The sequence below is a fragment of the Anas acuta genome, chromosome 13 (assembly GCF_963932015.1).
Source record: "Anas acuta chromosome 13, bAnaAcu1.1, whole genome shotgun sequence".
In the NCBI taxonomy this organism is placed as follows: Eukaryota; Metazoa; Chordata; class Aves; order Anseriformes; family Anatidae; genus Anas; species Anas acuta.
Genome location: NC_088991.1, coordinates 2,500,842 through 2,643,152, shown reverse-complemented (window position 1 = coordinate 2,643,152; position 142,311 = coordinate 2,500,842). Strand labels below are relative to the sequence as shown.

Sequence of the window (142,311 nt, the reverse complement as noted above, 5' to 3'; positions counted from 1 at the left end):
GAGGAAGGACAGTCCACCGTAATTGCTGCTTTCAGTAGGTATCTGGGTCTTCCCATTCAAAGGCAAAATAATCCCTACTACCTTCCTCCAGAGGACATGCCCAAAATGCATCCTTTAAATCCACTACGCTATACCACTGACCATCTGGGTGCAATTGACCTAATAGGGTATGGGGATTTGCCACAACAGGAAATCTGGTCACGGTTCTCTTATTAATTTCTCTTAGATCATATACCAATCTATATTTGCCATCTTTCTTTTTCACTGGTAATATTGGAGTATTAAACGGGGACATACAAGGTTCTAGCAACCCTTGTTGTAATAACCTTTGAATTTCAGGTTTTAACCCTTGTCTGCCTTCCTCAGACAGGGGGTATTGTTTAATTCTCGTTGGTACACCCGGGTTGGTTATAGCTACCTTAAAAGGTTTAATATCTAATCTTCCTACACTTTCTGGAGTGTACCAGACTTCAGGATTTATACTTTGCTCATCCTCCGCTCTCAGAGGACACAACATAATTTTTAGCTCTTTATCTACTACCTCTAAACTTATGCCTAATTCTACTATTAAGTCTCTCCCTAACAAGTTATATTCTGCCTCAGGCGCTAAGAGTAAGGATCCCACCCCTAATTTAGAATCCGATTCAATTAACACCTCTTTGATAACAGGGACCCCAAAGGGTTCCCCTTTTGCTCCAATTACTTGAACCTTTTCTGTCGAGATTTTACATCCTAAAGGCAGATTTTGGACTGTAGATCTTTCAGCCCCTGTATCTATGAGGAACTCAATTTCCTCACGCTGGGGACCTATTTTTAACTTTATCAAGGGCTCAGTTTTCTTTCGGGTCCCCAGCAGATAGAGCCCCTGACACCCCTAGTCTTCCTTAAACATCTTCTCATCCTCCATTCTCAGTCGACACTGCTTCTTCTTATGACCTTTCTTATTGCAGTAAAAACAAGTCACATCCCTCAATCCTCCTGTCACTTTCCCTTCTCCCTCTAGTTTTTGGCAAACCACCTTTGAATCTTTTCTGTATTCGCCTCTTATTTGCCCCTCCCACATCACAGCCATCATTATTCTTGCTTGCTTCTTCTCCTTTTCATCCTCCCTCCTTACATACACTTTCTGTGCCTCCCTTAACAATTCGTCTAGACCCCGGTCTTGCCAATTCTCTATTTTCTCTAATTTTTTCCTAATGTCTATCCAAGACTTTGCTACAAACTGAGTTTTTAGCAAAGCCTCTCCAACAGGGGTTCCTGGATCTAATCCCGAGTATAGTTGCAAACTTTTGCATAATCTCTCCAACCATTCTGTCGGTGTTTCATCTTTCTTTTGTTGCTCATTAAAGGCCTTATTAATGTTTTGCCCTCTTGGGACTGATTCCCTAATTCCCTGAATGATAATGGTGCTAAGGTCCTGCATATGGCCACGATGTATAGGGTCCTGATTATCCCAATTGGGCCTCTGTAATGGCCATTTAACATCTGTTGAAGGACCTTGCTGGTGTTGCTGATCCCAAATTCGCATTCCAGCTTTTCTAATCATTCCTCTCTCTTCCAATGTAAATAATATCCCTAAAATAGATTGCATCTCTTCCCAGGTGTAGATATTGGGCCCTAAGAACTGATCTACCCGTTCTGCCACCCTTAAGGGGTCCTCCAATAGGTTTCCCATTTCTTTCTTAAAGTCTTGGACATCTCCGGAGTTCATGGGGATGGCCACATATCCCATACCGGGTTGTGGTCCTCCCATTGCTATTTCCCTTAGTGGATACTGTTATAAGCTCCCTCTTAATTAATTTTCAGAGAGCATTGCTTTTAATAATAGAAAGGAATTTATTGAGTAAGCAACAGCAAGCAAAACAGCGCTGGGCGGCCGGGGAGTCTCGGCTCTGCCAACGGCGCGCACCTTACCCCCCCCAGGGTCCCTTTTTATATCTTGGTGATTTCAGGATTACGCAGCACATCTTGGTGTACTCTGCGACTGCGCGCACTGTTGCTAGGGGGTCGTCTCTGTCCCTCTGGTGGTCGTGAAGATGAAGGCCGTAGTCTTCCTCGGCGTTGTGGTTCAACTTCTTTCTTTATTTGGTCATGTTGGCCCAGCGTGAGACAGGAAGGCAGGATGTTGATACACTAGTTTAACAACTTATCAGAACATGGTTACATGAACTTTGCAGCTGTGTTTTCTGAACAAAAGAGGCTACTGAGATGCAGAAGGAGGGAAGGGGAGAGGATTCTCTTTTTTGTTACATTAAGCAATGGAATTTTCATAGTGTCTAGCTAAGCATTATACAGCTCCTTACTTCAGCAGGAAACCTTTGCAACTCTCGCTCCTCAAACAAAACTCTTTGTTTTATAATACAAAAGACAATGAACAAACATCTATGGTGTATGTATTACAGATACAACCCCTCTTCATTTTTAAGCTGCTGTCTTCTGGCCTGACTCCTAGTTATTGGTCCCTGAGCACTAGAGTCAGAGTCGCTGTCGGCATCTCCCTGGGGCTGCGGATTAGGAGGCCCGGGAGTCGGAGGGGCTGCAGGTGGGATTGGTGAAACATAGGGAGGCGGTGGGGCTGGGATCTCTAATTCTCAGTTTTTCTTATGCCTCCCGTCCCCTCCTTTTTCTTTTAGAGGGTATAATTTGGTCTGAGTTTCCAAACTGATCCACAAATGTGCATACTCACTCTCTTCTAAACTAAAGGGTTCCTTTGAGTTCACATAAATATTTAGGGCCTGGCAAACCCAATCATCAAAGGACCCAAATACAGGCCAGTAAAGGTGGTCTCCTCGAATCTGTTTACCACCCCAAACTTCAATGCAATAATGTATCACTTTTACTTTATTTCTTCCCCGCCTAAAAGGGGAATCATCCCAATTTTTGATCATTAATCCCAAAGGACTATCTGGAGGAATAGGGGGTAACCTAACATCTGTCGTTACCCTGCCCACAGGACCAGAAGGCTTACTCTTCTTCTGTCCCATCTTCTGGAGTGCCTTCACACACACACACAAATCGCTTCCCCCTTTTTGTGGCCCAGTCCCTCGCGGGATGTGGGAACTGCACTACCGAGGGGTCCGCACTCGCTTCGTCCGCAATTGGACATCTCACAACGCTACGCTCCAGGATACCCAACCCCAACCGAACAGATCACCAGCCTATACTTACTCACTCCTGAGTCATCATTCGGTCTTCGTGCACAAAGATTACTAGGGGTTGCTGGCTTTATTTGCTTGCTGCCGAATCTTGGGTTTGTCGGTGAAGGGTTTGAGTGAAAGTAGTCCAAGCGAAGGCCGCTGAAATCAGCGGGGCGACCCCTCTGAAGGTCTTTCAATCAACTTGCCTTCATCCGAGTCACAGCACCAAATTTGTTATAAGTTGCCCCCGTAATTAATTTTCAGAGAGCATTGCATTAATAATAGAAAGGAATTTATTGAGTAAGCAACAGCAAGCAAAACAGCGCTGGGCAACCGGGGAGTCTCGGCTCCGCCAACGGCGTGCACCTCACCCCCGCCAGGGTCCCTTTTTATATCTTGGTAATTTCAGGATTACGCAGCACATCCTGGTATATTCTGCGACTGTGCACACTGTTGCTAGGGGGTCGTCTCTGTCCCTCTGGTGGTCGTGAAGATGAAGGCCATAGTCTTCCTCGGCGTTGTGGTTCAACTTCTTTCTTTATTTGGTCATGTTGGCCCAGCATGAGACAGGAAGGCAGGATGTTGATACACTAGTTTATCAACTTATCAGGAGATGGTTACATGAGCTTTGCAGCAGTGTTTTTGAACAAAAGAGGCACCCAACATGGCCGCCCGAAAGCCCATGCTGGAGAACTGCATCTCCTGACATGCTCTGCGCACCCAACATGGCCTCCATGGTTTGGGTCAATCCTGGACATGAAGATGGACTAGGAGAAGCACTCTTTGAGAGCAGTCCTGCAGAGAAGGGCTTGGGGGTTCTGGTGAATGAAAAGTTTGAAATGAGCTAGGAGTGCATGCTTGCAGGCCAGAATGCCAACTGAATCCTGGGCTGCATCAACAGAGGAATGGCCAGCAGGTTAAGGGAAGGGATTGTCTCCCTCTATTCTGCCCTTCTGAGGCCCCACTTGAAGTAGTGTGTCCAGGTCTGGGCCCCCCAGAACAAGAAGGATGTTTATCTTTTAAGAGCGGGTCCAGAGGGGGGCTACAAAAGTGCTCAAGGGGATGGAACACTTCTCCTATGAAGAAAGGCTAAGAGAGCTGGGGCTTTTCAACCTACAGAAGAGAAGGCTCCGGGGTGACCCCATTGCAACCTTGCAGTACTTAAAGGGGACGTAAAAAAAAAGATGGGGAACAACTATTCTTAATCAGATAAAGACAGGATAAGGGGGAATGGCTTTAAACTAAAAGAGGTGAGATTTAGATTAGAGGTTAGGAGGAAATACTTCACTTGGAGGGTGGTGAGGCACAGGAACAGGTTGCCCAGAGAGGTTGTGAATGCCTCATCCTTGGTTCAAGATCAGATTGGACAAGGCCCTGAGCAACCTGATCTAGTGAGTGGTGTCCCTGCCTATGGCAGGGTGGTTGGAACTGGATGATCTTTGAGGTCCCTTCCAACCCAAGCCATTCTATGATTTCATGCTGTCGTTCTGTTGATTACTATGTTGGACACTTCATATTTTGAGCTTCCTTTTTTTTTATAAGCTATGTAGGCTTTGGCTGCAGCTCCATAGTGATCAGTGCAGTCTTTCTTCAGGGTATAGATAATTCCCCTTCTTTCTTAATAACTGTAATAGCAATTCCAAGCTGTAAACTACTTTGTCATCCTAAGTTGTCCTTTCTTCTTAGGCTTTAGGTTATATATTAGTGACAAAAGCTCAATTTAATTAAAATACCTGTTTGTATTAGGCGCTGAAATTGAAAACCACTGTGAAAGGGGATACACCATCTACCCTGGCAACCACCAGCTTCTATAAAAAGGAGGTGAGTGAACCCATTTGTGTAAGGAGAGTTCAAAAAAAAAAAAAAAACAAACACTAAATTCAATTGAGCATAGCACTTTATATCAGTTTTATATATTGTTTATTTACTTTCTGATTAGATACTATAGCAGCAAAGTTGTAACGTATAGTGTGTTAAAGTGATTCTTCAGCCCATAGCAAATGAATAAAGGATGAGCCTGAAGGTAGTAGTACTTCTCATGCTAATGCAAGTCTGGATATTTTTATATCTGATCATATTTCATGAAAGAAAAAAATAAAACAAAACAAAAAACCATAATATTTTCCATAACCAATCATCTTTTGATTATTTTAACATCTTTATCAAGTTTAAAGCAAAATTTAGTTGTGTTTTTATTTCCTGTAACTACATTTTTTTTACAAGGCATAGGAGTGAAAAATGTAAATTACACTTTTCTAGGTGCATCTTATATATAGAAACTTCAGAAGTGCTTGTAGAATTTCAGACTGCAGCTTAATACTTAATATTAGAGAAGAGAGGGGAGAGGGGACAGAACTTAGGAGGTAAGTACAGAGAACACATGACAAAAGAACATTTTGGGGGAAAGGTAGTTTTAGCAGTACCATGTCTAAATATCACAAATGAACCATGAAATGAAATCAAACTGTATATGCATGGTGGTGCATATATTTTAAGTCTGTATTTTAATTGTTTAATAAGAAATTTCCAGGGTTGCACTGAATATCAGCTGCTTGGGTTTTAATTCCAGTGTTCCAAGAGTGTATCATACTTATTAGTCTCCAAATCCAATTGTTAGGGAGAGTATTTCTCTGCAAGAAAATTAATTAGATTTTGTTATTTCAAATTCAAAAAATATACTTTTAAGAAATGTACCCTGCCAAAAGTATTTACGTGTTCTTACATGTCACATCTCATTAGTGTCTATATGATCAGTATTTCTTAGTATAATTAATATGTATCCCTTATGTTACATCATAGCCTTGGGAGTCCCAATCTTTCTGCAGTAATTTTCCTCATGAAGTTGTCTGTGCAGATTCCTGGGGCCAGTTCTTGCTGGTTTCTACAGACGCTGGCATCTTGTTAATTGATGGTTAGTAAATGATGCTGTGTTCTTGTGTCAATTATTTATGTATCTGACCATTTTCTTCAAAATAAATGTTCATAAGCTCTGTTTAGGTAATTGGTAAGTCCTCACCTGCAAGGAGAGTACCAATCCAAGTGAATCTATTACATTTATGTAATCTAGCTGCAGATTTTTTCTCTGCATCAGAATTCTTATTTTGAGCCAATTTTTGTGCAGATTTCTGAATGTTTTGTTATTTCAGATGCTGTTATCGTGGCCATCTGAAAAGATTTATGAAGTCAAACCCAAACTCAAGGAGCATCTGGATTTTTTAGCCCTTGATGATACTAATGAACATGAAGCACCAGGCTTATGTGGTGATGAAAGCCTGTTTCTTCCATAGCAGTGCTTTTACTAGTTTGACCTCTTATCTTCTGTGTGCCACATAAGGCCATTGGGACTAAGGGAATGAAGTTAGTTATCAGTGAAAATTTTCAGACTTTCGAAAGAAAGGTCCCTTTCAGGCTTCAGTTGCATAATTTCATCCATGGCAATGATAAAACACTCCTATAAGGAAGTACTGGTTATGATGCTGCAGCATACTTACGAGCTTTGTGCAGAATGTTTCATTTTCATGAGAAAAAACAAGACTTATTTTATTAGAAAGAAATAGTTCAGAACCATTGACTACCAAATTTTAGCAGAATTTTAAAGAAATATGTGTGTTTTCTTTTTTAGATGGTCAGCCATCAGTTCAAGTATTTGATAAAACTCTCCAAATAAAGCAGATGCATGTGTTGGAAGTTCTGGATCTTTTGATTGCCCGAACAGACGAAAGTAGGAAAGGTCCTTGTTATTTGGTTCTTATTTGAATGTCTGTTTAACTGTTTATTTGGCAGACATATCGGTAGAAGGGAATGCCTTAGGTGCTTTTCTTTAAGAGTTGTTTTTGTTTTTTTAACTTGGAAGCATGCTGTAGAATTTTAATTCCCACAGCACTAGATTTATATAATCACCTTTTGTCCTTTTGTCACATCACATAGCTATTCTTAATTATTGTAATTAGGTTTTTGAGCTCTGAGTTTATTGTTCTCCTTTTCAGATCTTTCCACTACTTTCCCTTTGCTGATTTCCCCTGGGCTGCTTACGTACATGCCCTATGGCTTTAGGGTTTGTAAGTGTCTTGAGGTAATCATGTTTTTATCAGTGGCAAGTGCATTAGATGCCTCATTTAGAATAAGGGAGTGCATACAACAAGTACTGTTTGTTGTTTGTTTGCTTGTTTTTCTAAAAGGTGTGGAAAAAAATCTCTAGATGCTCAGAATCATGCTTCAGAGCAAACCTGAAACTGGCCATATTGAATCATCAAATGGTTTTGGTTGGAAACAACTTTTCAAGACCTTTTAGTCCGACCTCCCTGCCATGGTCAGGTACATCTTTCAGTAGATGAGGTTGCCCAAAGCCTCATCCAGCCTGACCTTGAACACTTCAGGAGATGGGACATCCACATCTTCTCTGGGCAACCTGTTCCAGTGCCTCACCACTCTCATAGATTAGATAAAAGGAATAAATTCTTCGCTAAATCTACCGTCTTTCTGTTTGAAACTATTACGCCTTGTGCTGTCACTACGTGCCCTTGTAAAATGTCTCTCTCTCTCTTTCTTATAAGCCTCCTTTAAGTATTGAAAGGCCACAATAACGTCTCCTCAGAGCCTTCTTTTATCCAGGTTAAAAGAACACAGCTTCCTCAGCCTTTCTTGTAGGTGTTCCAGCCCTCTTATCATTTTTGTGACCCTTCTCTGGATCCACTTTAACAGGTCCATGTCCTTCTTGTGCTGGGCACACCTGAGCTGAACACAGTACTCCAGGTTGTATCTTACACGGGCAGTGTGAAGTGGGGGAGTATCACTTCCCTCGACCTTCTAGGCCACACTTCTTTTTGTGCAGCACAGGATATGATTAACTTTCTGGGCTGAAGGTAGACATTACTGGCTCATGTCAGATTTGTCATCCACCAGTATATAGTTGGTCTCCAGCTACTCTTAGAACTCAACACTCTGGAAATCTCCCTAGCTGAATAATGTGTTTGTTCAGTTGTACAAAAACGTGGAGGAAATTACTTATGCTGTCACTGTTCTACCAAATGTGTTACTGGTTTTTGTTCTGTGATGTGTAACCACATTCTAGTGCTATAGATTATATTCTCTTAAATATTCTGGTATAAAAAAAAAAAAAAAAGAACTTAAAACCCGTCTGTCCAAACAACTTTTTTTTTTTTTTTACCCTCTTTTCAAAAGGATTAAATGTCCCTAAAATATGCACTTTTTCAGTTATGTACTTTTTACCCAAAAGTCTGTGAAGTGAATACGCACAGTGCAAGAACAGGATCTGTATGTGTAACACAGATAAAATAATTAGAAATCTGGTTGTTTTATTGTTTTTTACCACATTATGTCTGTTTGCTCAATATTAGCTGAAGTGACATTTACCCAAGCTAAGGGTAAAATGTGGTTCCTTTCATACCATTGGGAGATGCCCATTTTGGCTGGACCTGATGAAATTCATCCTGGAACCCTTGCAGAACCAGCTGAGATTACCTGAGAGGCATTTACAGTCATCTCTGAAGACACCTGGCGGGTGGGTGACATTTTTGAAGATCTGAAAAGGGTAGTTGTATCTGAAGCTTAGTTTATGAAACTTCTAGAATAGATAATTGCATTTAATAGTCAAAACGCTGTGATGATTGGTTAAACCTGAAGAGAGAGATGTTACAAGCCATTTTGAGGTAACAGGATTAGGCATTACTGGCATCAATTCATGATGCTTCAAGCATATTTTGATAAAGAGTTTTTGTGTAAAAAGTTGAAGAGATTTTTGACTGCTGTTGTGTGTGCTTTATGAATCATTTAGAGGAGAGAAAGGTCTTTTGTTCTTGCTAGTATCCTTGCCTCTTGTTTTGTATTTGTATACCATAGTGAAACTGAGATCTGGAGTGGAAGTTATCATTGCCCTTTATTTTCAGACTATGCCTTAGTCTAGTTAAATGTTAGATGGGTAAAAGCAATCTTATATTGGATGTACAAATTGGTATTAAAGACTATATGGGTTTTTAGGATACAATAATATATTAAAAGGTTAATTTTGTATGTACTTTAAATGCGTCCTTCTGATGTACTTCAAGTGCATCGATGTAGAACTGGTATTTTAAGACTCAAGCAGAAAGACTGATGTTTGTGCTATGAAAATGTTCATATAGAATGTGGTATTATCCAGCACTCAGTTCTAACAACCAGGTTTGAGATCACTTTAAGGTAGCTCATTTCAGAAGAAAATCCTGTTTCTACTGCTTTCTAGTACCCTCTGTATTTCTGGGAGAGAGGAAATGTTAACAGTGAAACTAGAACTGAAGATAATGCTATCACTGAGATTTTTCAGGTCAACATACCAAAAGAAGGGGGTATTTCAGGCACCAACAATACATCTGGTATTAATGACAGATGCAGAAATTGCTTTGGTAGCAGTGCTCTCTTTTCTAATGTTAATTAAATTTGACTTAGTAATGAGAGATGAGTTATAGAAATGGATCCACTTTGTCCTCCAAACATGTTTGTTTATTTTTTTGCTACAACTTATTTTGTGAAACACTTAGACATGGTGAGGGGGAAGGAGGAAGAGCTCCTTCACTTGGAATAATCAAGTCTGTAGGAGGTGAAGAAAAACTCTCTTAAAAAAAACGACACCAAAGAAAAGCTTGGATGATAGTCAGTTTCATGAGCAGCCACAGATGTAATACCGCAGTGGGGTTATTTGGGACATTTGCAAAATAACTAGTATCCTGAAAGAGGAACGCATTGAGGAGTGCAATCTTTAGGATGCATCCTATAGGACACACCTGACAAAGAGACAGAGCTGAATTAATGGGTAGTAACGCTGTTCTTGAACATTTGATTTAGCTTATGTTTTCTAGCCTTCCTTTCAAAAGGGTGAATTTTGCTTGCCATTCTTCCTCCATGAACTCATTCATGGAAGCACGCATTCTTGTATGTACGTTCTTGAAAAGAGAGAGATTGCATATATTTCATTTTCCTTTTATCGGTGTTGACAGTAAGAATTTGCTGGTTGATCAGTGTTTCAAGTTGTGGTGGACTTAAGGAAACATTGCATCTTCTTTTCTCTTACACTTTTCCAGAAGCTGGATTCATGTTTATCTATTATCAGAATTGAAGGCAGCACATGTGGTCTTGCTTTTGTGTTTATGGTTGGATCCACACTGACTATACATGTATATTAAGAAAGCGTGCTTATGTTTCCAGCTATACCAGCTAGACTAGTAAGAGAGTATACTTTTGTCAGAAAATCTTGTTTTACTTCCATTTTAAGAAACTTGGCTTTTAGTTAAGAAACTACTCTTAACAATAGCTTATTTCCAACTGCAAATAGTAGTGTATCATTTATTTATTTATTTATTTTAAATTTCAGAGTTGTGTATTCCACTCATGTCTATCTTTGTGGAAAAAAACATTTATCCATGGTGGTGGATGCTGTGCTATTTTTGCAGTTGGAATATGCCTTGAACCTAACTTGCCTAACTTTGAAGAACTGATAAGCAAAACCAGTCCGCATCCAAAAGGTTTTCAGACTCTGTTAAGGATCCAGGTATCAGCTGCTAGGCTGGATGGTTCCAGAATTTAAAGTTAACCCTTCTTCTCTTGCCTTTAGTTTGTATCTGTCGTATTTTCACCGTCTCCTAGCAGTGTAGGTTTCACTGTTTTGAGGCTCCTATTATTTAATGCCACAGCACCATCTGATGGGAAACTCTGCTAGTGAACTGAAAGGGTTGCTTACTGGACCTGTAGAGTCTAGATAAAGTTCACAAGCAGTCTTCCTGTCACATTGCTGCTTACACTCAGAGAAGCAAAATTGTTTAACTTTGCTTTTATGGCAATACTGTCTGTTAGGTGATTCATCTCTTTGGAAGTATTAATTTCAAACCACCACTGTCTTTCTCTAATTTGCTGTTTCCTGACTTTCTCCATCTTCAGGAAAAGACTCTCGTCTCCTTGTCTTCAGATTGAGTGCTGTCCAAAAAGATATAGAAACAAAGCAGATGATAAGAAGCAAATATGACTGCAGAGAAAATAAATTGGAGAGAACAAAAGGTAGCTTTATTATCTTGTATTAAAAGTGTCCACTGTGGTATTGTGCCAGTAGTTGCCAGGGTTTATTAGCTCCCTTGAGGCTGTTGTAGGTATTCACCTTTAGTTTTATCCCTGGACAGTTAATTCAAACTTTAAGCTTATGTGTGAAAATAACATAGGGTACAGTCCAGCCTATCATTTGAGAACTTGGTAAAAAAATACCATGTTACTTGGCAATCACTGCTGATGAAAAGCTCTGGTGAAAAACAGATATGTTGCTTTCAGGATTGAGGGGTATAAGAAAAATTACGCATGGATGTAAGACTGAAATAAAGGTCACTGTGAGGTAGAAGAACAATGGCAAATCTTTTTTAATTAGTAATGCTTAGAATAGTTTGGGTATTGCAGATTATTTTAGTAGATGTAAACATTTTCCGATATTCAGCATCAAGCTTCCTTGGAAAGCTGGAAACTACAGAATAGTAAAGAAAAAAACATATATTCACTCTTTTACTTGCAAAAGGAGTAAGGGGGAAAATAGTTTTCAAAAGACTTACTGCCTTTTGTCTTTTTCTAGAATTTAATATTATCCTGTAGGGATGTTTGTAATTGTGTGGTGCTCAGGTATCAGATACCCATTGTACTAACCATCATACAAATACAGAACAAAAATTAAAAAATAAAAAAAAACAGTCTTTACCCCAAATACTTACAACCTAAAATTTTTTTTTTTTCTTAGGCTGCCATTTGTATGCCATTAATACTCACCATGGCAGTGAACTGAGGATTGTTGTGGCTATTGGGAACAAACTACTTCTCATCACAAAGAAATACAATCCATGCAACAGTTTAACCAGCAGCTCTCTGCTGTCATTACCTGAATCTCCAGTAGACGAGTTCCAGTACATCTGGGTATGTGTAATCTAATCACTAATCACTTTTACAGACTGGGCAGCACTCAGCTAGTGGAGGAAAAAGGCAAAGAGCATGCATTTTATCATCTGGAACCTCCAGACAGATGTAAGTGAGAAGCAATACGATAGAGATCCATCATTGATATGCCAAAGAAATATTTCAGACTTCTTAAATTGTCATCTTGTTTTGTATCATGCTTCTCTGCTTAGATTACATCCTTGTAAATTCATGGAGTAGTTCAATATTCACACTAAGAACCTGAAAAAGAGAATAATACTATTATTTATCTCATAGGAAATACGCCTTTCTGACCCTCCAGTGGTTATGACACTGGTGGATGGACCTACTGGAGACAGTGACAATATGATCTGTGTGGCGTATCGGCATCAGTTTGATTTAGTTAATGAAAGTATTGGGGAGTCCTATAGACTGCATCATGTTGAAGCAAACAAAGTAAATTTCTAGCATTTAAACTATTTTCTTGCAGAATAGGTCCATGCTGTGCTGACGTCCTGGGAGCAGCATTTACGGAGATCCTCTCTTCTCCTTTACTTTTCACTTTTTTAACTTCTACTTTAGAGTACTCGGAGGCATTTTTTCCTTTTGGAATGTGTGATAATAATCACTCCTAAGAGAGGTAGTTATAAGGTATGACATATTAGGAAAGAGCATGTGTTTCAAGCTCTGGAATATTGTTGTCAGTATAAATGCAAAGCCACTTTTTCTCCTTCCTTAGTCAATATTTTGATTTTTGTCTTTTCTTCATGGTCTCAGTGTTTTATTCTTTAGGAGGTTGCAGCAAAATAATTTCAGGTTTTGGCCACCATTATCTCATTCAGATTTGCCTATTTGCATGTACTAAAACTGAAATATTTGTGTGTATCTTTTAGTTCTAAACTGCTGCCCAGCCAAGTAATACATTAACTGTATCTTACTAACTGGGACATAGGGTTGGGATTTAAGTAAACATCCTGATTTTTGGAAAAGGGTTCAAATGTTTCCTGTTGCTGGGAAGATAATGATCTTCAGCATTTTGAAAATCAAATAATTTCAATAATTTCTTAATATGGATGTGAATGTATAGCTTTAAGCATAATTTAAAAAAAAAAGAAGAATCTTTTACAGGGTTACTCTTGTGTTCTGTTGACTTCTCTGCTCATAATGGTATAAGGGACGTCTCTTTTGATTTGATGCTTCTTGTTGATTTTTTTTTAAATCATCTGTGTTTTTATTCAGATTTGATGATGAAGAGGGTTGGTACTCCTAGCATTGGCAATACAGTGTTAAGATTCTCCACAGCAATGGGAATCTATTTTAATCTGGATTAAGAAGGAAATACAATTAAAGAATGTGGACAGTCAAGAATCGCCCCCCTCTGTTCTCTTCCCCAGTAACCCTTATTTCCTTTGAGAACACAGACAAAGCAGGAAGTTAATTAGATCTGTGCTAGTGATTTTTGTGTTGTTGAAATTGGTTACCAAATTATTTCCACAGGTCACAAAGCAGAAATGTCTTTCAGTTGCTAAAAAAGAATGGGTCAAAAAGTGTTTTGTATAGATATATATAAGCTTCCAGGTCTGTTTAACAGTTCTTGCCTTATATTTGTCTTAAATCAAGAGAACACCTACTTTATTGCACAAAAGAAAGCCATGAAGTTCATGAAGTCAATCTCCAGCCCTGCCCAAGTAGCAAATAGTGTGGTCTAGGAGACATTTGTCTAATCCAGTCTTAAGTATTTCATCAGGGAGGTCTCCTTTTCTGAATGTATATACTACTATTTATGGGTGTCTTGTTTTTCTTTTAATTTAACTGTAAAAGACAAAGACAGGATTAACGTATGAGAATATAAGTAGCCTATACTATGCAAAAACCATTTTAGTTTATCCAGCAGTGGTTCTCAGTTTCTAAATTCAGCTTATTCAGTAATTCTTGAAGTACATCCACGTCAATCAATGTACCTGTTAGTGGTTTTGATCCAGTAATTGGCACTTTTGATCTTTCTGCTAGTCATGATTTTCAGTTGAGCTTTTTAGATTTCACTTTTTGGAAAGAATTGCTATTTTTAGCATAGCATGTTAATTCAAAGCTACCCTGAAATAACTTAGTTTCCCAAAATTTATATTGTCAAGTAAGTTAGGTATGTTTGTATCATTTTATACTGTAGCTATGTATTTATACTGAAGGTACAAAATTGAATATGCATTACTGAAATACAGAATTGAATACAAAAGAAATTGATTTCCATCCTATTGGCATCCTGAAAATGAATCACAAAAAAGAAATATATATTTTTTTCTTTTATCTGTAATTGTGCACCAACTGATTTGATTGCTTCTTAGTCAAAACCTGGTCATAGTAACATCAGTATCCTATCTGCCTGATCATTACCCTTTCCTATTATCATTGCAGGTAAATTTTGTTGCAGCTATTGATGTATATGAAGATGGTGAAGCTGGCCTACTGTTATATTATAACTGTAAGTAGTTAGGGAAGGCTGGAAATGATAATATTTCAACATGTAATGATATTGATAATATTTCAACATGTAATGATAATATTTCAACATGTAATTCTTTCACCAGCTGATGTGATTTTTTTGGACTTCAGCAAGGCTTTTGACACGGTTTCCCATAGGATCCTACTGGACAAAATGTCCACTGTACAGCTAAATAAAAACATCATACGATGGGTGAGCAATTGGTTAACGGGCAGGGCCCAAAGGGTTATGGTAAATGGGGCTGTGTCAGGCTGGTGGGCTGTCACCAGTGGGGTCCCTCAAGGCTCCATTTTAGGGCCGGTACTTTTCAATATTTTTATAAACGATCTGGATGTAGGAATAGAAGGTATTTTGAGCAAGTTTGCTGATGATACCAAACTTGGAGGAGTTGTGGACTCGAATGAGGGTGGAAAGGCCTTGCAGAGGGATCTGGATAGGTTGGAGAGCTGGGCGATCACCAACCGCATGAAGTTCAATAAGAGCAAGTGCTGGGTCCTGCACCTGGGACGGGGAAACCCTGGCTGCACGTACAGACTGGGCGATGAGACGCTGGAGACCAGCCTAGAAGAGAGGGATCTGGGGGTCGTGGTAGACAGCAAGTTGAATATGAGCCAGCAGTGTGCCCTGGCAGCCAGGAGGGCCAACCATGTCCTGGGGTGCATCAAGCACGGCATCGCTAGTAGGTCAAGGGAGGTGATTGTCCCGCTCTACTCTGCACTGGTGAGGCCTCACCTCGAGTACTGTGTGCAGTTCTGGGCACCACAGTATAAAAAGGACATGAAACTGTTGGAGAGTGTCCAGAGGAGGGCTACGAAGATGGTGAAAGGCCTGGAGGGGAAGACGTACGAGGAACGGCTGAGGGCACTGGGCCTGTTCAGCCTGGAGAAGAGGAGGCTGAGGGGAGACCTCATCGCAGTCTACAACTTCCTCGTAAGGGGGTGTCGAGAGGCAGGAGACCTTTTCTCCATTAACACCAGTGACAGGACCCGCGGGAACGGGGTTAAGCTGAGGCAGGGGAAATTTAGGCTTGACATCAGGAGGGGGTTCTTCACAGAGAGGGTGGTTGCACACTGGAACAGGCTCCCCAGGGAAGTGGTCACTGCACCGAGCCTGTCTGAATTTAAGAAGAGATTGGACTGTGCACTTAGTCACATGGTCTGAACTTTTGGGTAGACCTGTGCGGTGTCAAGAGTTGGACTTGATGATCCTTAAGGGTCCCTTCCAACTCAGGATATTCTATGATTCTATAATTCTTCATTGGAGTTTAGATCTGTATTTTAAAGTTTCAGTGTTTCATGGAAAGTATTTCAAAATACTTTTTTTTTTTTCAATTTAAGTGCATATTAGAAGGACTAGAAATGGAAGTACTGTTTTATTGTGGTGTGTGTAATTGGACAGACATTACCATCTTACTCACAAAAGTCCTATTTCTTCAGATCTATCTTATTCTTTGCTTAGTCTCACACTGGGTGTTTCTAGGACATGTACAAATTAGTATTCCACCCCTTTTCTTCTTTGTGCTTTCCCATTCTGTCATTGTGCTTTCTTTCCTTCTGCACACTTCTTTGTGCTGGCACATTTTAAAATTGTAATTCTCTTAATCTCTTTTTATAAAACGGCCTTGGATTTCATATGGATATGCTATTCTGTGCTGTACACATGTAGCTTTCAGTTCTCAGGAAAATCAAAGTAATGAGTATGAAACATCCTTTATGAGGTGATGCTGAAGGACAAAGCACAACTTTCTGTTTCAGATAGCATGCCCTATTTGCCTTTCCAAAGAGAGCATTGATGGAAACAGGATAAATACATCTACGTATTCTAGCATTGGCCGTTAGATTGGTACCCCAGGGAAAAAGTCTCTAAAGTGTATCTTTGTATGCTCTGTGAGGCCTCATTGGTTTCGGTAGTTTAACAAATCCTACCTAGTTCTGGTTCACTCAGTACTGCTTCAGAACTGAAAGGTCTGAGACAGAGTAGTGTGAATTCCCAAACCTGTACTTCTGTGCAGAATCAGTCCTACTCTAGTAGGCTCGTCACAGAGCCAAAGCTAACAAACTTGGTTGATCCTAAGGTCCTAACGCCTGTTGCACAGGGTTGCAGCAACTTGAATCCCTATTTGTAGGGCCCTGTCACAGGGAAACCTCTTATGGTCTTGTGACAGTTTTACAATTATGAAAGTATCATCATGGAACAAGTATGAAAACACATGATTTGACAGTGTTCTAAGTTTGGATTTCAAACAAGACCTTTTTTTTTACACTTGTGGATATAAAGTTAGTTTAAGTTTAAGGACAGCGATTACAGAAGAAAAAAAAAAAAAAGAGAGAGATTTTACCTAAAAATAGAGAAGTAGTAGATTCACAAGTTATATGATTAATGAAATCTTGGTATCTGTAGTATCCCATGGGTATTACAATCCTCAAAGAACACAAACTGTGCTAGTATGTGGCTGCTTGAAGGGTAGTTCTTACAGTCAGAGGGGTACAGCTCTGCTTACATCACTTTCAGAAATGTTCTTAACTATTCCTCCATCCATAGACAAAGTAAGGAGCTGATGATTGCTGAAACAGAACAATACTTACTTTGTGAAATCTGACAAGTTATTAAAATGTAGCACTACTATTTTTATCTTGTAAATGTATTCACAAAGGAAGCACGTTTCCCTTATGGTCTGTTTAGATATAGAGGGACTTCTACATAAGTGTTTGATATTTATCTGTGTATTATCCACACTTCTGTAAAATCTACCCATAATGTTGGTGTTTGTCATTTGTGCTGTAAGATATTGGAGGTTTCTTTTTTCCTTTTTTTGTTACATATGTTTGCCAATATAGAAAGGTGTATCCTTTTAATGGAGGTTCTCCACGCGTCCAGTCATCGGCTTACGACTTTCACTTTAGCTGGAATCAAGTTCCTTATGCTGTTGGTAAGAACATACCTCTTTTACCCTTTTTTCATTACTGTTTAGGCTTGCACTTGGCTGTTGGTGGAATTGCAGCATGTGTGCTAGGAATATATAAGAATAAATATAAAATTAAAAATAATTTAACATACATACATCTATTTTTAATATAATAAAATTTAATAAATATGGGTTAATAAATTCCTATAAATAAGAATTTCTTCATGGAGAGGGTGGTTAACCATTAGAATGGACTGCCCAGGGAAGTGGTGGAATCCCTATCCCTGGAGAGGTGTTGACATAACACCAAGGTGTTGAAGGATTTTTTGAAACAGCAAAAATCCCATGGCTTGCTGCAGCTGAGCAAACCAAGCTAGCAGGGCAACTATGAGAAGTTCCCATGACAGTGTTCCCACATCGCCCAATTGAGGAATTTAGAAAAATATTGTTACCAGCCTCTGGCTTCAAGGACAAGGTCTACATGACTGCTAATCACAAGAGGGGTTGTTTTCTTGCAGGTGGGGTTGTTTTCTTGTAGTTATTTGTCTGAGTGCTTTTGACCAATAATTTTGTGTGAAACACTATCCACCCCTGTTAAGTTCACTATAAAAGTTAGGCTGTTCGGGCAATAAAATGGAGCAAGATCTGACTCTACTGGTGTCTGTCGTGCTTTCAGCCGTGCTTCCTGCAACACCAAGGGACATAATGATGGAACTTGGTAGGTCAGGTTGATTGTTGGGCTTGAAGGTTTTTTCCAACCTAGATGATTCTGTGATTCTCTAAGCATATTGCATTCATGATGCCACTTCAGCTAAGATTCTGCATATGGTATCTTTAATAAGTAGAGCCTTGGGGCCAAGTTTTTCCTCTGATAAACTTTTTTTTTTCCTTTCTCTTTTTTCTGTTTTTTATTTTCCATTCAGTTTATAGTCTGCCAGGCATGGAGAGTGAAGTTTTCTTCAGGCTTGTATCTGAATGTCCATCAGTACAGTAGACAAATTTTGTCACAGGAAAGGGAGATACCAGAGTAGGTCAGATACTCAAGAATTGTTTTCAGGGAGCATCTGAGAAACATTTACATTAATCATTCTTCCTTGCAAAATAATTTTTGTTTCATTGCAGTCTGTGCTTTCCCTTCTATCCTTGCCTTCACTACTGATTCCATTGAGATCCGATTAGTGGTGAGTGGAAACATAGTCCACACAGCAGTTGTGCCTGAGCTTCAGCTTGTAGCATCAAGGGTAAGACACGAGAAAAGCATGTTTGACTATTTGTGAGGTGTTGGGACCTAATTCACATAAAGAGTTGCTGAAGCCCAAACCAAACCAAAACTGACACATTTTCTGATTTGTATTAACTGTTAATTTGTCTGATCTTAGCTTGTAGTGAGTACAGTGAGAATCAGAATTGATCTAACTGTCCTTTATTGCTTGCAGTAATGCAGAGCTGAAGTATTTGATTATTTACAGGGCAAATGCTCTTCTGAACATCACAGAAGTTCTCCCCATTTACAGTGAGATAGCCTTTCTGTGGCCAGCTATAGTTAACTTAGCAGCAATACAGCAACAGTGGCAATAGAACATAGTGGACAAACATTTAAGCTCTTCTTCAGCAAGTGTTTAAGAAAGTTTTGCTGTACTAATGATGAGTTCTTTGTGATTTCAGTCAGATATTTATTTGAAAGCTACTGCTGCAATAAGGGGATCATCTCATAGCAGTTCTAAGGAAATGAGTTCAAGTTCTCCTCAAGCACTGACGGCTTATGAAATACCAGAATGTCCTCTTTCTTCTTGAGAAGGTAACATGGTTTCCAGGCTGCTTGAAGCTTTGATTATTATCTTTAGTAAAATGAAATCAATCAGTTAAAAGATTTTGTTTTCATGGCTGAGAGTCTGGAAGATGGAAACCTTATCCAGAGATCTGAAACACCTGGCTGAGCTTTTGCCCCGTAGTACCTCTTCTGAATGCACAGCAGCACTGTTTTGAAGAAATATCATGTCTGTAGGAGGGGAAGAATTAAGCTTCACTACCTTAATGAGCCTTTGGCAATATGGCCAAGACTATAAAGCAAAAAGAGGTATAAAATTGTGGGAAAACTTTCAGACTTCACATATGCCATTCCTTTCATTTATGAACAGCTAATTAATTTATGATAGCTAATTAAACTATTGAAAACTAAAGGCAAGAAGTATTTCTAGTCTCAAAAGAGTTAATAAATTTAAAGTTAATAAATGCACAGTAAATTTGGTGTAACATGATCTGTGAACAATCGATCTACAGGGATAAATAATAGAGAAACAAAGGAACACCAACTAGATAATGCAAGATGTATGTAGATCTTGTTCATTTAGACGTATTTAAATCTGCTGCTGCACTGTTGACAGAAGAGGAAAAGAGAAAGGAATCTGAATTTCAGTTTTTAAGACAGGCAATATGCTTTTTCTCAGTAAGCCAAGTTGTCAGTCTGCAAAATGTGGACTTATTTCTTCCTCCTCCTAGCCTATTTATAGTGAAAGATACAGTACAAGGAAGATCTTTGTTACTTGGGTTAAAAAGCACCCCACATAATGTTTATAACTTTTCTGTATAACTTTTCATTGGAAGTATTTAGAACTGATACTGGTATGAAAGTGTAACGTTATTTTTTCCTTCTGCATTTCAGGTGAAGTTCCAGGCTGGAGAAGTGGGCCCACGTGAACCTAATGAGGTTCAACAAGTCCAAGTGCAAGGCTCTGCACCTGGGTCAGGGAAATCCCAGATATGAGGACAGACTAGGAGAAGCACTCATTGAGAGCAGACCTGCAGAGGAGGACTTGGGAATTCTGGTGGACAAAAGGCTCGACATGAACCAGCAGCGTGCACTTGCAGGCCAAAAGGCCAACTGCATCCTGGGCTGCATCAACAGAGGAGTGGCCAGCCAGTTAAGGGAGGGGATTATTGTCCCCCCTCTACTCCGCCCTTCTGAGGCCTCACTTGGAGTACTGCATCCAGGTCTGGACCCCCAGCACAAGAAAGATTTGGACCTGTTAGTGCGAGTACAGAGGAGGGGCTACAAAGATGATCAGAGGACTGGAGCACCTCTCCTATGAAGAAAGGCTGAGAGAGCTGCGACTGTTCAGCCTGGAGGAGAGAAGGTTACAGGGAGGACCTCACTGTGACCTTTCAATAATTAAAGGAGTCTTGTAAAAAAGATGGAGAAGGACTCTTTACTCGGGTAGATAATGATAGAATGTGGGAAGTGGTCTTAAACTAAAAGAAGATAGGTTTAGATTAGACTAGGAAGAGATGCTTCACTGTAAGGGTAGTGAAGCACTGGAACATGTAACCAAGAGAAGTCGATGCCCCATACCTGGAGGTGTTCAAGGCTGATGGAGCTTTGGCCAACCTGATCTAGTGGGTGGCGTCCCTATCTATTGCAGGGGGGTTGGAGTTAGATGATCTTTAAGATCCCTTCTAACACAAGCCATTCTATGATGATTCTATTGTAACCATATTCTAAGCCAGCTAGGAACTTTTTAGTTAGTAATGAAAACCATCAAGAGAGATCACAATGTTTTTTGTGAATGTTTCATTTCCTTTTGAGAGTATTAAGACTTTTATTCCTTTTTTAAGGCCTTTTGAATGAACCTATTCCCAAGACAGAAGGTGCACAGAAGCAAAAAAAGGCTCCTCAAAGACAGTCAGATCCCAAGCAGGGAGCGGTAAGATCAACTAGTAGCGACAGGTAAATATATGGGCTTTAGAAAATAACCTAAGTTAGACTGTAAGTATTTTGGGAATTGATTGTTTCTCAACCTTTTTACTCTAATCTTAGTTCGGTATAGACTGACTGAGGCCCTTTTATACTACTGAGAATTTCATCCTAATGTGTATTAGAGTATCTGAATACTATCAGTACTGAAATGGTTATACCTCTTGCTAAAGATATGTTATGAGCAAAGCAAGACTAAATGGGACTTTGTGGGGACCTGGTGCAGTTGAGACAATCATCAGGCTTACAGCATCTGCACTGTGCAGACTCACTTGCTATTTTCTTCATATCCTCGTGTCTCATTATCTCCAAAATAAATTTTGTAAAGAAACACTACTGCATATGTCTGTTTGTATCTGCATACCAGACCCCCTGCCATTGTGTTTTTTTCATTGTTTTTATAACCTGCATTTGTGATAAGTAGCAGCAGAATTCAGCCAAGATACAGTAGACTGAAATTATATTTTTTCAATCCACTGCAATGTAAAACTTTATTATATTTATTCCACTATTTGAAAATTATATGGAGGGGAGCATTCATTAACATTACCTTCGGGCAATAATCTGATGTATGTAATCTCTGTTTTAATATGAGTTGTTATCAAGGCTCTGGTTCAGTGCTAGCCTGGTGTGGAAGCAGAGTAAAACAGAGAGAAATTTAGTTTTAATGGTTTGTCTCTGCCTTTAGGATAACTTGATTGTATGCAGAAATAGCCACTGACCCTGCTTGCCCTTACCTGTGTATTGTTTCTCAGTAACTTTTATCTTCATCTTTGCAGAATAATCTCAGCCTCTTTTGAAAGCTTTTCTGAGAGTCATCATCTTTCCAGTAGTTCAGATCCTGATACTGTAGCAAACAGAAAGGAGAGCTCACCATCTAGCTATCTGTTCCATCTGACTTTATATGATGAGGACATCATATAAAGACAGACAGACTGTTCCTTACCTCACCTTTTCTTACAGATCTGTGAGCTCTGTAGGAATGTCACAAACACTGCTTCTAGTAGTAAAATGTGCCTGGAAGTATTGGTGATTAATCTTTATAGATCCCATGTTGTTCTGGCTTGCTTAGCCTGATTCGGTGATGCTTACATCTTTGACATATGTTTTCTTATCTCAGTTCATGAAACATTACTTTTTGTGGCATTCTAAAGGTAGGTAATCAATGAGAGCTTCAGGCTGAAAATGAAGTAAAAAAGTATTATTTATTCTGAGCTTCTTATAATTGAAGTACCTGAATGAAAGTGGCATTCAGTTAATTGCTGTTACTAATATCTTGAGCTGTTTTACAAGTGTGCATCATGTAGAAAGAAGAATTTGATGATGTAAATGACTCATTTTGTTTTTTCATTCTTAAAAAAAAAAAAAAAAAAAAAACTTTTAGACAAGGTCTTTCCAGACAACGCAAGTGCAGTCTGTCCTTGAAATGGTGGAGCTGTGTTTTATTCACTGAGGAATGATGGTTACTCTATAAAGAACAGGTAACAAGAATGTGCTGTTTTCTTTTCTCTGACCTGTCCTTGCACATTTTTTTTTTTTTAAGAGAAACTTGAAAACTGTTTTGACATTAAGAATCGTTGAGTAGAAGGACTTTTTATAAGAAAATACAAGCTTTCAAATCTTCCATAAACTTGGAAGTCAAAAACACATTGTATTTCTCCACAAAGGGAATGCTGTTTCTGTAGTGCACCTGCAGATTTCCTCATTACAGGCAGAAGCCCGTGCCCTGATTTTCTTTCTGACTACACAAAGATTCCTGTGCTGGCATCAGAATTAATTGTTATCTGCTTTTACACAACAATAGAATTTTTTTACAACAATAGAATTAATTGCTCCAAGTAAATATATTTTTCTAAATGGAGCGGGCTGAAGTTTTACTACCAAGAAGCTAGTTTTCTATGATGAAATAGTCAGATCTTTTGTTTTGTTAAAGGACAGTATTTCATCAGTAAAGCTCGACTTTTTTTTAACACTTTCCTCCATGCCAAAAATCAATTTTATACAATGTTGTGAAGGGGTTTGCTGTTTCTCATGAAAAAGTGATGCTTCCAGGCATTTTATATATGAAGATTTGGGGTTTATTAGGGTATTTCTTGCTCTTTATGTAGAAATATTTCTGTATCCTCTTTCTGAACAACCCTAAATATATCCCTGGGCGGAATCTGAGAGGAATTTAAAATAGGACCCCAGAAAAGGCCCTTTCACCCATCAAAAATTGCCCCCAAAGGAAGCCTTTGGGTACAACTGAACTCCCCAGGTGAGCCTTTACGCAGCCCCACATGCAGCTGGACTCTCTGTGTTCGCTCTTTCTGAACAACCCTAACTAAACATATTAGTCACGTTTCAAGTCATCTGTTTCAATTCAGACAATTTCAAGTGTGAAAAGTGAAAACATAGCTTATCCATGAGCTCCTTCAGAACTCCTTAGTGAAATGCTGCCTTAGCCTTTTGACTTGTTACTTCTGTTTCTGTGTCAAAACTTGTTCTGTATCATTTCAGTTGGAGATGGATTCTTTGACATCTGTGCCAAGAAAAACCTTTCTTCCGTAGGAGCCCTTCAATGTACACAGAGCTGATAAAGATCAACTTCATGGGACAGATGGCACCCACGCTGCTCGTGGCCGGACACCTGTGTTCAGGGATCGCTGTCCCCGAGCTGCCCGAGCTCGGACCTGGACACTGGAGTGGCTTGCACACACGTCGCCCAGGACCGGAGCCCAGGGATTCAGTACGGCCGGGCGCCACTTCGCACGGGACAAACCAACCCGGTCTACGGCAAGGCCAGTCCCTGAGTTGGTGGACGACAGGCTCCTGCTTCACAGCATGGCCGACACCCACAGCGCCTGAGGACGGACCCCCAGAACACGGGACAGACAGCCCCCGCGCAGCCCATGGCCAAACTCCCGCATACGGGACCACCCTCCAGGAGCCGGTCGAGGTCTGCCCCGGATCCCGGTGCGGGTAGAACACAATTCGCCCAAGACGGAGCCCAGGGCTTGGGGACGGAAGGCCGCCACTCCACACGGGACAATACCCCCCAGTCTCCAGGACAGCCAGTCCTCGAGCCGCCGGCCGAGAGCCACCCGCTTCACGGCAAGGCAGACATCCACGTTGCTCATGGCCAGACACCCGTTTTCAGGGATCGCTGTCCCTGAGCCGCTCGAGGTCAGCCCTGTACCCCGGTGCGGCTAGCACACACGTCGCCCAAGACCGCAGTCTATCGCCTCAGGACAGCCGGGCGCTGCTCCACACAAGACAGTAAACAGGGATCTGGACGGCCAGTCCCCGAGCCTGCGGAAAACAGCTTCCCGCTTCACGGCACGGCCGACACCAACGGCGCCCGAGGACGGACCCCTGGAACACAGGACAGACGGCCCCCTGTGCAACACGTGGCCGAACTCCCGCACCCTCGACCAACGTCCCCAAGCCGCTCTAGGTTGGCCCCGGTGTCCGGTGCACCTAGCACACACGTCGCCCAGGACCGGAGCCCAGGGGTTCGGGACGACCGGGCACCACTCCACACGGGACAGAGAACCCCGGTCACCAACACGGCCTGTCCCCAAGCCGGCGGACGACAGCCTCCCGCTTCATGGCACGGCCGGCACCCACGCTGCTCGTGGCCGTCCCCGAGCCGCCCGAGGTCGGCCCCATTCCCCAGTGCGGCTAGCACACACTTCACCCAGGATTGGAGCCCAGGGGTTCGGGACAGCTGGCCACCGCTCCACACGGGACTGAACTCCCCGGTCTCCAGGAGAGCCAGTCCCCGAGCCGGCGGGAGACAGCCACCCACTTCAAGGCAAGGCCGGCACCCACGCTCCTCGTGGCCGGACACCTGCGTCCTGGGATCGCCGTCCCCGAGCCGCCTGAGATGGGTCTCGGACCCTGTGCAGCAAGTACACACACCGTCTAGGACGGGAGCCCAGGGGTTTGGAACAGCTGGCCGACGCTCCACAAGAGACAGAACCCCCTGGTGTCCTGGACAGCCAGTCCAGGAGCCGGAAGACTTCAGCCACCAGCTTCAAGGCACGGCCGGAACCCACGGCGCCTGAGGATGCACCCCCAGAACACAGGTCAGCCCATAGTCGAAGTCGGTCCCACACATGGGACCACTGTCCACGAGCCGCTCGAGGTCGGCCCCGTTCCCCGGTGAGCCTAGCACACACTTCGCCCAGGGCCGGAGCCCAGCAGTTTGGGACGGCTGGGCGCCGCTCCACACGGGACAGAGAACCCCGGTCACCGGCAAAGCCCGTTCCCGAGCCGGCGGGAGACAGCCTCCCACTTCAAGGCAAGGCAGGCACCCATGCTGCTCGTGGCCAGACACCCATGTCCTGTGATTGCTGTCCCCGAGCTGATCAAGATGGGACCTGGACCCCGGTGCAGCTAGCACACACATTGCCCAAGACCACAGTCCAGCGCCTCGGGACGGCCGGGCACTGCTCCGCATGAGACAGTAAACAGGGCTCCGGACGGCCACTCCCCGAGCCAGCGAACGACAGCCTCCCGCTTCACGGGACAGACGGCACCCACGCTGCTTGGGGCTGAACACCCGTGTTCAGGGATCGCCGTCCCCGAGCCGCCTGAGTGCGGCTGGCACACACTTCACCCAGAAACGGAGCCCAGGGCTTCGGTACGGCCGGGCGCCGCTCAGCATGGGACAGACCAACCTGGTCTAGGGCAAGGCCAGTCCCCAAGCTGGTGGACAACAGCCTCCTGCTTCACGGCACAGCCAACACCCACGGCGCCCGAGGACAGACCCCTGGAACACAGGACAGACGGCCCCCTGTGCAACACGTGGCCGAACTCCCGCACCCGGGACCAACGTGCCCAAGCCACTCTAGGTCGGCCCCGGTGTCTGGTGCAGCTAGCACACACTACACCCAGAACCGGAGCCCAGAGGTTCAGTACGGCCGGGCGCTGATTCGCACAGGACAGACCAACACGGTCTAAGGCAAGGCCAGACCCCGAGCTGGTGGACGACAGCCTCCCGCTTCACGGCACGGCCGACACCCACATGCCCGAGGACGGAGCCCCGGAACACGGGACAGACGGCCCCCACGCAGCCCGTGGCCGAACTCCTGTACACGGGACCATCCTCCAGGAGCCGGTCGAAGTCTGCCCTCGACCCCGGTGCGGGTAGAACACAATTCGCCCAAGACGGAGCCCAGGGCTTGGGGACGGAAGGCCGCCGCTCCACACGGGACAATACCCCCCAGTCTCCAGGACAGCCAGTCCCCGAGCCGCCGGCCGAGATCCCCCCGCTTCATGGCAAGGCTGGCACCCACGCTGCTCGTGGCCGGACACCCGTGGTCAGGGATTGCCCTCCCCGAGCCGCCCAGACACTGACACTGGTACAGCTAAGACACATTGCTCAGGATCGGAGTAGGGACTCGGAATGCCTGCCCCAACGCCAGCGGTGGCCGGACAACAGTGTCCTGGGATTGCCGTCCCCCAGCCACCCAAGATGGGGCCCGGACCCCCGGAACACAGGACAGATGGCCCCCACACAGCCCCCACGCAGCCCTTGGTCCAACTCCCACACCCGGGACCAACGTCCTAAAGCCACTCTAGGTCGGCCCCGGTGTCCGGTGCGGATAGCATACACGTCGCCCAGGACTGGAGCCCAGGGGTTCGGTATGGCCGGGCACCGCTCCGCACGGGACAGAGAACCCCGATCACTGGCACGGCCAGTTCCTGAGCCAGCGGACGATAGCCCCCCGCTTTAAGGCAAGGCCGGCACACACGCTGCTCGTGGCCGGACACCCGTGTCCTGGGATCGCCGTCCCCGAACTGATCAAGATGGGACCCAGACCCCGGTGTGGCTAGCACACACATCGCCCAGGACCGGAGCCCAGGTGTTCAGAACGGCCGGCCGCCACTCCACATGGGACAGAACCCCCCGGTCTCCCGGACGGCCAGTCCAGGAGCCGGAGGACAACAGCCACCAGCTTCAAAGCACAGCCGGAACCCACGCTGCTTATGGCTGGACACCCGTGTTCAGGGATCACCGTCCCCGAGCCGCCTGAGGTTGGACCCAGACCCCGGTGCGGCTAGCACACACGTCGCCCAAGACCGCAGTCAAGCGACTCGGGACGGTTGGGCACTTCTCTTCACGAGACAGTAAACAGGGCTCCGGACGGCCACTCCCCGAGCCAGCGGACGACAGCCTCCCGTTTCATGGGACACACGGCACCCATGCTGCTCGTGGCTGGACACCCGTGTCCTGGGATCGCTGTCCCCAGTCCGCCCGAGGTCGGACCCGGACACCGGTACGGCTAACACACGTCGCTCAGGATCAGAGTAGGGACTCAGAACGCCTGCCCCAACACCAGCGGTGGCTGGACAACAGTGTCCTGGGATTGCTGTCCCCCAGCCGCCCAAGATGGGGCCCGGACCCTGGTGCGGATAGCACACATTTCACCCAGAACCGGAGCCCAGGGATTCGGTACGGCCGGGTGCCGCTCAGCACGGGACAGACCAACCTGGTCTACGACAAGGCCAGTCCCCGAGTTGGCGGATGACAGCCTCCCACTTCACGGCACGGCCGACACCCACATGCCCGAGGACGGACCCCCGGAACACGGGACAGACAGCCCTCGCGCAGCCTGTGGCCGAACTCCTGCACATGGGACCAACGTCCAGGAGCTGCTCGAGGTTGGCCCCGGACCCTGGTGTGGGTAGAACACACTTTGCCCAGGACGGAGCCCAGGGATTCGGGACAGAATGCCACCGCTCCACAAGGGACAGAACCTCCCATTCTCCAGGAGTATTAGTAGTAGTATTATTACTGTCATTATTATTTTTCTGTCTTAATACATTCTATGTATTAATGTCTAATTCTGTCTTTTCTGTCTTTATCTCAACTCACAGGCTTCACTTTCCCATTTCTCTCTCCCATCCCAGAGAGGGAGTTTGGAGGGTGAGCAAATTGCTGTGTGGTGTTTAGCTGCCAACAGGGTTAAACCACACCACCAAGCCTGCCCGAAAGGCAAAACAGACTAACAGAATCCACCCACCAACTTAGGGACCACACTGCCATCCACTCACCCTCATTCAACTTTCCAGCTTAGTCCATGCCTATGACCGAGGCTACAAGAAACAGAGGTCATGTCTGTGATGGACATGCAAACAGTATAGCTCCCTGCAGAGGACTCAAACACACAGAGACAGAAAAGAAAAAACACCCTCAGGTCCACGAATGCCAAAAGGCCATGACTGCACAACAGTCCCAACAGGGGTAATCACAGACTTATCTTTTATAGACGACAAAAGTGACTCTGCTCACTCTCTTCATAACACTGCACTTATGTGGTCAAGCCCCTTGCGATGCGTACTGAAGCTCTTCATGAATCCTCTGGCCAGTTATGCAAATAGCTTGATATATCTAGGGATTAAAATGTAACCGAAAAAAAGGAACCGTACCCCACGATTTCCCAAACACAAGTTAGCTGGCAATGCCCCCTAAATATCCCTCTATAATGTGAACTCCAAGCACTTAAAATATAGAAGGCTGCAAGGTCTAAAGACTCTACAGCCAGAGCCAGAATGAGCTAGCAGCCACTCAGATTTTAGCCCAAAGCAACTATTTTTAGAGACAGGCTGGGAACGGGTTCTTTTCAAGCCAAGGACCATTTCACCATCCTCAAAGCTAAAGAAACAGTTGACTGCTCTGTCGAATCATGTTCCTGGCAAAAAAATTCCAGGGACCAGCCCTGGTGACCAGATGTTGGGAGAAGAGCTGGAGACCAGGTGTGGGGACCGAATCTGGGGACCAACTCTGGGGACAAAATCTGTGGAATGGGTGTGGGGGAGCTGGTCTGGGGACCACGTCTTGGGACAAGCTCTTGGGACCAGGTCTGGTGATCAGGTCTGGGGACCAGGTTTGCAGAACAGCCATGGGGACCAACTCTGTGGAGTAGGTCTGGGAATGAGTTCTGGGCACCAGCTCTAGGGATAAGATGTTGGGAGAAGAGCTGGAGACCAGGTGTGGGGACCAGGTCTGGATCAGATCTGGGGGACAAAGTCTGGGGGAAATATCTCCATACGAGGTCTAGAGAGCAGGTTTGGGGACCAGATCTGGGAACAAAATGTTACAAGTATTATGAAGAGCGGCTGAAGGAGCTGGGATTGTTCAGCCTGGAGAAAAGGAGGATCAGGGGTGACCTTATCACTCTCTATAGGTACCTTAAAGGAGGCTATAGCGAGGCGGGGGTTCACCTATTCTCCCATGTGCCTGGTGACAGGATGAGGGAGAACGGGTTAAAGTTGCACCAGGGGAAGTTTAGGTTGGATATTAGGGAGAAATTCTTTACCAAAAGGGTTGTTGGGCATTGGAATGGGCTGCCCAGGGAAGTGGTGCAGTCACCATCCCTGGAGGTCTTTCAAAGACGTTTAGATGTAGAGCTTAGGGATATGGTTTAGTGGAGGACTTCTTAGTGTTAGGTCAGAGGTTGGACTAGGTGATCTTGGAGGTCTCTTCCAACCTAGATGATTCTGTGTGGGGACTAGAGCTGGGGACCACATCAGGGGACCAGGTCTTGGTACCAGCCCTGGTGACCAGGTCTGGGGACCATGTCTGAGGATGCAGTCCGGGGACCAGGTGTGGGGACCAGATCTGCGGACCAGGTCTTGGGACCAGCTCTGGGGACTAGGTCTGGGGACCAGTTCTGGGGACTGGGTCTGGGGACCAGGTGTGAGGACTAGACTTCGGGATGAGGTGTGGGGACCAGATCTGGGAGCCAGGTTTGCGGACCAGATGTGGAGACCTGATCTAGGGCTCAGCTCTGGGGACCAGCCCTGGGGATCAACTGGGAGCAGGTCCACATCTGGGGACAAGCTCTGGGGGCCAGGTGTGGGGACAAGAGCTGGGGATCAGAACTGGGGATGAGATCAAGGGACCAGACTTAGGCCCAGCTCTGAAGACTATGTTTAGGGACCAGGTCTTGTGACCAGATCTGCAGAACAGGTGTGGAGAGCAGGTCTGGGAAGTAGGCTCCCTTGTGGAGCCTTTATGCAACCCCACACACAACAGCACTCTGTGCCTTTTCTCTTTCCAAACAACCTGAAATATAACCCTAACCGGAACACTGAGCTGAACCCTAGTTAGGACCACAAAAAACACATACAGCACCACATTCAGGGTAGGGGTTCCCTGGTCGAGGGTCCGGGGTTGGGGCTTAGAATTCATGCTCACGGTTGGGCCTCAGGGTCGAGCCCGGTTCTGGAGGTCGGGGCTGGGGGCTCCAGAGTCGGGTCTGGGTTGGGGGCTCTGGGGTTATGTATCCATGATCAAGGGTTTGGGTCGAGGCTGCAGGGTTGGGGCTCAGGTTTGGGCCTCGGGGCTAGCTCCAGGTCCAGGGTCAGCTCCGGGTTCAGGGTCAGCTCTGGGGTTGGGGGCTCAGGGTTGGGGCTCGGGGCTGGGGCTCAAGGTTGGGGCTTGGGGTTGGCACTCAGGGATGGAGCTTGGGGTTAGCTCTGGGTCCTGGTTCAGCTCCAGGGTCAGGGGCTCAGTGTTATCTCCGGGTTCAGGGCTTGGGGTCAGCTCAGGAGTAGGGAAGCCGGGATCGAGGGTCTGGAGTCAGCTCTGAGGTCAAGGGCTTGTACTTGGGACTCGGGGTCTGCGCTTGGGGTGAACTCCGGGGTCAAGGGTCCTGGGCTCAGGCACAGGGCTGGGTCTGGAGCTTGGGGCCGAGTCCGTGTCTGGGGCTTTGGGGTCTGGTCTGGGGCAGGAGCTCTGGGGTTGGATCTGGGGTAGGGTCTCCAGGATCTGGTCTGGAGCAGGGTCTCTGGCATTGGGTCTGGGTCAGTGGCTCAGGGGCCACAAGTCTGGGGTTGAGGGCTTGGGGTCAACATTCTGGGATCAAGGGTCCAGGGTGGGGGTTCCAGGGTCAGGGGTCGAGGGTTCAGGGTCAGGGCTCTGTGGTCAAGAGTCCTGGGTTGGGGCTCAGGGTTGGTGATCAGGGTTGGGCCTTGGAGTTGAGCCTGGTTCTAGGGGTTGGGGCCGGGGACCCAGGGTTTGGGTCCAGGTCAGGGGCTCTGGGGTTGTGTTTCCAGGGTCAAGGGTTTGGGGTTGAGGGTGCGGGGTTAGGGCTTAGGTTTGGGGCTCAGGTTTCAGGCTCCAGGTCTGCGGTCAGCTCTGGGTTCGAGGGCTCAGGGTCAGCTCCTAGGTTGGGGTCAGCTCCAAGGTTGGGGGCTTGGTGTCAGGACTTCAGGTTGGGGCTTGGGACTGGGGCTCAGGGTCAGTTCCATGGTCACGGGCTCAGGACGGGGACTTGGGTCCGGGTCCAGGGCTCAGTATCTGGTCCGGGTGCGGGTCTGGATCTCGGGTCCGGGTCTGGGCCTTGGGCTCGAGGCCGGGGCTCGGGATCGGGTTGGGGGAGGGGGGTCAGCTCTCGGTCCAGGTCTTTGGGTTGGGTTTGGGTCCAGGGCTCAGGGTTGGGTCTGGGGTGGGGGATCCAGGGTCAGGTCTGGGGTGGGGCTTGGGGTTGGCACTCAGGGATGGGGCTTGGGGTGAGATCTGTGTCCTGGGTCAGCTCCATGGTCCAGGGCTCATGTTTGGGGCTCGTAGTTAGCTCTGGAGTGAGGACTCTGGGATCAAAAGTCTGGGGTCAGTTCTAGGATCCGGGGCTCAGAGTTGGAGCTTGGGGTCAGGGCTCGAGGCCAGAGCAAACTCTGGGGTCGAGGGTCCTGGGCTGGGGCACGGGTCTGGGGCTCAGGGTTGCAACCAGGTCCAGGGCTCTGGGGTTGGGTCTGGGTCGGGGCTCCAGTCAGGTTCAGAGTGGGGTCTCCAGGGTCTGGTCTGAGGTAGGGGCTCTGGCGTTTGGTCCAGGTTGGTGGCTTGGGGGTCAAGGGTCACTCATCATTTGTCACAGTGATGATAGCAAATTACATCCAAAGACAATCAAGAACAGCCAAGCAATCATCTCTAAATGGCATCTTTGATTATTTTTTTTCCTCTAACATTACCATATTTAGTAACTTGTAATAAATTTCATAACCATTCCTCCATGGAATTTAGCACTATTATGCTTATTCTTGTTGGTACAATTAGGTTAAGAGTATTAATCTCAAACAATTATTGTCTATACAGAGTGGAAGTTACAGTAGCAAGTGGTAGTCCACTATGGTGAAGCCATAAAAGGAACTAGCCCTACATGCTTGAGTCCCAAATTGCCATATTACAGGATAACTTGGAACATAGCATGACACTACATATTCTTTACAAAGCCGTTCCAGGAGATAAAAGGACATATTAGGTTGTGAAAAATCAAAATATCTTTTCTCAATACTGACTACAGGTTTAAGCAAAAGTATGAAATAGTTGGTAAAGCCTACCAGGGACATCACAAGGCAAGACAGACAGTGTTTAAAATACCAACTACTCCCTCCTGCCCCTGTAGATTAAGAGGTTCTTTGGCTTGCCAGCAATAATTTACTGTCTGCAAAAGCAAGCTAGCACTCATGAAATACATAGGTGCATAGCCTGGAAATTAACGTGTTAAAAGACACAAAGACTCTATAGAGATTTCCAAGTTTCTGAGGAGACACACAGTATAACCAAGTGTTCAAATCTCACCCAAAAGTGTCCCAATGGGGGGGCGAAGAGAGACTCCTCCTGTTGACTGATCCCAGGGGTCAGGAGCTACTCAGGATGGTGTATTCCCTTGTGATGGTACCTCCTCTTACGGTGGTACCTCCCCTGACAGTGGTATCTTCCCTGATGGTGGTATCTTCCCTGACATCCCCTCTCTCTTAGGCCAGTTTATATTATTTTCTATCTTTTAGGTGGAGCTTGAGTGACTCTAGTTAAGCATATCTTAGTTACGATTGGTGAAAAGTTTTCCTGTCTCTGTTTAACAGTATAGGCTTTGAGGAATTCAGAGCGCATGCTCAGTGAGGGGTGGAGTGTTGCCTTCAGGGGGCAGTGGCGACCTGGTTCAGGAACGGCACGGCGGCCAACCCCAGGCCGCTCGGTCCATCAGCTCACAGACACCAATGTGGTGGATGGCAAATGGCGTTTATTGTCGAGTCACATGGGCTTATATACCCGAGGCCCATAGCGTCACTTCCGCTTGCTTACATCACAGGCCACACGCCACTGTCCATCAAGGGAAGGGCTCCACCTTTCCGTACATCACGACATCTTCCGGCCACCAGACCCTAACTACCCACAGTGGAGGCAGGTAGCTTTTGGGATGGAGGTGTGTTTTGGTATTATAATGATATTATGAAGAGGAAAAGTAACCTAGAGTACAGCGTTTGTCAAAACATGACAGGTTGTTGGTTCAGGGTAGCAAAAAGTGAAGCTTATCAGTCTCAGTGTGCTCAAGAACAATTAAGTCACCACCTGATCACAGAGCCTAGCCTTGGTGTCTCTACTCCACTTTATGATCCGTACTGTTCCTTAGAGTTAACACATCAGGTTTCCCCAGTGCAATAGCATCTAAGGTTGGAAGCCTAGGGCAAAAAACATATAAAGCTTAAACACAGCATAACACACACATTCTTAGCTTTTCCATTACTTGGTGCAATTTAATCAAAACAACATGATAGTAAAAGTGTTTTATGTTATAACCAAAAGATAAAATTTCAAATGTGGTAAAAGATGGCAGTTGTGCATCTACCTACCAGCTGGGGTCTTTCACCATTGCATCAGTTAAAACAAACGAGGGATTCAGTCATTATATGTTTTCAGTATATATTACTTAATTATTTCTCTGGGAGTTAAAGCAGTACAAGGATCAAGATGTGGTTCCTAAGTGAATTTAGGAAGGAATTGCTTGAGCAGATTCACAGAAAAAAAGATCACAGAAAGCATCTGATGAGTATACTAGAAAGAAATTATTTAATTTATACTAAAATATCTAAAATGTTGGTAACAGTTATTGAGCACCAGCTATTTCAACAAGACTGAAACAAGTCTGTAAGAGAGCTGTTTTAGACATACCTACATAAGGCAGCAGTATCAATTTAAAAATCAGTATGTTCACAGCAGAAAACAGCATGAAGAAGCATGCACATTTATTCCCAGACAGAAAGTAGAATATCACAGAATCACACAGAATCACAGAATTGAAGGGTTGGAAGAAACTTCAAAAGATCATCAAGTCCAAACCTCCTGCCAAAGCAGGTTCCTTACAGCAGGCTGCCCAGGTAGGCGTCCAGATGGGCCTTGAATATCTCCAGAGAAAGAGACTCCACAACCTCCCTAGGCAGCCTGTTCCAGTGCTCCATCACCCTCATTGTGAACACATTCTTTCACATGCTGGTGCAGAATTTCCTGTGCTCTATCTTGTGGCCATTACCCCTTGTCCTGTCCCCGCAAACCACTGAAAAGAGGTTGGCCAAATCCTTCTGTCTCCCAAACCTCAGGTATTTATACACATTGATGAGATCCCCTCTCAGTCTTCTCTTCTTCAGGCTGACCAGACCCAGGTCTCTCAGCCTTTCCTCATAGAGAAGATGCTCCAGGCCCCGTATCATCTTTGTGACCCTCCACTGGACTCTTTCCAGGAGATCCCTGTCTTTTTGTACCAGGGAGCCCAGAACTGGACACAGTACTCCAGGTGAGGCCTGACCAGGCAGAGGGGAAGGATCACCCCCCTTGACCTGCTGGCCACTCTCCTTTTAATGAATGCCAGGATCCCATTGGCCCTCTTGGCCATGAGGGCACACTGCTGGCTCATGGTCAGCCTGTCGTCCACCAGGACCCCCAGGTCCTTCTCCTCAGAGCTCCTCTCCAGCAGGTCATCCCCCAGCCTGTACTGATGCATGTGGTTGTTCCTTCCCAGGTGCAGGACTCCACACTTGCTCTTCTCAAACCTCATTTGGTTTCTTCCTACTCATCTCTCCAGCTGGTTCAGGTCTCATTGAATGGCAGCACAGCCTTCTGACATGTCAGCCACTCCTCCCAGCTTTGTGTCATTGGCGTACTTGCTGAGGGCAGACACTATTCCCTCATCAAGGTCATTGAACAAGACTGGACCCAGCACCAACCCCTGAGTAACACTGCTGGTCACAGGCCTCCAGCCAGACTCTGTGCTGCTGATCACCACCCTCTGAGCTCAGCCAGTCAGCCAGTTCTCAACCCACCTTACTGTCCACTCCTCTATCCCACACTTTCTCAGTTTTGCTACCGGGATGTCATGGGAGATAGTATCAAAAGCCTTGCTAAAGTCAAGGTAGATTACATCCACTGCTCTCCCCACATCTACCCAAATGATGATGCCATCACAGAAGGCAACAAGGTTGGTCGAGCACGACTTGCCCTTGGTGAATCCATGCTGACTACTCCTCATGACCTTCTTCTCTTCCAATTGCTTGGAGATGGCATCCAGAACAAGCTGTTCTAACACCTTTCCAGGGACAGAGGTGAGACTGACTGGCCTGTAGTTTCCCAGATCCTCCTTCTTGCCCTTATTGAAGACCTGAGTGACATTGGCTATCCTCCAATCTTCAGGCACCTCTCCTGTTCTCCAGGACCTTTCAAAGATGATAGAGAGTGGTTCGGCGATCACCTCTGCCAACTCCCTTAGCACACATGGATGTATCCCACCGGGATATATATTCTAGTTTCTGTAAAGAAGTGTAATTAAAGCAATACAAAAACTAAACTAAGTCTTGTTTAACAGTCAATGACCCTGCTGGCCAAAGCTTCTCAACTATTTAGTATTTTGCAGAAAGAACAGCTTAGAAGCACAACAGATTGCACTCCTAAGCTTCACAAATATTTGCAAAACAAAGTATTCTTATGTCTTACATAGTTGCTCTTCACAGACACAGAGAAGTTCAAAGTAAAGAGAACTCTACAACTCCAAAAAGCCATTAAACCAAAAAAAAAAAAAGAGATTTTTATGTTGGCAGCAGAACCAGTTCACCAGACAGAGCCCAGACCTTCCCAGAACACAGAGAACTGTTAACACAGCAACCCCAAATCAGAATCACAAACAGGAAACTCACAGACTATACATGTCCTAAAGCGATGATAAAACCCAACAGTGTAGTCTTAGTGACTTTTTTATTATTATTATTTTTATTTATTTTTATTTTTATTTATTTTTCTTAAGATACATCCCCTCAGGCATCTATAATAGCCTTTCATATAAGCTCTTTCACATCTTTAAACACTAAAACAATGTAATAACAGGCCAATTTATTAAGAAGTTCTTTAAAAAGACACCATAAATTCAGCCTTTCTTAATCGATACCAAAGTCTTCACAAACTGCATAAACTCCCCCTATCACAGGCATTTCTTATGTAGTCCCACAGTTACATAATTAGCACATCAATTTCTTTCACTTTTGTAATTTTATTTCACTTTGTCGCTTCTCACACTGCAAGCAGATTTTTTTATTTCTGTCATTTATCTTTCAAAGTGTTTGGGCATCCTAGCTTTAGGTGTTCTATATGATGCATTATTGCAGAAATTAAAAATTTCATTTTATCCTGTGTGGTTTTAATACAACTCACTAGCTGGCAAAATTACCATTTTTCACCCCACTTCATCCTCTCACAAAGGCCTTTATCAATACTAGTGCCTTGTATGAGTGCAGCAAAGAAAGGACAGTGGTCCCCACAACTGCAGGAAGATGCAGAAACCAAAGCTTTTTCCCACACTTCACAGAAGTTGCAGACTATTTGGGTTTATTGCATGTTATTATTATCAAAGCTAATATTTCCTTAAAAATCACAAAGTGTGTCACTGTACCCTAATAACCTGTTTTGAAAGCAGACTTACTGAGGGATGAAATGAGCTTACCAGAGTCAAATTATACATGGGAACATCCCCATCCCAAAACAGTGGTCGTATGCCTGCTCTGCTCCTGCTGTACCCTTCAGGCATCCTGCCGGGTTCCACCTCCTCATTCAAGCACTGGCAAGAAGCCAGCTCCAGCATAGTCTCCAGGTTGTTTATTGTACACTGGTCCATCTAGCCCTCTACCCAGTCCCACTCACATGTTTTCCAATTTAATTGAGCTGTTTACCTAAGGCCACCATATAGGAGGTCACAATTTTATCCCCAGCTTGCATGGATATTCCTCTTTGTATTCCATAGGGTTGTCCATATAAGATTTCAAAGGAGCTTAGTCCTTCCTTTCCCCTTGGTATATGCAAAAGAGCTAAAGGAAGAGACTGAGGCCAAACTGAACTTGCTTCTTGTCCCAATTTCACAATTTGCTGTTTGATTAAATGGTTCATTTTTCTACTTGGCCACTTGACTGAGGGCAATATGTGGTATGAAGTTGCCAGTCTATACCCAAATGGCAGCTAATTTGCTGTACCACTTTTGTCCCTGTCAGAGGATATAGTTGCTGGAACTCCAAAACATGGTATTATTTCTTGTAGTAATATCTTAGTTACCTCCCGAGCCTTGGCTGTTCTGGTTGGAAATGCTTCTGGCCATCCTGAAAAGGTGTCAGTTAATACCAACAAATACCAGTACCCCCCTTTTCTTGGGAGTTTGGTGAACTCAATCTGCCATTGTTGTCCAGGCCCATTACCTTTTCCAATTTGGCCCATTTTTGGCTTGGGAGTGTTCTTGGGATTAGTCTGGAGACAAAGATCACATTGCTGAGTTACCTGACTTACTGTGGTATCCAAATCAGGCCCTATCCATTCTCTATTTAAAAACTTTGACGCTACTTCAGCTTCCCAGCATGCTTTATTATGTTCTCCAGTTACCATTCAATTTAATATGGTATCACATTTTTCCCATCATTTATTTATGTTAAACCTGCACGTAACATTTTCTGTTTACATCTTAGAATATTCTACTTCATTTTCTCAAGCTTTTGTTAATGCCTGGTTTTCTGTTCCTGGTACTAGTGCCAAAATTTGACTTTCAGATGCCTGTTCTACCACCCCTTTGGCTCCTGCATCAGCCAATCTATTTCCCCTTTCAATATCAGTATCCCCTGCTTGATGTCCTTTAATGTCAATTTTAGTAGGCAGGTATACCACTTGGAGTAATTTCAGTATCTCTTCTGCATGCTTAAAAGTCCTCTCTCCTTCCAAATTGCCCCGTGTGTATGCACTACACCAAAGGCATATTTCAAAAATTTATCTGTAAACAATAAGATTCCTTTTTCAGAGAAGGAGCCAGGTTATGCTCCCTATAGCCCTAATATTGCGCCGGTGGCAGCAGAAGTCGCTCCAGGAAGGGAGACAGGGACTGTAATTAACACTGTCCCTAGAAGAGGAGCGTACTCTAGGCTCTGGCAAGAATTAGAACAAGGTAGAAGAGATATTGAGAATTTTTCCTTCCCTGATACCAACAGTACTAACACTTAACAGTGTACCCTCTTAAGTGAACTACCTCCCCTCCTTACCAGCAGAGAGGTTAGGAGTTTTAAGAGGAGAGGAAGTCTTCAATTGAGGACCCCATCAGGCTAGCTTAACTATTAGACCAGTTCCTATGACCTAACTTATACTCTTGGTGGGGGTAGAATTATGTCTATAAGTATGTTGTTTACAGGGAAAGAAATGGGAATGATCAGGAGGAGAGCTGCTATACAAAAATGGGAAATAGTTCATCCTCCAGGACCAGGGGTAATACCAGCAGGGCAGAAATACCCTCTTGCCGATCCTGGCTGGAATAATAATAGTGTGCAACACAGAAATCATATGAGACACTTGGGGTCAGAATGAGAAAGTACTTGGGGAAGAATCCAGAGGACCCGGTATCCCAAGGGCTCTTGAAAGTTCATTTTGTGATTAAAACCTGGCAAAATACACAGAAAATGCTCCAGAAGGTGGAGGGATGTCGTGAACAGACACTGGGGGGCCCTCCTGCGGGAGGCCCAGAAGGTGTGTGTCAGAAGGGGAGATGAGAATTAAAAGCAGAGAGCGAAACAATCATATCGACAGTGTAGCAGGTAGTGAGGAAGAGGGTTGGAGAAAGAGGAAGAAAATCTTCAGGGGGAGTCAGGGCCAGGATGGAAAGGAGAGGAAGAGAGATGAAGGAATGGCAGGCAAGGAAAGCTACCTGCATTGCACCCTGAATCCAAGCAGGGACAGGCTTTGATGGGAAGTGTGGCCAGGCTGGCCACTTCAAATAGGAATATCCGGAGAGGAAGGAGGAGAGAAGGAAAATGGGATTAAATATGGTATACTGATATGTTGTTTCAGCATCCTGGAGGGAAAAAAACTATGGAATTAAGTTGGCCAATGACTGAGTCTTTTGTGAAAGTACAGGCTGGAGAAAGATAGAAAGAGCTGTTAAAAGAGTTATTGAGGGTGTTAAAGGTGTGGTATGTAGTGTCTGACAGAGCTGTCTGAAGTTCAGGGAGCAGGGAAAGAGGATGTAGGCATTATCTAAGTAACAGTCTAGAAGTTTTGGTATATTTGCTGTGATGTTTGGTCAGTTTCCCAAGTATGGGGTGGGGGGGGGGAGGGAGGGAGGCAGCCTGCTCCACAGGCCGCAGGGGGACTTCGGCTCTGGTGCCTGGAGCACCTCCTCCCCCTCCTCCTGCACTGACTTTGATATCTGCAGGGAGGTTTCTCACTCCTTGCTCTCAAGGCTGCTGTTGAGCAGCAGGTGTTTGTTTGTTTGTTTGTCTTCGTGGATGTGCTCTCACAGAGGCATGGACTGTGTTGCTCATGGCTTGGCTCTGGGCAGCAGTGGGCCCCTTTGGGGCTGGATGAAATTGTCCCTTATCTGCCACGGGGAGGCTTCTGGATTTTTCTCACAGGGGCTGCCAGTGCAGCTCCCCCCTGAACCTCACCATAGAACACAATACACTGGGGCAGCTAGGTCATTACTGGCCTATAAAGTATCAGGGGTTAAATTAACTAATGAAACCCTAAAAGCGATAGGGGTAGAAGGGGCTGGGATAACAGTGCCACTTCTGGGGGATCATCTGAATGAGACAGTGGGGTCATCTGAATGAGACAGGTGGAAGTTGCAGTGGCTGCAACTTTGCCAGCTGACTGCACTGTGTGAGGTACAGCTTGGGACCTTCCTGCCTCAGGAGGAACCCGAAGCCTGGGGTGATCCCCAGCACCGAGCTGTCCTCACATGCTGCCCGAAGTACATGTATGTGAAGTCGGATCTCCCTAGGAAGAAGTTCAGGCCGCCATGTACTCCCAGCACTGGGTACATGAGTTCATGTCACCAACACTCCAGACAGATGCCTGATTAAGGAGGTATTAAGGAGGCATTGGGGAGGCAAGGACAAACCCCAGACAAGGACTGTATATCTCAAAACAAGACACTGGAACTCATGATAAGGAAGCGGCAGACAGACAGAAACAAATGTAAGGACTATAAATCTCAAAACTGGACATTGGAATTCATTATAAAGATACAACAAACGGAAGAATTAGCCAACCAGCTCTTGCAATTAGCAACAACCAGCTCTTGCAATTAAGAAACATGCCAATTCAGCAGATTCCTGACCAAAGGTGAAAAGTACACTGTGAGGAAGATTCGGGGTCTTCCTCCCAAAGACCCCTGCCCACGTCCCAAAGACCCCTGCCCACAATTCTTGGGAGGCTCTACGCAGGCGCAAGGTGCCAAAAGGCTAATTAGCATGAGAAGCAAGGGAAGGCGGGAATAGGTAATGCATATGTATAGGTGCTTGTAGAATATTGATAGATTGATTGTATAAATTCAAGACTGCTTTCTGCTTTGGGTATGCATGATAGGTGGAGAGATCCCCCGTGCATCCAGCGCTGCAATAAAGAATATACCACTTAAAGGAATTTTGGCTTCGATCTTTGAATCAGCCTAACATAGGGACCTGTCCACATGGCGCACGAATGCACCCCTGAGGCCTCTGGAAGGGCAGGTGGTGCAGCCAGGCCTCCCCAGCCTCCCCCCAGGCATTTCAGGAATTTGAAGTTTCACAGTGGAATATTTCTGTTCCTAAAAGTAGTCTTAGGTAGGATAACTGTTAATTTTTTATTTTATTGAAGTCCCCAAGTGGAAACTCATTGGCTTGTTTATCCAATGTAATTTATTTTAATGTAAAATACACTTTTTTATGACAGAATACTTCTGTCTCTGATTTGTCTTTAAAACAATTTTTTGTTTCCGCAAGCTGCCTTTTTAAAAAAGAAAAGAGCTCCTTGAAGGGCTTAACTGAAAACTTGTTGCTGGGTTGTGTATTTTCTTGTTTTCTCCCCCCCAAACAAACAAACAAAACTTAGACATCACTTTTTGCAATTTGTACTTGTAATTTTCAGAGTCTCCATCCCAGAGTTTCTTTGGATCACTGGTAGGCATTAAAATAAAAATTGGCATTGTTTCTCTCACTTGTATTTCCAGTTCTAAGAACAACACATTTAATTAAATGTTCTAGATGTCTTTCTTGTCAATATCTTAGAAAAAATGGTTCATTTAATTTGTTGCTACATAAATTTTTACACAAAGTAAGTCACATACATTTACACAATGTAAGTCACATTCTAGGCTAATCTAAAAATAAAAAAGGAAGAAAAACAAAACCCTAAGAGGTGTGTGTCAAAAAAAAAAAAAAAAAGGCATTGAAATTCTGCATTGAAGTGCAGGAGGAATGAGAGGCAGCTTCAGTAAATTTTTTTGAGCTGGCCAGCTTTTAAAATTTAAAAAATTTTCAAGCATTAGCTCTGCCTTGCCCACAGCGAGACGAGTTCAGATTTTACATCTGACCTAAGAAGCTGCCACAGTGAAAAGTTTCAGCAAAGCTAGGAAAGTCCAGGAGATGGTGAGACTCACACAGCTAGCCCATCATGTTTTACATGAGACAGTGCCTAAGAGTAAGCGGTTCAAAACCTGGCTGTTCAAAGCTGATGATGCTTCAGAAGCAGGGCTTCTTCCAACTCTGTGCTCATCTGAGAGCCTGTATCAGGAGAGAACCCAGCCGAACGGTTTTATGAGGCAGAAAGCCAATCTTTCCCGATTACTCTTTTCTGTTCTTCACTGAACTCTCAGGACAAGCCCAGAAATAATCAGGAACTGCCTCTGCAGACTTTCAGACCCGAAGGCTCCGTTGGAGAAGCCGCTTCTCCTTCCGACTACGTCAGCCCCGCGGCCATGCCGGGTCAGGTCGGTCAGCGCCACACAAGGGCGGTGGAGCGCGGTGCTTCCCGGGGCGGGAAGTCGGAAAGTGCCGAAGCCGCTCGGGTTGGAACCGAAGGGCGCCGAGGCCGCTCGGGTCGGAGCCGAAGGGAGCCGAAGGGCGCCGAGGGCGCTCGGGCGGAGCGCTGCGGCCGGCGGGGGAGGGCAGCGCGGCGCAGCGCCCCCTGGCGGCGGCGCGGCGGGGGAGGCGCACGAGCGGAGCCGAGCCCGAGCCCGAGCCCGAGGAGCGGCGGCGGCCGGCGGCCGTTCTTGAGGGAAAGGGCGGCTGGAGCGCAGGTAACGTGGATCCTCGTCACCCCCGTCCCCGTACCCCGCCGCCCCCTGCTCCCCGCCGCCGCTACCCCGTGCAGGGCCAGGCCGCTCCGGAGCTGCGGGCCTGGGCTCGGGCCCGCCGCCTGTCAGCGCGGCCCGCCGCCCCTGGGAGCCTCCGGGCGCTGGCTCCGCTTCCAGCCGCGCCCGGGGAGCTTCTCCCGCGGGCTGCCCGGCCCCGTCGGAGCGCCGCGCTCCCCCTTTTGCTGCCTCGCCGCCCCGGAACGGCCCCGCGGATGCCCGGGGAGCGGGGCTGTTTCTCTTCCTGGGCAGGGAAGGGAGGTACCCGCAGCGTTTCCAGCGGCGCTGGGGCAGGCGTGCACAGGTCCTGGTGGCCGGCCCCTAAAATAAACGCGCTGCCGAGCCTCTCCTAAATACTTGTGGAAATATTCCACAACGGAAAACAAACCTCTGTTAACGCTCAGACCCTTTGAGAAACCGTCATACAGCATCCTGGTTTTCAAACTTACCCTATTTGCCATTGAATTAGACCATCATTTCTTTTTTTTACTCTTTAGGAGATGAGAACAGAGGGTGTATTCAGTTCTGCACATACCTTGCATGGGAGGAAAAGGGACAGATTAAAAAAAAAAATGCAGAGTGGTGTAGCATTAAGCTTATCATATAATCATAGAATATCCTGAGTTGGAAGGGACCATAAGGATCAAGTCCAACTCCTGGCACTGCACAGGTCTACCCAAAATTTTACATGTAGACCATGTGCCTAAGTGCACAGTCCAATCGCTGCATAAATTCAGACAGGCTTGGTGCAGTGACTGCTTCCCTGGGGAACCTGTTCCTCTTGGTGAAGAACCTCTTCCTGATGTCCAGCCTAAACTTCCCCTGCCTCAGCTTAATACTGTTCCTGCAGGTCCTATCACTGGTGTTTACAGAGAATAGGTCACCTGCCTCTCCACTACCCCTCGCGAGGAAGTTGTAGACCACGATGAGGTCCCCCCTCAGCCTCCTCTTCTCCAGGCTGAACAGACCCAGTACCCTCAGCTGCTCCTCATATGTCTTCCCCTCTAGGCCCTTCACTAAGCTTATGCATATTGAGATTTGTTTTTTCAAAATTATTAAACTGTAAATGTGTGACACCATCACACAAAGCCAGAAATCCGTGGTTTTGCTTATTTGATACCTCTTGCTTTCTCTTTGTAGGAATGGAGGGGGAAAAACTGATCTCTGCAACAGACACGCAGTATTCTAACGCGCTCCTTCAGTCTTTGAATGAACAACGTGGCCATGGACTTTTTTGTGATGTTACTGTCATTGTGGAGGACCGGAAATTTCGAGCTCACAGAAACATTCTTTCTGCCTCAAGCACATACTTTCACCAGCTTTTCTCAGTGGCAGGGCAAGTAGTTGAACTGAGCTTTGTAAGAGCCGAAATCTTTGCAGAAATACTTAACTATATGTATAGTTCCAAAATAATCTCTGTCCGATCTGACTTACTTGACGAATTGATTAAATCAGGGCAACTGTTGGGTGTTAAATTCATAGCCGATCTGTGCGTACCTCCTTCTGAAGGAAAAAGCACGTCAAACGAGGTGAAAGATGCTGCTTCAGAAACTTCAACTTCTAGCCCCACTCAAAAGGATGCTGAAACACAAGTACCTGCAATCAGGCAAGAGAGTGGGGATGTACTGGGGGGGATGCCGGTTATAACTGAATCGTTTTCCCTGCATGGAATATCATATGAGACTGCAAAAATAACAGTGAGCGACTCAGATGATGATGATGATGTCATTTTTTGCTCTGAGCTCGTTCCCCCAAAAGAATGTACTAAAGATACTAGTGCTGCAACCCACAACCAACCTTGCTCAAATGCAGCTGGAGTGTCTGACCAAAAATCATGTGGCAGTGGTGGCTCCCCACTATTGACTAGCCCCACAGCAACTCAAAAACTCTCTTCCTCTGCTAACCAGCTGAATCCAAAACAAATACAATCAAGTGCAGAATCCCTTGTCTCTGCAACACCACAGCATTTGACACCTGAGATTATTTTGCTGAATCGGCCTCCAGTGAATGCATCACCCACTGTTAGCTCCTCAAATCAAACACATGTGACCCCTACGATTAATTTGGTTGAGGAGAACCAGAAGCCATCTAACAACAGTTCCTCAGCTGAAACGGAAACAACTGCTGTTGATGATGTAGAAGAGGTGGTTGAAGATGACGACGATGTCATTAGCTCCTCTAGTCCTGGTTCAGTCAGCAGTAGCTCTTTGGTTCAGCAGCCTGCTGCATCCAAGACTGCAGCCTCTGAAGGATCAGGTGTACAGAAAAAACAGGTTGTTACGTTTTCACAAGAGCCATCTTCTAAGCCTGGAGAATTTAAAATAAAAATCTCAGATGTCCTTACTGGAAACAATAGGGAATTCAGTGCAGGCATTGCACCAAAACATGTGGTGGAAGGGCAGAAAATCATAACGTTAGATACAGCCACTGAAATAGAAGGCTTATCCACAGGCTGTAAGGTCTATGCAAACATTGGTGAGGACACCTATGACATAGTCATTCCTGTAAAGGATGATCCCGAAGAAGGAGAAGCCAAGCGTGATGAAACACCCAAAACATCTGGTGATGATTCTCCAGGCAGGAAACGCATGAAAGTTAAGCATGATGACCACTACGAGCTGATAGTGGATGGAAGGGTCTACTACATCTGCATTGTATGTAAGAGATCATACGTGTGTCTGACGAGTTTACGGAGACATTTTAACGTTCATTCCTGGGAGAAGAAGTATCCATGCCGATACTGTGACAAGGTTTTCCCTCTCGCAGAATACCGTACGAAGCATGAAATCCACCACACTGGCGAGCGGAGGTACCAGTGCTTGACATGTGGCAAGTCTTTCATCAACTACCAAATCATGGCCTCGCACATAAGATCAGTTCATAGCCAAGACCCTTCTGGAGACACCAAGCTTTACCGATTGCATCCTTGCAGGTCTTTGCAGATCAGACAGTATGCGTACATTACGGATCGTTCAAGCAGCATACCAGTATTAAATGAGAATGGAATTGTTTATCGTGTTGACACAGGAAAGGAGGGCACTGAAGGAACAACATCGAATCCTCCAGCCAAACAAATGACCTGGGATGATATTTTCATTCCACAGGGAAACGAAGCAATTTTTAAACAAAATCAATCAGAGGGTAGCACTGAATTTGAGTTTGTAATACCAGAATCTTACTGAAATGCATGAAAAGCTGGAAAAGGGCTTCAGTGCAGAAACACTGCAGCTGTTTTAAATGAACTGTTAAAATAATTGCAGAACAAATTGTTAAAGTGAAAACAAGTTAACTTGTTCTACCAAGTCACCAAATGGTAGCACTTAGATGGATCATTAGTAGCTGAAAGCAATTCATTGGAAAGTTTACTTGAATACAGATTAAGACATTTTCAAGGAGCTAGCAGTGTTTGCTAGTATGTTAATTTTGATCAAATCGTGGGGATTCGTAGCTTGAAAAAGGTACAGTTTGTTCTAAAGAACTAGAGATCTAAAGTAATTTCTAAAGTAATTGATGTATTTCCTATACCCACACTTCTTATGTAAACCCTTTCTTTCATGGTAGAACTTCAATGCTGAACTGTGTTTAAACATTAACCAAGAAAACAGTAAAAGTATTCATCATAGTCTCTTGAATGTGGAACCATTTAAAAAAATAATCCCACAACTCATTTTATTTTTCTGAGCAATGCATTACTGCAAGGGTCCAGAGTTTTTTTGGTTTTGTTTTTTTTTTTTTTGCTATCTGAAGGCTTTGAAATTTGCTTCTTAAAACTGAGAAATAACCCAAGTGCTGCGTCAGCTTAGCACTGAGACTGCAGAGGATCTTGTATGTCTATTTGGCTAGATTTTTAATTTTAAAAATTTAAAAATTTAAAAATTTTTAAATTAAAAACATTTTTTTTATTTTTTTCCCACTTATAGAATTAGTGTAACCATGTAAAAATGATGAACCAACAATCAAAAAATACCCCTCATCCCTCATAGTCCACGGTGTAATTCCTCTACAGCTGCCTAGTTGTTATCTGTTTTCAGTTTCAGGTTTGTTATATTGCCCCTTTTTTTCTCCTTGCACTTGGTACATTTTATGACTCCTAGGAGATGATCCAAGAAGCCCAACCTGAACAGAAAACAGTAGATCTGAGGAAAACAACTGTTTACTGTAGTTTAGCACATCAGATTTAGTGACTTCTTGAATTTCTGTAAATGGTAATATGAAAACTGCACAGAAATTCTAGTGATGACTGACTGAGCAAGGTTGTTTTGCATAGTGCTAGTTAGTTATTGTAAACTTTCATTGCTTAAATTACAGCTAAAAGTTTTTCTTCTCCTGTTTCAGAGAAGCGTTTTGGTCCTACAACCTTCAAAGATTTTAGGCATCCGGTATTCCTGACATAAAGATATTTAACTGATAAATGGTTCAAATACAACTGGAGCTATAAAAAAGGGTACCAGAAATGTATAACGATGGGAGAAAGAGAATGTTTACGTTTTTTGTGTAATACTCAATGCTTCTGTTTTGTAGGCCAAAAATTATATACGTGTTTATTTCCCAGATCATGTTGCGAATGCCTTTGAGTATAACAGGATATGCTTTCAAATGTTACAGGTTGGATGTAGTCTGAGATGGTATTGCAGCAGCCACATGTAATCCTCATAAGGAGTAAGTATTGATTGCTTGACGTAGCTGGCTGCATGCTGTGTAGAAATTTCATGAACTTTTGGTCATAAAAATGTGATCATTTTCTTATTGACATGACACACGGAGAATTAAGGATACACTGAAAAGTGTGCGTTCAGTGATAAAAAATAATGGCTATCAATATTTGCTGCTGATATATTTAAACCTTAAATTAAACTGTGCCTACTGAAGGTCTCTCTTTGGAGGAAAACTGGAAAATTAGGGCTTTGTAACTGTATTTTTGCTAGAAGACTCGTGCTTGCATGTGTCTCAGGTTCTTCAGTTTTCCTTGGAAGTGATTTTTGATATCCAAAGTCCAGAGGTCACGTAGAGCATTTTTTAATTTTACTTCCAATATTTATTCATTTGGAAACATGTTAGATCCTTCCTCTTTAAACTTTATGGGGCCATAAGCTTTTATATTTAGATTTCTGGCTATTGCACTTATATTTGTTCATTTGTTTTTAAACATTTAACTTCCACTTTAACTTAATGAAAAACCTTATGTAAATATTAAGAAATTGGCTTTGGGGTAATGAGTGAAAAAGTTGGAATCTGAAAAAGCATTTATATAAAAATTAACAATTTCAACAGAGTGCTAGAAAACCTCACAGTCATTTATACACGTATAAAAACATTAACAGATCTGCTGCAAAATGTAATGATGGTGGTTACATCCTCACTGTATGGTTTCTTTGGAGATTCATCCTATAGCATTCCAGTATACGAATAAAATAAAAAACAAAAAAATCACCTGCTTATTTATTTTGTACTGTTAAGGCATGCAGCTTAGAAAAAGATGCAGAAGCTGACAACTATATACATTGAACATTGAGTTCTACACCTGTTACCTATGAACTGTTCCATGTGAAAAATCAATAATTTTTGCCAGATCTGTATATACTTGTATAGTCTTTCTTTAACATACTTTTTAAAGTTGTGTTCCACTTTTCATTAATCAATACTTGGTATTAGTTCTTAGAGCTTTCTATGGCAAAAAATAAAAAGTTTAATTCCAGAGATGTGTAGCATGTTTCATTTCAATCACAAATCAGCTTCTGCAATCTGACGTGGTTGATGGCTAATAGTTCATACCATTCTTCTCCAGGTCTATGACAATAGCAGGAACCCTTCCTAGAGGTTGTTTTTGTTATTTTTATTTGAGGTTTTATTTGTTTTTCCTTTGATTAAGCACTTTACAAGAAAGCATTTTAGCTGAAACACTCTTCTGTATATTTTAAGCAGAATTTTGTTATATACGCTTACCCTCAGATCAGTAGAGTACTCTGTCCAACTATTAATGTGGTTGCAAATAACCTAGAAATCAAGAAAAATATATATAGTGACCAGCAAAATGCATTTCAGCTAACTCAGTATTACGTCTTCTATTCTTAACTGGTTATCATATGGAATAGTTAGATTGCTGTTGAATGCTGGCTAACATTGAGAAAATTACTTACTTTAGTTGAACTTAGCACAGATAAGGCATACAATTCAATGAGTAATATATAAAAACGATAGCTTAGATGTCTTTATGTACATGGCACACGTCTTCCATTTCTGCTAACATCAAATAGCAGTTAGTGTGTTCAGGACAGAATTAGGCCCAAATACAATAAACACAAAAGTACATGAAACTCTTAACTGGACGGATTATTCATCCATGTTAAGCAGAAATTTAGCAGCAATGACTTTACAGTGATTGAAATTAATGCATCCTGTTATGTGGGTAGGGCTGCAAAACTGACATGTGGGGATATCTGAGGCTTAACAAAACAGAACTTAATAATAAAACAAATCTCTGCCTACTCCTGGTAGAACCACCACTGATTTCCTAGTACAGCAAGTCCTGTTGTTTTGTGTTTTTGATTGTTCTTAAATGCATGCTGTTAAACCAAATTCCTCAACTAGCATTAAAGGTGCTTGTGAAACAGGACCATTGCTGAAGTGTAAAATGCAAGTTATAAATGTTTACAAAAGTCACACAATTTTATTTAACTTTGGTAAAGTAATAAAAGGGTACATATGAGTCACAATTTTACATTCACATAAGAAATGATGAATACAGTGCAGAATGTTGCATTTACATTAAACACTTAGTTTTACTCAAGCAGAAGGTAATGGGTAGTTCAACAGAAAAATCCAACCATTATTATTATTTTTTTTTTAATGTGACAATGGCCTTATCCTTTTACACTGAATTTAAAGCAGCAATGTAATTTTTGCTTAAATATTCCTTAGAGTTCCTTATAAAACAAGAATTTGGATAATTTTCTAAGTTTAGTATATCTGTCAAGTTGAAACCAGTGACACCATCATTTCTTTATTGTTTCTCTGCCACCAAGTTGTGCTCCCCTTATGAGTTTTCTTAGTCCTGTCCTGTGGTGTCCCCTAGTCCTTCTAGCCCTATTTAGTAGATAGGCACAAATGGTATAGTATGTTTGTTGAAAGTGGGACAGGACTGTTAGCTTCCATTTCAAAGATGCAGCAATAAAAAGTCTTCTGATATTAAATTTATGTGTCCTTCAAGTGATAGGTTTGTGGGGAGTTTTAGATACTGCCTATTTGGAAATTGCACATGAATCTCTTTAACAATATTTCGTTTTCGAAAACATAATATAAAATGGATGAAGCCCTAGTATGCAAATTTATTTTCAATATGCAAATTTACAGGGGCTGCACTTCAGCTACCTCAGTAAAACAAAATGTCACCAGGAAATGTTTTGCATACACTACTGCTTTAAATCACAAGTGCTGTATTGCTTTCTCCAGCTATTTATTTTTATTTGTTGCTGGAGAAAAGGTACATGCTTGCTTCTGGATAAAAGGTGTCATCCTTTAACTTACTAATATACTGACTAGTGTTTGACAGTGGAATGATAAAGTTAACACACAGCTGAGCCTAAAGGCTTTGCAAATGCATAGTAGTAAAAACAGCATTATAAAGTGTGAGTGTACTTTGAAAAGTGAGATCAGGGACTTCAGCATTTATTCTCCATTTTGACAGTATTTCAGTTTTTTTTAGCTTAAAAGCAGAGAGATGCCACAGTTTAAATTCTAGCTGTTGTTTTCTTTCCCTAGCATGTATACCACTTCCAGATTCTGCATACAAGATTTAGCTTTCTGGTAGCTTTCTGTTTGCATTAAATTGAAGGTCATGTAGACAACTTAGGAATAGGATCAACAATTTGGTGCAAAGGAAATCAAATTTTTAGGAAATAAGGAATAAAATGTCAATACCTTATTTTTTAACTCTGAAGCAAGCAGTTGAGAATGCTCAGGTTAAGCAGCTTAGATCTAAAAGCTGTCATCTGAGGTCACTTCCTGGAGTAGAACCACACTTTACAGGACATTGTATCACATAACAAAGCTGACCTTCTTTTGTTATGCAGGATGCATGCAAAATTTGTTGGAATCTAGATCAATCAGCACAGTCATCAGCTGAAGATTAAATGAAAGTCACGACAATAACTGTAAATTCTTATCAGCTTCATCCTATATTACATGGCGATGAATTTTATCCATGTGAGACTTACATCTTGGAGAACTAGTAGTGGAAATTCCTTATGTGCAGCCTGTAATACAGCTACTAAAACAGTGCTTATTCAGGGTGCTGATTCAACCCATTAAAAAAGTTGAAATTACAAGCTTAAAAAATAATTCCCAACCAAACAGAAGGAAAAAAAAAAAGTTTTCACTGCATTGTAGTAACCCAAAATAAAACAGCTAATAAAGCCTATTAAAGTTTTTCCTGTCAAAAAAGCAATATTCCAGTTGTTCTGCTGGACAAATATGAAAATACCCTATGAAGTTACCTCTATTCATTAGTTTTAGTGTTAAGAGATGCTGTCGTGGCTCCTCACAAGGATTTCCATTACATAGACTGTAATCAACAAGTGACGTGAGCTAGGTTCAGTGGCCCCACAAAACCCCAACAACTGGAGACGAAAGACCAGACAAAACAAGCATCAAGCTGAGCTGTCTGCAAGCACTCTCACCTTGAACAGAAAGATATTCTTGGGCAGCTGTTGGTCCTGGCTACTCTTACTTCAGCTTGGCTCAAGATGGAGTAAGGCAGACCAGAATCTAGCATACGTGTCGTATCACTTTATTAAAAAACAAGGACTATATGAACCTCACTGGAAAATGAGGAGGCTAGAATTTAGGTCCCCTGGTACTCACCACCACTGCAAAACATTCACAATACATCCCTTTCCTCATGCCCCATTGATAAACCTCTGAAATAAGTCTTGCATGAAATAACAGTCTGATCAACTAGTCATATTTGCAATTATCTCCTGTTTCTATCCTCCTGCTTTCTCCCACAGTAAAATATAAATACAAAATGTTCACAATTATTTCAATGGCAAGTATTTCTTTCTTCTCTTCCACATTCTTTATGGCGTATAAGGTGGTGGCTTTTCAAAAGGTGGAAAATACGGTGGGGAGTAACGAGGAGGTGCATTGGAAGACCACATATAGCTGGGAGAAGGTGACACTGACTGGGGGTCATCGGAGAGGCCAGAAGGAGTGGAGGCTGGAAACACGCTGGAATGCTGCAGGGAAAAAGCAAGAAAGCTGTAACATTTCTAAATAAAGGACAATGGTAAAATAATATTTAATTACCGAGCAGTGTAAGATTAATATTTCAAGACTCAATTCTGCAAAGCATGTGTACACGCAACTAAGCATTCAAATAACTCGTTGCACTCAAGGAAGCATTTAAGAATTTCTCTCTCATCACTTCTGCTGTGTACTTGCTTCTGTTTCACATAGCCGGAACAACTGAAAACTGATTAGTCTCTTTCACATCTTGGGGTTTCATACATGAACCAGTGGCAACAAAGAGGCTAGAGCTCACTTCTTCTTGTACTACTTTCATCACTAATTAAAAAAGAAAAAAAGCAACCAAAAAAATAATGGCAATAAGATAATGAAACTCTTCAGTAAATGCAAAGCTTCAGAAGGTTTTACACAGAAAAACTGCATGTGCCTGAAAATTAATTTCTGCTCTCCAAAATACCTTTGTTATCAAAAATACCTTAAGCCTGAAGTCATATGATGTTGGCACTGTGATTGACCTGTGAACATGCTGTGTTCTGTTCACAAATAGCCAGACAAATTATCTCTGAATAGGTAATGAAATACTGTCACCTACATCGGCTCCTGCGCCACCAATACGCTTTATCTTTATCCCTGGCAATCATATTCCCAAGCTGCACCTTGTGTTACCATTTGCCACCTGGCCCATCCTAAGGAGGCACTCGTAGGGCAGCCATAGGGCAGCCTGGGGAAGGGATGGGGTCACGCTATCAGTACACTGCGTTTCTGAAATAGAGCACGTTCCTGCTTTGGTACCGAGCAGCAAGCACCCTCAGGCTGGCTCATCCCTTGGGCTGCAGGCAGGCACTGCTCAGACAGAGCCAGTGTGACAAAAGGTGTGCAAGGAGAGGATTTGTACAGCACTGCTGAGGGATCAGCACTGGAGCAGGGCACTCACACCTTGCAAGGCTGAGCTGCAGACAACGTTCAAGGTCAGATTTTATCCTGGTGGGGGCAAGGATGACTGACTGTGGGGATAATAAATTGTTTTCAAACAGCTTCTTTTTTTTTTTTTTTTTTTTTAATGCTTACTTACTAAATCACTTACCTAAAACTGACCTGTGACTGTTTATTGAGTAGATACATAACCCACGAAAGCCCAGCTTGGTCAGCTAGGTGGCCACAGAAAGCCATACAGCTCATTCTCATTTTAAATAACACAGCAGCCCCCATCAGTGGCAGCCCCCAGCCTACAGAGCCACTTATTTGTAAGGACACTGCTGCAGCAGCACAGCATGGACACCGTTGAGCAAAGGCAGCCTTGGGTTTCAAACACTACAAAGCATCTGAGTGCTGCTGCCTGGCAACAGCCCGAGGCTTTGAGGAGAGCCGCCTTTGTTGCAGCTGCAGAGCCAGCCTGGCTTGCTCCAGCTTCAGGCAGCAAACTGGTTTTATTAACGAAGCCAGCACTAATACCTCTCTTTCGAAAGGGGATAAGAGGCAGAGCATGCTGCTGCTGGGGTGAAATGAACCATTCATCTGTGTCCTCTTGCAGAAGGCAAAATGTTGCAGGACTGAGATGTGCTCAGCTAACTGCCCCCTGGCCACCAGACCATGCAAAGGGAGGAATAACATACAGGCTGCCACCCTCACCAGAACAGCTTCCTCCTGTCCACTTCCTGTCTCAGCATATTGTAAAGACTTTGGCACCACAAAGAGCCTGCTCTCCTGGGGGATGTTGCTTCCTGTGGTGAGAACTAGTAACTGCCAACATCCATTGGCAAACCAGAGCACCAGTTCTGCTGTCTTACATTGTGTGGGGAAGCAAAGATGCTGCAGGGGCACAAACTTCCTTACAGACTTTGGAGTGGCATTTTTTTTTTCCTTTTTCTTTTCCTTGGGAAAGAGGTCACTTATACTGGGAAGTACTGACCTAGCCCATTTTGGCACCAGAATTTTTGCAGCCTTTGACAGGGCGTTGAGGAGTGAGGTTGCGCAGGGGAGAAGGTGTCTGTGTGGTAAAGACACTGCTCAGATCAGAGAAGATAAAGAGCCCCCACAACCAGAGCCCTCAGCTAATGCTTTCCCACAGGCTCTCACATTTCCTTGAGGACAAGAAAGGCTCACACTTAGAACTGCATCTGAAAGCAAGACTTGGATTACCTTAATTTACAACCGGCTTTTGTTGGCCAGCTCCTAAACCAACACCTGTGCTACCACAGCAGTGAGAAACAAGGGCTTTCATCTGCTGGCTGAGATGTAAATGCTAGGAGAGCCCCAGCAGTACTTTTAGTTGAAAAGCAGGGCAAATCAACCCATGCTGAGCTCACTGCTGGTGCAGTGGCAGTACAGACAAGCACAGAGTTAAACAGTGTTTATTATCAGCTAAGTGTCTGACAAATGGACTTCACAGAAGAGCTTTTTAAGATATATGCTGAGGTTGGCATCTCTGTAACAGGAAAAAGTTATACAACACTGCTGAGTGTCCCAGGTTGTGCTATTCTCAAAAAACAAGTCACAAATCTGTATACATAAGTCTTAGAATTTCTGATGTTCAAATATCTCTACGAAATTCCGACAACAGTGTTGTCCAGTGGCACTAGCAATAAAAACAGAAAGGTTTGGATGCAAGGCACATTTAGTGCATGGGTCTGATGGGGGAGATTGTGGCTACTGCAGACCACAATCTCTTAGCTGATGTCTAAGAAATTGAGCTCTTGTTAATTAAAAAAAAGTCTCCTGCCATAATGGTTGCCAAGAAAATGTATGATGTTAAATTAACATCACCACTCTGGTAATATCCACCTGAAAGAAGTACTGACGTTGAAGCAGATACAGACATTCCCACAAGGTAAAAACCAATGCTGACAGCAAGGTTCAAGTGAAATCACAGGTCCGTAACTCAGAAGAGACAGGGATTGCAGCAGCAGTGGTGTTTGCAGGGACTGCTCTTAGACCCAGCTGAAGTGTGTGGGAAAAACAGAAGAGGTTTTCAGTTGGTATACCAGGAGCTCAAACAGCTCATTTCCAAAAGCTCATCTGTTTCTCTCGGGCACAGCAGTTGGCCTAATAAAAACAAACAAACCAAAAAAAAATCACCAGAACATCTTGCTTTGCCTCTATCCTCAGAGCATCACAGATGCCAGAGGCAATGACCATTTTTAATGTGGCCTCTGCTGGTGAAGGACAGGGGAAGCAGGCAGCATGTCCTGTTGCCTTCTCTTCAAGGAGAAGCTTTCAGGAAAACCTTGTCTTAGTCAGAAAGAGTGCTGCCAAGGAGCAGTGGCTAGTAGGAAAGGCCTGGTGTTCTCTGTATGAACAGGAAAATTAAACCGTGTAAATGACAGGAAGACAGGTTTCCAGAGTCCTGCAGACTGGGCTATATTTAACTTTCTAACTAAACGAGGAAACATCCTGTAATGTTCTGTACCTGAAAGTCATATGCCGAGTAGGGAGGCAGGTGAGGAGTGCTGTGGTAGTAGGTGTTGTAAGATGTCACCTGTGGCCTCGAGTAATAGGACACCGTAGGATGTGCATTTTCAACCGTGCAGTTCAGCGTAGGGATGGAAGGAGTCTGTTAAAACAAAGAAAGAATCTCAACTGCTAACCAGGACATCTTCAGAGTCACCAAAAACTGACAGCTGAATGAAAACAGAAATGATTTAAGGGAGCAAAGTGTCTCCCTAGAGCTCGATTCTGCTGAATCAGAAACTAGCAATCTATTTCCCTCTTAGGCAGCAGGCAAGTCTTGAGGTCATTTCATTCTTTACCAATCCATTGTTTCCTTTAGATTCCCCAGAACAGGCCTGGCAATAGCCCAGTGCATGTTAGTATTCAAACAAAGTGACTGCTTAGACTGTTTCTCCTATTTGTGAAGATGCGAAGTGTTAATTTTGATTACTCTATTACTCAGTGCATTTTGAGATCGGCATATTTCAAATCCTCTTGTGCTGCTGTTCACAGAGACTTCCATACATCTTTTTGCAGTGGTTTACAGGCTGTCTGGTGTGGGTCAGAAGACTGTAACACACAGCTGAGAATGTATCTCAAGATTTGTTTGGGAAGATTTTAGTGCATCTGAAAACAGAGTAGGAAAGTTCAGAATTTTGAAATGAGGCACCCCTGATGAAGGGCCCAAGATTTGTTTGTAAGAAAAATATATTGACAAGACAAAAAATGTTCTTTTCTGCATGTCTCATTTTGTATTATTCCAAATGAGTCATAAGAGACTGAACTATATGTATGTATTGAATGTTCAGTTCTCCCCATTGATTTGTTCTCGTCAAAACAAAACTGTACGGGACGTGACAAGCAACCTGGGTGAGTGAGGGTACTTCAAAGCTTGTGCTGCCAGAACAGCATTTTTTTCCACTCTATGAAGTTTGCACTCTCTTGCCTGGCTTTGGTCCTAACCTCACCTTCTCAGATTCTGCAACATGAAGAAACTACATGGAGAGTTTCAGCCTAGCAGGGCTGCGTAAATATTCTGTAAAGCTCAGAACTCTACTATTGCTATAAAATCAACAATTCGAGAGCAACAACCACACATTTCCTTGTAGAAGGTCAGTGCTATGAAAAGAAATATCATTTTTAAATAAAAAGTTGATTTTTATTCATCCTGGTATTGCCAACACTTCCGAGAAAGTTCCTTTTGAAAATAAAATCCCTATTTCTTTTCATCTTTTCTAATTGTGTTCAGGCAGTGACACCAGATCAGAAAAGTTGATCGTTTTTACTTTCTCCTTAGAATTATTTCATGTCCTTCTTTCTGGCCTGATGGCAGTGATGCATAGATCATTTGCACTGAAATATCAATAGCTGTTTCCATGCTTATTTTAAAAAGGCAATTCGTCTGATTTGCACAGGAATTGGTACCATCTTACCATGTCTTTAAAGCCTCCAAGTATCGCTGCTGTAATGATCCCTAGGAATAGCCCCACTATGTTCAGAATTGTTGCCGACCAAAGCAAGTGGTAAAGATGGATGATGTCCTGACAGCTGCTGACATCAATGTATTCATAGTAGCCTCCAGAAATCTCTACTCTGCTGGATTAGGAAAAAAAAATACCACAGTAAAACAAAAATGATTAAAAAAAACACACCACACAATAAAACCTAAGCTCTTCACTGGGCAAGTAAAACACATCCTGCAATTTAACGATTGCCTGGACATAACCACCAAGATTAGAGTGAGGGTAAAGCCTTCTAGATCCCATTCTTGTAGCATCTAAGATCTCCCTGCATGATACTGGCAGCAGAGATGGCTTGATATGCTGTGAAACAAACAAGTCCTACAAGACCTACTAATATCAAAATGCCCTTGAGTCTGAACCTGCCTCTTATTTCCATCAATTGAAATCTCCAGAGCCAGCCCTTCATGCTGGTGGCTTCCCAAGGACATACCAGTCCTGGAATCAGTAGGGAAACCAGCCTCCTTCCCCTATTACTCACTTCCAGTTTCTTCTTTTCCTTTTTCTTGTTGTAGTGGGCCACTGCAGAAGAGATTGCAATGAGGAGATGATTTCAAGCAGAATCGAGGCAGAGGTTAACCACTGGCCTTGGCTGTGAAGTGCCTGAACAACCTGAACTAGAGAAAGCACATACCATGACTGCCTTTAACAACACAACCTGTACTTACTGCTTGTACAAGCTTGTTCCTATGGAGATGCATAAGAGCATAACGTTCCCAGTGAACCCTGGTACACCATCAAGAACATTCAGCACTGCACAGACTTTAAAGAATACTATAATGACGTGAAAAACCATGAAGCTGCTGAATCTCACCAGGGATGGCAACCCTGCACAACATTCGATATGAAGGGGCTCATACAATACTGCTGCTTCCAGCATTCCTGGCATCACAAAGGATGTAAAATTGCCTCACTTTTTCAGTAATTCCCATCCTTTACATAATAAACATGCTAACCAGCCTTTAGTGTCCGTGCCTGAGATCCCAAAAGAACCAGCATCTCCACAGTGCAATGCACTTATGGGGCACCAAGCAAGATTAAGATCATAACAACTGGTACAAAATAAGGGAAAATGGGTCCAAGGCAGAACCCTGAACCAGCCTGGCTGGGGAAAAAAAAATAAAACAGAAAAAAACACCCATTAATACAGAACAGTTACAAATTTTTCTGTTCCAGTCACTTCTAGGTGTATCATTCCCTTCAGTTAGTAAAAAGCAATCATGTTCTTTAAATGCTCACACAGAAATGATGTACTACTGAGACCAGGGATTACCCTTCCCAGCACACCTAGCCACCCTCTTCCAACAGCATCTTTTGATCTCCCTCCACAGTCAATGATTTACATGGGGGCCAGCTCAGTTAAGTATGATAAGAAACATTACCCCTGAAACAGCCTGAGGCAAGAGCCAGAACTAAAAAAAACATTTTTTCTCTGCTGACACACACTAGACACCCCAAATGACATAAGAACTGCATGCTCCATGGTTAGCTTAGGCACAGCAGCCAGATCAAACAATGGTGCGATCACTGTGTGAGGGTGCTCTATTGCTAACCACCCTTCTGACTCAGCCTTGCACACTGCTGGTGCGCTTTCCACTCTTGTAACCATAGGAAATATTCACTGGGCAAAGAGGGCACTGATTTATGAACACGCAGGTGGCACTAGTTTGTGAACTCTCCTCCCTGTTACTAGGATGGGAAACAAAACAGAGAGGAAGGCGAGGAAGAACAATGTCACAACCTTTATCTACTAAAATAAAATAAAACTCAATGAACAAGTGGTACCCACAGGTGTCAGGACAAAGGACACTCAACAGTGGGAAAAAAAAAAGGGCAAGGCACCAGGAATGGAAGTAATGGGACATTACACCCATAATGAGAAGTAACACCCATTTTTCCAGCTGGACTGGCGTGGGGTATGCTTATGTGTAGCTGGTGTAGTTTTAGTATACTTCATATACCCCTTCACTCTCTTTCTGACTGGGAGTCCTTATGGGAAGCAACCACAGCTTCAGTTCCCTTCCTACAACAGCTGTCATTAACCAAAACTTTGCTCCTGCCTTATCCTGGCCCTTCAGACACCTGCAAAACAGCGTGACCACTGCTCACTCTGCCCATGACAGGAATGGTTGTTTTTTTTTCCTGCTTACTCACTTCCCACAGTTGTACAGGTCACAACAGAAGCAGGTGTTGGTTTTTATTTTCGGTGTGCAGGGTGCACGGCGTTGCGGATGACAGATTGCCTGTGTGAATCCAGAAGAAATACGTAAGGCACATGAGGATACAATCACCAAACACAAATTCCACTGCCATTTGGCCTGCTCTACATGTAGGTTTTGCACTGATCCCAGTATGAGCCCCAGGCAGATTTTTCTTCCCTTATCTTGCAGCACAGCTCTCACAAAGTAGGCAGGCTGCAATAAAGACACACATGACTAGAACAGGCCAGGTTTTCCTTCCACCATGGGGAAGTCACAGATAAGCACGCGTCTGCATAGGAAGGGAGTTGTGTAACTCTTGCAAAGAGATAAGACCCTGCTGAACTAACACTCTTCCCCAGATGGCAATGTAGAGCAAAGAATTGTCAAGAGACTGACGTTATCAGGGAAAGATTCCAGTACCGGCAAATAACTGAGCAAAGGGGTCAATTGGCTGCCTGTGGGTGCTAACACCTAAGTTCACATGGATGGTCTTTGGGCCAAAAAGGACACCACCAATGCCACTGGGTGGCACTTTATTTGCACCTGCAGCAGGCATTTTTATGTGGAATGTAGTGGTTATTCACAGCTACTCAGATATCACAGCTACTCAGACACTTGGGAGGAAACCTTAGAGGAAAAGAAGCCAAGGGTGTCCCATACACACTGTCACTGTGTGGCAGGAACACCCATCCCCAGCAGGCTTCTCTCTGGAGAAGACACAAGCAGAGGTGCAGAGGAAGGTACATTTTGTTCACATCCACAGAAGTTACTGCTGTCTGGACTCTTAATCCACACCCTGTTCCTGTAATGAATGTGCAGCTGAAGATTTAAAGAAATCAGTGTATTTTCCTCTCCCACCTCCTCCTTTCTTAACTACTTCTCTGCTAGCACAGCACCAATCATGGAGAAAGGCATTCCCGGCCTCCCAGCCGCTCCGCAGAGCTCCGAAGATGGCAGCAGCAGCCTGCCAGGAGGTTTCTCCATCTGCAAGATGAAGCCACCCCTGCAAGGAGACAGCACAGCCACAGCTGTTCTCACCTCTGGCAGCGTGGTACTCTTGGAGTAGTACTGGCATCGTCCCGCATACAGCGGCCTCAGGTCCTGCCGATGGAAAAGCACCAGAATTAGCACCACAATAAAACCAAAATCTGCTGCCCAGCTGGGCTGGGGAAGCAGGCCAGGCCTTGGAGAGGTTCCTGCCCCAGGACCCACCCACAGCAGCCCCTCCTGACCCCCAGATAGATTTTAGCTCTGGTCCTTTGAGGCACATATATGTGGCAGCTGAAGTGGAAGTGGCGGGCTCTTAAGCCAGCCTCACCTGGGTGAGGGCAGCCACCCTGAGCTGAATTATCCATTCCTCATTTTCCCAGACGCATCCCAGGGATGCCTGAACCCACAGAGAAAGCAATGCCAAATTTCCCTTTGGGGCAGGGAGGGTGGTGGCAACTGCTTTGCCTTGTGCATGCTGGCTGATACGCTGTAGGGACAAACCCATGCCCAGGACCCTCCCTGCGGGCAGCTGGGCCCACTCTCCGGGTGCCACCCAGCACACCCAGTGGAAGGGCCACAGTGGGAACGCTATGTGCTCGGGTGGCAGGAGCATGTCTCTGGCCAGACAGTGACATTCTTGCACGGTTAGAGGAGGCCAAAAGCACACCCGTTAATCAAGAGACAGAAACCAGAGCCCTCGTCACCCCAGCCATGCGGTCCCTGCTGCAGACGCGCAGGCATCCCAGCAACTGGCAGGACCAAGTGCCAGCTCCCAGCCCACGAGGTCAGTGCCCCAAATCACGCAGCTGGCCTGTGGGCTCAGGCTCCAGGGGCTCTATCAAAGCTTCACGAACCCCTGAGAGAGGGTAGAGGTAGTCAAGAGTTGCCCTCACATCCCGACAGACTGAGACCTATCGCTGCCCTGTGCTCTGCCAGCAAATCCTGCCATCCCAAGGTTTCTCTACCGCTCGGATGCTCAGAGGCAGAAAGGGGAGTCTGTGTTACAAGGCAGAATAAAGAGCCAGCTGACATGCAGAGTTTCCATTTCATGGTAACTGTGACAGTCTGAAATCGCTTCCCACTCTGATTGCAAATAAATTCTAAGCGTGTCTTTTTAATCCCATTTTGCCAAAAATTAAAACCAAACAAAAACAAAATCATCAAATATCAAAGTTGCAGGAAAAAAAAAATGCTTGCAGTAATAAATTTCAATTTAAAACTTCAAATGAAATCAAGTGTTTGTTTTTTTTATATCCTAACAGCTGAAGTTTTTGCAGTTTTTTTATACTAGTGATTGGTCATGCCAGCAGCAGCTCATATTGTTTTTTAAGTCATCAAATGTAAACTTAGAGCCCAGTGAGTGCTTCCTGTTTGTACTGCACCCCCTCAGTGAGCTTTGTATCAAATTGTATCCCTCTACTAGAACATACACTGATACAATCATCATTAGGAATGACCACTACAAGCATGTAAAATAAGACTGATGCTACCGCTCATATGTTATCACTTGGCACTAGCTGTAATTCACATTATGCCTTATACATTTCAGTCTCAGTAAGCACACGAAGCACAAAAGAACTAAAGCAAAGTTTCCAGGTCTTAACGTTTAATGTGCGTTTAAAAATATTTTTTTGTAAAGCCAACACGTTTTTCTAAATTTTGTAATTTAAACCAGCATTCAGCATCTGACGTGTATTTACAGAGCTCGATGCAGTCTGATGTGGCGTGTGGACACATCACCTCTTTTCCTCAAGTAAAAGGATGGCAGGCCCCATGTTTTCCTGGAAGCACTTACTATGTGTCTGGCAGCAAAGACGCCATCTACTATGGCACAGCAGAATGCAGCAATGACACCAAAGCTGATGAAGACGATCGATGCAACCAGCTGAGAAAGGAAAACAAAGCAAAGTATGATCTGCCTCGCCACAACCAAATGCTGCATGCCCCCTCCACAACAATACAGAAACCACAGCCACTAAGGCCTTGAGCAATCAATGACCCAAATGTTTGCCCAGGCTGCACAGACTGGTCTTATTGAAGTCAATGGGATGTGTGTCTCAGAGGAGAGCCTGTTATGCAGAGGTAGAGGCAACATAGCAGGAGCAGCAGTGCCAGACAGGTTCTCTGGGGACATGATATTGTAATGCAAGTTCTTCCGTGACACCAAAATGCTAAGCTTTGGCTGGGGATACACCTCCTCTTCTGGCTGCTGCTGTCTTTAACTCTTCCCTGCAGAGAAAGGAGGGATTTCTTCTCCCCCACCACAAAGAGCTGCAGGCAAGGTGCTCCTGTGAACAACCCTCAGGCCATTTCATCCCACAGTGGCTTCTGCTGAAGCCAGCAAAGGCCACAAGACCTCAGTGACTGTGCTGGCTGGCACAACGAAGAAGGCTGCAACTTCTTCAGCTGGCAAGGAGAGGTGTGTGCACTGCCTCTGTACCCTGTGCCAGGTGAGTGCCAGAACAGCCCACTCTGGCTTGGAGGGGCTGCAAGGAGTCAGCCACGGCCATGTCGTACCCCGTATTGTGTTGGGATGGAGAGACACTGAGCAGGGAGACCACCAAAAGCAGGGGGGCACCAAGGGGCAAGACAAACATTTTGTCAGTATTAGTATTTGCCCACTGGACTAAGCAGCCTACCAGACAGGTTCACATACTTGAGAACGGCAGCATTTCCATTTAAAGAACTGAAAGCTTTGGTGAGTTTTTCCCCAGGGAGTTTTCACTCCAGAGGTTGTAGTCTTCAAGTGCTGCTTGCTAAAAGCTGCTTCTCCACAAGTACAGAGGTGATTCTGGTAATTAGGAGCTATGAGCAACATTAAAAATGATTAATAATACACATGCAAAAGTAACAACTATCCTGGTCAGCACTGACAAATACCTCAGGTCTCTGGGCATGGATGTTTTAAAGCCTAGCTGTTAAGTAATATTTGAAAAACTCAGTTCTTGGCACTGCTTAAGGAGCCAGTTCTCGGGAGGACAAACCAAAACCTTTGACAAACACAAGCCAGAAAGGATCCTATATGTATTTTTTAAGTAGCTTGGAATTTTCAGATAAGTCACACTAGTTTTATTCTGTGAAAACAGTGCCAACAAAGAGCAGACATCCCTACTTTTCTTCCACTGTTGCAGCCTCTCCAGCCAGTCATTTGCTGATCCTGAAGGAAGAGGAGTCATTTCTCTTTCTCAAACACCTTTTCTGTCTCCTGGAGTCTGAAGCGGTTTTCAGGGAGACCACAAAAATCCCCAAAGGCCTGAGGGCAGGCAGGATGTCCCCTCCCTGCCCAAGCTGGAAAACAGCCACCACCCAAGAACCTGAACAGAACAAGACAACGTGGAATCCACATGCGGTCATACATTCCAAATCAAGGAAAAAAATATAGGGATAGAGAGATGTATGTGCTTTTACTAAACCTCTAATAATTCCTCAGCAAATTATCAGTAAAAGTTTAACCTTGCTGAAACCCTGAAAGACTCCTATTGTCTTGGCCTCCAACCCAGACCTTCAAACAATCCTATTTCTTCCCCAGCCAAATGGGATGAGACATCATCCTGGACACATGAGCAAGCTTCTAAGACTTGCACTGTCCCACTGCAAAGATAAACTGTGGTGGTAGGCAGAGAAGACTAAGATTAATCCAATTGCTGTAAAAACAAGTCACTGTCACCAGTAACAAGCTGCTGCTGGAATTAGATGCCCCAACAAGCCTGCCGATGGTAGCAAGCGACAAGTTTTCCAGGGTCAGGACCCCGTTTCTGTTTGCTGTAAACACCAGCAATTCCTCCCCATTTGGACCCGCTCCATCTCCACAGCTGAAGCACAACTTGGACCATCACAACGGTCACACTCCTCTGACCCACACAGTGAGAGCACAAAATGGGGGAAACCACAGCTTCATACAATCTTGGTGGAAGGAATGGTTTTTATGGCTTACATTATTCTGTAGTAAGTTTCCCTATGTACTTTCCTTCATTGCATGCACACACAAAGGAAGATGTTCTCCCTAAAAAGCACAAGCACTGGAGATGGGAAGTGAGCCAAAACCTAAGTATATATATACAATTGGGTTATTTGTCTGTTGGCCCCGCTCTTGTAGACAGGAGCTGTTAACATGGTTATTTCAAATGACACAAGGTTAATGATGAGACTTTCGTAACAGCCCCACTAGGATCTGAGTGAGGATCTGATGTCAGAAATTGGTTTGCTAACTTTACATACCCCCAGATTTCCTCTCTGAGCTGTAGAAAAAGAAGCCTGAAAAACAAACACTGAGAATTTATGAGAAAGATAATAAAATGGCAAATTAATGTATAAAAAGGCATTTTAAAAATCACATGGTTTTCAACTAATCTTATGATTTGTCAAGAAGATTTTGATTCAGAATCAACAATACTGTTACTATAACAAGAAAAAGATATTGGTTCTTCAGGTAGCTGCCACTGATGTCAGTTACATGGAGCCGAACTAGGACTAGAAAAGACAAACTGGTTTTAGATAAAGTAGGAACTATAAAATAGGAGCTTTCTGGTCAGAAGTCTCCTTCCGGCCACATCCCAGTGATACACAGGCTGCAAAGCTGCTGACAACTCCTTTTGCGTGGCATGGGTGACTGTCAGAAAGCGGCACAAAATGCTGACTCCTCATTTGAAAACCGCTGCCCTCAAGGAACAAACTCTGCTGAAAGCTCTCCACTGCTCTGACAAGCCACATGGCAGGGAAGTCAGCATGACAAGGTGGGAGAAATGAGAGACATCTATTTCTGCCAGCAGGCAGGACAGAATTAAGTTTCAGGTTAGTTCTCCCTTTGGCCAGGTTGGCACACTCGACTCCTCATGCCCCCCTAGCCAGCTCATGGGAAGAAACATGCACAGGAACACGGCTATAGAAGTTGCTTTTAGCTCGTCCTGCCCTACTGAGGAGAGATTGAGTAACGAGCAATGCAGACAGCCTTCTAGTAAATTAGGACACGAAGGAAGTCCATAAAAAAATAAAATCATCTTGCACTGGCAGTGGTATTAAGGAAACACATAATTGGCTCAAGTGCCACTGTAAAATTAAGTGCCCCAGGGTAAAGAGGAAACATGAATAAAGTATGGGGACAATGAGTGGCAGCAACTCTGTGTCCTCTGCAGTCAGAGGAGGCTCATGTTAGCCTGCAAACCCAGGTGGCAGTGATGCAATCCTTGCAAAGCTGGGTCACGCATGCTTTTTAGGACACAAAATGACAGAGAAATGAAAAGAACAGACACCGGCTACCCGGGGCTCTTTGGAATAAACAACCAAGCCAGGTCAGAGCCACACTGTCATTTATGAGCAGCCCTGCAAACATGGCATCGGTGTAATATGATGCTTGCTCAACCAGGCTCTGATCTGCTGCTAATAGACGATGAGCACGGGGCTTGGAAAGCTGCAAGGACAGAAGGAGCAGGACATGTTGCTCTCGCATAGCTGGAGCAAAAACAACAAATAGCCATCAGGAAACCCACCTACCCTGAGCCCTGTGGAAAAGGAAGGTTTCCTTTCCTGCAGGGCCTGTCCCACCCTCTCCCTGTTGCCAGGGCTGTGCTCTGGGGGGAGGACACTGCTTGCAAAGCAAAGGGGAGCCCAGCCTCTGACTTCGCACAAGCAGGAATTTCTCCAGATCCCCTTCTGCCTTTGTCAGCAGCACATGGTGCTAAGCAAGTCCACAGGCCTCTCTGCAGAGGCAGCTCCATCACTGCAGAAGCACGCAGTGGTGGTGGGCAAGCACGATGGGCAGCTGCAGCATGGTCCCCCCATGCCACCTCACATGAGGAAAGCTGGAAAGACCTCACTGCCAGGGCCTGGGGCAGCCATTGAGAGGGACACTGCAGCTGCTGACACCTCCAAGCACAGGTGGGAAGAGGAGGAGGTTGTGAAACAGAGCCTGCAAGACACCCTTATGGGACATGAGAGACCCAGCCAAGACAGGCCTTTCTGCTGGGCTCTCCAGAGGCTTTTACGTCCAGTCTCTGGGTTGGCTGTTTTACCATCTTCCTCTCTATCCTTTGCTTAGAATAGAAAACCACCAAAAGCAATTTTTGCAGAGCTTCAAGTCTCTAGGAATTTATTTTAAAAGATTTAAAATAACTATATTGTACCTAAACTATTTCTATTCTGTGCCACATACTGTGACAGCTCAAATGAAAAAGCGCTGGGAGTGAGTCTACGAAGCATCAAGTATCCTGAAAACACCAAACACTATTTTGAGCCCTTGAAAAATCCCACTGAGTTCAATGAGACTGTGTATAGTTACTCTGTGCTTCCTCAAGCATTTTTGAAAATTTAAAAAAGTATCTGGGTTAACAGCCATGGGCTGCCAAGAACCATCCACAGCTCTCAAGAGGCATGCATCTCTAGCCTGGAAGGGTCAGGAAAGTTAGCAACAGTCTTTACATACAAAATTCAAGTTGCTCTCACTTTTTTTTTTTCTTGAAAGTCTACGTAGTGAACTTACCATTTGCCTTTTGTTTTCTATCAAGTTTGATCCAATTATTCCAAGAAACGACCCAAAACCAAGCTGAAAGACAACATATTGTTAGCATTTAGATCAGGAAGACACCCAACATATTTCACATACAAACAGAGCACAATTAAATCCAGAAGCAGCAAAAGAACACATTGATGCGTGAGCACTCTTCCCTCAGCATGAAAATCAATGGAGTCTGTCATTAGCTAAAACGGTCAAGGGTACCCCTCATGTGACACTAAAAGGTGTGTAAAAACCAAAAGGATGAATTCTGACCTCAATCCCCTCCCTGGTGATGCTGAGAAATGGGTGGTGGATGAGCATGTGCACTGCCGTCTTGGAACAACCCTGTCAACATTCAGCAGTCCTCAGATGCAAACCTAGCAGGACATCACTAGCATTTGCAGGACCAGGCTCTAGTAACCTCACCAAGGATGTGAGCTGTCACCTAAGTTTTCAGCTCAGAGTTCCTTGATGTGAAGCATGAAATAAGGGAGAGCTCATACTCACATAGACTCAGCAGTTTCTCTCCACCTGCTACCCCTCCCTCACTTCCAGAGGTGAAGTGTTATCAGCCAGTGTCCTTCTTTCACCAAAAGAACCCACAGCAGCCCAGCCAACAGAATGAGCTACTCCGGCAAAAGTGTATTTTCTTGCTGCTGTAACTGACAACCCTGTTTTTATTTCAGCTCAGTGAAGTCAGTTAGGAGTGACTTCACTGACCTTTCTCTAAAGCCTTAAGCTATTTAATTACACTAAAGAAGTTTCTAGGACACAGTATGCCTCAACCAAGCTACAAACAGGGAACTGAGGACTAGAGGGGAAGATCTAGACGTACTTCTGTAAGGGTCATAACTAGACAGGTCTTTGATCAGTGCGTAGCACACACAACCCCACTACTTTTGGTCAGCAAAGAGAAATGCTCGGAAGTCCTACAGCTGCCATTGCTTGTACTCAGCAGGCTACAAATCCATTCAGTAGATGAGGGGGGGGCAGTGAAGATCTGGGTGAGAAAGCTAAATAACTGGCCAGCTCCTAAGGAAGCAAAGCAAGGCACAAAACAAGCTGCAGTGGCTCAAGAATGGGTCAAGCAGCCTGAAATCAATATTTTAAGATCCAGGAATGGAAAGGAATGGTTTAACAAAACCGGTATTAACAGACAGGCATAAGTAAAGATTAACCGGCAGAAAAGTGACAAAAAGTTGGTGCTAAAACTTACCCTGCTCTGCTTAAGCCCTGTAAAATTTGGTGCTGGTGCCAAAGGCAGCAAGGAGTGTTGAATCCAACAGCATGGGATTAAAGCAGAGCAGCTGACCTAGCTACTGCTTCCCAGCTGTCTGTGCTGCACTCTGAGCTCCCAGAGTGGACTCACATTGGGGTCCAAAGGAACTAGCCACCAAAGTGTGAAGCACAGCAGTGAGGGCAGGCACTAAAAGGGAAGAGAGCCAGGGCATGACTGAACTGCCACAAACAGATCTGCTGATGTTTCTGGGCTGATCTTTCATTATTTTATTCAGTTTGGGAAAACAACCCCCCCCCACCTTTTCCATGTAAGAAGAGTCTTAAAATTCAATTTCAAGCCCCAAACCTGAGCGATCCAGGCATTAACAGTGACTTGGATCCAGGTAATATTTTCAGTCTGCTGATATTTAGCAGCAAAGAGGATGTCTGGCAATACACACCTAAGGCAAACATTCAAGAAAACCCTTTTGTACCCTTTAAACTTGATCTGACACATTTAAGAGAAGCGCACATGGCATTTCAGAGCAGCCCCAAACCAAAATGTGAGAGACTTGAAATAATTGATGGTAATTAAAAACGAAGAAATCAGAGTGACTGAGTACATCCAATGGGCAAAGATCAAATAAATTGGTGGATTCTCAACCAGCGTTAATGGGAAAAACAGCAGTTCCTCATCAGAATCCTTAGTAATCTGCATTAATTGCATCACTGTTATTTGCTGGTGGGTAGGATCCCCTGGGGACGTCTGTCTGGAAGGAGGACAGGGTACAAATGAACGTGCTTTTCCAGAAGAATGCCCCTGGCCAACTTGCTTGACAAGGAGCCATTATAGAAAAGGTGTTTCACTCAGTGCCTAAGAAAGGTCAATCATTTACACTGATGCCAGAAGCTGTTATAACTTGGAGAGAGCATTTGTACCACATGGATGGCCTTTTACAAGGCAACACAGAGGAGAGGCTTCTGATAAGCCTTGTTCTGCCTTCACAGAGGCGCTGTCCCATTCCTCAATCCAGCTATCCTGCACAGAGCTGTGCCACATCCAGCTGCCTCTGCAGCTGCTGGACGCCCACTGTACAAAGTGGAAGAGCTCTTGGAGTTCATAGCTGAGAAGTCTTGAAGAACATTTTTCTTGAAGATTCACAAAAGAGATGGAAGGAACTTGTGAGTTATTACTTTAAGAAGATGCAGGATTTTTAAGCTAACCTCTCAGCCTATGATCCCTGCTCCCATAAGGGTGCTTGCCCTGTGTACCTGATGATTACTCCTGCTTGCTGAGTGTCACTGTTCTAGTCTGGGCTTCCCAGGCCCACATCAGTCAGCCAGCCACTATTTCCCACGGAGACACAGCTGAGGTGTTCACAGAAGTAGCTGTGAAGGTACCAGTGGTTAGGGTGGCAGTGAAGGCAGCCTGGGTACCAGACACATCCTCGTGCCCTCTGCTTCAGCTCCTCCAGCTGTGTCAGTGAGGAACTGCTCTGTGAAAAAAACAAAATCCCACTGATGCATGGAAGGTCTCTAGTGCCTGTTTCAGTCCTTCCTCAGGAGCAGAGGCCTAGGAAGATGATTTCCCCACAGACAGACACTTCTTTCCATACCCGAGGCAGGCGATCCAAAGGAGGAGCATTAGGCCTGGGGGCTAGGAGGCACCCTGGCGGCCAAATGGCACAGTACAGGTCTACTTTTAGAGGAGCCAGTGCCAGCCAGGTGACAGTGACAGCACATATGTGGAGCCATCACACCCACCCAGATCACCACAGGGCTGCTGCACGATTACAGATGGAGCCTGCTGCTCCGTCTACTCGCACACATCAGGGCCCTAGGCTGAGGAGCACAAAGCTAGACCAAAACAGAGCTTTGGGGCTCTCTTTTCCTCGCTGACACAGAGTAACTGCACCAGCAGTGCGGTGGAGACACGTGGGCCTAACATCAGTGTGAAGCTGTGGGTGACATGACTTCTGTGGACCCGCTACCTGTGGACATAATCTGCCCAGGGACACCTCACCAACACCCTCTCGGCACAGCAAAGGGAGAGATCCCATCTTGTTACAAAACATCAGCTATTTTAAGTACCTGCTGAAGCACCCAGCAGCAAACAGGAATGCTTTCCTGCTCGGGAGACCAGCGAGGTTGTTGTGCATTTCCACAGCTTAGTGGATTGAGAGTGGGAATTTGGTGACAGGCCTACAGACACAATCAGGGGGTCTCCAAATAAAGCGAGTGACTCAACACCCTTCTCAAGTCCAGGAATTCATGAAGCCCTTGAGCAGATCAAGTCTCACAAAAGATGTAAGCAGTGTTGACGTTGCCGAAGAATAAATAACAAGGTAGATGTCACAGGGACGCAAACACCAGGCTCCATCATCTGCGGCAGTCTGGGGGACCTGCTCTGAGGCACGAGGTCCAGCTTGGGCTGACAGCATAGGCTTAGCATGGAGAGCTGGAAGCCAGATCATCACCCTTCTCAACACCATGATAGTCCTCTTTTAAAAACTCGATAGTCCTCTTTTAAAAAGATCAGATCTAAAAGCAGAGTTACTTGCATGAGCCAGAAAACTGATCCTAAATCAAAGAGACCAAACGCTGTCCGTAATAATGTTCCACACGAATGGCTGCAAAGGGGCTTTCTTCACTCACAGAAGAGCTTGTCCACAGGGCAGTAAAAACCTTCCAGAGATCAGCAGTGCATGGTAAATAAATCAGATAGTAATAAGGCAAGAACAACTCTCCCGCTAGTAATCTGACCTGGCTTTAAACCTCCAACTTTGGGGCTCCAAACTTAAGTGTGTAGCAGCCTTTGGCTGTTACACCAGGAGCCTCTAGCTCAAGGACTGCAATTGTGCTCAGTTCCTAAGAAATGGATTTAGCTGCAGCTCAGTCCTTACTGTTCTCCTGTATGAGCATGCCTCAGACAGACATCGGGACAGCCCAGCACATGCTTTACAGCACATGCTGGACCTCTTTTTGGGCAGGATCACAGAGTGCACACCTGTGGTTCTGGGCCAGGCGGTGCACAATGTACTCTCCTCACATGCTTCTGTAGACAGTTGTACATCTACTGGCAGGAAGGCTGGGCACCAGTGGTCTTCCCTAAATTAAGCAATTTGAAGATCATCCTTCCCCATTCTCATTTGTTGATTTAAAAAAAACATCAATGTGCTAGCCACTTTGATATGTATGGCAAATTGCCAAAGCTACTGCTAGTGCAGTTCTTCATTCAGAATGCCAATCATTAAACACTTGTCACATGAACTTTTTGACGGTGAGTTCATATGAACAGTATTTCGCTTTTGGACTCCATTACCTTTGTAGGTCCCTTTCAGCTGAACTAGTCTATCCTAAAACCCAGTCTCTCAGCTGTTGTTAGTACGTCTGGTCCTTCTCCTCACCTATGGCTGGGGTTAATCTGATGCATGTAAACAAAGAAGTTCTTGGGTTGCTTTGACTGACGTCACACCTATTTATCTGTCTCACTGTTAGATCACTGCTGATCTTTGTAAAGTAGATCACTGCTGATCTTTGTAAAGTAATTTGTGGGTCTGTGTGGTGATTTATTACTGAAACACTGTGAAGACGTACGAGGAACGGCTGAGGGTGCTGGGCCTGTTCAGCCTGGAGAAGAGGAGGCTGAGGGGAGACCTCATCAGAGTCTACAACTTCCTCGTAAGGGGGCGTCGAGAGGCAGGAGACCTTTTCTCCATTAACACCAGTGACAGGACCCGCGGGAACGGGGTTAAGCTGAGGCAGGGGAAGTTTAGGCTTGACATCAGGAGGGGGTTCTTCACAGAGAGGGTGGTTGCACACTGGAACGGGCTCCCCAGGGAAGTGGTCACTGCACCGAGCCTGTCTGAATTTAAGAAGAGATTGGACTGTGCACTTAGTCACATGGTCTGAACTTTTGGGTAGACCTATGCGGTGTCAAGAGTTGGACTTGATGATCCTTAAGGGTCCCTTCCAACTCAGGATATTCTATGATTCTATGATCAAAAGCATGTAAGTACCTAAGCTCAGGGGAAACTGCCACTTGACTGGATGGGATTTTTGCATGGGAATGATCAGCAGGTGCAAAATAATAAAACAAATAAATCAAATTGCAATGAAGTAGCTGAGCATACGTTAATATTCAGGACAAGATCACCCTTTATAACATTTGCAGCATCACAAGGGACTTTATAGGCAATAAGTTTTCTAGACCTACCTAGGAGTTCTATACTTACAATAACCCCTGGGTAATAACCTCCAACAGTCACATTTTGTGTTCTTGTTGTAGCAGCTAGGCCCACCGTTAGAATTAATACTGACACAATGAGGAGAGTCACAGTTACGTAGAGGGAATTTCTTTTTCTTCTATTGAACGACCCTAAAAACACACACAACAGAATTTGCTAATTCCATCTGGGGGTGGTCACAGTATCACAAAATTTTCCTCCCACCACCAACCACATAACGGTGAATTTCCTTTCTGGCAACGTGAGAATATTTTTTGATTTGTCTGTCTCTTTTCACCTTCACTAACATGCTTTATCAACTGCTAACTAGGGCATCTGAATTCACATCTGTTTATCATTGCTTGGATATGGATGAAGAGAGCCTTAAGAACTGTAACTTGGCAAAGCTTACCTGGATACAACAAAGCCTTCCGGCACCCTCCAGTCTGGGACAATCAAGATAATGATAAATACTACCATTATGTATTCATTTCTCTTCTGATATATGTCTGCTTACATCGAGCCAAATATCCACACTCTACACCGCCTGTTTTGAAGGGGGAAATCTTCACTGTAAACATATCAGAAAGCATCCACGATTTTCCATATAAATGAGACATCACCAGTAACAGCCACTTCTCCTGCAGTATCATTCTCTACTTCCAGGTATTTTTAGATGTTTGAATAATGAACTTGAGGGTTTGGGTTTTTTTTTTTTTTTTAATGTATTTATAGATCTCCCAAATGAGTATAAATATAAAATAGTGATCCCATCAGCCAAGAGGAAAGCTGGCTGCCACCTTACACTCAGCAACACCTTTAGGGTTGTTTGTTCAGTGTGTATTCTGCAATCTTTAAATCAGTTTGTGGAACAATTCTTTTGATTACATTTCATGCATTATGTAAACACAATCCATCACAAGTGAGCAGCTGGCAGGATAACAGGCTGTAATGGTCCCCTGCCTGCCCTGGGGCTGCACCTGCTCCCTGTGGCTCCTGGGACCACTCCAAATCCCATCCTTGCAGCCCGGGGCTCTCCAAAGCACCCAGGGAGCAGGTGGAGGCATTCTCCACTCCAGAGGCTCCCAAGTGGTGTGCACACCACGAGTACCTTGCAAGGTATTTCAAAGCAGGGCAGGAACGCACCCCAAGAGCAAGGAGCTGCTTCTACCACTGAGCATGTTCCCTAGAGAAAACATGTCCTGGGTTTGGCTGGGATAGAGTTAACTTTCTTCCTAGGAGCTGATGTGGTACTGTGTTTTGGATTTAGGAGGAAAATACCAGCTCCTAAGAAGAAAATTAACTCCATCCCAGCCAAAACCAGGACAAAAACACCCCTGGGAGCCCCCATGTGAGGTGAGCAGGGCACTCTGGCAGCCTGCATATGGTAGAAAAAACAGCTACAGAAAGGAACTGCTAACTCAGCAGGCCGACTGGACTTGGCCATGCCATACATTGCTGTCCTGACCAAATTCTCCAAAGGTAAGTGCACTTCAGGCCTCACAAGGCAGCTTGCTGACTTGACAATAGATGTTCCAGACCCTAAATAAGGGCCTGCACCTTCTTCAGGGTCTGCAAATAATTTGCAGCAAAGCTAAACAGATCTGTGTTCACCACAACAGCTACATGGACACATATTGGTACAAACCACTTCCTTCCTCTGTAGGGACAACTCTCCCCCTGTCAAGCACAGACCCCACTACCAGCCACAGCACATCCTCACTGGGTGATCCATGCTCTGTGGTGGCACAGCCACGCTCAGCTCAGGGCCAAACCATCACATCCACAGAGAGCAGATGAGCTCAAAAACACAGCCGAGTCCTGAGCAGGCTTACCACCCCAACACAAGGAGATAAAAGGCAGGAGGAATTTGTAGGGAAAAACTGTGTCCTTTTTGACTTGCTAGCATCTCTGGAAGAAAAAGCTCTTCTCCTGCTTGTGCCCTTGGGCACAGCTGTAACTGCAGTACTGGGACATCACGAGGTCCAAAAGCAAGAGGTCTGACAAGTGGTTAGTCAGTTCTTAGCTGGAGTGAATATCTAGACAGGTGCTAGTTCCAAATAAAACACACATTTCAAATAACTGCTAAAAGTATCCCTAAGGCCCAGGCTGTATCTTTTATCATCACTCTCTTTTTATTCTCCTAAATCTGCCAAATAAGCTAATAATATAAAAATCTAGACTTTTAAGTGTTTAAAATCCATCAAGATACCAGGCTATTCTGAACGTACTGCCTCCCAAATACCGGAGTTTGTGCAATGCTCCAGTTCTAATGTCATCCTTTTAATGCAAGCATCACAGAAATGTCATGAAATACCAAAGCACTAGGACTAAAGGTTCAGCTGAACAAAAAACTTCAGAAAGGGGGGGAACAAGTTGCTACCTTTTACAAAGCTTAGTTCTGAATGGAAGGAGGGAAGAACCTGTCTTGCTTAAACACAGTAGGTCACCAACCTTCTGATCACTGCTACAGCTTGGCTGGTAAATGAGAAGAGAAGTAGCACAGCCATACATTCCTCACACAGCTTAAACTCGTTAGGGTTAGGCTGTGTGGGTGTGCAGATGCTCGTGTGCCTCCCAAACAGCCCTGCAGCGCCAGCCTGAATGAGTGAGGGGCATACACATGGAGCTACACACTGGTCCTTCTGCATGTCCTTCAAAAAGGGTATCCTTCAACAGATCCTTCAAAAAGTCACAATGAAAAATGGCAAAATATGCCATCTTCCTCAAAACCAGAGTATTTTATAGTAACTTTTCTTCAAGAAAATGCTCTAAAACAAGAAGCTTGAAATATCATATATGCACTTGGAACTTGTTTCACAACCCTGCTCCCCACATTCACATTTCTCCATTGTTTCCCAGCTCAAAACTGTCACACACCAACATGCGATAGCATGGAACAAAAGATTTCCAATCAAAAGACTTCTGAAATCTTCTAAATATTCCTTAATAAGGGGGGGGGGGGGGGGGAAGGGGGGGGAAGCCAGATGTTTTAATTCCAGGTCTGAAGAAAAACCACCACAACCCTTTAATTTGAAATCTCAGAGAAAATGCGATCATCTCCACTTCATCTCTGTTCTAGGACACTAATGTCGTTGTTCCTTTCTCTGAAAAGCTGCTTTGTTACACATACATTGATAAAGTGGTTTTGTACTTCCAGAAGGACGCCTGCAGCTGTTTCAGAGACCCCGGGCTTTTAAACAGCATGTCCGCTGATGGCTGCCCTGGCTAAATCACCCATCAGGACATAAATTTTTGCTGCAAAATTCCCTGCTAGCTTGGCTGTTTTCCTCTTTGCTACTGAACCAGGTTCAGCTTTACGTGCAGGAGAGCAAAGCGAAGCCACGAGCACTGCACAGCTTTGCCACCTCTCCTTTTAAACGGCAGTAACAGCCTTTTCTCTGTGATTTATCCAGACCAGATACCTCTGTGATTTATCCACATACCTCCAAACTTGCCGCGTTTAGAGGTATCTTGCAGTGTGAGCATATGAGGCGGCTTGCATATAACTCTGTGAGGCAGAGGTAAAGACATTAGCGCTGCGTATCACCTATTTCTTTCACTGGAACGGCACTCGAAATGCGTTCAGGCTTCACTAAGACCATTTTTACATTAAGCCCCAGAAACGTCCTTAGCACCACAGCCACAAGCCCACCACCAACCGGGGTGTCAGCAGGGCGAGCCCCCTACCAAACTAGGGTGGTTTTCTGTAGATTGCTGCAGAAGTTCAGAGTGACAGCTACCTTCGTGTGGCCTCGATGTGCTGCGGCTCCTACCCCCGGGCACAGCACCGACTCCCCTCGGCGAGCGGGGGGACGAGCGAGCAGCGGGGCAGCCCCCTGCAGCCCCCCGGCCACGCCGCACAACATGGCCGCGCCACGCCGCCCCCGGCCCCGGCCCCGGCCCCGGCCCCGGCCCCGCTTACCCACGGAGTCAGGCAGGGCGATGCCGCCCGGCCGCTGCTGAGTCAGGGCCTGCCGCATGCTGCCCGCCGGGCCCCGGCCCCGGCCCCGGCCCCGGCCCCGGCCCAGACCCCGGCCCGGGCAGCGGCTCCGCGGCGCCTGCGCGCAGCGGCTGAGGCGGCTACGGGGCCGGGGGCGGGCCCGGAGCCTGGTGGGGGCGGGGCCGGGGCCTCGCTGTGGGGCCCTGGGGGTGTTGTGGGGTTCGTGCGACGCCCGAAATCGCACCCGGGAGTGCGAGCTCTGAGCTGGGGGACCCCTCGCAGAGCAGGGCCGGTTCGCTGTGGGGATCGGTTCGGCCCCGTTAAGAGTCCCCCCCCCCCGCGAGTCGTGAAGCCCGGTGGCAGCCCCAATATTACCGGGGGAGAAGGGGAGGGGCGTTACAGACAACACCGTAATTCCCCTCCAGAATTACAGCTAGGCCCTCACAGCTATTAGCACATTTTGGGGTGCGGTGGGGTGTTTCTGCCCCAGGGGTTATTCTGGGGACGGGAGGGCTGAAAATGCTGCCATGTAGCCAAGTTGTCTCACAGCACTTGGCCCCTGCGCTCACCAGTGGCACAACACAAAATTCAGGGCTGGGGCTGCCCTGCCTCATCCTCCCCACTCCCCACATTGCTCCCCTGGCCTCTCTGCACCCCACCAGCTCCCCTCCACCTCAATGCCCTTCTGCTTTGGGTGCTCCCATCTTTTGCCAAACGTCCCTGTCCTCCCCACCTACACCGGGCAGTGGTGAATCCAGCACAATCAGAGACAGACTTGGGCAATTCCAGCCCCTGTCCCCCGTGTTTCAGTGCAGATTTTTACTTCCCAGTGCTCTGGCTTCCCTGCAGTGCCTGATGTTTCCCAGGCCCCATCTGAGAGGCCCCACAAGCACCTCATCTCCCCAGCTGAGGAGCCAGGGCAGGACCTTAGCTTCTGTTTACCACATCGTGTCTGTAAAATGGGGATAAAAGCATCTTCCCAGCAGGCTTTGTAATTGCTTGTAAATCATTTTTAATGCCCCGGGCTGAGAGGCGCTAAGTGCAAATCATGTAATTATTTCAAGCCAAATCATATTTCATCAAGTTAAAAGAAACTAATCCTATCTCTACTTCAAAAACCCACACTTTTATTGGATAAGAGCCTAATTACCAGCCTCTCCCTAGAGCAAAGAGAAAGCACACGCTGACAGCAGTGCAAGAGGCAAGCTACATATGCCCAGATCAATTAATGGCAAAGAACACTTTGCCTCCAGAGAAAGCAGCAGTTATTTACCTTGGATGAACCGGCACAGCCCCATGCACACCGATACAGGGGTGTGCATGTGTTCACAGGGAGCTGCGTGCGCCCCAAGTCCCACAGGCCCCACGGAGCAGCTGTGTCCCATCCCAGCTCCATCCTGCATAGGCTCTGGTACCATGCCAGCCCTGCCGTATGCCCAGTGGCAGACACGGGGCAGCCCGGGGCCACTGCCAGATCCTGCTCCTTCCTGCTGGGCACATTTGCTAGCACCGCTGGGGAGCGGCTCTCGGCCACACGCGGGAGAGGGTATGTGAGACGGCGCTCAGCTCTTGTGGCCCTGCGATGTCCCCGTGCCTCAGTGCAAAGCCTTGGGCTGTGGCAAGGCAGCATTTCCTCACCGCTGAGCGCGGCCTGAAGAAACTAAGGTTTCTGGCTATGTTCAAATTGTGCTGGGGTGTGAGCTGAGCTGGTGGCTGGAGCCATGCTCCAGCTCTGACTGTTGGTGTAAAACAAACCCCACTGTTCCACGAGAGCTGCATGGGGCATAACAATAACAGTGGCCCTCACATAGCTCCCATGCTGCTGGAGCTATTCCAGGAGTTTCGGCAAGACTTTTCCCCTCATCCCCCCACAGCCCCCCATCCACAACCCATTGCTTCCAGCATGCAGGTCCCTCACAGCCGCAGAACCTTAGCACCCTGTGCCCTAACACAACCTCCTGTGCCCGTAATTCACTGACAAGGGAAAATGTGATCCTCCCCAGCACAGTGGCGCAGCAAGGCATCGCTCTGGAGAGCGTCCTGCTGGCCCTGCCTGGGGAGCAGACGCTGCGTGCCCCCAGCTGCTGCCTCAATTCAAAGGGATAAATATAAACCTGCCCCTCTGCTGCAAGAGAGATTTTGCAAGTGTGGAGCAGGGTCCGGCGGTGACTGACAAGCACCTATTGACAGCCACACAGCCACTGAGAGCCCTAGTGACCGTCGAGTGTTTGTTAACAGACACCACGTCACCCCACGGCATAGCGCCCTGCTCCCCGTGTCAGGTGTTAGCTGCTGCTGGGGAGGCTCCAGCAGTACAGTACACTGCAGGACCACTGCAAAGGGCACCAGGTGGCAGGGGCCTTACGCCCAGAACGGGATTCCGTTGCGTTGAGCTCACCCCTCTTAAGAAAGCAAGTTATTTTTTGACCCGCTCCTGAACACTGAAGTCTTCTGGGTGAGTGAGCAAAAGCAGCCGTGGTTCGTCAGCTGCAACCACTGCGGGCAGGCAAAGGTCTCCTGGCCCCCTGGGCTGGGGGAGCGTCGCTCAGCTGGAGCCAGCAGTGGGGCTGGGGTCTGTGGTGGGCAGGGGACTATGCCCACGGGCTCCACAGTGGGGACGGAGGTGCTGGGCTCAGCCCTGGGCTCCCTCAGTGCTAACACTCACATTTGTCTGTTTCAGAGCCAGGGATGGAGCTGAACGCTGCCTCCCCGGGAGGCAAAAGGCTGGTAAGTGTTCGGGGGCTGCTCCGAGAGGCGAGGCGGGGGCTGCAGCCACTCAGCTCACCTCCTGACGGGTGAAAGTGGCAGCTTTGCTGTAGGAAATGCTGCCTGGTGCCCCTGCGAAATGCCAGCGCTGTGCACTGGGAGGGAAGGGAGAGGCAGCAGGGCTGGCAGTGCTGCAGCCCTGCGAGGGGCTTTCCATAAAATCCTTACGGTTGTCCCGGACTCTTGCCCTGTCCCTACTTGCTGGCCATGCACCCTCAGCACCTGGACATCCTCATGGGAATGGCCAGTGCTGGGGGAGTTGCTCCAGGCCCCCGGCCGGCTGCCCCAATCCCACTCAGCCTACCCCATCAACCCGGCAGGATGGGACCTTCACCTTGTGCTGCATCTGCAGCATGGAGCCTGTGTTCCCGTGCTATGGCTATTTATAGCAGGGAGGAGAGTGGGAGGAAGGAGAATTCATCCTCTTCTTCCTTCTTTTCATCTTCCTCCATCCGTTGCCCAATGCAGGTGTCCTGCCCTGCACGCCCATGCCTTTCCCCCACTTCTCACTACTTTGCACTATCTGAACAGAGCTCAATCCCCCTTGATCCGGAGGGATTTCCTAGCCAGAGTTTCTGCTAAGCTGCTGGCCGCGTCCCAGGGCAATCTGCAGGCTATAAATGCTTCACTGGCCCAACAGGTGTCCGCAGACAGTGGGTTTCCCCAGCCCTTGGCACAAGCTGCCAGTGCAGCTGCTGTGAGGTCTGGCTGTGCTCACCTGCACAGCCCCATCTCCACAAGCCCAATGCAAGCACGGCCAGACCCAGCCAACAGTGCCTGAGCTCTGCCTTACGGCACAGGGAGGTGATGGGCCAAGTCCAAGGCTCCAGTTTTTCATGTTTTCCATCTGGAGTCCTAGCTCAGCCCCCGTTCTCCCGGCATCCAACCTTGACACAAAGCCTGCTTCTCTGGGGAAAGCTGGGTTTGGGAAGAAACTCCTCCTGGTTGGCAAACCCTGCTCTGAGGTCACCCAGCCCTGAGCTCCAAGCAAGGGCTGCACCCCGTCCCACATTGCTGCCTGGTTTTAGAGCTTCCACAGGTTCAAGGCATTTAGGGACAGTCACCCTAAATCACATCTCCAGTGACTTGTGGCCAGAGAGAGAGAATTTAGTGTCTGTGAGCTCCAGATAAATGCCTCTTCATCACCAGGGCCGTGGCACAAAGAAAACTCTCTCTGTGCCTGGGGATGTGCTTTTCCTGGGAACTTGGTGTAATTCAAAAAATAACATTACAGGGATTTCTCCAAAGACTAAACACTTGCTCACATGCCAAGAAAAATAAAGTGGATGACCTCTTCAGTGATGCTGACTGGTGTCATCCACAGTAACACAGAAAATGCACACATGTGGTAAGAGACATGGTAGTGTGGGAACAGCCCCAGCTCACCCAGCTTGCAGGCTTTCTTGTGGTCACGTTGATGCAGGTTAGAGAAGACAAACTTTTGTAAATGCCAGGACAAGGAGATGGAACTCAATGTGACTGCAGTGCCATAGAAAAAAAAAAAAAAAAAAAAGAACGCTGGAATCTAAGTGATCATAAGTCAGAACAGCCAGCCTCTCCTTAACTCAAGAGTGATGATGGGAAAATGGAAATTTGAAACATTTCCAGCTATTAAGTGCTTTTGCATTTATTTTTGGCCAATGAGATGCTCAGCCTGCCTGTGGGGGTTGTGTTCTGTAACTCTTCCAGGAAAATAAGGATGAAGAGAAAGTGCAGGATCTTGACGCAGGAGAAGCAGAGACCAAGGCAGAGATGGGGAACAAAACTTGGGCAGACCTGGCTGGGGAGATGAAGACCTTCCTGTGGAACCCAGAGGAGAGAACCTGCCTAGGGAGAACAGCCAAGAGCTGGGGTAGGTCCTTGTTTGAGCCCCGTTTTTGGGGGTTGGTGCCTTTTCTCCTTCATGGTGGATGCACTTTCCTGCGAACATCTTTGCTAGCCTGGATCACTGCCCCGTCCCAGCAATGAGGGGTGCACTTTTATGAGCGGGGCAATAAAAACAGCTAGTTGGGGAGGGGGTGGACAAGCAGACAACCGAAGTTAGACCAAGGTTAGACCAACCTAGGTACACCAAGTACCTTGGTCTGGATGCCAGTGTTTATCAAGAACTCATAAGCAAAAGTTTGGAAAAAAATTAAGAGACGGAGCAAATGCAGGGGACCCCAGCTCTGTTGTGGCCTGGATCCTGCCAGGGCAAGCAGGGAGCAAGCCCTCTGCACATGGTGATGTGGCAGTAGTGGTGGGCCTGCAGTGAATGCTGGCCAGGCAGCCCTCCTTGCACCCCAGGAAGGTCTCGTCCCTGTCTCCGTCCCTTTCTTCATCCCCCCACTGCTCCTTGGGTACAACTCTTGGGCTGGCATGGATGCGTCCCCAGCTGAGCAGTGCTGGAAGTTGCACGTCTGCAGGAATGGGGAGGGCGCAGTGAGCACCAGCACATGGGTGTCGTCTCCTGGTACCGCACGGATGGGCAGCAGTGTCACTCCTGGTGGTGACAGCCCCATCTGCCCCATCCTGGCCCGCGGCGGGATGCAGCCCCCCAGCAGTTCCCAGCCCCGTGCTTGCACACAGCTGCGTTCCCAGGGCTCCCCCCACACTGCCAGCACGTTTCTCCTGGGAAATGTTTGGGTTAGGTTTTGCTTCGCTCTGCGCCACTGGGTTTTATTCATAGGCCACAGCCTCCTGAGACATCCTCAGCTGTCAGCCTGGCCCTGAGGAAAACAAACCCTGTGCCTGGACGTCAGGGCCAAGATGCTGGCAGTGCTGCGGGCCGGGCGATGCCATCTACCACAATCCCAGTGCCTGGGTCCTCATCACAGCCAACAGGAGGTCAGGGTGGGAGCACCTTCATGTGGCCCCCACCTGGGTCCTGACTCAGCTCTGGGAAGGGCTGTGCCACGAAATAGATCCAAAGGATCCATCCCCAGGGCCTGGGTGGGCAGGAAGTCCATCCAACAGCCCCGTGCCCCAAAATTCTGGTGTCACGGCAGAGGTGGCTGCCAGCATCCCCATGGGACATGCTTGGGTTACACTGACAGCAATGTGCCCTCTCTGCTCTGCAGGCCTGATCTTACTGTTTTACTTCGTTTTTTACACGTGCCTGGCGGGGATGTTCGCCTTCTGCATGTACGTGATGCTGCTCACCCTGAGCCCCTACACACCCACCTACCGGGACCGTGTGGCTCCGCCAGGTACGTGCCCGGCCTTGGGTGCCTCTGCTGGAACACACACACAGGCTGCGATGGAAGGGTTGGGTAGGCAGAAAGAAATATTATTATTAATAATAGAAAGATTTATGAGAGGAAATTTTGCAGACTAAATGGAGAGGTCTTTTTTCTTATGTTCTTCACAAATGGACAAAGAGTTAAGGTGAGATCTTAAAGCTTTTTTGAAGCAGAAATAAAGAATCAAAGAGACTCACAGAATCACAGAATTGAAGGGGTTGGAAGAGACCTCGAAAGATCATCAGGACCAACCCCCCATGCCAAAGCAGGTTCCTTACAGCAGGCTGCCCAGGTAGGTGTCCAGACAGGCCTTAAATATCTCCAGAGAAGGAGACTCCACAACTTGCCTGGGCAGTCTGTCCCAGTGCTCCATCACCCTCACCATGAAGAAGTTCTTTCCCATGTTGGTGCGGAACTTCCTGTGCTCTGTCTTGTGGCCATTACCCCTTGTCCTGTCCCTGCAAAAACTCACCAGGGATTGTCCTGAGCCAAGTCCCAGCTGCTACAGATCCTACAGCTGCTACAGGGGCAGGATCCTACTGAGTTTCCACCAGCTGAAGACCTATCCCCATCTGTTGTGGGGGCCAGGCTCCAAGCCCAGTTCAGCAAAGTGCTTCTAAATGGCATTACCCAGGGTGCTACCGTCCACTGCAGCAGCAATGGTGCTGCAGCTCCCCAGCCACCAGGTTGTCTGGAGAGGGCCAGACATCTTAAATACCCCCCATGTAAAGCCTTTGTTCAGATTATATTAATTGTTATTGTAATTATTCCATTATTCTGATTATATTTATAAAATTTATTCTTAAAGAGGCAAGTTTAGGCATTTCATAGATTATATCCACTCATTTCATCTGCTCCCCTTTTATACATCAGACCTTTGAAACCAAAATGCAAATCAGGAGTAGCTTTTACACTTTTTTTTTTTTTTTTTGGGGGGGGGGGAAGGGCGGAATAGGGGACAATGTTCAAAACCTTCTTTCCCCATGGCAGAAGCAACATTTCCCTGGGCTTTCATGTCAGTGGGGAACAAGTGACCCCCTGGCCCTCTCTCTGCCCCCAGCTGGCTGAGAGCATGGGGGTCCCTTGGCCCCTGCGTGCTGCAGAAGGATGAGGATGGGGATGATGAGGATTATAAGGATGTTACTGCCTGCTTGAGAGCTGGTGCTGCTGGCCTGTGCCCGTGCCCAGCCCACCCAACATTCTCCACAGCCTGTGGCCAGTCCCCATACCTGCTCTGACAGCATCCATCTTGTTCTCCAGGGGTGATGATCAGGCCATACCTGAATGGATTCACCATTGCCTTCAATGTCTCCAAGCGCAGCACGTGGCAGCCATACGTGGACAGCATGCACGACTTCCTAGCAGGTGGGTGTTGGGGGGCCATGGGGCAGAGCACCTCTGGGTGCCTCACGTCTCCTGCCTGGAAAGGGAGGATTCGTGAGGTGGTCTCAGGAGCTTCTGTGGGAGGAAACTTCCTGATCCAGGTGGGACTGCCCTTCATGTGAGGGTGCACGCAGTGATTTGATGTGAGCAGGCCTGGAGAAGCATTAATGAGTCGCTTGGTCCCCACCAGCTTATGATGACAAGGTTCAAGAGGAGAAGAATATTGAGTGCATCTCGGGGCAGTACTTCATCCAAGGGGGCAATGAGAGTGAAGAGAAGAAGGCCTGCCAGTTCAAGCGCTCACTGCTGCAGAACTGCTCGGGAATCGAGGATCAAACTTTTGGCTACTCCAGAGGCCAGCCCTGCATCCTGCTGAAGATGAACCGGGTACAAAAAAATCTGGTTGTTGTGATTCCTTCCTTCAGTGGATCCTAGTGGGACAGACTAAGGACTGTGCGGGGCCTGAAACTCATCCTGTTCTTAGGTCCAGAGAAATGGAACAAGAAACCTGCTGGCTTGTACCTGCCAGAAAAACTAAAAATGAGGCACTACAAAACTCTGCAGATTTGATTTGATGACGGGCTGGGTGCATGGCAGCACCTGTGCCAGCCTCCTCTCTAGGAGGAAGTGAGCTTTAGGGCTACACCTCAGGCCCTCATTTCTTTATAACAGGCATTTTTGCAGAACCAAATTTATTAGAAAATTTCCAATATTCTGGCAGCTCAGTGCATGCTGCTGGAAAAATAAAGGAGGGGGGAAAGCGAGCTGTGTGGGGAGATGGTTGTGTTATACTAGGGATGCTCCCAGCATCCTTCTCTGCCTCTCCTGACACATCGTGGTTGTCCTGGGTGACTGGCATGCACAAGAGCTCTAGAAAGGGAGGCAGCACATGCTTGGCGTTGCACTTCCTTCAAGTGTGAATGTCTTTTTTCCCTGCAGATCATAGGCTACCGCCCTGGCGCCGGGGTCCCTGTGAGCGTAGACTGCAAAGTGCAGGTACTGTCGCGCTCCGTGCCCTCAGCTTAGCCCAGTGCCCTCACAGGACCCTGTGCTCCTCCTGCCCCCAGCCCAACTGAGGTGGTCTGCTGAGGGCTGCAGGGGTGGCCATGAGTCTCCTGCTTCCCATCCTGGCCCTCACCCTCTCACTGCTGGTTCCCAAAGCCCCCAAAGCTGAAGAGAGAGGCTGGAGCTGCTGGCATCCACCTGCAGCCCTGTCCCGGAGAGCGCCCTGCAAGCTGGCAGCAGCAGCAGGAGCGGCTCCCACACAGGGCAGCAGCTGGGTCATACCCTTAGAGAGTGATAAAGAAGTAGCCAAGCACAGAGAAAGATCCATGTGCAGCAAACGCTGTAACCTTCACCCATACCCTCCTAGCACAGTTTTGCTCTGGCTCACTGCAGCAGCCACTGGCTCACAGAGCAAACGTGCCATGAGTGAGCAGCTGGCGCAGCTGAGCTGTGGTGGGGATTTGCAGGAGATTTTTGTGCTAAAGCTCCTTCGCTTTACTTATTTTGTGTCCCACATGCTATGCGAGTACCTGTTTGTTTCCATCACAGAAAGGCAATGAGAGCGACCTAAGGTCAGTGGACTTCTACCCTGGGAACGGCACGTTTGACCTCATGTATTATCCCTACTATGGCAAGATCACACACGTAAGTAAGGGTTCAGATGTTCTGGTGGCTTCATTACCTCTCCTTGGGAAGGAGCTACTGCAGGGGGTACAAATGTGCTCACTGGCTATTTCAGGCAGCTGCAGGCAGGAGGGAGGCCACGGGCACTGGGATTGCAGTGCTCTATTTTTGTCTCTGACAAACTGCAGGTAATCTTTAGGGATGCTGTTTTTCCCTTGCCAACAGTGGGAACAGTTAATTTTTCTGCTTGTGGTCCAGGTCTGGCTGTGCTAATCCCCCAGACTAACTCTGGGGGGATGCTAACTAACACTAACACTGGTCGCAACACCAGCATTTTCCTAGGGTGCTGGGGAAGGTGACAGGCAACAGAGGAGGAAAAGCCCCCTAAAATGAGGCTCCTATTAAAAGACACGACAAAACCACTGCAAATTGAGCAGCTTGATGCAGAGGAGGCAAACACCAGTGTGTTTCTGGTCCCACTGGTGGGGGCTGAGCTGGGTCGTGCAGCCAATTACCCGTGATATTTACTGACCATGAAAGAGCATTGCCTGCTTTCCTGCTCCCTCAGCAAATCTCCCTCCTTTTCAGGTCAACTACACGTCCCCACTGGTGGCCATGCACTTTACAGACGTGAAGAGGAATTCTTTGGTCCCCATTCAGTGCAGCCTGCACGGGAAAGGGATTGTCAATGACGTTAACAGTGACCGCTTCTTGGGACGAATCATCTTCACGCTCAGCATTGGGAAGTAGCCACGGCAAACACAGGACACGTAGGTTTTGTCAGGCAGAGGCTTTTTCCTTTTTAAAGCATAAAGGCAGCATTTTTTTTTTCCTGCTAGGAAAACAGACACATGGAAACTTTTAATTTATTTTTGTTTATAGTTAGGAAACAAATGAGATGCAACAGTGTAGAACCACATCTTTTACCAGCTGATGTAACTCATTATTAATAAAAGTTAAGTTATACCCTGGGCAGGGAACCTGCAAGAGCATTTCAGTTTTTATTAGAGGAACTATGGTATCTGAACACTATTTTCATAAGGTCTTTTACAAGTCACCCCTGTGAAATGCATTTTTCCTGGCTATAAATTTCAGTCTTTACCATAGTTTTATGTGCATTTCTCAGGCAAAAGCTAAAAAGATGGTAGTTTATAAGTACTATTCTTGTTAAAATAATAAATAGCAAAAAATCTGGATTATGCTTGCAGTAATAGCTAAGAAGTGAAAATGACAAATCTCAGGGCGCCTCCTAGGAGCCTCAGCACCTCATGCAGCCAGGTGCTGGAGCAAAGGCCACACAGGGCAGCATTTGCCCTTGAACCTTTCCAGTTGTTCCCAGGCAGACAAGTACCTTTCTCCCTCCTCACTTCAGTACTTCTCTCAAATCTGTTGGGCAGGGGACAACTGAAAGGAGCTCTTTATTCTCTCCCTGTCACAGCTCACAACTCCTCCTTCCCCTGCTCAGGCACAGAAGCACCAGTGAAAAATATTCCTCCCTGGGGAAGCCCCTGCTTTGCTCCATCCCCAGCCTCCTCAAGTGGAAGCAGGGCTGAGCTAGCACAGAGAGGCATTACAAGGCTTAATCCATGTTCATGTTGATAGAGGTATTGGCTATCTTTGTTCCCCAGGACAAAGCAGTGGTGATTTCAGCATCTATTACAGCCAAACACTTTGTTTCTACAGACACTCAAACTCAATTTAAAGCAGTTTTGATTCTTTGGAAAATGAGTTTTTATTATTATTATTATTATTATTATTATTATTATTATTATTATTATTATTATTATTATTATTATACACCTTCACATTTAACATACAGAGAGTATATTTCATCTCTCTTATCAGCTATGAGCAGGACAGGACACCTTAGGATAACGTACTGCTTGGAAAGCACACTTACTAAAATTACTTACCGACTGAACAAGAGCATTATGGTATGTTTGTCCTACATTCTAGTCCAGATAATTCATCTGCCATCATTTTTGATCTATATGACTCTAAGAAGTCTTTTATGTATTAAAAATAAAGTAACTACAGTAAAATTAACTCTATGGTATCATTCTTAAAACATTTAAATGTAACAAATGTAATTTGTAACTTTTGTGGGCTCTGCTGGCCAGCTAGGGACTCTTTTTCAAAGACAAATGTAATGTGTGTAATCTTTGAATTTTGAGCATTTGATTAACTTCCTGAAGAGTTTAGAAGTCCAGTACAGCAAGTCTCACTATACGGCAAATATCACAATCAACCTTTTGGCAAAACCTATTTCTTAATAACCCTTAAAAATATTAAATACAGGTATTTTAGGAGTTAATTTTCCTCAGATGTGATTATCCACATGAAATTGAAAAGTGATAGGGCAACGTTATGATTTTTTCCTCCACAGCTTACCCAAAAGGGCTTGTTCTGACTAACAGAAAACAGCCTCTGCCCATGAAGGCACGGCAGTGATAGTTGCTCTAATTTTGACATCAGAACTAAGTTAAAACCACAGATGTTTCCCAGCCTGCCAACTGCTTTACGTCTTTAGAAGCACTTCTGTTTCTATAGGATCCTAAAAGGAAACAAACCCCTCTGTGCTTCAGACCATGAAATGAACAGCTATCCAGCTAGCAACAGGATGAAAGATTATTTATCCATTCCATGCCTGCCTGGTGGAAGGATTCACAAAGCAGCAGGGATTGTCCTTTGGCAGATGCTGTACCAATGTACAATTATTTTTTGTCACACCAACAGCCAGACCCAGGCATGTTAAAAAAGCCCCTTGGAATATCTCTGGGAAATTGCATGCATGTCTACTTACACTGATGCAAATGTATGAAGTTCAACAAAGCCAAGTGCCGGGTCCTGCACCTAGGGCACAACAACCCCAAGCAGAGCTACAGGCGGGGAGATGAGTGGTTGGAAAGCTGCCTGGCAGAGAAGGACCTGGGAGTGATGGTGGACAGTCGGCTGAATATGAGCCAGCAGTGTGCTCAGGTGGCCAAGAAGGCCAACAGCATCCTGGTTTGTATCAGATGCAGTGTGGCCAGCAGGGCTAGGGAAGTGATTGTCCCCCTGTACTCGGTTCTGGTGAGGCCGCACCTCGAGTACTGTGTTCAGTTTTGGGCCCCTCGCTACAAGAAGGACATGGAGGTGCTTGAGCGAGTCCAGAGAAGGGCAATGAAGCTGGTGAGGGGTCTGGAGAACAAGTCCTACGAGGAGCGGCTGAGGGAGCTTGGGTTGTTCAGCCTGGAGAAGAGGAGGCTCAGGGCTGACCTCATCGCTCTCTACAGGTTCCTTAAATGAGTCTGTAGCAAGGTGGGGGTTGGTCTGTTCTCCCACGTGCCTGGCGACAGGATGAGGGGGAATGGGCTAAAGTTGCACCAGGGGAGGTTTAGGTTGGATATTAGGAAGAACTTCTTTACCGAAGGGGTTGTTAGGCATTGGAACGGGCTGCCCAGGGAAGTGGTGGAGTCACTGTCCCTGAAGGTCTTTCAAAGATGTTTAGATGTAGAGCTTAGTGATATGGTTTAGTGGAGAACTTCTTAGTGTTAGGTCAGAGGTTGGACTAGGTCTCTTCCAACCTACATGATTCTGTGATTCTGTTTACAACCACCAGAGTTAACTTTATTTGCCATACACATACTCTGCTTCTAGCAGGTTCAAACTGTCACTCCAAGATCTGGAGAGCTGTACACACCGTTCTTCATGCTACAACAACCTTTAAGTGCTGGCTCAATTTCTGACTTCTACTGAAGCCCAAAATAGTCTTTTATATAAATATCTATTATATATACACATATATAAAATATATGTGTGTGTGCAACCAGGAGTTCACCACATTTTAATAAAACAACCTAGAATGTGATGCAAAAAAGCGATGCAAAATTGCAACCTAAGCATGAAGCCGTGGCTGGAATCCACCTTCTGGCAGCAGAGAAGCGATGCCCCTCGACAAGCAGATGTTATGCAGAAATTGCCAGCCTCAAAATAATTCACTGTTCAGCTCTGGCAGGTAGATCAGGTATTGTGATAGCAAAGATACAACATAAAAGACCATGACAATCAAAACTGAAACCCAATCTGAGTCAGCAGCATTAAAAATTATACTCCGTTAAAAAAATAAAAAAAAAAAAAAAAAGAAGACAGCTCGGTTCCAGGACCCATTGCAGCGTAAAAGTCAGCTATGTCAGACTCAGGTGGAGCTTAGGTTTGGTCACACTGAGGACAGAAATAACTGAACACACAGGTATTTCTCAATCAGCACTAACTTATTAGCAATCTCCCTTCCCCGAACAGACGTGAGCTACTAAACAATGTTCCTGACTGTCTCCTTTATGGATGAGTTATTGAAGGTGCCCTCCTCATGGCATAGGTAGAGGTGCAGTGCACTAAGCAGTAAGCAGATTTACTGAACACCACACTGCAAGCCACCAGCACCTCTCTGCAGACCTAGCAGCTCTCAAATCACCCACAGAAAATGGGAACAGGGTTCACAAACTGCAAAAGGCTTTTGCCTTGCTGGACCAAAGAAGCTGAAAGAGGCTTCTGTCATCTATCAACATGAACCTAGTGGGAGCAAAGACTAATTCAACATCAAATGTCTAGCTTCTGTTTTGAAACAGGTTAGATACAGAACAAAACTACAAAAGAAGTAACAAAGAAAGCAACCTCAGATGTTTTTTCCTTCAGAAGTCACTTTCTTTAGTGTACGCATGTATGTGTGTATATATATATATATATATATATGTATGTATGTATATACAGAAATATATTTGAAGGTTCTGCTTTATGGTCAGCATTTCTCATACTATAAAGTTTGTGCCCTTACACTGCTAAACATTTTTGAGTGTGTAATAACTAGAAGGTTAAAGCCAGATTAATCCTATAAACACATTCCTAGACTGCAGCTTTTCAGTGAACCCCTACTAATCCATGCAAGTTTTCTAATGGAGCTGCAGGAACCTCTGAAAAAGCCGTGCTCTCAGTCAGTGCTCAGAACAGCCAAGCCTCATATGGAGCAGGGCTGAAAGGCTGCAAGGTTTCTCCTCTGTGCACAGAATCGAAACTGAGACAAGGTGCTGCCAGTGAAGCACCACCCTCCCATCCTTATTTCACAACTGGGCTCAGAGCAAGAAGGAAAACACATTAAAAACATTAAAAACATTAGCTGCTGACTTCTCTGAGTACTGGAAATTCACCAGGACTTATCTTAGTGCACAGACATGCTAGTGCAAAGCCACTGCACACACGTTAGCAACCAACTTCTTCATACTGGTCTTAAACACGTGGATTTACCAGAAGAATAAGCTGTTCTCGTATTAGGTTGATTTACTAGTGATGCCAGGTATTACCTTTACATTCAGAAGGAACAGGAAATTCAGACTGGTTCACAAGAAAAAGCTGTAAAGCGATGAGAAAAGACAACAGCCATAAGCCAAGCTCCAACTATAAGTCTTAAGATCTTGGTAGTCTTCTCCCACAGCGTGTACAATCCTTTTCTACGTTTTCTACCTTTTTCATACCTTTAATTATCACATGGTTTTAGCTTCAGCATTATCTGAGATAAGCTGTACACAACTAGAAATTTTCTCGTATAAAAAGATTAAACAACAGAAAAAGTCTCTTAGATGTTGTCTGTAGTCAAAATAATCACATTTCTCATTTGTGCACATATCAACTCTGCTCAGTCCTACGGTCCTCAGAACATTTACTTTCTCCAAAACCATACAGGGACTTCAAATAAATTTCCAATTTATATCATGGCAAGTTATTCTGTCATGATGCATGTGGGTTGTTTTTAATAAACTATGAACTTTTCTTTTTTAGGGGTAGATCAGTGAGTCTGGGAAAAGAAGAGCAGGAGGGGTGGCAGCAGAGACGGAACTAAGAGATTATACAGACTGATAGCCAGTACGACTTTTCCTTCTTCCAATGATATAAGATATAAAGACAAGAATAATAAGGAAGCCAAGTGCTATGCCCACCACGATGGGAATAAGAAAGTTCAGGTCAGAATCAGCAAGGCATTCTTCGGCTGCAGAAAGAACAAAAAAACAAACGAACCAAAAAAAAAAAAAAAAAAAAGAAAAGCAAAGGAGAACAAATTAGTGAAGGAAACCAAGCATTAGAATCCAAGTACAGCAAGGAACAAGCAGATGCTTACATTTTTTAATACATATTACTGTATTATGTAAATAATACATTTGAAGTAACATCACCATTAAGTAAAAAATTGATAAAGACGTATTTCTTTAAACATATATACTATGCACATTGCTTTGTAAAATAGATAAAATACTCCTGATTTGTACATTAGCTTTCATCTTGCTTTAGTGCACCGTCTCCTTAGATATACTAGAAACATGAAGACAGGACTGTAGCCTGAGCATGCGCTAGCTAATTACACCTGGCTAATTACAGCTGAGTTAACAGCAATAAAGCAACATAAAACAGACTGGTATACTGCTGTCTTGTCCAAGCGATTTCCCAAACCCTCAGATCACCAACACTGCTCCAGGCTTCAGACATGGAGAGATAACAGAGGAGCCAGGGAAGTAACTGAAAGTAGAAACTTACTGGAGACTTCAAAAGGCAGCCAAGAGTCAAATGCTGAAAGCACTGAGCGGAAAATACTGAGGGACGCTCTTTTTGGGTGGGTAACTTTATTTATTTTCAATTCAAGTACAAGAAAAGGGTTACCATTATCAGCTGAGAATTAGGCAGACCTTACTGAAATCAACAGAAGAGAGGAGACAGCTGTGACACTGCAGTGCTTCTCAACACACCAGGTGGAAAGTATGCGACCAACTCCTCACACAAACACTCATGCAAGTATCAGCAAACACAGCTGGGATTCTGTTCCAAACGCAGCCTGGAGCACACGCGGAAGCAGAGCTTAGCATTCTTCACCCATTTCAAGAGAGGGCTGGGCTCCACTCACGTGGCGCTGAGAAATGGTATGTTCAGTGAGATTCAGCATCAGCATCCTGCTTCATCACTGTGATGGTGCTCGGCTTTGGGGCTCTTAAAGCATCTCCTTAGAAATTTCCTTTTTGCTTAAGTTTATTTTAGAATGTATTCAAGTTTTAGAGCAGAATATGCATCATGCACACACTCAATGCTTTATCAAAAGTTATCAGCTATTGTCTTAAGTGGATATTTAAACCATTTGAGTGTCAATCAGCCTTAGTTATGGGAAGTTTACTGTCTTGATTTAGCTCACTCACAGTCCAGCACAGTGAAATTTTTGGCTACCAAGACTTTTAGCCTTGGTATAAAAAGCTAGCTTCCCTTTTAAATTCCAATCATGAGATGCAACTAATAGCCCAAAACTTTGTAATGTTTCTATTGGTATAGGCTATGCAATGGAGAACACCATAGTGTTTATTATTTTTACTTTTTAAAAGGAAGCATTCATCAGCTGCAAAAACTTTTCAAGGACTACTACCACAGCATCTTTAAGCTAAAAGACAGAAATCTTAAAGCACAGTTTTCATATTTAGTAATCTGTATATAAGGCACAGTCAATACTAATTAAAACAAACTGCAGTGCATGATAGATTATATACATTAACATTCAACATCCACAAGCACACACATTAAATGCTGTTTCCACAGACCAGAACAAAACTGTTTGTCTTATAATGCCACTGCATGTCTTCACAATTCTGAAATTTGAAGTGTAGTATTTTAGAAGAACTGAAATTAATTCATCAGTTGACTGAGAACTAGAACACAATCTCTGCACGTCGTAAAATTCAAACATAAACCATGACAATAAATTCCACATCAGTTCTTAGCCAGGTGCTAGTTTTAACCTATAATTTGTCTGACTGTGCAAGCAAGCTGCTGTTCTGAGTCTTTAGAGTTCAGTTTTATTAATTTGCTTCAAAAAGTTAAACTTTCCCATTTTAAAATTGCTCGTATCCGGCATTACGGTGTTTCTTGTGGCCAAAAAAGTAAGCCATAAGTACTAGGACAACTAATCCTCCCAGAGCTGCTCCTACTGCTATGGGTACAATGAAGTTGTCCACCTCTGGGCTGCAGTCTTCAGCTAAATAGAAAAAGGGCAAGTTTGAAAAAGAAATGCATTTCAACAGAAATATTTAATACTATAAGCACCCTCTAATTATTTAGAACAGTTAACCTTTTCCCATCAGGGCATTAAGACAGTCATCCAGAAAACCTTGTCCTCCTCTTCCCTCCCCAAAATACGGTAGCAATAGTCTCCCTTCCCAAACATCATACTAACAGATTCATAATTCTATGATACATGTTGTTGAAAAGCAGCTGTGTATTACTATATAAAGAATTATCAGTATTGTATACCCTTTGTACAACCAGGCTTCCAGTGACCAGTTACCAACTGCAAGTCTCCAGGATAGAGAGCAATACTGGAGATATAATTACAGTCAAGATAAGAAAACTTTTTATAGGACAACAGTAATTGCTGCTTGTTTCAAGATTTGTCAGACTCAGCCAGACTGACATGTACTGACAAGGTGATGGCAGTTTGATGCCTGCAGTCTCATCATAGTTTAAGTTTACTTTGATTTACAGCTTCAGGAACAGAAACTGCTAAGCTCTTTAACGAGATCCTATTAAAATATTTGTTCACATTAAAATGCTTCAGCTGACCTCAGCTTACATTTCAGAAGGTACTAACATTATTTTGTCTTTAAGTAGCAGATGTGAAGATAGCTTTAATGTAATGATAGCATATGCAATGCAGGCTAGAATCAAGAAGAAAGGGTGTGTGATTAGACTGTACTTTTTCCTCCCATCATATCACCATGGAGTTCACAACACAGGCCAGCAAGAGGTATAGTAAAGAGAAGACTAGTGTCTCTCTTAATGCAGAAAAAGCCAAAGTGCTTAGTAGTACTGTTATCAGAACTGTCAGCACAGAGAGGACCAACATAGCTTCTGCCTTAGAGGATGAAGCTGCTAACCAGCTCCCTGAAGAGTCCCTAATGCTTTCCCACTCTTGCTAAATGCTGGGACTTACTTCATTTTCCAAGGCAAGTTAAACAAACACACAAACAAACAAAAATGAACTACTCACAACTGTACACCAGTTTAAGATGGCTAGCAAAAATGAAATTGTAATGGCATCTTATCTGGAAGGAGCAACAATTGCCGAAAGAGTTTACAAGTAAATTTCAAATGATGAATGGGACACAGTATCTCAATTAGTTCTCAAGCTGTCTTCTGCTAGAGGATTGTACCCAAGCACACTGCAGAATGTGCTACAAAACAAAGCATTAAGACACAGGCAACTGAGGACTCTTTGAGGAGCACCTTCACAAGTTACATAACAGAATCTCAGATGTAGACTGATTAAGTTGGCCTTACTCCTTTATTTTCTTTTAAAAAAGGTAATACAAGATGTCTGTTTTCAAATCGGTTAAAAAATATGAACAAGTTTCCTTAATAAACAGAACAATCTTTATTATTTAGAGCACATGTTGAGCAGGGTTGACAATTCCCTGTGGATCAATACATACAGGAAAACTAGTGGTTTTATAACAACAGGCAGTCAGGTGAAACTTAGATGTTTTTTGAACCAGTTATCTGCACATCGGTCTAGGAGCACTTCAATCTCTCAGCCAGTATAGTTGCAAACAAAGATCAAGCTCCAGGTTTTTGCAAAGGTGCATTTAGTTTTGTTGGATTTTAGGAGCAGTTTGCACTGATCTTCTATTTTGTCACTTGGAAATCGTGCGGAGATCAAAAATGCACATGATCAGATGAATACAGTGCGGTGACTACTCCATAACAGAAATGCAGGTATAACTGGTGACAATGAACTTCAGTCAGGAAAATGCTAAAAATCTATAGGAACTTCCGCATTTAATGATATATTAATATGATTAAGTTATTAGATCCACTATTTGATTTTGTTTTTAATTAAAATGTAAAGTCTTGAAGCCTGTTTTGAGATTAAACTGATAGTATTTCCCCACTTTCATTGAAATGATGCAGTAACTGATGCAAAATTCAAGCTGCAGACTACAAGCTATAGTAAGCTTTATCCACCCATTTTTGCTTCCTTAGCTAGTGTCAAGGTAAAACTGTTTTCATCAAATAAGTCTATGAAATATACTTTCAGAAAAAATCTGTACACAAACATGCCACAGACATCTCTACAAGCCTAGAAAACACTAATAAAATACTAAACCAGCTTTGATGCAAGCTGAACTCATTCTAAAGAGGAGACATTATGCTCATTAAATGACTAGTTTAGGCAGCTCATGTTATGACACATGCAAAAAGGTCACACATTTTAGAAAAATAGTTTTTTTTCCATGCAGTAAAAAATGCAGCACAAGGAGGCCAGAAAAAAAAAAAGTGCAGCAAGGGTTAGACTTGACAGAGCTGCAGCTTAAGAACAGTCCGTTTGCACTGCATTTTTTAAGCTAGTTAGCCTTTCCACAAAGCAAGGAAAAATAGGTGTAATTGGTCTATCTCAAACTTGTTTAGCTTTTGCATTCTTAACGGTAATAAATGGTACACAGCAAACAATCAAACACAAAGTACATTAAACACTGAGGATGCCAAAGGCAGACAATTGTTATATGGATTTTGATTAGCACAGAACCATTCAAGATGAAGATTTAAAGACAGCTCAAGTTGCAGCAACAGATACTGGCTCATTAAATTAAAGCATCTTTAAACAATGGTAATTCAAAGCAACAAGACAGACCAGTTCTGTGCAAGGTATGATATAAAGTTAAGTGCACTTTAAAGTTCTGGAATATTTAGACCAGTTATTCCCTATAAACTGATTCCAGGAAAAAAAAAAAAAAAGCCTGCATGATTTTAGCAGAAATCTGCCTCAGTTGAATTATTTCAGGAGATTGGCAAGGTATAAAACTGATGAAGAATTGATGAAGAATTCAGTGCCTAACAGAATATTTTTTTATTTTTGGAACGCATTTGGAAACTGCACTGAAATCTTCCAACACATCAACCACCTGGCAAGCATACGTTACCCACATTGTTTGTATAGCCAGGGTATGGGAATGGTTCCTGAAACCACCAAGGCAGGAGTAAAGTACTCAAACTCCATCAAAGCTAAGTAAGTTACTGCTGCCACTTCAAAACACCACTTAATTATCAGCCTGAAGTTCAACTCTATGAAAAACAAAGTTATTACTGGGCATCATACAATCCGTAAGTACTACGTGAGTCAACATAGTGACTAATGCTGTCAACTTAACTGACAATTATGACAAGTAAGGAACACAGAAGGGAGAAGCAAGTACATATCCTATGCAATCCTGGGAACTGCCCAATGCACATCAGTTTGGAAGGTGTTCTAGTTTCAGGCTACAATTTGTAAAAAGTGGAAATGAATCCTAAACACTTCAGTGGTTTTTCTTCCAAAATAAAATACTCAGCCTAGCAATGTATCCAATAGTGGTATCTGAACATCTTCAGAACAGCTATGAAACCCACGTCGTCTTCTCCAAAGCAGGAAAACTAAGAACGTAGTTCTGCTTCATCTGGGATAAACATTCTCCCTTTGTTTCCCAACTCCAATTAGCCGTGGCTAGCACTTAGTCCTAAGGTTTGGGGCTTTTTTGGACTTGCACTTGCTTCATTTAGAGTGAAATCAGAACAGTGATTACATTTAGATTCACAAAGTTTGATATCCAGCATAGCTTTTTCTTCTGCCAATTATATAAGCAATCACTATAATGACAATCAAGCCAGCAAGTGCAGCACCAACTACAATTGGGATTAGAATGGTGTCATCATCCAGCGAGCACTCCTGGGCTGTAGATGAGAGAAAGGTTGCAACAAGGAATAAATAAAGAATAAATACTTGCAACAAGGAATAAATACTTGCCAAGTGTGGTATAAAAATCTATTTTCCTTAATATGAAGATGCTCAAAATCAAGTATTATTATATATATATCTTTATACTAAGAGAGAAAGAACTGTAGAGGTCACATGGGTATTACTAGCATATATTAATCCTTATAATCATTTGGAACATTTGATAAGCTAACAAACTAAAGGAACTGTCCTGCTGTACAAGTTTTCATGTACACAAGGTCTGTACTAGAAAATGGATCAGCCATTCTTCTACTGCTAAGACAAAACCAGGCTTACCTATTTCATGCTTAAGGCAAGTCTGGTACATTTACTGATTAAGAATAAAGTAACACCTGGATTTGGTTTTGAAAACCTATGTAGAATAGAGACGTTACAGTGAGATGAAATTGCTAGCTAGAAGGAAGAAGCAGCAGCCAGCTGCAACTGGAACTACAACGTAAAATGGAACTAACTCTATACAGCGTATTGCAGTAAATACTGCTTACCCTGTTTATATCTAGGCAGGTTACTTACCTCTCACAAAGAGGAAAAATAGTTCAAAAAATCTGCACCCAGTCTATTTACCTACAGATTAATCTACAAGTATTATCACGAAGCACAGTCTGAATACCAGGCTACGCTAAAGGTTAAGAATTAGGTCATTTAAGCCATTCCAGTTTTCCCCAGACAATCAGGATAGTGCAGCAAACAATCATTTTGGTTTGTTTCTTTGGTCTTGGATACTCAAGACTGTTTCCAAAAGTAGGTCTGTCAGTTCATTTTTCCACAACATTCCTATTCCTTAGACCCACAGGTCTAAAGAAAAGAAAAGCCTAATGGTGTTAAGAATGTCTTCCACTGAAGTTTTATCTCATGTTCTTATATATTTAAGCTACAAAAAGCTGTATGTATGTCAAGAAGATATTGGAGAACTTCTAACCTACTGTGCAAGGCAATGCTAAGTCCCTCTTCAGCATCTCTATATCCAGGGAGAACCAACATAACTAGCAGACTGTTTTTTTTCTTCAAATAATGAGAACAAAGCTGAGAGTCTTCATTGAACTGGAATGTCAGTCTCAGAAGTTCAATTCATTCCATGTATATAAAAAAACCAAACCAGTGGGACAAGAGCTTCAAAAGCAAAGTACTTATGTCCAGCTCTAGTACTTTTTAGCAAGTAGGAATTTTGCAAGCATTGCAAGAGTTATTGCAAAAAAAAACAATCAAATAAAAAGAAAGAACTTTTACCTATTGCAAACTTGTTTTCCTTCACGAGGAATGGTTGAACCCATAGATTAAAAGTATGTACTTGAAGATCTTCATTAATCTCGAGAGTTTGCTCTTTTCGACACATGTAGGAATTACCAAGGAAAGCATCCCACTTGCTGAAGTTGTTGTTATCTGCATTTAAAATGACTAAACAAAGGGGAAGAAAAAAACAAAGGGAATTTGCACGCACACTTTAAATGCAAGAAAGATGCTAACTCATTCATAAGACTAAGGAGCTGAATCTAGATGGATCAAGAAAGACAAAGAGCTTTACAGTGGACACGACAGTTATCTCATACCTCAAAAAAATATTTCACTGAGAACTGTGATACAGAAGCCCACCTGATTTATATTTATCAAAAAGAGGCTCCATGAGCAGAAGCCTAGGAAAAAACAAACCTACACTGTTGTTTAGAGCAACTTTTGTAGCCATTTGTGGTTGATACTTAGTTCATACCCACTTAAAAGATTTAAAAGCAGGAAGTAACAGTAAGCACCAGTAGCATTTATTTCAGAAGGAAATGATAAATATAGACATAGAATTAAAGCTTACACTTGCTTTAAAGCAGGTATTATTTCTTACCAGAACCATTCAGGTGGTTGAGTAGTGTAACATTCACCTCTTTCAGATAAAATTTTCGTACACTTGCACTTGCATTCTGTTTAACAAGCAAGAACCAAATGTCAGTGTGCCAATCTGCATTTTTAATTTTAATAACACATGCTTTCCAAAGCCTATCACGTTTACCAGTCTTACATTTCCCACAACTTTATCCCAGTTATCCATTTGTCTTGAGGCAGTAAGCTGCCACTTCCACTTCCTATATGGGAGCAGCCTACCACCAGCAAGTTACAAGTGTTTTCTTTTTTAAACCAAAAATGCTCATCATGTAATACTGTTAAAAGTTAAATCTTAGTTAAAAAATAAAAGAAGTTACTTACAACAATGAATGTGAAATCAATTAATGTGCTGTTTCCATCGTTCAGTTTCAGAGTAGCTGATGTGTTCCCACATGTCCCGTCCGTACTAGTTGTTTTCGGATTGATGTTGATCAGAAGAGGCTGAAATACATACCATGTCAAATGAGCTCAGTTAATATCAGGAATTTATTATTTCAGCCAACAGCAGTCTCAAGCTAGAAGAACTTGTCATGAAGGAGAGGACAACATGAAGTCCTAGTCTGGCTACTACCTAACCAAGGCTGTTTGAGTTACATGTACATGCTGGTAATACAAACAACTTGCCCTGTGGTATCTCATCCTGACTTGAGAAAAAAAAAAAAAAAAAAAAAAAAAGGGTCAGGGCGTTTCTTTTGTGCACATAAAACAACAGCTTAGCTTTGGCTCCCTCTGGGGGAAAAGACAGCGTCTGCAGGGTCCTAGAAGCCAAGAAAGTTACAGGCCTTTAATGACGTTAGAGATGGTTCCAGTAACCAGTTAAGTTTAATGCAGGTAAGATTTTGAAGCTAATTACATATCATGCCTCAGAACTATTTTGATGCCAGAGAGGCATCATGTACACTGAGAAACAGTTTGGACAACCTTTCTACTCTTCTTCATGAGGTTCAACAGGGCCAAGTATGTCAACAAGGCCAAGTACAAGGTGATGCACGGGGGTCAGGGCAATCTCAAACACCAGTACAGACTGGCTGGCAAAGGTCAGCCCCACAAAGAAGGATGTGGGGGTACTGATGGATGGAAAATGCAAAACAAGCCAGCAACATGCACTTGCAGAAGCCAACTGTACCCTGGGCTGCATAAAAAGTGCGGCCAGCAGGTTGAAGGAGGTGTTTCTGCCCCTAAGATCCCACCTGGAGCACTGTGTTCAGCTCAAGCCCCAGCACAAGGCAGACATGGACCTATGATAGCGGGTCCAGAGGAGGGCCAAGAAAATGAATAGAAGACCGGAGCACCTCTCCTACGAAGAGGGGCTGAGAGAGCTGGGGTTGCTCAGCCTGGAGAAGACTCCAAGGAGATCTTACTGTGGTGTTCCAATACTTAATGGAAGCCTACAAGAAAGATGGTATAAACTCTTTACCAGGAAATGTAGTAATAGAACAAGGGGTAATGTTTTTTAACTTAAAAGAGGGCAAGTTCAGATTAGATATAGGGAAGTAATTCTTCACTATGAAGGTAGTGAGACACTGGAACAGGTTGCCTGGAGAAGCTGTGGATGCCCCATCCCTGGAAGTGCTCAAGGCCAGGTTGGATGCAGCTTTGAGCAATCTGGACTAGTGGAAAGTGTCCCTGCCCATGGCAGATGGGTAGAAACTGTATAGTTGCTAAGGTCCCTTCCAAACCAAACTCTTCTACGATTCTAAAATATGAGAGGCACCTTGTCTTGGGAAACATTCAGCTGCAGCCCCACAGTAGCCAGAAGACAAGTTTTATTTCCAGATTTAAGAGAATAGTTTCCTGTGACTGGTTTCTCAACAGGTTTGGGAGCGGTGGTTGGAGCAGGTGATGAAGTGGTGGTGGATGTGGTAGTTACATTGGCAGCAGTAGGCACAACAGTAGGTGCAGCAGTGGGTGTATCAGCATGACATCTAGTCTCTGAAAAGAAGTTTTAACACAAATTTCAGCATTGAAATGGTGGTTAAAGTCTCATGACCCAGAGGTCAGTTCGATACAAATACCAATTTCTCTGGTGAAATCTAAGCCCACTGGGAATCTGCTAATCCCCAAGTCAAGAGTTTAAAACTCAGCCCTATGGCACAGGATGACAAGCAATTAACTGCTACAATGTATTCTAAGAAATTTTATTAATGCCCACAGTTTTAAATCCATGTACCACAAGCGATACTACTTCTGATACACTGAACTGAAACACATCCACAAAGATAATTACTCTTGGTGGTTATAAAAATTGATTCACACTTGCTTCAAACTAAGTAAACAACCCTATTGAGCTGTAGTTAGCAGGATAATGTGCTAGTCTATTCTGACTAGTTGAGCTATGAGACTACAAGCTATAGCAGGCTCTGTATTATTTAAAAGCAGAGAATCTACCACTGAAAACAAAAGGCAGAGAGTTAAAAACCTTGTAGCTCCAATGATCTAGTGTACAACAATAGTTCTGTAGTGTTTAATACCCCGATTACTGAAATACACTTTATTAGTCTGTTGCTTTGGTATGAAAACAATCTACCTTACAATATACATGTATAGCTAAATCTGCTATATTAATTTATTTTTCCAGGAACAAGGAAAGGCATAAAGGATATTTATACATTAATGAATATAGCACATCTTAGAACTGTTGGATTATTATTTTTTTTTGTATTACAGGACTTTGGTCCCTGCACTAAAACGCAATACAAAAATGCTCACTCACAATTTGAAAAGCTCACCTGTTTTACCAATTGTGCCATTCTGAACAAAAGGCTGCATAGTAATATTCCAGACAAATTGCGTTACATTTTCTGCTTCAAAAGAGGTAGTATGATGACACACGAAGACATTATTTAGTTGAATTGGATGCATAGAATCCTTTACAACAACTGTAACCAGTCCTACAAACAAGCACAAATATTTTAATACCTTGTTTACATTTATAGGCAGTGTCACATTATCTATAATTCCACAGTATTAAACATAACTCCAGTTAGTTCTCTTTTAATTTTAACAATCCTAACATCTCTTGAATGTTTTACCCACATGTCCTGACCCAAGCTGCTACGTACTGCTGAGAAGTAACCAAGCTTCCAGAACTAGAGAAGTCATTAGAAAGGAGAACTCTTTTACCTATTTATTATTTTTTTTTCAAGAAAAAAATCCTATTATTAGTAGGCATTAGTAGAAAGAAAGCCCAACACTGCATTGTTTCACCAGGTGGAAGGTGAAATAGTGCACAAACAAGTAAGTCTTCCATATACTTGTTATATACTAGCAGCACACCAATCAAGGCTGTTCAAATGGTTAACATTCCCTTTTCTTTCTGTTTAAAGGCACTACTAGATTTAGTTAAGCTAAATAGTCAGCATTCTTATCCAGCATGCAAGTACTCTAAGCAACAGTTGGGCAGCACACAGCAAAGTCACTAGATACACTTTTAATACTTAAAATTTTGAAAAAAGCCTAGCAAGGTCAGGTAGGTGAGATATGACCTGAGACTGTTTTGTAAGCAAGATTCCACACTGGATACTACCTTTTCTTTTAGCATCAGGAAATACAGCAGCATCATTGGTGTTGTAGGTAAACACGATAAAGTCAGCCTGGTAAGTTTCATTAGTTTCTGTAAAGTTAACACTCCAAGAGTGACCACCTCCAAACTGTACTGCCAGAAGTGCAGCTTGTGTGTCATTGCCACAGACACTTCCATCGTGTGTCACGGTAGATGGCAAATCCAAACTTGCATTTTTCTAGAAGAAAAAAAGTTTTAAATGTTTTCAGATAACAATTCTTCCCCGTGATGGTATTACAAACGTCCTGGGAATAGGCTAAAATAATCTTGCGCAATGTTCTTTTTCACAATTTTGTACAATAACCTATGTGAGTTGGGTATCAGGGAGGAGCCACATCAGATTTGAGTACAAAAGTACAAATCTCACTAGGATGAAAACCTCAGCTATGTTGAGCATTTACTGTTTGTGTTAAGAACACTGCTACATTGATAAACAAACCCCACCAAGTCTGACCACTGTGCCTTCTACATAAATGCAATAGGGCACTTGTCAGTTATTTGTATTATTAACTGAGAGCTTATGCATGTTTAGGAGTATTCTTAACTGACTTCATCAAGAAAATCAACAAACTAAATATAAGAGAGTACTTAAAAGTTTTATCCAAGGCAAAATGCATTTCTCAATGAAAGTTAGCTTCAGATACTTACATAATCACTACTGTTTGTTTCATATTTTATCAAGAATTTCATCATCCATTGTGCATACAAGCACGTAACGTTAGAGGCATCCTTTACATCTACTTCCACTGCATAGGACTGGAGAAACCCTGTAAAATAGGATTATTAGCTAGTAAGACAGATTTTACTTCATTTTCTAGAAGCACTTAGGAGAATGATTCATTATAAAGTAGTAGGGTAAATTATTTCAGGACTGGATTAAATTTGCGAGACAATCAGAGTCACTGAATTTCTGACAAATGTAAAAAACTAGGAAGCCCACCATGACATAATCAAGGCTAGACAGAAATTGAGAGGATGTTTTATAGTCTACTTACCTGACGAAAACTAATAGTCCAAATCAGCATTCGCTTTCTGGTAACTGAAACTGCATAAATTGACTTGCACAAACACCACATTTGAAACAAAGTAGTGCTTGTAGACCAATCTCCAAACTATTTTACATGTTTCATCAATGCTACAACCCAAGTTGACCTCTAAGAAAAGACACTGGCGTGCCTTCATTGTGTTTCCACAATTTCTGGCTCAAGGGACATGGAAGTTAAATTCCATTTAAGATCTAAGAGAACTTTTTATAGTTGCTGGATTTTTAACCCAGGCTGACTCTCAACAGAGGGATTTCCCCATAGTCAGTTTTCATTTGCTTTTGTCTGCAATTTCTAGTCTGCCACAGAACAGACAGATCAGAAGGATCAAAAGAATCAATCCTGACTAACCTCAGGTTCATGTTTATCAGGCAAACTTCCTTAAACACACAGTAACTATGACCACACAGTTCTCTTCAACAGCCATCTGAGTTTCTTCATCCTCTAACACACAACAATAGTTCACAACTAGCTTCATGTTGTACTTCGATATTAGAGAATTTCCTCCCAGCCCCATACAGGTTCTCTCCTCTAGCAGCAATACCAAGTTCAGTACACAAGCCAGTTGGCTGTGACAACACTAAACTGCAGGCTTCCGTTGTTGATGCTGTCTAGAATTCAAAACTCTACATACACTGACAAGCTTAAACTGGCACACCGGTAAAAGTATCCAAGGCAGAGCTTGGACAAAAGTCCACTCCAAAGCACGGGAAATTGTGCTCGATACCACACCAGTGATTTATTAGTGTTATCACCTTCACATAGCTATTGTGTTCTAAGAATGTTTCTGGCTAAGAACAAGGCAGTAAATTAGGGTTTGGACGTGGTTTGTTTTGAACTTGAAGCAATAAATATCAAAGAGTTTTAGCTTCGATGGCGGCAGCAAATACACTACCCTACCTGACAAAGCATAATACCTGTTAAGATCATTTACCTATCATGTCAAGTAACTGAGGCCATACTCTATTTGTCAAGAGCAGGCACATAAATGTGCACCCTGCTCTCATTACACAAATTGTTGTTGTCCCTCTGTTACCTACATTTTCCTGGAAGAAAATTCACCAACCACTTTAAATCAGCTCATTAAATGACTTATTCAAGAAGGAAATCTTAATGGCTCAGGAATGGTCTGTCCCTACACACCCAAAGACGAGCTGGTGCTGAAGAAGACTGGCTTGGCTGAACAGAGTTATGGCTTGAGCTTAGGAGAAAAAAGAGGGTTTATAAAAAGAGGGTATATAATCTTTGGTAAAGAGGGCAGGCCACTCAGGAGGACTAGAAGGATGTTGCGAGGCTGTGCAGGGACAAAATTAGAAAGGCCAAAGCTCATCTGGAGCTCAATCTGGCTACTGCCATTAAGGATAACAAAAAATGTTTTTATAAATATATCAACACAAAAAGAAGGACTAAGGAGAATCTCCATCGTTTACTGGATGTGGGGGGAAACTTAGTGACGAGAGATGAGGAAAAGGCTGAAGTGCAAAGAAGAAAACACCTTCTTTGCCTCAGTCTTTAGCGGCAAGAGCAGTTGTTCTCTGGATACCCAGTACCCTGAGCTGGTGGAAGGGGATGGGGAGCAGGATGTGGTCCTCACTATCCATGAAGAAATGGTTGGTGACCTGCTACGGCACTTGGATGTGCGCAAGTTGATGGGGCCGGATGGGATCCACCTGAGGGTACTGCGAGAACTGGCAGAGGAGCTGGCCAAGCTGCTTTCCATCATTTATCAGCAGTCCTGGCTATCGGGGGAGGTCCCAGCTGACTGGTGGCTAGCAAACGTGATGCCCATCTACAAGAAGGGCCAGAAGGTTGACCCGGGGAACTATAGGCCTGTTAGTTTGACCTCAGTGCCAGGGAAGCTCATGGAGCAGGTTATCTTGAGTGTCATCACGCGGCACTTGCAGGGCAACCAGGTGATAAGGCCCAGTCAGCATGGGTTTATGAAAGGCAGGTCCTGCTTGACGAACCTGATCTCCTTCTGTGACAAAGTGACATGCTGGGTGGATGAGGGAAGGGCTGTTGGATATGGTCTACCTGGACTTCAGTAAGGCTTTTGACACCGTTTCCCACAGCATTCTCCTCAAGAAACTGGCTGCTCTTGGCTTGAACTGGCGCACGCTTTGTTGGGTTAGAAACTGGCTGGGTAGCCGGGCCCAAAGAGTCGCGGTGAATGGAGTCAAATCCAGTTGGAGGCCAGTCACTAGTGGCATCCCCCAGGGCTCAGTACTGGGGCCAGTCCTCTTTAACATCTTTATCGATGATCTGGATGAAGGGATTGAGTGCACCCTCAGTAAGTTTGCAGATGACACCAAGTTAGGTGCGTGTGTCGATCTGCTTGAGGGTAGGAAGGCTCTGCAGGAGGATCTGGATAGCCTGGACAATGGGCTGAGGTCAACTGTATGAAGTACAACAAGGCCAAGTGCCGGGTCCTGCACCTAGGGCACAACAACCCCAAGCAGAGCTACAGGCGGGGAGATGAGTGGTTGGAAATCACAGAATCACAGAATTTCTAGGTTGGAAGAGACCTCAAGATCATCGAGTCCAACCTCTAACCTAACACTAACAGTCCCCACTAAACCATATCCCTAAGCTCTACATCTAAACGTCTTTTGAAGACTTTCAGGGATGGTGACTCCACCACCTCCCTGGGCAGCCTATTCCAGTGCCTAAGCAGAGAAGGACCTGGGAGTATTGGTTGATAGTCGGCTGAATATGAGCCAGCAGTGTGCTCAGGTGGCCAAGAAGGCCAACAGCATCCTGGTTAGTATCAGAAGCAGTGTGGCCAGCAGGGCTAGGGAAGTGATTGTCCCCCTGTACTCGGTTCTGGTGAGGCCGCACCTCGAGTACTGTGTTCAGTTTTGGGCCGCTCACGGGGGGGGCCCAAGGACATGGAGGTGCTCAAGAGAGCACAGAGAAGGGCGACTAAGCTGGTGAGGGGTCTGGAGAACAAGTCTTACGAGGAGCAGCTGAGGGAGCTTGGGTTGTTCAGCCTGGAGAAGAGGAGGCTCAGGGGTGACCTTATCACTCTCTACAGGTACCTTAAATGAGGCTGTAGCAAGGTGGGGGTTGGTCTATTCTCCCACGTGCCTGGTGACAGGACGAGGGGGAATGGGCTAAAGTTGCACCAGAGGAGGTTTAGGTTGGATATTAGGAAGAACTTCTTTACCGAAGGGGTTGTTAGGCATTGGAACGGGCTGCCCAGGGAAGTGGTGGAGTCACCGTCCCTGAAGGTCTTTCAAAGATGTTTAGATGTAGAGCTTAGTGATACGGTTTAGCGGAGGACTTCTTAGTGTTAGGTCAGAGGTTGGACTAGGTGATCTTGGAGATCTCTTCCAACATAGATGATTCTGTGATTCAATAAGCTGAAAGAGCCATAAAAAAGCTACTCGTTGCTAACAGTCACACTTGATTTTTTTTCTGACCTACTAATATGGGCTCTACCATTCTAACAGAAGCAACCTTCCTATTCATGTTACCCTCCTCAGTCATTGTCAGGAAATTAAAACCCACAACCAAAACTTGGGTTCTGTTGCACAGCGAGCTTGCTTCCTCCTGCCCTCACTGCATGCATGTTTTGCTAACCAATACTTTTCTGATCAATGACTGATCAGCCTTCAACAGCACTCAGTGTGTGGTCTCAAAAGCATGTCCTCCCTCCCTTAAAAGCTGAAAGGGTACACCAGAACTTCGGGCTACTGCCTCCAGCAACACAGCCCGTAGTAGCTCACCTGAACCCTCTACCATCAGGGAAAGTTGGTATCACTGTGATGGCTTGGTGTAACAGCTTCAGCACAAGGGAAGGGCAGCATTGGCAACTGGAAGCATGAGCATTGCTGGGAGAGCAGGAAACGTTGCTTGCTGAATCTGGAGTGAGATCTAAGAACATGTAGAAGCTAGAGCTTCAACACTGCAGAATTATACAATGCTCTCACAACAATTACAGACTATGTCAGAAGGACGAAGCACCATTCTGGCATTAAAAATGAAGCAGAAGATGTTTTGTATCACACAATTTCTCTGTTTGTCTATTTTAATCTATTATTCCTTCAGACGATCGATTTGAACAAAAACAATTTTGACAGAACAGGAACTATTACTCTCTCAGGATATTTTTCAAGTTTCTGGAAGTTTCTACTTAAAAACACTAAAGATAAATGACACCTAAATATTCATAAACTACCCTATTCCCCATCTCCTGCCAAAACCAGCAGTATTAGGTAGATGTAAAAACTGCCAGGTACGAACAGGAGGAGGAGACAACTCAAAGAAAGCAACTCCTTTCTGTGCAGACCTTTGAAGTTTGTTGCTCACGGATGGCTGCCTGGAGACGCCAGAAACTAAAACAGTGGGACTTTTATTCCTGAAAATCCTTAGGGCTACCATTCATTCCACTTTCCTGCAATAATCTGCTGTATGCGGCATTTCTGTGTGATCCATTGAAGCCTGTAGATCTTTCTACAGCACTTGAAAGTTGTTCTCCATACAGTATCTGCACAGATGCTCACCCTAACTAAATGTAAAACTTTATACTTAGACTTGGGAAGTAACTGAAGGAAAGGAGAATGCAATCCAGTAAATCAAAAGATGGTTCTGAATATTATTTCCGTTATCCACAACACTTGCTGTTTCTCAAAATTTTATAATATTTACTTTCCTCTGCCACCTAATCACTGAATAAAATTCAGACCTCCACAGCACCCATACTGTACAGACACAGGCAGTGCATCTACTTCCCAGGCAAGGTTTGCACACAGCTCTTTGGTGCAACCAAGAGATAACAGCTTTGCAATTCACTCCCATACAGCACACACTTGTTACCAAGAAGCAGCTTAGAGTTTCAGCAACACTAAATATAAAACTCTCCCTCTTCGTTTAAGGAGGTATTTGTTACTGTACCTGAGCACCAGCTCTGCATTACTGCCCATTCTCATTTCAGAAGGAACGAGGCCAAACCTTAAGTTTTTGGAAACAACTGCAAGCCAGCCAGGACAGCCATATATACACACCTATAGGTCACATCTCCTGCTGTCTTAAACACCCCTGCTGAGCCATAATGAATGGTATGTGCAGGACATAATTATTTTACCACAACCCCAGAACAGTATAAATCAAAAGGAGCTTGATAATGATGCTTCAGTAATTTGCTTTGTAATGCTGTGATTTTATTTTTAATTTTTTTCCATGTTATTTTACACAGCACATCTTTTTCACCTTCATAAAAAGGCACACAAGTATAGAATGCTGTAACTGAGGTGTGACATTCTGTTTGCGCTATGAGTTAGCAAATGACAGCAGCAAAGAGACAGCAATACTTACAGAGACTGAAAATATCCTCAGAACAAAGTGGGCCCTAATCAGAAGGATTGGGTTAACTAGCACTCAGACTGTTTTCTTTACAGAGAAATTAGCTCGCAAATAACTTCTCCAAAGGGTGTATTTCTGCATAGGTGCAACAGTAAAGAGAAATGGAGAAATCCTACAGTAAGCAACTTCATGGGGTAGACTGGACCAACATAGATAATTCCAACACACACATGCACCTTGCACACCCTGACCTATTTAGTTACATCAACAGCAACTAAAAACAACTGGAAAAATATGTTTTGTCCAGCACAACTTCTTTCCAGATGACAGAAGAAACCTGCTTTATAAAGTGTATGTTCTACTGTTAAATAACTGATTAGAGGATGCATCAAAAGTCAGGCATGGAAAGGTAACTTAACACACTTGGCAAGAAGCACTAGCATAGCAATGGACTACATTAATTGCTAAATTTATAATATGTAATCTGGAAAACAGAGGCAGCAATAGCACAAGAGCTATTCTTCACAAAACCTAAGGATCAAACTGCCTCCTCATGTGTTCTGCTTGCATAACAGTGCTGGAGACAGTAAAGCCCATGATAATAAAAAGGAAGGCTACATTTATTGGGAGACAAACCTGTCTTTTTACAAATTGTTCAGTGTATTCATTTACAGGAATGTATATAGGGTATAAAGATGTGATTTATATACATATACGCACACTTTGCTGTTTGTATTATAAAGGCACCCACTCAACCAGGAAGCTGTAGTAAGGCCTGCCACTTAACGCAACTGCAGAAAGTTGCTGAAGTTAGCATTTAGGCATAAGACCTTTTAATAGAGTAGGTAGAGCATTAACCAACAAGGGGAAGAAAGCAGGAGCTGACAAGGCCACTGCGAGAAGGCCGGCTCCACAAGAGCAGGACAGCTCTGGGTGGCATGCTCCATGCTTCCAGAGTGGCCTGCGAGGGAGATCCCGCCTCAAAAACAAAACAAAACAAAACAAATATATATATATATATATATATATAAACGCACAGCTATAAAGATATAAAACCGCATCAGCGCCACTTGAACGAACCATTTATTTTTGGCGAGGAGGAAAAAAAAAAAGCAAGCACAAGTATTACAACACCCCTTACGAGGGAGCGGCCCGAAGCTGCGTCAGGAGAAGGCTCCTCACCCAGGGGGCGGCACCCGGGGACCGCACCCCACCCCTCCCCCCGGTCCCTCCGCAGCCCCTCAGGGGCTAAGGCACCACGGCCGTACCAAGCGCCCCCCCCCCACCTCCGTCTCCCCTCAGCCGGGGTCCGGTGAGGGAAGGCGCGCGCGACCGCCCCCGGCCCTCACGCACGGCCGCTGCCCGCGTCACATGCCTCACCCTCCCCCCCCGCTTACCGGAGGCGCCCAGCAGCAGCAGCAGGGGGAGGAGGGGGAGAAGGGCGGCAGGGCCCCGGCGCGTCTCCATGTTGCCAGCCTAGGAGCTCTACCGAGGGGCAAGCGAGGGAGGCAGGCACGGCAAGAGCCTCGCCACCGGTCATGTGAGGGGAGGGGCGCGGCTCGGTGCTGTGGTTCGCGGACGGAGAGCCTGCCGCCCGTGAGGCGGGCGGGACTTCCCGCGGCACGATCCCGCTTCTTCCTCATGTAGGGATGTTGAGGGGTTTCTGTCTGTGCTCGCCTTTCTCATGCAGAAGGGAGAGGTGTTTCTGGGCGAATATGAACCCCTTCCAGAAGCGAGGCTGAGGGAAAAGATGTTCTGTGCCCGGCGTCAAAGGCGCGGCCTGCACCTTAGGGGAGGCTGGGCTGCGTGAGGAGGGCTGAGGGAAGGTGCGCCCCCCAGGGCACCCCACCATACACAGGTGTTCACTGCAAAAAAATAAAGCTTTAAAACACCTGCCGTGTTAAATAAAGTAATAAAGGGGTGAGAAATGGGATAAAACAAAATACTGAAGTTGGGTAGCAGGGTAGGCATGGCAAGAGCATCAGACGGGTGAGCGAGGCTTCTTGTCACGAAATTGCCGCCACAGCGCCCTGTGTGGTGCCACCATTTCCAGCTGCCCTGCCAGGGTGGTGATAGATCCATCGCCTGCCCCACTGGCAGCAGCCACAGCTTTTGGGGGGTATTCATGTCCCTAATGCTGGAGCATGTTCAGCCCTGGCAAGCTGGTGCAGTGACTGGACAGAAACATTTCCTGTAATTGCCTCCGCTGAGCAGGGTGGGGTTTGGCACTGGCACAGAGAGCTGGGATGCTTTTCTGCTGGTTTTGTTGATGCCAAAATGCAGAGCAAAGGTGGGAGAAAGTGACTGCCTGGTGCAAACCTGTGGAAAGGACAGCGGGGTAGGAAGGCAGGGAAGGCAAGAAACCTACTTGAGGCCGGATGAAGGTATAAAGAGTGGTGTAATGCTGGACTGCAGGGGAGAAAAGAGAAAAAAGAAGATCAAAAGAGAAGACTGGTCTGGCAAAGAAATGAGACATGGGGAAGAAGAAGAAGAGACTGAGACTGGGAGACAGAAAAAGCAATGGCTTGAGGATGCTCTCAGTAACCAGGAGCTCTGGGTCCAGCAAGGAAAGGCTCTCCTGAAATAAGATATTCCTGCATCTGGTGCTGGAGGAAAACTGCAAATCCTATCTGAGTAGTCAGGAACTAGGAGACGTGCCCAGTCATGAGAAGAGAAAATGAAAGCTCTCTCCAAGGACAATAAGACACATTAATCTGATACAATGAGACAGTGGGAGTATAGATGGTGTAGATAGGAAAGCGGTATGAAGTCCTGAGGAAGTAGAAATAATGCAATTGGTGGTGAAAGGTCAGTTAAATATTCTCCATTGTGTACTTGTAATACCATACTTTTCCATGGTAAAATACTTTGTACTTTTCCAAAAAGCACCATAAAACAACACCTGGCAAGGCAGGATCACCACTGAAAACAGTGAATTGTGCTATGGGGGATCCATGCCTAAGTGCTTGTGTGGTCAGATTTGTTCTCTTATTTCTTTAAATTTCTTGCTGTGATTCACAAGTTCTCCTAGAACCAACCTACTGTGTATATACATACCTATAGGTACATCTGCCTAAACATCTTGTGTGTGAACATCAAAATTCATGTCATTTCAAAATACACAGAAATAATATATATTTTTATTCAGCCTTTGTGCTTTTATTTTTTAATTATAATTTACAGAAAAGTTACCTACCAAAATAAACTTCATACCAGAACCAGCACTTGTTGCAAGCTGCAGGGGAGCATCCGGTAACAGCATCAGGGCTGAAACCACTAATTCTGAAAGTAGCAAGTCTTTCATCTTTCTCAGTTCTGTTGTGAAGAACAGGATGTTTCAGAGGCTTGGGAGGGTCCTGCCTCTGGTGCTTTTACGTTTCCTCATGCTTCATTGCTTTGGTGCAAAGTCCTGTCTATAAAGAGTGGTGTCTCAGGGAGTTAGGAGCAATTACATTAAGAGGATTTGAATATTAAGATAGAGACATAATTGGGCTTTAATTAATAGAAGTAGGAGAAAATGTTTGGTATGTTTCAGGCACTTTGTGTTCTGGAATGTTGTATTTTGTGTTAACTGGAACATTGACTTCAGGACATGTAGCTTTATTTATAAACATTGCTATATTCACGTATCCCCTTTTTCTGAGAGAAGAATCCTGAACATTTTTGATCTTTTGCTTTGTACTAGGAAACAGACCAAAATTACAAGAAGTTCTGCACAATTAAAGGGCAGACCGATTACTTTGTTTCCATTGCAGCAATTTAGGGAAATGTGAAATGAAATGGCAGATACCATAACAAGTGAATCGGTTTCTGTTCAATAACACAGACTTAAATTAACAACTGGTGTAGGATTAAAAAACAGTTTATATTAAACTTTAGTACAGTGAGAAATACATTATTTTACACCAGAAACATCTTTGTTAATATCAGAACACAGATTCATCTCTTTGCTTGTTTGCACCTAGTTGCTTTCCCTCCCTGTATTTCCATCCTTGGTATACAACCACTTTCCAAATGCGTTTTGTGGTGTTTTGCCATTTTACCGTGATGTGTTGTATGATCTTTTTATTTAGGAGTTTACTTCTTGCTTGCTGTATTAATCAGGATAAATGAGAGGATGATTTCTCCCCTGGAGCTATGGAAAACAACATACTGGCCTAATCCTTCTTGCCATGAAGTTAGCCCCAAACTGGCTGTAAGACTAGCAGAAAGCTGAACTTGCAAGAGGACATGGGCTGTCTTGGAGTTAGCTCAGCAAAACCTATGTGCTTCATGTGTCTGAACATGGTGGTTATCCATGAAGGTTGTTTGCAAAGCAGTTTGCTTTTGCACAGTGATTCTCTCCTCTGGCCCAGCCAACTGACAGAAGCTCGGTTTTGGTAGTATTCTCCCTAAAGGGAGAATTTTTGGGCAGTTCCCAAGGCCTGTCTTCTGTTGGTAGCTCTGGAAGGAACAAAATGAGCTGTGCTCCTCTCCCTCTGTTAACAAACCCTCTAGCTTTCCTTAGAAAAACATGTACTGGCTGGGCTCAGAGGTTGTTTGATTTCTCTTAAATTCTGTGGAAAGCTGGTATGTTCAGTACTGGTAGGATTCAAGCTCTGACAAATATTCATTACTTCTTATTTGTTGTGAATAATTAATTTGTGCATCGTGGCAACTTAAAGATGGTGGCATTTATGTGGTAGCTGGACACCAGTAACACAAGATCCAGCTCTTGTGGTCAGATGTTTTCCTCTAATGATAGAGGCCTGAACAATTATAACCGTGATGCAGAAAAAAATGCCTCCCCTTATGCTTACTAGAGAAATGATTTGGCATTTGGCATGATTTTGGGAGCCACTGGTGGATGGCAAACTGATCCTGTTTTTGGAAGACACTCCTTCCATTTACTTCTGGATTTGAACACGAGGACTGCAGTGTTTCTGTACAGCATTACAATTTTACTGCAAGTTTGATGTCAGTAGTTTTAAGAAGGTATTGACATGTACTGAAGACATCTGTGATACATTATTGTCCTGGTTTCAGTTAGAACAGAATTAATTTTCTTCCTAGTAGCTGGTGGAATGCTGTGTTTTGGCTTAGGATGAGAAGAGTGCTGATAACACCTCGATGTTTTAATTGTTGCAGAGCAGTGCTTATACCAAGCCAAGGACGTCTCAGCCTTTTGCTCTGTCCTGCCAACGGGCAGGCTGGAGGTGCAGTAAGAGCTGGGAGGGGACAGACCCAGGACAGGTGACCCAAACTAGCCAAAGGGGTATTCCATCCCATCTGGGGTCATGCTAAACAATATATAGGGGTGGCTAGCCGGGGGAGGGGGCCGGACTGCTCAGGGTTAGGCTGGGCATCGGTCAGCGGGTGGTGAGCAATTGCATTGTGCATCACTTGTTTGTACATACTATTAGTAGTAGTACTATTATCACCATTGTATTATTATTATTATTATTATTATTATTATTATTATTATTATTATTATTATTATTATTTTCCTGTCTTATTAAACTGTCTTTATCTCAACTCACGGGCTTCACTTTCCATTTCTCTCCCCCGTCCCAGAGAGGGGAGGGGAGGGGGAGCGAACGGCTGCGTGGTGTTTAGCTGCCGGCCGGGTTAAACCACGACAATTATGATTTCTTATTTAGAATTTGTTTCATTAAGGCATATAAATGCATGCCTAATTTCAAACGTATAGGATGTTTTATGGCTTTCATTCATGTCATATGCTTGATGCCCAGCATATGCTTAATCCTGTGCGAATCCTTTAGCAGTTTCAGCTGGTTGGATATTAGGTTTGTAATCAGATTTTTCTTAATCTGGAGACTTGCAAAAATTAACGGGTGGTCAAAGCAAAGTGTTTGGTGTTTAACAAAGCACCGAGTAACCTAATGCTTTTGATCCATGGTGCAGAAGAGCACAGCTTGTGCAAAAAGAAAAAAACACCTAGGACATGCAGTAGTTACTGATTTATTCTAATGTGTTTTTATTCAACCTTTTAGAAACTTGCTTAAACAACACGCTATTTTGCATGTCTTTTCCAGAGATGCTTCTCTGGGAGGCAGGGAAAGGCTTTGGCACTGCTGTGCAAGGGAGGAGCAGAGCAGGGAGAGGCTGGCACGGTGAGGTCACAGAGCCACTTGTGGGAGGATGAAATGTGGGGCTGTGCTGACCTCAGCTGCTTGCTGAGGTTTTCCTTCTTGTGCAGCCCCATTTCTTGTGCTGGGCACTGGAAGAGGGATTTGCTGCGCCTGGACACTTTAATGAAGAATAAACATCATCCAGCACAGCTGGCAGCTGAAGCACCTCAGCTGTGTATGTTATTGGAAACGTGTGACTCCCAAGAGCTCTGCTGCTGGAGCCCTAAAACAATTGCTTGCTATCTAAAAATGTAAGAAAGCTGCAGTTCAGTCTCACTCTGAGCAGATGGTGGTGTTTCTCGGCGGCTCGTTCTCTGGAGGAGGTGGTGGTAGCAAACCAAACCATTAAATGCTGCTGCACCAGCAAACTGCTGAGTCAAGACATGGAATGCCAAAAAAAGAAACCTTTGTGCTGAGGTAAAGGGATCAGAGACCAGGCTACAGGACACAGCTGCAAAACTTCCTGCCAAAGCCCTCTGCCAAGCTCATGTTGTGACACTGCTGGGAAAACACATTCCCAGCTCACAGGGAGAACCAAATATAGGTGAGAAGGCATTTGGCCACAGATGTGTTATTCAAACACATTCAGAAAGTCATTTTAGTCCTGTGCTGGCTGGGATATTATGCCTGTAAGCAGATTTTAGGAAGCGAGGACAACAGTGCAGGTACAGCACGTGCTGCTTTGCTGCCAGCCCTGATGCAGCTGTCACTGGTTTACAGTACCAAGTCACACACAGGAGCACCCACCAGCTGCTGCTGGTGATGAGTGGTACAGTGATCAGCCATCAGAAGATGGCAGGAGATGAGATTCACACATGTTGTGAGATTTTCAAGATTTAAATCTGTTCGATGTGGAAAAACAAACTTATTTTTTCAATAGATGGACTAAAGACTCATGGTATTCTTTGGGCTTGTAAGAGCAAAGTAGAGCAAATGTCAATACTCTCCCTTTTGCATTTTTATCTACATAGATGGCTGACTTTCTGGAGATACATGTGTCAGCTTTAGAGAAGAAACTGTTTTGTGAAGAAGCCTGACTTTGCACAGAGGGCATCTCCCATTTCCAGTCTCATGGAAAACACACAGACTAATTTTTTCAGAGAAATGTCAGCAGGAAGTTTCAAACTCAAGCAGGAAGCTATATCTAAATTGCAGGGCTGGAAGGGAAACTACTTATCACAGATAAGGGATATTATAGGGATGTTACCACAGGGCTTCAGCGCTCCATCATGCCTGTTCCCAGCCCCGGCAGAGCAAGCAGGCTAGAGCTGTCAAACCCTGAGCTCATACCTTCCACTGCCCCATCCCACCAATACTCTTGGAGTTTGAGGCTTCAGGTCTGATTTGTGCCTTTGGAGCTAGGATCTGAAGCAGCAGCTGCTGCAGGAATAAAAACAGCAAGAAAGGAGGCAAGGGCCAGGCAGAACATCACCATTGTGGGCGAGTGGCAGCACTGCAATGCTCAGCTTGCAGAACCAGTTCGACGCAACATAGAGCAGGCCCTACTGGTGCTGGGGCCAGGCAGCTCTTGGCACTCCTTGCAGCTTTGTTCCCAGCCTGTGCCTCCTTCCCAGGATGCACCCAGCTGAGCAGGGCCTGAGGCAGCACCAGACACAGCCTTCAAGAGATGCGAACAGAGCCATGCTGCTGGAAGCCTGCAGCTGGCATTGAGGGGAACATTTCCTTCCCATAGACAGAGGGCTGTTTTAGAGAAAGGTAACCCTTTTGTGAACATTGTCAAAAAACAGCTATCAGATATACTTCAAACTTCAGACCACACAAGTGTGAGCTGAATGCATATTGTGATTGCATGTGAGGCTTTCTCTGAGAGGTACGGAAAAGCAGCATGAAGTGAACATAGTGGTAATAATCCAGCTCCAACAGATCAGTAAGTATTAGAACTACTTCCCCTTTCCACATGGTAAAAAGGAAATCCATTCCTTATCCTCTTCAGTGCAGCATACTCTCATGCTCTCTCCCTGCTGCAGAGGCAGGGTGGCTATGCTGCACCAAGGCTATGCCTCCTACAATCTCATTTTTACTGAAAATATTGTTAGATGGAGCAAAGCTTCTAGACTTACACTTGTTTAGAGAAGACAATTTTTCATAATAAAATGTCTAAGTGATTTTAACTTTTAACACAGAACACCTAGTGACGTCCCTATTATAAAATACAGATATTTCAAGCTGACAAACATCTGATCGATTTCAGGAGTTAAGCTAAACAGTCATCACTAAAAATGTAGTATTTGCTGGATATCAGCTACCAGCCTTAAAAAAAAAAGCTTTTTATGGTACTGCCACATAGTACTTGATTTTAGAAAGTTACCTTTGACACCTCTTTTGTGTGTACTTATGTCCCATAAACAGCAGCAAGGCAAGATCTAAGAGATATCTGAAAGACAGCCTTGTACGAGGAAGCAGTTACTTAATCAGAAGAAATAACTGCTCCATTGTAGGTAGATCAACCATCTGTTGCTCCTCCTTGCAGTTTAATTCAAAATCGGGATAGATTACTTTATGAAATACACTATGGTTTACTGTAATAGAAGTATTTACTGCTTTTGTTCAGAGGGAATAGACAGAAGATCCATCAGTCTCTAACTACTAATCTGCTTTGTATGATTATTATTTTTTTAAAACAAAATTCTATAGGATTGTGGAATACATAGAAAGTAGAAAATATTCTTTTTAAGAAGAAATTGTTAGTGGAAGAAACATGCCATGCATTTAGATGTCTCCAAGCTATAACAGAAAAAAATGTCACTTGAGCAGCATTAGTAAATGACACCATATCTATTTTAAAATGCCACCCACTAGGACTGTTTTGTGATCATGGCAGTGCTGTGCAAGGTCAGCCTCCCTACAGTACATGCAGGGAGACCTTCAAGAGAACTGCTTGGAAGAATCATCACTTCTGTAGTTATCTGTGCTTTCAAACCACCTCTCAAATGCTCCCAAAGCAAAACCACCTCGCATCTCCCCACCAGTCCCCAGAGCACCTGCATTATGAGAGGCTGGGCTGAAGATATTCCCAGCAAATTCTGCTCAGATTCAGTCTCACAATTCCAAATAGCTGAAGAAAAAATAGGAGCTGGCCCAATCAGCCATCACCACCTAGACAAGCCCTGGCCTTTGTACTCCAATGACTGTGCCAGAACCATTAGAAAAAAATCACTAAATGCACTGGGAGACCAGGAATAGTGCTCTCACCTTTAAGGCCAGACATACACCAGGAGAGTAGCCTCCTCTACTAGCAACAGACCACCACATTTGGTGTTTTTGTACCATTTCTGGGTTAGAAAACTCAAGGGATTTTAATGACTGAATGAAAACGGAACTACTCATTATTATATTTAAATAGCAAACAGGTATTTTGCTATCAAAGCACAAGCTAAAGATTTTAAAGAAGCCAGAAATATTAGTAAGCCCAACGTACAGAAATTTGAGTAAGAAGGCATTTTACACAAGTTTATCAACACAAAACTGTTTAATATTTATTAAATGACACAAAATACCTAGATAACAGACTCACTCTCTGAAAGGACATGTATTTACATTATTTACCAACTTTAAGAAAGACTCTCTGTACTCATATCAGACTTGTTATGAAACATTAAAAAGGTTTTGCTGCTTTTTGCATCGAAGGATGCAATGACGACACATGCCCTGTTTGCAAGTCTGCATAAACTATAACTTTTTGATGCAGTGAAAAAGCACTTTTTTTTTTAGTTCTGGTAGCCGAGTGAAGAGGCTTCTGAAAAGTAACAGGGTTAGTTTTTTTTTCCCCCACTCCAGACATATTCTGAAGAACTGTTATACAAAAAGTATATTACATTTTTGAATGCTGCTGTACTCTTACAATTTTAGTGTAACTTTTCAAAGAAAGTATTATTCCTACTGTATGAAATCACTAAAAAAACAAAGTGGTATCTGAACATTTCATTAGATACACTTTTGTTTCTTTAAAAAAAAAAAAAGACAAAGACATTAGGGCAAATGATATGCTTAGGAAAAAACAAAAGTCTGACTGAGAGCAGAGACCAAAATATGAAGCACAGCTAAAGCAACTTAATTTGCTAGTTTTTCTTTTTTTTTTTTTTTTTATTAACTATTTACTTTGGCACCTTTGTGTAAACTATAGAACAAAACAATGTTTACAACACATTTGCAATTACAGCATTTAAACAAAATGGTCACTTTTTAAACCAGCCAAGACAAAAAATAGTCCATTTATGGGTATAAAGATTAAAAAAACTAAAATATATATTTCTAAGAATAAACTGCAATTTCTTATGAACAAGGTGCTATAAACTGCATGCAAGAGTCAAGATTAAAAATGTGTGGCCAAACAGACAAGCTGCATTATAGCCAGATGAATTGTGGTCCAAGCCCACTCCTATTTTTTTTTTTTTTCATATAGAGATATATATGGCTCAATAGGCAGGCACATGATCCCAGCAAGAAGTTGTAGAATTATACGTCTGGACAAGAAATCTTGGCTGCAGCTTTGTCATTTATCAGGAATGAGTGAGACCTTAACAGAAGAGATGAACAAGTTCTTGGGGAAAAGCCATGAAGATCCAAGAATGAGAAGCCTTCTCCCCTCCCCTCTCTCACCCCTTCGCTCAGCCTAGCCAGTATTCTCAAAATCTATTCTTCGGGTTGCTTTAACTAGGTTGCCACTCAGGGTCTGCCTCAGATCATGGAAGTCTCATGAGAGTCACGGACATTTTTCTATGTACTAATTTTTGCATTTAAGTTACTGAAAAGGATAGGATAAAAATTAAATAAGCCTTTGTACCTTTCTGGTTGGTTTGACTGAATGCAACGCACTTGTCTGATGAGGGAGGATTTTACCAGAGCAGATGTTTTTAACGTGGTGGTGTTTGATTTGGTTCCGATTGAATGGAACCAGTTCAATGTTGATTTAATCATCTCCTGCCTCCCAAAGAGAGAAGTTTTATGCTCCTTCTCCAAACACCTTTTTAAAAGGAATATTTTATTGGCTAAAGATACAAAACACATACAAGAAAAAGAAACACTGAATGGAAAATGCAGAAGTTTTGTGTTTGTTTTTTTTTTTGTGTGTGTGTGGGGGGGGGGTTAGACATCCACTGGGGAGGAAAGCATGTTATATTTGAACTAATACTTAAAGATTTGCCTCTGTTTGCTGGAGCAATCTTCAAGTTGCTTACCGAATAATTGTATTAGCGTTTCTTACAGAGGCAAGTGTGGTCCTGGATGCCTACCAGAAGTTATGCTGCAATAGCGTCAGAAGATAAGGTAGATTTTCTGCAGATCATATAAGGAGCTGTATAACAGTGGAGAGTGACAGCAAACAACTTAGTAGGAGAAAAAAACAATCATCTGCTTCATCTGTCAACTGAGGACTGCATACTTTTTGAGCTTGAGCAAAACAGCTGGAGAAAACATGGAACTAAACAATGGACCAAAAAAGCAGCAAGGATGGGATGTGTCAGATGCAAAACAGACACGCACGCACTCCCTCTTCTCACACATACACACCCCTGAATGTGGTATCACAGTGATAAAAAGTTATAGATCCTAGATAGCTAAGTTACACTGTCACTAAAAAAAGTAACATCTTGCTTTCAAGAAATATCTGGTATTTTACCAGGACTATCAGTGCCTGAAAGAGGATGAGGTTTTTCACTGTACTTTGCAACACAGCTGACTGTAGGTCTAAAGCTTGGCTGGGTAAGGAAGAACTGTTATGTGGATGAGTTACCTTTTCTGCTGACACTTTTTTTTTCCCCATGTATTCCTGGCATATACTGCTATAGCAATAAAAATGCATTCTGTTGAGAAAAGCTCTACATTCAAGTGACTTAATTCTCCCATGTCTTATCAAGATGCAAAGAATGCTTTCTGGTCATCTATGAACATGTTTTAGATGCCTCGTAACAATACTTAACTATCTTTCTATGTGAGAGGTAGGCTTCTGGTTTCTAGGAGGCCTGCCACATCTAGGGCTGAGTTCTTAAAGCTTTAAGTTAAAGCAATCCAAAGCAGGGCAGTCTTGTAAGTGCCCTGTCTAAACCTTGAGGTTTGTTCAAGTTCAGAATGTTGCAAAGCAAAACACATTAAAATTAGTTTGTAACTTTTGTTCTTACAGCTGTACCACAAGAACAGTGTGGCTTTTCATAAATACCTTTAAATAGATTCTCTTTTGTAGAGTATTGCTGCCAAGAGGTGAAGGCCTCCTACTCATGACTAGTAAAAACTGTCACTTTTGTTTCCATTATGGCTGTTTTATGCTTAAAATTCCCGAAGGTGAACACCAAGTCTTACAGGCAAGCCATTTAAATATAAACCTGAACTTGTTTTGTTGTAGCGGTTATTTAAGAATGGTATTTGTATATATAATATATATGCCCACACTGCAAACTTTATACATCATTTTATATTGGTATCATTTTTATCTTAATTGCAACCAAGAATATATTCCACTAGATCAGCAATAAGCATAGGTTGGCTTATTCCCTATTTCCCCTCCCTCGAGGGAAATCCAGGTGTGGGTATCAACCAGATCAATGGTATGTTGTTAACTGAAATGCATTCTGTACAGTAAATAAAAAGTTTGCATGCAGTTTAAGCATTTTAAAGGCTATTTTCTTACATTAACTAACCTTCTTTTTCCATTTAAAGGTGTGACAGACATCTGTCTTATCAAGGGACTCCTCTTCAGACCCAGAGACAAATGGAATTATGAAGACCAGATACCTTCTTGTAGCTTTCTGCACATCTTACTAAATAACATGCAAAGAGTTCAACAGCATTCTTCTTAAAATGTAAATAGTACTCTTTAAATGGGCATGTTAACCACTGAAAGAAGTCGTCCACTCTACTATACTTCTCCATTACACTGTTTTCATTCAGTCATCGGTAGTATAAAAAGTCAATTAATGGGATCAACAGGCTAGTTTATCCACTGGCAATTGCGTATGACACCAAGTGTGCAGTAAAACAAAGGCCAACATATGTTTATGCAATATAGTTGTATTGATTTGGGTTTTCTTTATCTCTTTCCATGTAGTCCCTGTCAATTAAGGATTCTATTCTCTTCTTAAGGTCAGCAGGCTGTAAAATAAAGCAGATGTCAGCATTATGATTTTGTGGTCAGTGTTTCTCTAATTCTTTCTATTTAAGACAAATATTCATACTGTTCAAGATGACTAAGGAAACATCACTTAAATCCCTTAGAGCATTAAAGATCCTTAAATTTTCGGTGTATAATTGACTGAAGAGAAAGTTACAGAATTAGCTTGTTACTTGCAGCTAAGCATAGTCTTTTTACAGCAGGGAAAGATATCTACTGCTATTTAAACTGAACGCTACTATGAACAACTGCAATTCATACATTTCATACCAAAGCAGTTTTATTTGTGACTTTTATCTAGATGGCGTAAGTTTCATTTTATTTTGATGCAAATAAGTTTTGCAAGAGTTTGGGTGCCCTATGACTTTGTTCAGTGAAGAACTTATATAAAACGTCTCAAGACAGAAGAGTGAGGAAAAGCAAGCTCAGCTACAGTTTATGTAAAACTTACAGGCCTGCAGTAGCTTAACATGTTAACAGAGTAATATGGCAATAACTTTAATTTTAAATTCCCATTGATAGAATGCACTGTATATTCAAACTCAAACAGATACATCACTGTCTATTTGAAAATCCATTTGGCATTTGTACACAATAAGCTATCATTCATATTTTGCAACTGTGGGCTGCTTTAGTTTTGAGACATTCACCAATACCTAATTTTCATTCCACAGATACTTGTATATATCAACTAATATAATCTGTCTAGAAAAAACATTGTACATTTATTGGCTACTAATTTATTAAATGTTATCAACCAAATAAAGTTAAGAATCAAGAACACTTCTGCATATCTGAACCATTTTTCTCTCATCCCAGAACTGCATTGCCAGAAGACACAAGCAATGCATGAACATCCGTGTGTAAACAAAGACAGCTTAGCTTCCAATTAGTACCAGTAAACTCACAGTTCTGAGAACCATTTTTAATATGTTTTATCAACTTACCAGAAGCCAGAGGCAATATTCAGATAAATGAATGCAACTGGCACTTTAAGAAATTTCTGAAATTCAGTATTTGTCTCTCCTAACAGTTAAAAAAAGGCACGTTTTAGAGAAACACTGTTTAACTGAGGACAGGCCAGGGAACATAACAGGTAGTAACACATTTTTAGAAGAAAAAAATCAGTACTACACCTTTACTGGGAATTTAAGCTGGTTGTAGACCTCTGACACAAGCAAGTTATGACTCAACGTTTTGCGCATCTTCATGATTCGTACAATTGCAGCGTCAATCTGGTATTGCCGGTCCTGGAATACTCTCTCTGTAGTGCTTGCTTGTTCCTCTACCTGATGAACCCATTTAAAAGAGTTTTAAAGAGAATACTGGAACTGTTGAATTAATTCATCTTCATATCTAGCACAATTCTTAGTTTATGACACTCAAAGGTTTACTGTCATATATTTGACATAAATACTTTAAAGACAAAACTCTGCTCTTAAGAAGAACTTGCACAAGGGATGGTAAATTCACTGAATTAGTTTCTATGTTCACAAATCAGTAAAGCCCTAGAGAATGATTAAGGGTGAAAAAGAACAGTTACTAATTGGAACTTTTGCTAATCAACCTCATTTATAGAGCATCATTGGTATATAAGTTAGTCTGGAAGCTCACACTTAAATCCTCATTGTTATGTTTGTGCTAACATCTAAAATATACATGCATGTTTCACACAGATACCAGCGTGTACATTACAACTGAGAGGGAAAAAAACTTGTAAGTGGGCAGGCAACAAGGTATCTAACCAAGAATCAAAACCTCAGAGCATTAAAAACAAAACAAGAACTAACAACAACAAGAATACCGTTTCTTTCATCTGAATTTGGTTGATTTTTATCCTGAAGAGCTTATGTCTGAAATCATCATTGCATGTGAATTTATCACCGTCTTCCACATCTTTTCCTTTGGGGCTTTTAGTCAGTACTCTGGCTTTGCCACAAGCCAGAGACTGAAGTGTCCTTCTCAGCTCTCCATCCTCTATAGCAGAAACAAGTTGTTTAGTATTTTTAGTCAAGAACACTTGGAAGTACTCAGTTGTTTTCAACACCAACCTATCCCAGTGGCTTGCTTTATCTCCTCTAAACTGAACTCCTCTCCTTCATTAAACATGAGCAGCACAAGTGTCTGGAACAAGGAGACCTGAAGTTCTTTTTTGCCCTGTCACAGGGAAAACAACAGACATCAGTAGGGTGTTTTTTTGGTCGAGAAAAAACAATCAAGTCACTGTTCTATGTCAATTCTATATCATTTATTTCACTTAAAGGATGCAGTTGCTCCTTTATATTCCCTAATGAATAAAAGAACAAAAACTACTGGTCGCCTTTTGTTTTTACTGTGAAATGCAGAATAAACTAGAGGTTAGAAGGTTAGACTACCAAATACCAAATTTGCTAAGGTATACATCTACTTGAGACAAATTCAAATCCATTAAGTGCTTAGAATCATGGTTAGAAAGACCTCTAATCTAAAGTGTAACACATGCATTAGTTAAAAACCCAGCATCAGCAACCATAGGATCTTTGCAATAACCATAGGATCTTTGCAATAAGTTTGATATTTCCTGTTTTATCATTAACATTGTTACGAAAAATACAACTAGTAACATTCCTGGATTCCAAGATAAATTGTCTTGAAATATATTCATGACCATGAAGAAATACTGAAGGGAAATAGAAGCTCTCTAAAACTGACATTTTGGAACTGTCAAACACAAATAAGAGAAACTACGAGACTCACCTCTTTAAATTCAGCTTTTAGTACACAATGACCTAGTGTTGATTGCCACTGAAGTTTCCTACCACTGTGTTTTCCTAAATAAAAGGTCTTGAAAATCTCCTGCAGTTTTACCATCTAAAAATGGAAGAAAAACGAAAAAAGCACATACTAATACACAATTTCTACTTTAAAAGCATCCCTCTGTACTCCACAATCAAACTACGTAGCAGTTGATGATAAAACCAAGTTGCAGTTGATATCAAGATGCATTACTGTTAGGCTGCTATTTGGTATAACATGACTCTCTATTCATTACCTCTGGGGGCAGGTGGACCTCCATAGGCACATAAGTTGGCCAATAACCCATAGTCAAGATATTCACTGTTAGTTCAATGTTGCCAGGTACATTCTGATTTTGCATATACTGCAGAAAGAAAAATTGAAATACATGAGTGTTTATTAAACACATTTCAGGTAGAAGTGAAAAGCTACCTGGAGCAGACATTAGAGCACAGAATGCAAGTAACCTTGTGATGCCTTTGTTATGTAAAATGTGAGCTACATACAAGAAAAATTAGGATAAGAAAAACCACTTTCAGACGTTTTAAAAGGTGTTTTTCAGGAAGAAAAAAGCAAAAGAAGTGCTTTGGGAAGCTGATGTGAAGATGTACATAGTTATATTCTATAACTGGATGTACTTATAACTACATACATCTTCACATCACAATTCATGTAAGATACATCAATTGAAGAAATTAAGCTGCACTTCACCTGTAGTCAAAAAGTTACAGGACTGCTGCAATTGATGTCCAAAACCATTGTCTGAGAAGCATAGTTACTTGCCTAAATGACTAAACTTATGAGCCAGTCCCATCAGAATACAGAGCTACTAACTGCTGTTGAAATGTTTTAGAAGTTTACAATTCTCCTTTTATTGTTTTCTTTTTTATTTTTTGTTTAAATCCTCTGTTTCCAGGAAAACAACTAATAAATGCAGCATTTTTTTCTAAAATAGAGAAACAATTTAAGAAAACAACTCTCACTGATTTTCAGTGGGGACTTTTGCCCATTCCCTTTGAAAGGGATCACTAACAAAGCCCTTTTCTCTGTAGTGAAAGAACATTACAGACAACCATAATAATTCAAAAGGAGTTTAAATAAATTACAATTATAAATGTTTACTAAAGACATCCTGCACTCTCTTATTAGCCTTTTTGAAAATAACTCATTCACAAACCAAGTAAGTGAAGGAGCCATGGCAGGCTTTCCAGCATTACCTGTTTAAATTGTATCATTATGTCTTTTGAAAGCTCCATATCTTTAAACATTCCTTCAAGTTTGCTCGTGAAAGCAGCTCCACATTCTATAAAAAAGAAAATTTCATTCTTTAAAAAGAGATCAACAGCAAAAAGTATTTATTGTAAGTATTAGAAAGCACTCTGAAGCAAGACCACCTATTTCAGTAAACGTTCAGCAAATAAAGACCTGCACTTAATTATGAAACATAGTAAGGTTATAAATGAAAAGGGAAAAGTGTTCTTAATGTGGCAGCTATTTTGCAACCTATTTTTTTCCCCCATGCGGACATGACTATTCTTCCTAGGAATCCACAGGCAGCTTGTCACTCAGACTTTGATCTTAATCTTAATGAGCTGCCTGCCAAACCCTCTCTCGATGGTGGAACAACACTGAGCTCTAAAAATCTTATCCTACCACCCAAAGGAGCTGTACTATGAAGCAATGAAGACCAGACTACAAAACTGCTAGCTGGCAGCTTCATGGTCCAGACCTAATACAGAGTAAATTGCAAGAGGAAGAGTCACCCTCAAGTTCTCTGAACACATCACTGACTTATTCTGCAAGGAACACCAACTCTATCCCACAGGCCACGAGGTACAGTGAACTTTAAACTGCTGGGTTTTGGCTATTTCTGCTATAGTTACTCAAATAAAAGCAAACGATTCTCCCCCCAAAACACCAGTCATTCAAGAATTGCATGCAAAGATTTTTGGCCTCACGTAAGGCATGAAATACGAACAGCACTTCCGGAAGGTCTCATTAAAATTAGAGTTTTCAAAAGGAAGATGGAAAAGAAAGATATTTACCATGTTTGAGTTTGGAAAGCATAGATTTTTCAGCATCGACTGATGCACTCTTCCCAACTAATAGCCTCTTCGCTAGATCTTTTTTATAAAAGGCCTCAAACACATCTTTTCCTGTAAGAGATTAGATTTGACAGTGATCACAAGCCATTATGAGCTTTAAACATTACTGATATTATGGGGCCCAATTCAAAATTTAATAAGGCTAGCAAGGACCTTCATGTTAAGATTTAAGCAGAGTTGGAGGCAGGTCCCATTACAGGCATTTTAACAAATACTAGTTAAACAGCACTGCACCAGCAAACTGCATGAGAGAATGAATGCTTAAAAATGTAGAAAGATTGCAAAAATGAATTCAAAGTATTTTTATGTTGCTGATTAAACAACTGTATCCACACACAAAAACATCACTTACCATATATGAATCTAAATATGATCATAATTTTATCCAGCATTTTTTCAAGTTCTTCATCAGTAGCTTCTTTGTTGCCTGCACGGAGCTTTGAATCTACATATTTAGCTAAAAGAATGTTAAGGGATAACAAGTTTATCATATACCTAGTATCACAATGGAAACAAAAATTTACTTGTTTTTAAATCCATATTGTTAAAATCTTTTTATTGTTAAAATCTAAATTGTTTAAATCAACTGCATAATAAGGCACAGGGGATACCACAATTTGAAGATGTCGTATCTCAGCACACAATTCCGTATCACACCAGATCTGTTTAAGCTGCATCAGCACCCCCTCATTTCCCGCCCCCCCCCCCCCCCAAATTCTCACATAGGAAGAGACCAAATGAAAATACCTATGAGTTCAGCTGGCTTATTTGGTCTTTTATTAATGAATGTTTCAAAGGCTTCTTTCATGGCATTTACAAACTTCTCATTCTTGAGAAAGCAAACATCAATAATATGGTCAACTTTATCTTTAAAATCAAGCAGTTCTTGGACCATGGTTTTGTCTTTTTCTGGATTAATTACTATTGTGCTACCAAATGCCTGAAAAATAAAACACGTCTTTCAATTAGTCTGAACAATGAATTCAAATGAAAACACTTTTAAAACTTAAGTTATCTTTGTAATGCTTTGGTTTTGATATTCCTATTAGTTCCACTAACACAATAGAAGTAACAGCATTATAAAGGAATTATATATCAACATTCTCAGACCATACGTTGATTCAAAACCAAACTATCAAAAGATAAACAAAATTTAGAACTTTTTTCTGACAAGAAATTTCAGAAGGGAGATGATAGAAACGTTTTGGCATTATCAAAACACATATTGGAAAAAATATACTTGTCTCCCACAACTGCCTATAAACAAGGTAAATCCAAGTTTATTTGAAATTCAATAATACAGTTGAACAATTTACTATATTCTTCAAGAAGACCTGAACAGTTACTGTACTTTTCCCAGTAGAGTTTCAAAGGCTGTTCATTAGATGCTTATAAGCAAATATTATTTCTTACAAACATGCAATAGTTTTTAGAGATGACAAATATCTGTTTATAAAACCCCATCAACACCATAATTCTAGAAATGGTACCTTTATGTACTCAATCCAGTGTTGTAAGAGAACTTGCACTCCACCTCTCACACGACTAAATAACTGATACAGAAGAGACAGGTCTTGAATTCGATTTTCATCAAGAAGGTGGTTTAAACCTGCAAATGAGAGAATTTCAATAAAAATTGAAAACAGTGATCCCCAGAGAGCACAGCATATTACTACAGTAAGGGACCTCTTCAATACAAGCATTTCTTATCGATCTGTTAGGTTGTGTTTTTTTTTTTTTCCCTTTTTTTTTTTTTAAATTGGAAAGCTACTCCCATTTAACAGAAATCCAGTGAAATGTAAAAGAGCTATCTGGACTGGTTCTTAGGCTACTTTACATAACATATTAATCACAACACCTTTGCTTACTTCTGCTCTACTCTGCCCTAAAATTCTGAGAGGTCTATGCTCTACTGATCAGAAGCAAAGGCCCCTTGGCAATACAGAGCTCTAAGTCTCAATCCAGCTGAAAAAAATGCATTTTACAGATGTTTGAAGGCAAGCAACTTCAAGAAATATCTTCACCTTCCTTTTTTTTTTTTTTTTAAAACAAACAAACAAACAAAAAAACTTCCTGGCAGAAGGCCTGACACTCTAGAGCAAGGTTCTAAAAAGTAGATGGGTAAATATCGCAAACCTCCTCTCAATAAACAGTCTGTTCCAGATGTGCAGGACAATGCTCACATACTAGCCAGATTGTGGATGAAACAGATAATTTGATCATTTGATTATCCAACTTTTGCTACACCCATATTTATCTCCAGACTATCCCTCAGAGTAACAAATGGTCACTAACTCCACAGAGACTGTTGAAGAGCTGAGGTTAGTGTACATCACTGCTCAAATTTCACTTTTTATTTTTAAATAAAAAAGCCAGCTTTATTTTACAAACAGCAAGCAAACAGTGTTTATCTTTTCTGGTGCAGCCAGAATTCAAAGGCTTTTTCCCTTACCTCTAAGGTCTTCAAAATGCTACTCATCACGTGGAACAGAAGAGTCCCCTATTCTAGTTTTCATTTTGCTTTGTTATGTATCTGAAAACACCACTGTGGCTCCTTACCTCTGACAAGGAGAATGGTACTTGCCCTCTCGCAAAATGGTCTGTGCTATTTCATGAACTGAGTAGCAAAGGGCATTAAAGAATGATGTAGCTTGTGTCATCCCCCAGCACCTGAATCTGTCACTTCCTTTTTCAGCAGAGGAATTGAAAGCCCCAAAGCAGTAATTAGAAACATTTCTATAAAGAAGGAAGATTACCTTTCTGAAGAATGGCTGTTAAATGTTCACCTAGAAGTTGCTTTTCTACAGTTGCAATTAGTGGCTTCCTATAGAAAAAATGTTTAGAATTACTTTTCCTTTTTCCAGTATTGATAGTTTTAATTATTTTGAGATTACACTAACTACAATCAGCACTGGGAGTGCTCTAACTATCTGTGGCCAAAGATGTAAAATGAGTATACACATTTGTCCTTTTTTCCTCCTTTTTTTGACCAGATTTTGTGGAAATCCTGACTCTAAGTAGAAAAGACTGAAGAGTAAAATTAGTCAATTTTCCACATCCCATTAAGAATATGTAAATATTCTTATGTAAACATTAGGAGTCTTTTACTTGAGAATTCTCTATCCTTGGTTCTATTTTTTTCCCAGGTAGTATGACAGCTGATTAATTGCATTTCAGGAAGATGTTTGGATGGAAAGTGGCAGCCTGTATTTCTAAACAGAGATGCCCAACAATGTTTATGTCAAAGTAGTGACTTACAAAAAAAGGCTATCAGCTGTGTAAACCAAGACAGTACTTCATCACAACCAAGGAATTTTGGGAAACGAGAAGCATTTGATGATTGTTTAATAACTAAAATAAACTGTAGCTATTAGATGGCTCTCAACAAAAGAGCCAAACCACTAAAGATACAAAGCAAAGAGAGATTACACTTACTGTGTACTCTGATCTAAGTAAGTGATTATCCTGTCTGCTTCTTCTTCCAAGCGCTTGTTGACATGGTGAAGATATTCTGGAACCTGAAAATACCAGAGTAGCTTTTCATGTTTTAATAATCAAAAGAGAAAAAAAATGACAATGCTGGTTTACAACTACAGCAACTCCAGTTTAAAGCACAAATCATTACACTGTGAATGAAGGAATCCTCATTTGAATTTGCTTTCTCAGAGTACTATAAAACATACAAGGCACATTATTGCCCAGTACACTATTTAATGCAATAGAATAGTTCCTCTCCTTGATAAGTGTTCCATCATTAGGCATAAGAAAATAATTGAAAATTCAAAACACCTCTCTTTCCTGCATAAGCCTCTGGCCCTCTGCTGCATACAAGCGGTTAGTCTCTTCCAAGAATCTATGTTCGAAAGAATCTTGATAAATCTAGGGAAATAACAACAACAATTCAGGGTAAAGCTTAGAGAGCACTAAATAAGAATAAGCTGGTTTATTGGTTGAAAGCTGAAATGAGCTTACTCACCTGCAAGTCAGAAAGCATGCTTAAAAGGCTTCGCAATAAGCTCCTATCAATAGCCTCACCATTTCTTTCCCTCTCAATCAGTAGAAGAATGCCATCAATAGTTTTGTTCTGAACCTTCTGATCACTTATTATATGGGTTCTGAACAATTCTAGCCCCATATCCCTAAAAAGAAAAATAAAAGCTTTTTAACATATTGCATAAGAGTAAGCCCCATATATTAATAAAATTTGATCTGGATCAAACAGAGCCAAATAAATTACTTGCATTCTCTGAATTCCTCACTCCTTTGTCCCCAAATAACTCACGATGAACAAACACATACATACTAAAATAACCCATAACAAAGCACCAACTTTAAGTTACAGATTTTAAAGACCAACACTTTTTTTCTAAATAACCCCCTAACTTTTGCAGTACTTTTCACTTGACAGGATAATTAAAACTAAATAAACAATAGCTTTCAACTAGGAAAGGAGAATGCCATTCTGGGCGCCAATTTCAAGTTTAAACTGTTGTACAATATTCCTTTTAGTCCATCACTTACTAATCTAAGTGACAAGGCAGACCTCAGAAAATCTCAGTTATTTGAAAGAGAAGGATCTCTGTGGCAAAGTAATCCAGATAGCTTAGCACCCAGTGAAGAGCCAAATGTTGTACGGCAAAGGCACTGTAGGGCATTTGCTAATTACTAAAATCAGGCTGGGGAGGGAGGGGTTGTGTTTGTAAGAAAACCACCTGCTCTTATTTTTAGGTAATTTTTCCCTTTCAAAAACGTTCAAAGAACTTCAAATACTACGCACGTTACTTTTACATTACTAAAGGCAATAACTAGACAACCCAAACCCTGGCACTTCAGTTGTTGAGCATGTCCTCTCCTTTTACTGTGTAAGTGGAGGCTGATATATATTTAGCTAAGATTTGCTATCACAGTTCTAGAAGAATCCCACAATTCATGGTAAGTTTATTAAAAATGTGACCTCCCCTTGCAATAAGAAGGTACGTATTCACCATGTAATTTACAGGTCACTAGAACGCAGCTAATAAGATACCATGGGATAATTTAAATAGTCCCCTCACAATTTTATCCTTTGTGCCCTTACCAAATAGATGGCAGCATTGAATTCTGAAGTACGTAAGTTCGATCCAAGAACAAAAAGATACTTCTAATCATAATCTGGTATGAGAAGAAGAAAAAAAGCCACAATCATTTTACTCTTGAATCTGAAGAGCAAAACAAATTATGCTCAACAACAACAAAAAAAAATCCCCGTGACAGGCTTTAGGCAGTGCTTTGTTATTTATTTAAAACACTCCTCCAATTTTGGTGAGCTTATCAGTCAACATTTAGCATTTTTCTCTAGGAAAAAAAATAGCTCCTTTCATAACAGGTATGAACAAAAAAAAGGTTGCATAAAAACAACTGTTCAGAAGTGGTGTACCCCCACCCAGCCCCAAGGCCAGACCAATGTGTTAAAAAAATATACTACATTATTTTCAAGGATTAATTTCTAACATATTAAATACAGATATATTTCACAAAGAAGCCTTATTAAATTTAAGGCAACATTTCAGAAGCACAGTGTGTTTGTAAAGGAACAGAATTAAGTAAAGTATCAGCTGGACTAGTGAACTGCTTTTCTTTAAAAGGAAAAAAAAATACTTACCATTTGTCTGCAGTGATCTTGCCAGCATTTGTCTATTTTCTTTAGAAAAAGAACACTATCCAACGAATCCATGAAGAAATCATTAAGAAAATTATGATTAACAGGCAGCATTAGTAGCGAAATGAACCAGCATTTTGTTTTATTTAAAAGACACTTAACATACAGCACAACAAACTCACCTACTCCCAAACAGGACCACTTAATTTCTTCCAACTTGTTTACTTTTAATGAGGGTCCTGGTGTAAACAAAGTGTTCTTAATAACAACAAACCAAAACAATGAACTATTTAAAAAAAAGGAAATACACTTCTGAATGCTTTGTCCAATGATCCATCCTGGCAGCGGCTTGCATGGGAAACAAGCAAACCTCAAAACCCAACAATTCACAATATGTCTAACAGTCTGCCACTACATAGATTCTGTTATTTCAGCTCATGTTAAGAGAAAAACTTTGTTTGCAAATTTTGACTTGTACTCAGTTCACAGGGTAATTCTGGTAATAATTAACATCCACTTTACAAGATCTCATTCTGATGCAACTCAAAACTTTTCTAGATCCACCATTTTGATCCTCAGAACTGGTACCATTGTACATTTCCAGACCACTAGCATTTTTCCAAACAGAAAAAAAGGAACTAGTTCCAAATTTTTTCTGTTTACCCAAGCATGGCAGGTTTGGTACGTGATGCAGTCACCACAGCCATTTTTAAGCCTTATATTATGAGCTTCTCTAAGATGTCAAAACGTGTCATAAATACCAAGAACATTTTCTCACGAAGTTATCACATGATTACAGATAAAGGAACTAGCAGTGTTCTTTGTGAGGTCCCAAAAAAACGGAAACAGAGACAATTATGCAAAAAAAAGGAATTCAAATCGCCATGGCCTACTGTCACAAACTAGTGAAAGACATCCATTGCCACACACTGGCAGGTAAAAACATTCTGGCTTGTCAACAGCTTAATAAAAAGGATATTCTCTGAATTGGTGAATTTGTGCTTTAATATGGTCTTCACAAATCTGTCTCAACTGCTTGTACAAGTTTGCAGAAATCTTGTAGGAGCAGAGGTTTTCAACAGCCTGAAGTAAAGAGAAACAGACACTAAGCAGTCTGATTATAGTCTGACATGGTTTTACAAGCAAAGAGAGACATAGAATTCTTCTGCTTCTCATTCAAAAGTTACCAGCTTTTAATTGTAACACTTAACAGCTGCATGCAAAAAAGAGACATGACACTGTAACAGCAATATGAGAGCCATGCCCTGAACAGCTCAGAACATGAGGACTTATTAATTTCAGTTGGAGTATCGATAACTAATAAGGAACACAAAGAACAAGGATGACGGTTTAGTACCAACAGCTTGCTGGGTTTCATGCTTCAAAGCAGACACTAAGGTCCTCATTTTATCAGCTGCCGTGCTCTGCAAGTCACACCAATATTGGTTAAAAAAACAATACTGCTTGTCCTTTCCTTGATTAAAATTCCCCTTACCCACAAAATTAAGAGTGTGCGTCCATTTACCCCTTGGCTGTATTTTGTTTGAATCCTGAACAATTTTTGGTAGTGTAACTACATTCCAGGTGTTTAGAGCTGCAAGCTTTCTAGATCACAATCAAGTACTACAAGATTTGTGCCTGTGCTTCATAGCAAGAAGAGAGAAGTTTAATGAGGACTTGTCTTAGGAGACTGATCACGGAAACACGCATTCTATAGTCCACAAGCACAATGAAGACTTTTCCAAAATGTACGCCTATTGCCCAGATTTGCAAGAAACCGAGCAATTCTAACTCCTTGAGAGACAAAGTCACAACACGTGTATATTCTGGAAAACATCTGTAGAAGCAAGAGAGGAAAAATATGTACTGCTTTTAACCAATGCTTCCTGATCTTATTTGTTTTCTTAATGGAAAGTGCTTTAGTTGCCAGTACAACCAACTCATAGGAACAAAGTATTGGAAAATCAAGTTTGCTACCCAGCAACCGTGGGCAGCCAGGCAGTCAAAACAGTTCAGATGTGTACAGTGCATCCCTATTCCATTACAAAGAAGTCCCCCGCATCCCCAAATACTTCCTGACAGTGCACATAGAAGCCATTAGCTTCTCACAGTTAACAGCCACCACTGCAAGCACAGCAGTAACCAAAACAGCTAAACCAGTCATCGTTCATGGGGTGGAAGCACCGGCTTGCTTGCAAGTGCACTACAGGTAATGTGGGCTCTATGACAGAGTTTGAATCAAAACAAAACCCCAGCCAACACAACCAAAAGAGAAAACTAAACCTGCATAAGCTTATTGTCGTAAAAAGACAGGTACAGCAAGAGAGTGAGTACACCAATTAATGCTAAAGCAGCATCTCTGAACACTGACCTACACAAATACAAACCAGGCATGTGACATCTGAATCACGATTAGGAAAGCCAGAAATTGATTGTCACCATACACAGACATGAAAGTATAGAGATCTTAATAGATGGAAATTGCAGTAAAATTCAACTCCCAGCCTTAACACTTAAGAAAACCCAAACAAATACAAATATGCAATAGGAGGAAAATTTACTTCATGGTTCTTTGAACACCAAGTTTAGAGAGGCTGATTAGACCTCTAGTAAGTGCAATAAACAGACTTCTCCCACTTATTTTGGAGAAGAAACATAACTGGAAAGACAAATGCTGTTGACTTGTTAGTTACCTGCATGATCGCACGTAGCCTCACTTCTAACTAGCAGCCTGACACACCAGCAGCCATTTAGCTGTATGTCACCAGCAAAAACTACTGGTCAGCTCCCCCATCTCAAATGAACATTTGCAGAACTGCTGCTATCAACACAAGTGCTATTTAACCAGGCTGCTACAAATCCTTAGAGAAATTCGGCTTTGTGCCATAGATGGAAAAACACACATATGTCAGTTTACACTTATTTTTAATATAGTGCTCACGTAAAGCTGTGCTTTTGCACCTGTGTATCAGAAACTCAGAGATGTTAAACACCAAGTAGGTGCTAGAATCTGAGTGCTTGAACAACAGGTACAAAGCTTCTGCATCCTCATTGAAAACTACTGTGAAGATGTTTTAGTTTGTTCATTCTGCTCAACTTACTGGCATCATTATATTGATTTTTAAGAGGGCAAGCTTTCCAAGGACACAAACAAAACTTTAAGATTTGCTCTGTGGAGCAAAACAGTATTGCAATGTTATGTGCACCAAATTTAACTACTGGTGCTACAAAACAATAGTTGTATTATATAGAGAAAAGTCCTGGTAACTTTAGGAGCTACAGTTCAAAAAACTGCTTTGTTCAGAATTAGTGGAATATAACTTTTGGCCAGGGCGTCGGTGTCCTAAGGATGGTCAGAACACCTAAAAGCAAAGTGTTGTACTTCCTTTGTGTAACACATTTTATTTTTAATTGCAGCATCCACGCCTGTGTCTCTGTTAGAGAAACACTGGAAAGGGCTCTGATGAACTTCCCAGAAGTGCTTAAATCTGTGACTGATTAAAAAAAGAAAATTAACAATGGATCTAGTACCAAAGACCTAGATGACTTCTTCCTGGTACTACAAGAAGGAAACTTGTTTTGATAAAGAAGCTGTCAATTCTGTAGCACTTCAGCTGCTCACAGATGTGTATTGTTTTTCTCGCTGGAGTGGGTGAGGAACAACATAAGTAATAAAGTTATGGCCCACAAAGAAATAAAGCCTCAAAATGTTTATTCAGCAAGGTTTTTCAACACAGACAACAGTTAAACCAAATTCAAATTTAACTCAATTATCAATTATGTTATTTTGAGGTGTGCAGCAAGAACTTTTGCAGGTTATTTTGCAATTCCCTTCTGTGCTTGGATAATGGTGTCTGCCAAGGCATATTTGGAACCAGATCCATTTACCAAACAGCTGTTCAGAAATGACATTGGTTAAGTAAGTGTTTAAAAACACTGTTTGCTATTCTTATTTTTAAATGAAGACATTATTAGATTTATAAAAAGAATACAAAGATTTCAAAGATTTCATACTAGATTGCACTCTGTTCTTTTAAAACCTAGCTACATTATTATAATGTTAACACAGATTTAGAAGAAAACTCTTACCCTTTTGTTTTCTGAGCATAAACACCACTAAAAAGCAAGGCTGCGGTAAAACTGAACAGAAATTTCAGTGGTAATTTTGTAGCAGAGGCAAGGTTTTCAATACAACTTTGTATCTTTAAACAATCTTGAACATCCTCAAGAACTTCGTTAACTGTTATTTGCTCTGCTGTTTAGTGAGTTATTTAAAATACCAGCCAATATAGTGTATTGTAATTTATTAGTTTCACCAGGTTTTGCAGAATTAACAATACTGTAGTTACTTTCACAATAGCATATATCATCTTGACCAACTGTTAGAAAAAGCTATTTTTAAATTAACTGAACATTATAAAGAATTGTAACCTCAAAAACGCACTGGATCAAGGAACTCGATCAGTGAGGTTACAGGTTCTACAAGGAATGGAAATTTATCTTTCCCTAAATCTGACCCCAAACCTTGTGCAAACAAAACTTTTCTCCCTAACTTTTCACAGAAATTAAGCATAAGCAAATGGGACTTTTTTTTCTTTTTTGAAAAGGGGAGGGAATGGGGAAGAAGATACACTAAAAACAGACAGAGAGAAGGATTTACATATACACACAGAGAAACCAACCAACGAGGTAATAAAAACTTTAGGAGTAATTAGAGTGCTTCCTTATACCCAGCTAGAGCAGCATGGCTACTATGCCATTAAAACCACAAGGATGTTAATATGGGGCAGGTGAAGAGAAAGCTGAAAAAGCAGAAGTTGAGTTTACAGAAAAACACGTTAGGAAATGCAGTTTGCATGTGATCACTTCCTAAAATGTTTAGGGCAAAGCAATCAAAGATGTTGCTGGAATTAAATGAATTTTAATTCTCAATTAAGACATAATGCTCAATGATAAGCAACTGCAATCAAATCAAAATAATACAATGGTATTCTATTTACTTTTTAAGAGGCAAATGAAAAGTTTCAGTGTTTAAATGAATTAGTTATAACCCTCAATCACAGATACAGTCTTGAGACAAAGGATTATATCTTTTTCTTACCTAACATTTCTCCTTTAGCATCTACACACCATAAGCCCTCAAACAGTAAAGGGAATACAGCTCCTTGACTTATTTCTTGTCAACTGTTGCAAGGGATACCGCACCTTGGATTATGTTGTGGCAAGTAAAAATACTTTGTTCAAAGTTAAGTCTCCTGAGATTTGTATTGATCAATTTCAGATTCAAGAAACTGTTCTATGAAAAAATTTCAAGTGAGAATATAACACAAAATATATTCCTAACATCGTCTCAAAATTGCTTTAAATGAAAAACACAAGTCACCAACACCCCATCCCACCGCTTGCACTTAAAGCGCTTACCTGATAGAGCTCCTCTAAATTGTATTTAATTGAAGTGCTGTTCTGGATAGCTTCTACAGCCTCTTTCAGTTTTTGCCAGGTTTCATCTGTGTAGTTTTCAGGCAATTTGGGTTTATCTTGAAAAGAAATTATTTTACAGAATTTGAGAAAGTATTAAGTAAGAGTAAAACATTTTACCTTTTACAGAAAGGCATAGCTCAGAGAAGACAGACTGATGCTCTAGGTTGTATTTACACATTAGTGTAAAAGCAGTACCTTACATTTGAAACAATATCACATCGTAAAAACTCAGCATTACTCTTCACATACACATCACAACATCAGTAGCCCAAATAGTACGTGTGATTCATTAAAAAATAAAAATCACAATGTGTCATATGTGAGCAGCTTAACAGGTAGAAACCCTAAAAACCAGCAAAACAGACCTGCATCTTCATAATGCAGGTCTTCATTTCGTACAAGAGTAGCACAGATAGGAGTAAAAAACTGAACATAAAAGCTGAAAATGATGGATTAACAGCTGTGTATAGATTTTTATTAAGTTCATTAATTCTACTCTGTATTAGCACTTGGAAAGAAACCCCAAGACACGTGCATGGAAATACTTTATAATAAAGTAAGGATTTGTAGTCACAAGGAAAACCTTCCAATTTTGAACTAACCAATTTATACATCTCATGGGTTTGGCCAGTGAATATTTGTGAGGTAAGCCCTCTTTTAATGTTCATACACCTCAAGCTTTGCAGATTTAACGCTTTCCATTAAGTTTCTCCCATTTAAAAAAAAAGGTTGAGAAAGATTAGCCAAGTCACACACCCAGAAAACCATAACTATTTTTAAATTGCGTTCTCAAGCTAGTTAAAACAACCCTTTTTGTTGTGATACACAAATTCTCAAATGGAAACAGGAGGAGAAACATTAGGAAGCCGCATGCACATTCATGCCACCGACAAGTGGAACTGATCCAGAGTATGTGCTCTATTTAAATGGACTTCTGCAAACCCAAAGGTTAAAAAAAAAAAAAGCTTTTTGATTTCTCTTGAAAAAAAATAATAAAAGCAAAACAACACCACTTCTCTCTTTTTGTTTTTCCCCATACATTTCCCTACAGTACTGGCAATATCTCAACATTGCTGTGCTGTAAGAATCTATAAGGACAACTCATATAAGCAGGACTTGACCACTTTCACTAGAAAGAAATGAGTATGCTACTCAGCAGTAAATACCAAGATTTGAGGTTTTGGGAAGTTGTAAAGGATGTTATTGCTATGACAGATAAAAGCATGCCAAGATTATTGTTCAGTTTAGCATCCGAGAATAAGTAAAAAGCAAAGCTGGCAACGCCTCAAGACATCCTTTTAAAGCGAGCAACTAGAATACCAATTCCTAAGAAACAAGGATCGCAGCATCATGTGATCTATGACGTTTAGCTGGTCTTTTGAACAGAAAAGGTTGACTTCCTTAAGGATAACAACAGGGTACATGCAGCAGAAGAGTGACATTTCTTTTTCACCATTCTGCATCACAAGTATAAATTTTCAAACAGCCAAACTAAACAAAGACAATGTGACCAGGGGAAATGGGTGGAGAAGATTCTTGAGGATTACAAGGCCCTCAAAACAAAAAGTTACACTGGAACACTACAGTGAGTAAAATGATCCTAATCCTTACCTCCTGGGATATTGCTACAGCACATTTGCATCAGTTGTATATTTCAAAATTAGTTTTAATCTTAGTATCTTTAAGCCCCTCTACCCCTACACTCAAACACATGAGAAAAAAGAAGTTTCTTTCTTGAGTTGTTTTTAATCAGACTATTGTAAAAAGATTGCAAGAGGCAGGAAAGAAACAAGAACTTCTCACAGTTTACCCATCTTTATAGGATAAAGACTACAGAGTTTTAGCTAAGCTGTCTACACCTACTGTAATTTTGTTTACTAGAATATTATGCAGCACTGCAGCAGAAAGTTTCATCTCCCTGCTTCAGCTGGTCTCAAGTAACAACACTCAAACACGTTTGTTGGGAAACTATAACATAATGTAAACTTGAGCACATTCAGAGAGAGAAAAGACATTAAAAAGATAAACAATAAGAGCTTAAGCAAGGATATTGTGTGGAAAGCATCCAGCAAAAATCTGAGCTACCTACTTTGAATGTAAGTAGGGGAAGCAGAAAGGAAATCTGCCATAATAGCCTGATAATCACCTTAGTTTCAGTATTTTAAAAGTAAGCACAGGCAGAATAACCTACAAACAAACAAAATGGATATGGGCAAGACATAGATTCAGATCCAATTTTAAAAAAGGGCCATAAAACGTTAGAAGTTTAACAAAAGCAATTTACACTCTTATGTAGTAAAATATTTTGTTTAACATGCAGGCTAAGGCCTTCTCCACAACAGTGTGAAAGCAGCCTGAAAAATAATCCCAAACTGGGAAGACTAGCTCAGGATGAGTTCATGACTGGGCAAGTATGCATGATAAATATTATTGCCCCCTTCACATAAGATTAGAAATGTTTACCACAGAAAAGAATTTCCTGTAAAACCCAGAGCTATTGGAAAGCCAACCGGTTTTCACGTTGAAAACAAAACAGAGAACAGAGAACTGAGCGGCAGCTCTGCATGGGTAGTAAGGAATTATGGCCTGTTACCTTTAAAGTTCTTGATTACTAATTTCTTAGCGGAGCCAGGTTTACTGTTGGCAAAACTGGAAACGGTAGAGGAGGCAGCTTTGGTCAGGCCATTTGCATGGTGCCCTACAGCCACTGAAGAAATTAAAAGGCTTTTATTTTTGAGCTGCTGTTGGTGCTGCTGTTGAGAAGAGGCAGCAGGAGAGGAGGAGGAAGAAGACTCTTCAGCCATCTTCACATCGAGTCCAATAAAATCCAAGGAGTCCTCAAAGCGCAGCTTCTTCTGGAGGTGATGGTTGGAGGAAGCAACCCCTGAGGAGGAGCACGAGGAGGTGGTGATGACGGTGGAAGATGAGGAGGAGTTGGTTTTGGAAGGAGAAGAGGAGCAGGAGGAAATGGAATCAAATTCTTCTCTTTCAGAGTTGCTGTTGCTACTGTTATTTAACTTTCTCTTCTTGCAGGAGGAGCTGCTGCTGCTATTACCATCAGTGGCAGGTCTGACCTCCTGAGCTGCAGCTGGGGGGTTGGGGGAAGAGAAACCTGTGGGAAACATGAACACACAGAAGTGAACAGGCTGAGGGGCATCAAATCTTTGTGAGTTGACAAAGAGGGAGAGAGAGTTTTAGGGTCAGTCTCCAGTGTCTCTTCAAGGAGTCTTTTAACTCCTCCTCTTATCAGCTGAATCCTTCCGAGTTCCCCCTCCTTCGCCTTCTTCCTCGGAGCGATGGCCTGGTCTCCCCTCTCGCCCCTTCCTTTATCGCTTCGCTTCTCCACGCAGTTTGCCTCCGTTTTCCTGCCGGCACTCCCTTCTCAGGGGAGTGTCTCCACTCCTGTCTCTTGCCGCCCACCGTCTTCTCCCGGTCCTTCTCTCCGGCACCCCCACCTCCCCCGGGCCGCCTGCACCCCGAGCTCTGTCTCGTGCTCCCCCGCCTCCTCTCCGCCGAGCAGCCCCGGGGAGGGCTGAGCGCAGCTCCTCACGCCGGGCCTCCAGCCCCTCAAACCTCCCTCTCCCTCTCCGCTGCCTGGTCTGTTCCTTCCCCCGCGGCCCAGCTCCGCTCCGCTTGCCCCCTGCCCCTCTCTGCCTGCTGCTGACGCTGCCTGGGGCGGGCGGCCCGGCCCGGGGCTTGTTATTGTCAATACACGGCAGAGAGGTAGCCTAAAGATGGCGGCACATCCGCTCGCACTGCATGCTGGGGCGGAGACGCCCGGAAGCGCGGCGGGGCGGCCCGAGGATGCGGCGGGCGCCGCCCCGGCCCCGCAGGCACCGCCTCGTCCCTACAGGCCCAGCCCCGCCGGAGCGCGCCCCCCACGCGTCCCCTCCCGCCGTCCTCGCGCCGCCCTCTAACCCACCGGAAGTGATCATGCCTGCCGGCCGCGCGTGGCGGGAGCGGGAGGGGGCGGGGCGGGGCCGCGGCTCCCTCAGGCCGTCCCCGGGAGGCGGGGCGGAGGCGCTGTGGGGCGGGTGGGGCCCTGCGGGGCTCCTGCAGTGCCCGGCCTTGGACGCGGCCGCGCGAGCTGAGCTGAGCTGAGCTGAGCTGAGCTGCCGCCTGCCGCCTGTGCTCGCGGGACCGCCCGGCGGGCGGCGGATGTGGGATGCCCCGCGTTCTGTGGGGGCTGCGGCGGTGGCGGAGCGCTGCGGAGGGAGTTCCGCTGGGTTTCAAACTGCCAGCGCGTCTCCCGGGGATGCTGGCTCGGGGAGTGCTCGTGAAACTGCTCTGGGGAGCGCGGGGCGCCGTGTGGGACGGCCTGGCAGGGCGGCACGCTCCTGTTCGCGCGCAAGCGAGCGTGTGAGCTCGGATACCACAGCTCTTTCCTATCCCTTTGTTTTAACTATTAGCGTGTTCCTGACTTAGTATTTTACAATAGGAATAAATGATACCACGTAGAACAGCTGGATATTACTTTGTATAGCTACATTGCCGTTGTATTAGGTTCCAGTTAGCAGCTATAGAATCAAAGTTCATTAATTCCTTTGGAATGGAAAAACAACTCAGTAGTTACCAAAAAAT

At 43.4% G+C, this 142,311-nt stretch overlaps 6 protein-coding genes across 19 annotated transcripts; 3 read left to right on the top strand and 3 right to left on the bottom strand.

The window, feature by feature from the left end:
• The first annotated feature begins 2,036 nt into the window (after positions 1-2,036).
• LOC137863851 (GTPase-activating Rap/Ran-GAP domain-like protein 3) lies at positions 2,037-19,415 on the top strand. The gene is made up of 12 exons (XM_068697385.1): positions 2,037-2,042; positions 2,516-2,551; positions 4,884-4,958; positions 5,937-6,048; positions 6,760-6,858; positions 11,064-11,180; positions 11,899-12,071; positions 12,369-12,527; positions 14,484-14,550; positions 17,366-17,500; positions 18,599-18,717; positions 19,142-19,415. The coding sequence occupies exons 1-12, from the start codon at positions 2,037-2,039 to the stop codon at positions 19,268-19,270; spliced, it is 1,227 nt and encodes a 408-aa protein (XP_068553486.1). The 3' UTR covers positions 19,271-19,415.
• Positions 19,416-42,300: 22,885 nt separating this feature from the next.
• ZBTB33 (zinc finger and BTB domain containing 33) lies at positions 42,301-48,308 on the top strand. Of its 2 annotated transcripts, XR_011101245.1 has the most exons (3): positions 42,301-42,559; positions 43,754-46,941; positions 46,986-48,308. XR_011101245.1 is itself a non-coding variant. In XM_068697634.1 (2 exons), exon 2 carries the CDS (start codon positions 43,756-43,758, stop codon positions 45,793-45,795), a length of 2,040 nt encoding a protein of 679 aa, XP_068553735.1. In that variant the 5' UTR covers positions 42,301-42,559; positions 43,754-43,755; the 3' UTR covers positions 45,796-48,308. The 2 variants fall into 2 exon arrangements, 1 of the variants encoding a protein (XP_068553735.1); XM_068697634.1 differs by having other exon boundaries at positions 43,754-48,308.
• A 952-nt stretch (positions 48,309-49,260) lies between these two features.
• TMEM255A (transmembrane protein 255A) lies at positions 49,261-76,010 on the bottom strand. Of its 9 annotated transcripts, none has more exons than XM_068697636.1 (9): positions 75,853-76,010; positions 71,937-72,079; positions 66,469-66,531; positions 61,789-61,878; positions 60,042-60,104; positions 58,957-59,045; positions 56,716-56,875; positions 55,263-55,406; positions 49,261-51,846 (listed from the first exon to the last, which is right to left on the bottom strand). In XM_068697636.1, exons 1-9 carry the CDS (start codon positions 75,908-75,910, stop codon positions 51,688-51,690), a joined length of 969 nt encoding a protein of 322 aa, XP_068553737.1. In that variant the 5' UTR covers positions 75,911-76,010; the 3' UTR covers positions 49,261-51,687. The 9 variants fall into 9 exon arrangements, with proteins under 9 accessions (XP_068553737.1, XP_068553736.1, XP_068553740.1 ...); XM_068697635.1 differs by having other exon boundaries at positions 56,716-56,878; positions 75,853-76,009; XM_068697639.1 differs by lacking the exon at positions 71,937-72,079 and adding an exon at positions 75,374-75,438 and having other exon boundaries at positions 56,716-56,878; positions 75,853-76,004.
• A 2,157-nt stretch (positions 76,011-78,167) lies between these two features.
• ATP1B4 (ATPase Na+/K+ transporting family member beta 4) lies at positions 78,168-86,915 on the top strand. 3 transcript variants are annotated; one of them, XM_068697318.1, is made up of 9 exons: positions 78,168-78,325; positions 78,551-78,597; positions 80,326-80,488; positions 81,696-81,824; positions 83,118-83,222; positions 83,431-83,627; positions 84,180-84,236; positions 84,795-84,890; positions 85,458-86,915. In XM_068697318.1, exons 2-9 carry the CDS (start codon positions 78,559-78,561, stop codon positions 85,617-85,619), a joined length of 948 nt encoding a protein of 315 aa, XP_068553419.1. In that variant the 5' UTR covers positions 78,168-78,325; positions 78,551-78,558; the 3' UTR covers positions 85,620-86,915. The 3 variants fall into 3 exon arrangements, with proteins under 3 accessions (XP_068553419.1, XP_068553418.1, XP_068553420.1); XM_068697317.1 differs by having other exon boundaries at positions 78,319-78,382; XM_068697319.1 differs by lacking the exon at positions 78,168-78,325 and adding an exon at positions 78,338-78,449.
• Positions 86,916-89,629: 2,714 nt separating this feature from the next.
• LAMP2 (lysosomal associated membrane protein 2) lies at positions 89,630-110,036 on the bottom strand. 3 transcript variants are annotated; one of them, XM_068697314.1, is made up of 9 exons: positions 109,875-110,036; positions 102,779-102,897; positions 102,095-102,308; positions 101,298-101,459; positions 100,283-100,500; positions 98,890-99,009; positions 98,531-98,606; positions 97,927-98,094; positions 89,630-90,888 (listed from the first exon to the last, which is right to left on the bottom strand). In XM_068697314.1, the coding sequence occupies exons 1-9, from the start codon at positions 109,942-109,944 to the stop codon at positions 90,746-90,748; spliced, it is 1,290 nt and encodes a 429-aa protein (XP_068553415.1). In that variant the 5' UTR covers positions 109,945-110,036; the 3' UTR covers positions 89,630-90,745. The 3 variants fall into 3 exon arrangements, with proteins under 3 accessions (XP_068553415.1, XP_068553414.1, XP_068553417.1); XM_068697313.1 differs by lacking the exon at positions 89,630-90,888 and adding an exon at positions 91,500-92,907 and having other exon boundaries at positions 109,875-110,035; XM_068697316.1 differs by lacking the exon at positions 89,630-90,888 and adding an exon at positions 94,194-96,635 and having other exon boundaries at positions 109,875-110,035.
• Positions 110,037-118,079: 8,043 nt separating this feature from the next.
• CUL4B (cullin 4B) lies at positions 118,080-141,593 on the bottom strand. Its single transcript, XM_068697312.1, has 20 exons — positions 140,324-141,593; positions 137,671-137,786; positions 133,229-133,332; positions 132,253-132,322; positions 131,689-131,762; positions 130,588-130,750; positions 130,401-130,490; positions 130,047-130,129; positions 129,368-129,435; positions 128,102-128,220; positions 127,359-127,551; positions 126,964-127,068; positions 126,552-126,662; positions 125,724-125,809; positions 124,763-124,870; positions 124,468-124,581; positions 123,783-123,888; positions 123,536-123,708; positions 122,868-123,020; positions 118,080-121,712 (listed from the first exon to the last, which is right to left on the bottom strand). Exons 1-20 carry the CDS (start codon positions 140,853-140,855, stop codon positions 121,617-121,619), a joined length of 2,664 nt encoding a protein of 887 aa, XP_068553413.1. The 5' UTR covers positions 140,856-141,593; the 3' UTR covers positions 118,080-121,616.
• Between the last annotated feature and the right edge of the window lie 718 nt (positions 141,594-142,311).

Excerpts from the sequence above, each read along its gene's own strand:
- LAMP2 (XM_068697314.1), bottom strand. The coding sequence starts at position 109,944 with ATGGAGACGCGCCGGGGCCCTGCCGCCCTTCTCCCCCTCCTCCCCCTG. Across the intron at positions 102,309-102,778 it reads AAACAAACAGTAGTGATTAT|AAAAATGCAAGTTTGGATTT; the intron begins GTAAGTATCTGA and ends TTTTTCTTCTAG. Across the intron at positions 101,460-102,094 it reads TCCTGATGCTAAAAGAAAAG|GACTGGTTACAGTTGTTGTA; the intron begins GTAGTATCCAGT and ends GCTTGTTTGTAG.
- ZBTB33 (XM_068697634.1), top strand. The coding sequence starts at position 43,756 with ATGGAGGGGGAAAAACTGATCTCTGCAACAGACACGCAGTATTCTAAC.
- LOC137863851 (XM_068697385.1), top strand. Across the intron at positions 6,859-11,063 it reads GATTGCCCGAACAGACGAAA|GAAAAGACTCTCGTCTCCTT; the intron begins GTAGGAAAGGTC and ends CTCCATCTTCAG. Across the intron at positions 14,551-17,365 it reads CCTACTGTTATATTATAACT|GTTTCTTTTTTCCTTTTTTT; the intron begins GTAAGTAGTTAG and ends AAGATATTGGAG.
- CUL4B (XM_068697312.1), bottom strand. The coding sequence starts at position 140,855 with ATGTTTCCCACAGGTTTCTCTTCCCCCAACCCCCCAGCTGCAGCTCAG. Across the intron at positions 131,763-132,252 it reads AAGATCACTGCAGACAAATG|ATTATGATTAGAAGTATCTT; the intron begins GTAAGTATTTTT and ends TTCTCATACCAG. Across the intron at positions 123,709-123,782 it reads AAAGCAAGCCACTGGGATAG|AGGATGGAGAGCTGAGAAGG; the intron begins GTTGGTGTTGAA and ends TTTCTGCTATAG.
- TMEM255A (XM_068697635.1), bottom strand. The coding sequence starts at position 75,910 with ATGCGGCAGGCCCTGACTCAGCAGCGGCCGGGCGGCATCGCCCTGCCT. Across the intron at positions 59,046-60,041 it reads AGAGTACCACGCTGCCAGAG|GCAATCTGTCATCCGCAACG; the intron begins GTGAGAACAGCT and ends GGATTCACACAG. Across the intron at positions 51,847-55,262 it reads ACTCGGCATATGACTTTCAG|CATTCCAGCGTGTTTCCAGC; the intron begins GTACAGAACATT and ends TTTTCCCTGCAG.
- ATP1B4 (XM_068697318.1), top strand. The coding sequence starts at position 78,559 with ATGGAGCTGAACGCTGCCTCCCCGGGAGGCAAAAGGCTG. Across the intron at positions 81,825-83,117 it reads GGACCGTGTGGCTCCGCCAG|GGGTGATGATCAGGCCATAC; the intron begins GTACGTGCCCGG and ends CTTGTTCTCCAG. Across the intron at positions 84,237-84,794 it reads GCGTAGACTGCAAAGTGCAG|AAAGGCAATGAGAGCGACCT; the intron begins GTACTGTCGCGC and ends TTTCCATCACAG.